General features: G+C 39.7%; 1 protein-coding gene and 1 long non-coding RNA gene across 3 annotated transcripts; one reads left to right on the forward strand and one right to left on the reverse strand.

Annotated features, from left to right (window-relative positions):
• The first annotated feature begins 4,497 nt into the window (after window positions 1–4,497).
• nr6a1a (nuclear receptor subfamily 6, group A, member 1a) lies at window positions 4,498–114,854 on the forward strand. 2 transcript variants are annotated; one of them, XM_041999860.1, is made up of 11 exons: window positions 4,498–4,733; window positions 32,262–32,306; window positions 67,143–67,166; window positions 103,399–103,629; window positions 104,713–104,768; window positions 105,639–105,799; window positions 106,429–106,659; window positions 109,442–109,696; window positions 111,103–111,224; window positions 111,313–111,465; window positions 113,373–114,854. In XM_041999860.1, exons 1-11 carry the CDS (start codon window positions 4,667–4,669, stop codon window positions 113,501–113,503), a joined length of 1,476 nt encoding a protein of 491 aa, XP_041855794.1. In that variant the 5' UTR covers window positions 4,498–4,666; the 3' UTR covers window positions 113,504–114,854. The 2 variants fall into 2 exon arrangements, with proteins under 2 accessions (XP_041855794.1, XP_041855796.1); XM_041999862.1 differs by lacking the exons at window positions 4,498–4,733; window positions 32,262–32,306; window positions 67,143–67,166 and adding an exon at window positions 89,254–89,398.
• LOC121649208 lies at window positions 40,870–51,432 on the reverse strand. The gene is made up of 3 exons (XR_006012081.1): window positions 50,961–51,432; window positions 42,103–42,149; window positions 40,870–41,077 (listed from the first exon to the last, which is right to left on the reverse strand). It is a non-coding gene; the product is annotated as an uncharacterized LOC121649208 (long non-coding RNA).
• Window positions 114,855–144,179: the final 29,325 nt, after the last annotated feature.

Below are 144,179 nucleotides of genomic sequence, written 5' to 3' on the forward strand. Positions count from 1 at the left end.
ATTTTTTTTCTGTACAGTTCAGTTCTTTTGTCTTGCACAGTTCTGGGTGTGTGTGTGTGTGTGTGTGTGTGTGTGTGTGTGTGTGTGTGTGTGTGTGAGAGTGTGTGTGTGTGTGTGTGTGTGTGTGTGTGTGTGTGTGTGTGTGTGAAAGAGAGAGTGATTTTTGTGTATTTCAGTCCTGGGTGTTGAGGAGCCTGATGGCTTGAGGGAAGAAACTGTTACACAGTCTGGTTGTGAGAGCCTGAATGCTCCGGTACCCCTTTCCAGATGGTAGGAGGTTGAAGATTGTATGTGAGGGGTCATCCACAATGCTGTTAGCTTTGCGGATGCAGCGTGCAGTGAAAATGTCCGAAATAGAGGGGAGAGAGACTCCGATGATCACTTCAGCTGTCTTCACTATCCGTTGAAGGGACTTGCGATCTGAGATGGTGCAATTCCCAAACTAGGCAGTGATGCTCAGGATGCTCTCGATGGTCCCTCTGTAGAACACAGTCAGGATGGGGGAAGGGAGATGAGCTTTCCTCAGCCCTCTCAGGAAGTAGAGGTGCTGCTGGGCTTTCTTGCTGATGGAGCTGGTGTTGACCAGGTGAGGTTCCCTACCAGATGGACACCAAGGAATTTGGTGCTCTTGACGATCTCCACAGAAGATCCGTCAATGAACAGCAGGGAATGGTCGCTCAGTGCTCTCCCAAAGTCAACAACCATCTCTTAAGTCTTGTCGACGTTCAGAGACAGGTTGTTGGCTCTACACCAGGCTGTCAGCTGCTGAACCTCCTCTCTGTAAGCTGACTCGTCGTTCTTGCTGATGAGACCCACCACGGTCGTGTCATCAACAAACTTAATGATGTAGTTGGAGCTGTGCATTGCTGCACAGTCGTGAGTCAGCAAAGTGAACAGCAGTGCACACAGCCCTGAAGAGCTCCAGTGTTCAGTGTGGTGGTGCTGGAGATGCTGTTCCTGATTTGGACTGACTGGGGTCTCCCAGTCAGAAAATCCAGAATCCAGTTGCAGAGAGAGGTGTTCAGACCGGGCAGGCTTAGCTTCTCAATCAACTGCTGAGGAATGATTGTGTTGAATGCTGAACTGAAGTCTGTGAACAGCAATCGTACATGTCCTTACAGTCCACATGTGTGAAGGCCAGATGGAGGGTTGTGGTGATGGTATCATCTGTAGAGTGGTTAGGATGATACACAAATTGCAAGGGGTCCAGTGAGGATGGTAAGTGCGATTTGATGTGCCTCATGACAAGCCTCTCGAAGCATTTCATCACGATTGGTGTGAATGCGACGGGACGGTAGTCATTGAGGCAGGAAACCATAGACTTCTTAGGCACAGGGACTATAGTTGTTGTCTTGAGGCACGTCGGGATGATGGAGCTGCTCAGCGAGATGTTAAAGATGTCAGTGAAGACATCTGCTAGCTGCTCTGCACACTCCCTGAGCACTCTGCCAGGAATGTTGTCTGGATCAGCAGACTTACGTGGGTTGACTCTACGTAGAGTTCTCTTTGTTGTGGTGTGCTGTGGTGAAACAGAGTACGGTCAGCTTTTAACCTGTTTCAGAACCGGTTTAGAGCGTCTGACAAGTGGTCTGTATGCTGGAATCAGCATCACAGAGATGTGGTCTGAGTAGCCGAGGCGGGGGCGGGGCTCCGCACGATATGCGCCGGGAATGTTTGTGTAAACAAGATCCAGCATGTTCGCTCCTCTTGTAGCAAAGTCCACATGCTGATGGAATTTAGGGAGCACTGTTTTGAGATTTGCATGATTGAAATCTCCGGTGATGATAAACAGTCCGTCAGGGTGAGCCTTCTGCAGCTCGCTAATAGCTCTGTAGAGCTCACACAGAGCCTCTTTCGCATTAGCGCTGGGTGGAATGTACACTCCGATAATAAAAGCCACGGTGAATTCCCTGGGTAAATAAAAAGGTCTGCACCTAACAGTCACGAACTCCACTACTGATGAGCATAAGTTAGACACAAGCACAGAGTCCTTACACCATTCCATGTTAATGTAAACACACACGCGCACAGAGCTGCATTCCTGTCAGCACGAAACAAGGTTATCCCAGCTAGCTGAATGGCAGAATCCGGAACTCTGTCGTTGAGCCATGTCTCGGTAAAAACAAAGACACAGCAGTCTCTGTACTCACGCCGTGTAGTTCGCTGGAGTCGGATGTAGTCCAATTTATTGTCCAGTAAACAGATGTTGGACAAAAGGATGGAGGGTAGTGACGGCCGGTTAGGGTTTGTTTTTAGCCTGGCACGAACACCCACCTGTTTCCCGGGCTTCTGCTTCCTAGAGCACCGCTTGCAATGTCCTCTATTCTGGCCACTGGCATCAGGTGATGCCGAGGACTGAAGGCCTGGTCTTCGCAGCAAGCCGAAGTCACGGAGTTTACTGAGTACATCACCATGCAGGTTAGTAACTGCATGATTCCTTAGCTGCAGTATTGTCTGGCGGTCGTATACACAAACACCACTGTCTTCGGTGTCCATGGCATTTGTAGTTTGGGCTAAAACAAAAATATAGCACCATATAGCACCATTTTTGGTTCCAGAGAGGCCGCTGCGTGTTACTGCGCCTCTATCTATCTAGTTCGCCATATGTGTACAGATACATCTGAGATTGTTAGCAGTTTATTTACTGTTAAATAATTTTTCTTTATAGTTCCTGGGTGTTCCAGGTGGGTCGGCGGTGCTGCAGCAGTGATTAGAGAGGGGGAGGTTAGAGACTCCATACAGCACTGCTGTGTCCTCAGAGGAAGTCCTGCAGGTGCAGATGGACACGAACAGCGCTATTAACAGTGTGGCCAAGAAGAATAAATTAAAAAAAGGAAATCCACCTCTTGTGTGTTTCACAAGCATTGCATCACTTCTAGACGCTCCAGTCTGTCCCACTCTGCTGGATCTCAGAATAAATGACCAAAGCTTACTTTTCGCATTTTCTTTTACTGACTGGTAAATGTTGGCAGCAGACTCTCCACCTCATCATTTCCTTGATTTTATTCTGTGCTGTTGGTATCGCAGTTTTCCGTTTTCCCAAATTTTGTGCGTATGCCATGGTCAGAGTTTGCGTGGAGGTAGGAACATTCTCGTGCCAAGTTTGGTTTTTATAAATCTCAAAAGTTGACTAAATTTGGCATACACCGTTTTTTTGTACCTACGCCAGCTTTATGCACGAGGCCCCAGAACCCAATGATTTCCAGATTTTGTATGGAAGTGCAACTTGCAGACCAGTAGGAGAGATGAAGCAGCTGTTTATCTCTTCTGGACTAGAGCATCCTGTACAGGGGTGAGAATGAGATCCATGCAGTCCAGAAGAAGTTAGCAGACACCAGGAAGAAGCTATGCTAACATGCAGCATAGCAACATGACAGGGAGAAACTCAGCTAAAAGACTCTACCAAGCATTGACATCCAAACCATCCCTGGATTCTCCTGACTCTGACCATTGATAGAGGTGTCCATTATTAACATCGGCTGAGGGCTTCCTGAAATGGTTACCTGTGTAACACCTATTAAACACCTGGAAACTGCTCTGGTTCACTTTTTAAAACATTTACATTTTCTACTGTGTTCCAGGTGAATTTACCCTGCCACAGTAACACATGTTGATTCTGACATGTCTGTAGTAATCTCTCTCATGTCTCAGCTTTCTTTAGTGACCAAGATTATACATAGAGCCCTTGAAGATGTGAAGATTTAAACTTAATTTATTTTGGGTATAATTTCAGACAGGAGGCAGAAATCAGCCTTGCCAAGAAGAGGTTAACAGCTCCAACATCTGTTCACGTCAACAACCCTCAGACTTTTTTAAAAAGTTTGAAAATGTTCCATCTACTGACCACAGTGCCAGTTGTAGAGACTAAGATTAACCTGCTAGCTTACTGACGACAGTCCTCAGTGGTTCAGAGCAGTATGTAAGACTTCATATCCCACAATGCCCTCAGAGGGAACACCCTATCATGTATGGCGAACCCCGCTGTGTTCACAGACAGATGTCTATGGTTGTGTTGGTTGTGCTGCCTTTAGGTCAGGTAGAATTGACCGTACTTCATAATTTAGGTTAGCTTAGAGCTGAAGAGTTATACATAAAACAATCGGCTCAAACGTGTTTGACATAATTTTTAACTGGACCCAAGTTTTTACTGCTTAGTATTAGACATGTGAATATGTTAAACGAAGCGACTCTATGCTCATCACTAAAAACAAAAACACTAATTTGTCTCCGCTTTTTGGACTTGATAATTTATATTTTAGTTACTAATATTTAATTAATAATAAACTATGGATACACATTCTTATTTGTTGCATTTGTGATACTTCATCTCCTCCAAATTGCACACGGTCAATGTTTCTAAACTTCTACGAGAGTCCTTCTGAACGGAGAACGCTTAAGTCCTCTTCCATCTCAGACCTCGAACGCACCATCCCGGAGGGGGGTGTGGATCCAGTTATTCCCCGCTGACTGAAAGCAGTTTGTTGAGGCATGGGACGGCGGTCCGAGCATTGACACAGCCAAGTCGAGGACAGGGACTGAAGCACCCGCAGCCTTAGTCAATCCAGTCCAGCAACAGCATCACTGTCACCGCACCACTGCAGCGCGCGGACTTCTCCGCGGCGGTAAGGCGACGTTGGGCTGACTCGGGTTCAGCCCATGCTGGAGGATGGAGATAGAGAAAAGGACGAATGGGTTCAACTACCCAGAGAGAAACAACGCCAAGCCAGTAAACGGTAAGGAAGCGCGACCCCGCTGGGCGAATTTTCCATGTCCACACACACGAACGCATGTCCGGGTTGTCACGGTTTCGCTGTCTCGTGCATGCAGCAGTGCATGGCCGCGTTATTTTTAATGACCCCCTCATCAACACCTTTGCATGCACGATCCTGTTTAAAGTGTTGAGAGAAATTAACTTTAAGATAAAAACAAACAACTCAAAACACAAAATAGGACTTCTGATGTTATTTTAATGAGTTTATTCTCAGGTTTGTAGACGTATCAGGAAAAGGAGTAAAATCCATGCAGTTGAGTGAAAAGAGCTCGTGGCCTGTATTTAGTGTGTTTGGTTTGTTTCCCAGGTGGAAATGACTGAAATGCGTTTTTTTTTTTTTTTTAATCCCTGCGTGTTTGTTTGCTTCTTGAGTTGTGCGTGTGTGTGAATGCTGGAGCTGGGCTTGCTGGGAACAGAGGTCGGAATGTTTTTATTTGGAGGTGGTCGGTCAGGCTCGGGGAGGTCGTAAAAGGTGAACTTTTGAACTTGGAGAACGCCCCGAAGCCATGATCTGTTCAGTCGCCAAAACCCGGTGTTGCATGTGCTGCACAGGAGGGAAAATATGTATAAAGGAGAAACAAGTCTTCATACAGCAGGATGGTGTCATCAGCTGATTGGATTTGACGTGTTTCTGCAGCAGGTCCTGCATCTCTTCACGTGTCCTGGCAGGTTGAGGAGTCATTCACTCTGCCTGAACGATTTATTATTCCTTCATCATGATACTGACCCGTTCCAGCCCCAAACTGAGCCCCATATACCCCACATAGGCGCCAGTCGCGTATGCCCCCACCCCCTCCCTACATGCTCAAGACAGAAGATTGATCGTCATTTCCAATTTTAAAATTCCTTTAATTCCTCAACACATCCGTCCTGATTCAAGGTCTGATTTTCACAATGTTTTTTTGTTAACAAGACAATAAAGGAAACTTAAAATTGTCAAGCTTGTTTAAATATGTCAAATAAATTTATTTTAAAGTTTTTCTTATATAATATACAACTTTCTTTACTTCTTCATTTCCTGAATTTCTTAATATTCATTTAGTAAAATTGCAGTTGGGAGTGACTTTTTAAACACAGTAACATTAATTTACTTAATCATTTCAATCAAAAAGAAATAAAGGAAAGATATCAAAGAGAGAATTATTTCTGAGAATTTTCCTACCGTTTTATACACACTTTTTAATGAGTGATATAAATATATACATTTAAATATGAGATGCCACCTTTGAAGACAGATGTTCCAGATGTTGAAGTCCAGCTGGGTGACCAATTGAATGGTGATGTGTGGACTGTTGAAGCCTTATCACTAGCTCCCATTGTTCCACAGAAACAAAGCCGCTGCCGGCTCCTTCCAGCTCCTGCTCCGTGCAGCTTCTCCACGTAACCACATTTAAAGATCTGACTCAATTTCCATTGATCTCTGAGTTGGGCTTTCCCCCTCTCCCACTATCTGCTCAGTGAAGTGTGCTTGTTTTAATGTAATTGAACTGAATGGAAGAAGAAAAGACTAGAAAGAAAGGAGGAAGTCAGGTTGGGTGGAGGGGTGAGGTATTTGTGTTGACCCATCCACCCAACCTGGGTTTTTTTTTTTCCTTTTTTTAGGCTGGCACAAGTAGCCAGCTAAGCTGAAAGAAGGTGCTTTGTCAGCCTCTGCTCTGGCTCCAATGGTGACGGTTGTGGTGATTGTGGGGTCTGTCTTCTCCCTGGGGACAGGGTGAGGACTACTGGCAGTGAGTGGGGTAGGGACAGGATGCAACCCCCCCCCCACACACACACACACACACACTTTCCCCTTGGTCCTGCTGTGATGCTTGAATGAAAAGCCACAAAGAGTACAGTAAGAGGAGGAGTCACTGATGGTGGTGGGTGGAGGGTGATGGAGGGGACATACAGGGAGATGTGATCAATCATGTGGTGTTTTCTTCTTCTCCTCTCAGGAGATCAGCCTCAAAAGCAGTGATGAGAGCTGCAGCTTCGTGCATCAAGTCGGTCTGATGAGAACAAAAAATTCTCTATTTTTTTATTTATTTATATAAAAAGTGCAAAACAGTCAAAGTTAAGTTTTTAACCACCAAACTTTTAAACCAAACTTGATATTTCCCCCCAACAATTATCATATAATGAGTTCTTTTAGCCACTTATTTTTCTGAGGGATTAATGGGCTGATGATCATTTGGCTTTTTGATTCTGAAGAAAAAAGCTGAAAATCTTCAACCTGTAAAACAAACATGGACTCGCAAATGAGAAGCTAGAACATTTCAAGCTCTAAACAAATTCCTAAAAAGAAAAATCACTAAATGATGTCATTTTTGTACACAGAAACTTCAGTTAGACTCCTCCATTTATTTCTCCCATCGTCATCAGTCAGTTTATGTCCACGAGTGAAGAAAATATTATTCTATTATAACACACATATATATATATATATATATATATATATATATATATATATATATATATATATATATATATATATAATTCTAAATTCTTTTTTAGAAGGAAAAAAAAAACCTTTAATGGTCGTATAAAAATGCCAGGGTAGCTTTTACTGAATACAATTATTCCTGGGATTAAAAGGAAAATTACATTTTCTAAAAGCTCATTTTAGTTTGCAGGTATTCATGGGTTTAAGTTCAGTTTAAAGGCGTTTTGATTGCACTTTTTTGCTATTTGTTACTGCCTTGTTCTACTTTTTAATGCTCTCTTTGCACCACCTGCAGTGCTTTTAATGTTTTATGTAACACACTTTGAGTTGTTTGTACATGAAAGGTGCTATACAGATAAAATTGCCTTGAGCGTTTACACACAGTAAGAAATGTGTTTGGATTATTTCTTGCATCTTATACTGTTAAAAAGTCTGTTTATTTCCCTTTTAAATGGAGCCACATTAGTAAGGAAAAGGAATTTGTGGGATGAGCAGCAGAGTTGTGTAAGTGGGTTGCACCCATGAAAAATCTGACAAACCTTCTCTGTTAAAGCCAAACAGCTGATTCTGCTATTGACTCTTGTTTGGTGTCGTTTTTTGGATTGGATGTTTGAAGTCAGAAGAAACAAGACATATTGGTGATTTAACAGTTTTTGCATTTAGAAACCAGGGGCCTCAGTATCATGTGGAAAATTCATACACAGCCACGTCAGCCTGGTACCTTCTACTCATGCTGATTACCATCTTGGTTACATACTACTGTGGGATTCTTCAACCGGTGTTTGTTGCAAGTCAGCGAATGTGCTTGTGTTGGTCCACTGGCACCAACCACAGCCCTAGCTGATCCTACAAGTGTTTAGTGGTGGTGAGGTCAGGACTGCAGGCAGTCTACTACATCGTCTCTGTTCTCAAATCCTGTAGATAGTCTGATAAAGCCACTCTGCGGGGCAAGAGTTGTCATCTTGATGGATGGAGTTTGGTTCCGCACTGTGGAGATAATGGGATTACCACTGGTTGCAGAATCTCATCTTCTTGTTTTTCAGCGCAGCAATCATCTCCACGTCTTCTTCAGACTTTGACCTGGACTCATCACTGAACACAACGTTCCTCCACAAGTCCAGCTTCCAGAGCATATGCTGCCAACAGCGGTGTAAGTCAGCAGCAGAATCAGCTGTTCAGCATTGGCAGAAAAGATTTGACAAGTTTTTCACATACTCAGCTCTGCTGTTCACCCCACAAATGCCTCTCCCGTGCAAATGTGGCTCCCTTTAAAAGGGAAATAAAGAAAGATTAGTTGTAAATTTCCTTACCTTGTGTGTTAAGTGTATATACTTTAATTAATTTGTGGTTAACTAATTATCCAGGCTGATGTAGTGATAAACAACCATGAATGATCACATTCACACTCAATATAGAATATTTACCAGTTGACATTAGCTACTGTGTGATTGAGTCTAAACATTTAACTCAAATGAATAAAATCTCTACATTAAAAAAAATCAATGTAAAGATAATAAAAACAAAATATATGTATGTACGTACGACCAACCGACCTGACCCCCTTTGGCCTTTTTTTTTTAAATCTTATTTGTGTTAATGTCGTTGTTTCTTTGTGTACTGTACAGGATTTTTTCCTGAGAACTTTGTTTTTCTTCAGGGAATAAAACATTTGTTTATTTATTTAAAAGAAACCGTTTTAATCAACATGAAGAAAAATATAATTGCAGTTTTCTGATCATTTCTTACCTCGTTTTGTGTAATGTTTCTTTAGATAAAACATATTTGGGTCTGGGATTGTTGGTCTTCCACTATATAAATAACCAGACTCTTGCTCTATTTTCACTGTTTTATTTTTTTCTTCGTGTATTAACTGATTAATTAGTAAAACTAGAAAATCATCATGCATCTGACTTAAGTTTCATTAATCCCTTGAAGACAGATGTAGTGTCACAAAGTGTGTTTTTATTTTTCATGAATCTCTGCTGGGATTTTTGTTTTGTGTTGCTGTGAAGGACCTGTGGGGGAGGAGGTGGATGAGTGCTATGGGAACAGTGACCAGGGTCAGTGGGATGTTGCTCTTGAAGCATTAATGGCCCTGCTCTCCGCTGACCTCAGTGTAACCTGGGAAAGTATTTACAGCCTCCACTTGATCCATGAGCTACGGGCCTTGGATCAGCACTGGGGCTGCACTCTCTCAGAGGTTTGTGTCAGCTCAGTCCCGGCACAGACGGGACCTCAAACAGCTGCTAATGAGCAGCAGAGGCAAGAAGATGAGGGAGGAAATGGTGTGCTGCTAAGAAGCATATCTTGTGGGGGGTGTATTACAGCAAGTGTATGAGGAGGAGGGGGCGTGGGATGACATGGTATAGCGATGCTGGATCATTGGGCTGCGCTTTTGTCAGGCTTCTGTGATATTCATCACGTAGCCTAGCCAGAGGCCATAAATGTCTTCAGTTTGAGTTTGAATTTGGGTGGAGGATGAGTTTACAGGCAGCTGTAAAACACTGAACTTGGTATGTAGAGTAGGGATGGTCTTCCTGTGAAGCTGCAGGTCTGCAGGATGCAGTTGTTGAAAGGTTATAAAAGAGCAGCTGAGGAGTTCAGATATTTCCATGTAAGAGGAGAGAAGTAGGGTTCTTTTCGCAGTCACAGCAGCTAGGTGTGGCTCAGATGTTCGACTTGGCGAGGAGATGGACTTGTATATGCATGAAGAGGTTGTTGCTCACTCAGATGGCTAGAGACTTCCGTCCGTTGCTACCCGTGGAGGCTGGGTCAGATGAAGCTGAGCAACAAGTCATTTCACAGTCAACAGGAAGAGAACTGCGAGCATTGACTCTTTTCAGAGGAAATGATTAAACACTCACTGTTTTCATTACCTCAACACAACACAAAATTTGGTTCATGTTTCATCTTGTGAACGAATGAACGTGTTCAGTCCTGGTATGCCTTTTTTATTTTTTTATTTTTCTAACAATCAGACCAATAATCAGAGAATCTTTGAAACAAACACGTGTAGTTGAGGTTGATGCTTTTCTCACTTCTCTTACAAAAGAACCATTAAATTATTTAAATCAAATTTTATTTCTAAAGCACTTTCCGTGCGCAAGTGCTTTATATGATAAAATGCACTCAAAAACAATGCAAATACAAAATAATATAAAACTGCAGTTAAAAATCCACTCCTACTCTTTCTCCTACTCAAGCACACACACACTCATACCCAAAGCACCCCCACCCAATCTCTTAACATAATGAGAATATAATCTGGCTTGACACTACTGTGAGAAACTGTTTGGAGCCATTATGACCACAGAGGCTGCCACCACAGTCACCAACCCGCCCTCATGGCTGACATTTGTCTGCTCAGTGTTTACATGTTACAAGAAGATGTAAATATCATAAAACCAACCGATGTGATGAATGAAGATAAACGAACAAAAATGCCAAAGAAAAAAAAGACTGTTTAAACGTGATTTGATTTGATAAGAAGAAAGTTTTTCTTCTTATTAGTTAAGTAAAAGTGTTTGTGTAGCAGTGATTTAAGCCGTACAAGACAGGGTCACCCTAAGTAAACAATTATCTATGAGGAAAATATATGTTTGCTTTCACAAACTAAGCCTTTTTTTGTTGCACCAGATTACCACTTTAATTGCAATATTCAGTTCATTCTCTCCTAAAATCTTCAAAAAACAAGCAAACAAACAAAACAAAACAAAACAACAACAACAACAAAAAAACAAAAACAAACAGAAAAGCGAAAAGCCTAATTTACATGTGCCACCTTTTCCCCAGTCTGTGCCTCTGACTGGCCCCCTCGTCACAAGTTTCTAGACCCACCCCTGTGTTGGATAAACAGTAAAAAACGCTGTAAGAGTCGCAGCCTTCCTGAATGCGGGTGGATGCTTGGCTGAAACTGCTGATGGCTTGATCCAAAGTGGTTCAAAATGGGCCTGCAAAATATGTTATCACAACATTAATATGCACCAAGATCACTAAACAATTTTAATATGGCAGACATTTTGACTTGATAGCAATGAAGCACAGGTGTTTTAATGAGGGTTGCATTTCTCTTACAGGAGGATAAACTGGTGAAGTGTAGTTAGCATTAGTGAATGAAGTGCAGACTAAATGTATGTATGGAAGCACGTATGCCTGTTGTAAACGTCGTGAAATGTCACCGCCCACACACATGTCCATTACATTTGCTTGGTTCTTTCACTCGAGGGCAGTGCAGCGTTTAGAGTTTACTTCTGAGTTCAGACATCAGTTTCAGACTAGAGTAAACAGGGTGATGATGAAGAGGATCATGATGATGTTCATTCTGCGAAAGAGACATAAAAAGACATAAAGACAGTGGGGGTCCGTGCAGCCATTAAATAGAGTGTGTTTGCTTCTTCTTTGGCCCTGTAGCTGGTCACACACCAGCTACACTGCACAACGTTGCCCCTACAGTTTGAGGTGGTATGGCTCAGTTTTCTCCATTTAAGTACTCAACTGCAAGCTCTCTGAGAATGGACTGAAAAATGCTGGTAAAGGAGGCTGACACAAAAACCCATCTCAACCTCCACAATGTTGGAATAACTGACCTTAAAAAAACGGTATATAGCAAATATATGTAATAGATTTGTTTTGTAGTTCTGAGAGGGACAACACAGTCCAGTGTTACTTTTACTGCACCAACAGCACAAATACAAAGCCACTGTATTAAAAATGTTGAGGAAAACAAGCAAAATAAGTTGGATCAGAAGTTTGCATCCGCACGTGTAGGTGGGCACATTTTCTTGGCCTAGGAGAGACTTGCTTCTACATCAGGTAAGCTTTAAAAAATACACCCGGTTTAAACCAGTAGGTGGTGTTTTGTTTCATTAATGGCTTTCATAGCAATACAAAAATATAAAATGTTGTTTACACCGCAAACACTTAAGGTTGCCTACCTCTAAGTATTGGCTTATATACAGTACATGTTTACCTTCATACATGCTTTCCTAATATTCTGCAGCCTGAGTTCATAATGAGTCACTTCGATAAATGTCAGTTAGTTACAACCAAATATTAGAAACAACATGATTGTTTCATTAAACTGATTAAATAAAAGTGGTTAAAGAAAATAAAAATCATTTTTGTGTCAAACCCATCCCCTGCCTTCATAAGACAACGACATTTTTACAGAATTATGGGGTAAATTTAATTCTAATCAAAGAATAAAACGAAGTCAAAACAATCTTTCTTATTCGAGAAGCTTGAGTCGGGAAATGTTTTATTCCCCAAACCCACAATGTTTAATTGAAAAATAGTTTAAATTTAAAATTTTTTGTTTGAATGTGTGGATGTATAATTAGATAAACTGATTTCATGACCAAAACAGCCAAATTTAGTGAGTTACTGATAAAATTACTCTCCTGTATTAAGTCAGTGAATCCTGGTGAAATCTGCTGGCCTCTGTTTTTGTCGGCTGAGTGTTGGGATGCTCCTCGTGCAGCTGATGTGACGTGTTTCTGCTGTTTGTAAGATGATTATCATCAGATGGCTGCTGTGGACCTGAGTTTGCTCAGCGCTGTATGCTCGCTGGCTCTGTGAGGCAGTAAAACTCTGACCCCTGGAATGATGAAAGGGAACTTGTTCCTTTGAGCGTGTCAAGTGGCATTGATATAGTCCCCCACCCCTCTGACCACAGCATGACCCTCAGCCTGGCCACACGTCAGGAGTAGCACAGTTAAAGAGTGTATGCAGCACACACTCACGACTGCACAATGAAAAAGCCACGATTGTTTGATGTCATACAACCTTCAGGGGGGATCACTTAGCTTAATATACACAATGCTTCATGTTTTTAAAGGAAAAAATGCTGGATAGAGGAAAACTTGCATATTCTCTTTTTGCTTTGCTGTCTGGGTTCAGTCTCTGTTGGCTGAGTTTCTAAGCTAAACATTCTAATCAAATACTTAAAACTTATTGAATAAGATAGGAAATAATGACTAAGCTACTTATGGAGAAAGTTTATCTGTTAGGAATAAACTTCTGAAGCAAAAATACTCAGTCTCCCAATTAGGAGTGTGCAATATCATATCGTTTGCAATATTAGAATAGAATAGAATAGAATAGAATAGAATTTTTGACACTGGTAGAAAATGAAATACCCCGATCACATGATCCTAATTTCAGTCCTATGATGTGATTTAACACAGCACAGTGTTGCACTGTGGAACTGAGGTGAACAAGGAAACGTGGCAGAGCAAAGCAGAGTGCGGCTGTACAATGTCCAGAATGTTGATTTCTGCTTTAAACGAAAAGAACAAAAAACTAAAAGTGATTCACATTAGGAAGGTGTATTAATATATCGCTTAAATATTAAAGACATTCTCAGATCACTATTTGTTGATATAACACAGAGTGCATTTACTTGACAATCAGAATCTTCATCTGGGAGTAATCAGATTACTGTAATAATCTGATGAGTAATGCATTTCAGAAATACCACAACAATACAGTGTTTCCCCAGATTTAGAGCCAGAAATGCTGTGATGAGGACAAAAAAAACAAAAAACTTTTTAAATGTCCTGATGAAACCGTTTCATTCAGTGGAGTCGCTCTAAATATTCCAGATGACAATAAAACCCACAAAGAATACTGGATCAATTTAAAGCCATAATACGACTCAGAAATTCCTAGAATGATGTAGATTCAGTTTGTCCAGCTGTGCGCGTTGCCGTGACGACTGTAACATCAGCGTAACACCACAGCAGAAGGAATGTCCTGTCCTGTCCGTCCATCCTTCCTGTTTGTACGCCGGACAAACTTCAGGCTGTGACTTCTTGTTTGGCCAAAGACATCAATATCGTCTACGATATCGTTATTGAGATATTTTAGAAACATATTGTGAGATCATTTTTGAGCGATATCACCCACCCCTACTACTGCTCAGTGTTGGCATCATGTTGTTACATATCCATTTAGTCTCCCGTGTTCATTCGCTGTGGGAAGCACATTCACAATGTTTTCAGTAGTAAATCGTTCTGTCATGACTTTGGTCTGCAGAACAACTCTGTATTAGTACATAACAGTGACTCTGTGGTAAACTTTGCCCAGGAATTAGTGGTGACAGACGACTTTTATTCAGCTCATTTACGGTATCATCATACAGTTTTTTCAGTCTGGTGCTGATTGTTGTTCTTGATTCGACTGTAAATTTAAGCTGAACAAATTCTTTAAAATTAAAAACCTCTAACACAACACAGTTAAACAATATTGCTTGCACATGGACATGAGGCTGTCCTGGAAAAGATCCATAGAAAATAAATTTTAATTGTGGTTGACAAAACTATTAATATGAGGGGCTGCCATGTATTAAAACAAACAAACAAAACAGAATAAAAAAAAAAAGAATAAACCATCAGAATCAAATTAGTAATTGGGCTGAGTTTGCTTTCTCAGGTCTTTAGATATAAAAAAAATAGAGAAAAAACAACAACAAAAAAAAAAATGGATGATATGAAGTGAGGTCTGTGAACTTGAACGGCTCTGGGAGGCCAGCACATCGGGGCCGTGCGCTTGGCCAGCCAGGGGCAGCGTAAGATGGAGTAGACGATGTGCCGTGTTGCACGAAGAGGTCAAGGGTCAGGTGTTGAGGTCATAAGATGATTGCCAAGCTGCCTGTGAAGCCAGCTTTTGAGTTCCATCACAATCTGTCACATCTAATATCCGGCACGGTGTGCTGAGAGCGGCAAGTCAGAATAGATCTGAAGTTAGACTGCTATTCACAGCCCAGACTGTCTGCTGAGCTGCACAGAAATGGCCCTGAATTGACTGACCTTTGGACCACGCATAGCTATAGTAAAAAAAAATTAAAAACACACTTTTAATTTGATACCTTTGGTAGATGAAGAGGAGTCTATCTGCTTATATTGGCTTATTGTGAAGACGAATCAGCCATGTGAACATTTTCATAAGGCCAAATTAATCAAATGAAGTTTAGTGGATTACGCCTTAATCACGTCATCCAGAAATGTGTTAATTGGAATTATACATCCTGCTGGGGTTTTTGTGGCATCTTGGTTTCCACAGTTGTCAGGTCCACTTATAACAACCGACTTTAGGCTTCTTTTTTAAGAACCCAGTTGCTTGGTTTGGGCTTGTTTTCATAGATCAGGTTGCTTGTTTCTGTCATAAGATCTGGCAACACCGGCTCCAGCAGCCGGTGAGAGTCTTTGCAGAGCAGGACGGCTGCAATTAAGAGAGACTCAGTTTTGGGCAGAGGGAGAGACCCAAGCAATTCTGTGTTTTTACAGATTTTAATGCAGTAAATGCCTCAGATGGATGGTGAGGGGGTAGATGTAACATGGGTGTGACTCATTCATCGGACTGTACTCTGTAACATGAAAATGAATGAACTGTCCTATGAGTATCTGATCTGAATAGTCACTCAATTCAAATTATAGTTTTATAGTTATGTAATTTCTGGCCAAAATATTGAAGGTGAACTTCCCGTTTCCTCATGATTTATCCTGATATCGCTGTTCTGTCTTTAGAAGTTGAGCTGTTATCAGGCGGCAAGTGAGGTTTCCCTGTGATGGAGCCTCCTGCAGCTCCTCTGCAGTCCTGTAACATCCGCCGCTCCCTTTAATTTATCCTGAATTAAGCTCAGTTTGAACAGTGGAACCAGCAACCTGGAGGCATGATCTGAAAATTAAGCTATGGAGACTAACTTAACTTTTTTTTCCACCTTTGTAAAAATTAATTAAATGCAACCCTAATTCGAAAAAAAGTTCTTACACTGTAAAATTTCAATTTAATTAAATTACATTTAATTTAATTCAATTCAATTCAATTCAGTTCAATTCAAACCCTTTATTGCCCCCAGTGGGAAAATAGGTTTTGCAGCCAGTGCACAGAGGACAGACATCACACCAATGGCATATGTCAAAAAAAGAGTTTCACACAATCCAAGCAATAAATAAGCTTAAAATAGGTTAAATAAGAACCACTAAAAACAAATAAAAAGAACAACTCTGTCACCGTAATGGCCATTACCGTTTAGTAGGTGAACAGCAGTAGGGACAAACGACAGAGTCTTTTTGTCCTCCTTACGGGGCCCTGAAGCGACGACCCGAAGGCAACAAAACAAACTCTTTCTGGAGAGGTGGTCCAGGCGATTTATTATATAGAATGAGCTTTCCTTAGAACATTTTTGTAAAAGATGACCAAAAGGCCCTTTTTGCTAGCAACTTTCACTAAACTGCCCAAGCGATTTTTGATCCTGTCAATAAAAACAGATGATTTGCAGTTCTCATAGAATGATAATTCTGTTCCCAGTAGAGCATAAACAACATATCAAACTGGGCCATTTTACCATTTATAGGACGATTTGAGCTTATTTTGTATTTGGTGGGAGGAACATCTGTAAGCACATCTCTGTTGGAACAGGGAAAGCAACTGGCACAAATCAAAAAGCTGGAGGGTCATTTGACAACTAATTAGGTTAAGTAGTTCAGGTCGGTAACATGGCTGGGTATAAAAGGAGCATTTCAGAGAGGCAGAGTCTCGCATGAAGAGGTGGACAGAGATTCATCAATCTGAGGTAAACCATGTCTAAGACATTGTGTAGCAACTTCAGAAGAAATAACTTCCCTTAATGTAATAATTGTGAAGACTTTGCAGATCCCACCATCTACAGTGTATAATATCAAATGTATCAGAGAATAGGGAAGGAGTCTCTGTGGGCATGGGACAAGGCAAAATGTCTAAACTGAATGCTGGTGATCTTAAGGCCTTTAGGCAGCACTACATTAAACCAGACATGATTTCTATTGGAAATCACTGCATGGACTCAGGAACACTTCAAGAATTCACTGTCTGTGACCACAGAGCTTTAATCTGCATTTGTGGATTTTCAAGTGAACTTTCATGTGAAAAAGAAGCCATATGTGAAAACGATCAGAAACACTGATGTCTTCTCTGGACCAAAGCTAATTTAAAATGGTTTGAGGCAAAGTGGAAATCCGTTCTGACGTCAGGATCAAAATGTGAAGTTCTTTCTGGAAACCATGGATGCTTTTTGCAGACAGTTTGAAGAGATAAGAAGAGAGGATGCTACATGATGGTAAACATTCTCAAATGCTCGTCCAGCCGTTTTTTATTCGCCAATTAGTTTTCCAGCCATCGAGGTTGTTTAAAGTAGCAATGCATTATTTATTAAGAACTGCTTAGCTTTTTTGCTTCAAGGATTGTATTTGCTTCGGGAAACTATCAAACATAAAATTAGTTAAACTCTTTCACCCAAAGTTGTACAGATGTAACCCAACGCTGACGTGCATGTCCTCCCCATTAAAGAAGCACTGACCTCTGATAAGGGTGATTCAGCAAAAGCAGCACCCCATCACAGCCAGGTGGTCACATAACAGAGGCAGCATCTCCCCTCCATATTTGGTTATAACCCCATCTGCTCCTTGAAGACTGTCCGAGGCCAACTGAAACTCCTTACTGTCATGCATGGGTGTCTCTGTTGGAGGGGGCGGGGGTCGCATGGTGCCCACGGGGTAAAGACACTGTCTCTGCTCTGACCTCTCAGCAAGAGCAGGATTCATTATGTCCTGCTGCTGCAGAGAGAAAACAAAGATCTATCTGTAGCCGCTGCTTCCTCTCATCCATCTTATAGTTGGAAGGGGTGATTGATTGATGAAGCAGAGCTGACGTCACAAAACCCTGAATTGCATTGTTCAAGTGTAATTTACCACCTTTGTTGTCTGCACTACGTCACAGTCACTGGATACAGGTAATGGCCATCCGGGGGTCTTTTGGTATCCCTGTCCTGATAAACAAATTTAGTTCTCATCTATTTTATACTTCATTAATTTAAACCTTGAGCTCATGTTGGATCATTTCTGTTTTAAATGCTGATTGACATGACAAGTGAGTAAAGCCACCAAGTCATCTGTGATGGCTCAAACAAGCATCTTTTTGTTAAATATTGCAGACTAGGCATTCCCTTAATTGAGCAGTTTTTGTTGGAAATGTGAAGCCATTGCACAGCAAATGTTTAAATTGGCTTAAACAGGTGTTATGGTGTCACACTTTTTAGCCTTTTTAAAGTTGATTTCAAAATGATTATCTTGCACATCAAAGTTGGCATAGTTTAAAGTAAAAATGCTCATTTCTAGTCATTTATCAAGATGCAGCCAAGTCACAGTGGGCCAGATAATATCCTAACAGGCTCATTTGGGGGAGAAGACTCGCAGTATCAAAGAACCCCCACCACCACCACCACCCCCACCACCACTGTTCATCCTAAGACCTCACAGAAGTCAGTTCTCATTGAGGGTCATATTAATCAGGTCAGGGCTCAAATTACACCGGGGCTTTTGGAGGAGCCTAATTTTTGGCCGGACACCGTGACGTCTCAAGTCGCGTGCATGCGCTTATGTTTGTAGACGAAGCGTGGTCAAAAATGTGGTTACTACCAAAAAAACCCTCTGTTAGTACTATATGCAGCTTATTTAATCAGAAAAAAGGACAACGTTCTTTTAACAACCACAAAAAGAAGCATATCAAGTGTTTGTTGTTTGGACGCTCACAGCACAGCAAACGAACAACGCTTCTGTCCACGGCACTGAAGGAAGCAGAACGGATCACCTGCGTCGTTTAGAAGATTTAATTAATCAAATTAATTAAATGAATAAATACACAGCGCTGACAAATTAATGCTGTTCTTTTCAAGAAACATCAGAAACCTAATGAAAAGTTTTATTGTAACCTGAAATTGAACGGTTTTTAGGGGTCCCGTTAAAGTATCAGCTGAACGTTTTTAGGGGAGCTCCTCTGCCTTTCAGGGGAGCTGAGCTCCCCTTGGCTCCCCCGTAATCCAAACATAAGGACATAGGAAAAATTAGAAAAAAATGTTTGGGAAGACTGACTGACCACTGTCCTCACAGCTAGTCCTCGTGCAGACATGGATTTCTTTAGAAAACAATTGAATGCCTGTCAGCTAGCAGCACCAGCAACTAGGTGACAGGCGAGGTATACCCTGGACAGGTTACCAGTCCAGTTACATAAAAACATGGTATGTAAACACCCTGGATTTTAGCCAAAGGCTAGTTTCCATCCTAAAAAGACAGGTTGGATGTTGTCTTTCATTCCTGAAAACACTTTTTTTTTCTTGGCATGCTGTATTTTTAATTTCAAGCCAAACTCCCAAGACCAGAAAAGGATAAGTAGTGGCTGATCAGGTAAACCTTCTAATGGCAGCACAGCTCCATTTGTTACGTCAGTGTGACCAAATGATGGATGCAATGGATGTCGTATTGTTTTACATCAGTTTGAATATTACGAACATCAGCAAAGTATAGATGCCTGACATTAGTGGGTTTAGTTGAAAGTATGGAATTGGCTGAAGTTCACCCATTTTGAGTTTTTGTTTTTGTGGTGTTTAGAAATTCTTGAGCACTGGGTCGACTGGGAGTATTTGACAAAATGAAGTTGGCTTGAGATTATTCATTTTGGGTATATTACACATTTGATGGACAAAAATATAATTTAAGTTGTAGCTAACCCTTTTTTTTTTATGCCATTGTGCTTTTATTTTCTGTCTCCTTGGAAGTTGACATCACCTTTAATGACTGACCCAAAAAATAATGGACAGAAAATTATATTTTGTTTAATCTAAAGATTTTATTATACGCACACACACACACACACATATATATATTTATATATATATATATATGTATATATATATATATATATATATATATATATATATATATATATATATACAGTACATTACTGTGTGCTAAAGGTTTCCACAGATTGTATCCAACAGGGTTTTTTACAGTATAGGTCTCAGAAACTCTGTGTATCAGATATGATACATAAGACGTTAAAGGGCCAAAATAAGAAAGTCATTGATGTAATTTATCTCCATTTGAAACCTAATGTGCAGAAATGGTTTTTAAAGGATGAAGTCTTCAAATGTCTCCTTTCAGTCAGTCAGTCTGTAGCAGGTCAGAGCTGCCAGATACATTTGCTGATACAGTATTGAACAGCTCGGTGCTAAACACAGTTTTGAGCACGCAGGGCCAATACACAAGCAGGGAGACAGCCAGGACAAGAGATGGTATGTTATTTTGATGGGGAGCTGATTGTACTGGAGGTTGCAGAGGTTTTAAAGGTGAAAGGTTAAAGATGCAGCCTTTCTTTGTCAACACACAATGGGCCACAACAGTGTAGGCTGTGGCTGTATTGGCTGCTGCTCTAAGTCTTCCCAGCCTCAGGCTATAATGGTCAATAAGCTGTCATGAGGATTAGTGACAGAGACCACACACTCGAGAGCTCCATTCTTCTCCACTACTGATCCATTATCAGTGGAGACTGAAGCCTTGCAGTATGGACTGAAACAAAGTTTAACCCTGATCTCAGAAATGTCACAATTAAGAGAGCACCATAAGGAAAATTAGAAAAAAATGTTTGGGAGGACTGACTCCTCACAGCTCGTCCTCGTGCAGACATTGGATTTGTTTAGAAAACTAATCATTAATCATTAAACGTGTTTTTTTCAGCTTTCTGACAGTTAACATTTCCAATAACTTCAGTAACTGGAGATTTCACAAGCACACATGTCCATCCCTGCACTATTTGCTTATTTTAATATGTCATCATCAAGAATGGGAGTGTGCGTTAGGAAGTCAAAACTACAGCCGTTAACTGGAACCAGCCAGTGTGATGTCCAACGTTTGACCTAAATGTCTCCAAAAGCTCTCATATGTTCAGTCCTGCTGGTTTTGACAAACAACTGAACATTTAGCCAACTTTACAGATAGTTTCTTCCATCCACATTTTTACCTTGAAGATCACCGCTGTGCTTCTGGGTCTTAATGCCTTGGTCAGCATTTAACCCAGTTTTTGTAGTTTCAACAATCTCTGTTGTTTTGTTTGCTTAATGCTGACCAATAATCCTACCCTTCTGAAGCGGAGTGACATCTTATCTTTTCTTCGACCGCAAGATGCGCCTTCCCACGTTGTTGAAGCATTGAAAAGCATCAGATAGAGTTGAAACTTTACTTTTCCAGCTGAAGGTGCTTCGCTTAATTAAATCAACATTCATTTTCTTGTTTCTTCTTTTGGCTGGACAGAATATTTTGTGCTTTTTGTGCTGCCATGAAGACAAAACCTGTAAATAAATCTTCATCTGTATGTTAAAGACAAAGACAGAGGTCTACTTGGACATTTGAACATTTCAGTGCACCATTTCTTTACCATTTCTTATTGTATCCCACAGACAAATCCTGGGGACACAAAACTTTCTGCAAGGTTAGATACAATAAAGGACGGGGAAATTTATTTCTTAGTAAAGCTGCATCATGTGCTGAAAACTGCAGTTATTCAGATACAAAACAGAGGTTTGCTCACTAAATTAGAGCATTGACAAGCTCACTCACCCAGTAAATTGTGATGAAATAAATAAGAGGAGAACATCCATTTCATGGTTGCTTTTAAAGAAAAATCTCAAACTTATGAATTGAGTTTAAGCTGGGGGGGGGGGGGGGGGTGCTCAGACAGTTGTTGCGTGTGTTACTTATCAATATATGTGCATGTCTTTTCAGGGGGAGGATGAGCGAGGCACGTGTGTTGGTGTATACTCCAGGGAGAACATATGCTGATGTTGACTGTGGGGCTGGCTAGAGGCGGGGGGGGGGGGGGGCAGCTGGCGTGTGTCGGGTCAGGGGTCTGCAGCTGTTGATAGCAGGGAGGTATAGTGACACAGATTGGGAGAGTGTGTTGGGGTGGGGTGGGATCGAAAGCAGCAGCAACCCACGCTCTGCTCCAGCCTGGACATGAGTGATGGAGCTCGACGGGCGGCGTGTAAGTGAGAAGCGGTCACTTGGTGGCTGCACAGATGGCCTGGCTGCTGATGGAGGCGAGATGGGGAAAAAAGTGGGTATAAAATAATGCTCTGACTCAGAGAGGGTAACCAATATGATACAGACAGATTGTTCTGAGGTTATGGAAGTCAGATGATACACCCGTGCTTCTTTTTTTTTTCATGTGTGCCATTTAAAATGGGAAAAAGAAAATATATTGTCTGCTGTGAGAATGGCTGCTCACACTTCCTGTTCTCAAATTTATTTCATTGCACTTGTTGCAATGACAAAGTTCTATTGTTCTGAAGAAAGTTCTATTATTCTGAATAAAGTTCTATTATTCTGGATCTAAACTGATAGTATTGTAAAAACTAGGGCCCGGCTGATTTGAATTTTTTGAGGCTGATACCGATTCCGATATTTGGCAGAAAAAAAAACCTGATTACAGATTAATCGACCTGTTTAAAAAAAAAAAAAAAATAGATATAACGAATAAATTAACCTAATTTTTGGTTCATTAATGCTTACACCGAAAAAAATACGAGTAAGAGGCAGAATATTTTACTGTTTCACAATATTTTGTCCTTATATGTTTAACTTTACAACAGAAGAATTTCCAAAAACATGCAACAAACATTAAATAACTGGGAAATTATATAACCTTAAAAAAGTCAATCTATAAATTAATTGTATGAATGAATGATGAATTAAATATATCTTGTACTTCTTGCTGATGCAAATTAGAAGTAGTTTAAAGAACATGTAGAAAAATATATAAGGTGTATGCCTTATTTAACCAACATGAGTGAAGTTAACTAAACATTATTTATGCAGCCTTCTGATGCCCTTTAATGTTAAATGACATTTTCCTAACTCTGATATTTTCTTTGTCATGAGATATATCATGGCATATATCATATATGAACCAAAATAAAAACCAGATATGCTTTTCTCAAATGTCAAAAATATGTCATCTTTGATAGAGTTGTATTTTATATATAATGGTCACAAATGGTCTGGCACTAATTATAACACATTGTGAGTTGCTGTTGCAGCCTGTGTCACGTTAGTATTTAATGACTAAATAAAACTAAGGCTGTAATATTAAGTTTTCGGTGCTGCAGTGAATAAGCCTCCTCAGTTCTGCATTCACATCTCTCCTCCTAAAATACGCCTCAACCTGCAGCTGACGGAGTGATGAACGCTCGTTCTGTACTCTGATATTTTGTACACATTTGTTATTTGTGCAGTTACTGGCTATTTAGCTAATGCTATGATAGGTTGGGATAACAGCGATGCTATTGCTAACATAGATGGGTGTTATCTACGCTTTTTAGTAATAACTTAACCACACAATATGTGTGAACTAGGGCTGGACAATAATTCAGTATCAATATATCACAATTTACTTTTATTCAATAACGGTGATTTGAGTTATGAGTTTCCGATATTTCGATATACATACAGTATATGATTACAGCGTTTCACTGATTGGTGTTCAAGCCGGTCATTGATTCAAGCCGAACAGAAAGAGCCGCAACACACTGGCTACATAAGTGATGACGTACACCACAGACCAAGCCCGGCAGCAGTGGGGACAGGTCCAAGATGGCGCTGTGAACGGTCACGTTTCTGAGAGCAGCTTTCAAATTGAACTTTAATATTCGCAGCCAGCTTATGAACGCCTTTAAATATACTCTTCCAAGCGTGGTAACACCTTCTCCCAGTTTAAACCAACTCAAAGAATCCTTCTTAAAGGAATATGTCGAGCTTAAGCTCAAAAAGGAAAATCGCTGGGAAGTCAGATAAAACGAGAGTCAATGCTAGCAACGTTAATGCCCTCATTGACAATTGCCACGACTACACTGCTAACATGGAGACACCAAGACTTTCTGTGATGGACGAAGAAGATTTCCCCTCCCTGCCCGCTACCCCAGAGAAACCCCCTTCTAAGAAAGGTAAAAATGAGGCAGCTAGCACAGACGTTGCTACGTTGTCGAAGCTTATCAGTAGCCAGTCAGATGAGCTAAAGTCCCTGATTCAAGATAACACGACGCAGATCGCATCTCTAGAAGGACATGTGGAAACTCTCTGCAACCAAATGAGTGAGGTGAAGGGGAAAGTCTCTCAGCTCGAACTCACTCTGGATGCGGAGAAGAAACACATAAGTGTGTTGGAGTCCAAGTTACTGATATGGAAAGATGGAACCTGAAGCTACACGGCATACCAAAGCGCATAGAAGAGAAGGATATACGTAAGGAAGTGATTTGAATCTGCCAAACTCTGTTACCTTCGGATAGAAGAAAACTCCCAGATCTTGTTGATACTGTGCTTCGTGTTGGAGTGAAAAGACCCAATGGTACCAGAAGCATCATAATACAATTTTCCTCCCGCGTGTGCAGAGCAGCAGTTTGGGCCGCAGCTAAAAACTCTTTCCAACGGCATCTGTTTTACAGAGGATCTCTGCAAAGCTGACAGAGAAACCAGAGTGAAGCTTTGGCCTCTGGTGGCTGAGGCCCGAAAAGCTGGTAAAGCAGCTTATTTTGTGGGTGGTCGTGCCTTTATTGAAAAAAAGGAAATTCCTCTTCCAGACTGAGGTGAAATATATTATTTGCTTCTCACTATTATGTCCACTGTTATAGGAAATTAATATACAATTTGTTAAAAGTTAACTTACTTTAATATAAGCCACCTGCGAACTTTGGCTTTTCATTTCTATGCTGCTCTCACATCACTGTGCAGTTCTTATAGTCAAAACTGTTTAGGTGGCTCAGTCTATTTTTCTTTATTATTATGTCTTTGTTATCTCGCTCAACGGCAGGGGTTTAAGAGATCATTTAGAATGTAAGGCTTTATTTTTATTCACCAAGCAATGCAAAACTGACTTCTGTTTTGTTCAGGAAACTCACACTATTCCCAATGATGTTCATTTTTGGGGGTCTCAGTGGGGAAGTGAGGGGTATTTTTCACATGCTTCACAACGTTCAGCTGGGGTTTGCACTTTCAAAAACACCTTTTCAGGTACTGTACTTCATACAGAATGCGACAGGAACGGTCTCTATATTTTTAAAGTTTTGGATATTCATAATATCAATTTGATAATTGTTAACCTTTATGGCTACAACACGATACATGACAACAGTTTACTAAATGAGGTAGAAAACAGAATTCTCTATTGGCTACCTAAATTGCCTCATGCTTATTTGGTTATCGGAGGTGATTTTAACATTACTCTAGACAACGCAATAACGATGCAAACTAATGCCAATGCACAATTAAAATTATTAATGCAAAAATTTGACCTAATTGATATCTGGAGAGAAAAGTACCTTCTTTAAAAAGCTTCACTTGGAGCAACAAAGCAAAGTCTAGACAATCTAGAATTGATTTTTGGCTAATATCAAACAATTAAAAAAATGAATCAAATGCTGAAATCATTCCCACACCCCTAACGGACCACAAAGCAATTAAATTGAATATCGCTTTAATACCATCCTCTAGCTGTTTGCATACTTCGTACTGGAAACTTAATAGCTTTGTTTTACGTCATCATATTGTCAGACTCAAAACCATAGAATTACTACACATTTTTTGGAACGGGGCTAAAGCTGAGGAAGATTACGGCAGAAAATGGGAACTTCTTAAATTTGAAATAAGTAAATTTCTAAGGAAATACTGCAGCAATCTAGCTAAACAAAATCGATCAGCGGAAGAAAATACGGTTGCCAGGATATCTGCTCTGTCCTCCATTCCTCCTAACGCACTGACACCAAGAGGGAAGGATGAGCTACTTGAGCTCCAGACCAAGTTAGACAAACTCTATCAATTAAAAGCTAAAGGGGCTTATATCAGATCCAGAAGGCAATGGCTAGAGGAAGGTGAGCAAAATTCTGCATACTTCTTCAGGTTAGAAAAATCTCAATCTAAGAATAACACAATTCACCAACTCCAAACAGATAATGGTGTGAGTAGCGATGCAGCCTGTATAGCTAACTTTTGCTCTAACTTTTATAATAAAACTCCATAGTTTTAAATACTGTGAGAATACAGCTGCTGCCTTTTAGACTCTATAAAAGATATTAAGCAAATTGGCCCTGAAGACCAAGAATTCTGTGATCGCCCAATCTCTAAAAAAATGTTCTAGATTCAATTGAAGGCTTAAAAAATAACAAATCACCAGAAACAGATGGTCTGCTATCAGATTTCTACAAAACATTCTCCAAAGACTTAGCTCCCTTCCTACTGGCGGTCTATAATGAAAGTATTGTCCAAGGCATCCTCCCACCCTGTCGCTTTATCTAATTTCCACAAACAAGCCTTTTTGGCCTGGTCTCTTATTTTCAAGAATAACTTTTCTCCAAATAGATACTTTATCTGGAACAACAAAAATATCTGCTACAAAAACAAAATCTTTATTTTTTGACAACTGGTTTAGGAATAATATTGTGTTGGTAAGTCAACTCTTTAATTCAAAAGGCAACCTCTTCAGCTACCAACAATTTCTTCGCCATTTTGAGATTCCTATAAGCCCAAAACAATACGCTGTTGTATTTGACGCTATCCCAGCAGCTGTGAGGATGTTGTACAGGGGTCCAATTTCTTCACTTTCTGACTCTCTGTTACCTTCTCTTGGTCCACTTGACACCTCTGTTGGCAGGTTATGTTTTCAATCTGGCTCTTCTAAAAATAATAAACCTATTAGTTGTTTATTCCAAGCTGACTCTGTATCTGTCCCACATGTGATCTCAGCTTGGTCTAGTATGGTTACTGGAGTATGCTGGAACAAAACATGGACTCTCCCCAATAAATACCTACTTGTTAATAAGGTAAAAGATGTTTCTTTTAAAATCATCCATCGCTGTTACCCAGTGAAATCATTTCTGATTAGGTATAAGAAAGACATTGATATTGCCTGTTCCTTTTGCAATGCTCATCCAGAAACAGTCTCTCACTATTTCTGGGCCTGCGGACACACCAGTCACCTGTGGCGAGGTATCTGCCGTTTTATTTTACACAATGTTTACGATAATTTTAAACTTCTTTTCAAAGATGTCTTATTTGGATTCACAAATGTTGAAAAAGAATTGGATGATTATTTCTTTCTATGTAACCTTATATTGTTGTTGGCCAAATTTATATTCACAAATGTAAAGTTACTAAGACAAAACCCTCTTGTGTTTGTTTTCTAAAAGAAGTGGAGCTATATATCCGCACCCTGACCTCCTCCGACAATAGAAAAGCCCTGAAAACAGTATCCCTATGTTCAAAATTCAATGTATTTTTATAAGTTGTACTTGCTTGTCATTGTCTATTACTTTTCATGTAAAACCCCTGGCTTTTTATTTTTTATTTTTTTGTTGTTGTTCTTTGTTCTTTTTGTTTATTTTTTTCAATCTGTATGTTCTAAGATTTCAATAAAACCCGGCAGCAGTTGGTTGTGCTAAGCGCGAGGTAGAAGGCTAGGCTAAGCTAGGCTAAGCTACGCTCTGACGCTGCTAGTTTTAGCTACAAAACGAGTGCTCATGTCCGTAATGCAAACGTGACTGAACAAGCTTCTACAAGCCAGCAGCAGCTTTGTACAAAAGCACTAAAAGCTGCTGTTGGCTGATCCCGCGCTGGCTTACTGTCAGATATTAATGTTTATTAATAAAGAGTGTGGACAAAAATCTTTAAAAAGTTAAAGTGTTATCATGTTCCAGACTAATTAAATTTATAATTAAAGTATCATTTTAAATTAAAATGTAACAAAAAAATAACACTACATAAAATTAAACTAAAAAAATCAAAGAAAAGAATTCAGTTTTATTTTATTATGTTTAGCTGATCAGGCAACAGTGCATGTTAAGCATTTTCCCTCATAGAATATGGTGAGTTGTTGCTCACTCTTTTTTTTCTCTTTTATTTATTGTAGCAATTCTAAGTTCTTTTATTTTTAAGCCTAGTTGAAGCACTGTTGTTAAAATCTTTAAGAATAACATAATAAGCCTATGTTGTAGTTTAAAGTTAAAGATATTAATATTGAGAAAGGTAAAAGTTTTTTTTGACCTTTCATGGTCACTTCAAATTTCTTTGTTTGCCGGCTAATTTAGCCTTGGTAAATACAAATAAAAGGTGAACATTAATTAATTGTACAGTTTTTATTTCTAAAAAGTTTTTTCTGGAGGAGTTTCATAGACCTGCGAAATAATTTTTAGTTTTACATCTGTTGCGGGCATTTTTGGCAGTTTTTCTGAGGCTTTTATATTATTTATATCGATATCAGAATTATATTGTATCGACCGAAATTAAGAAATCTATTGTGATAAAAGTTTTGGCCATATCGTCCAGCCCCAGTGTGAAATGCTGACATTAGCCAGTTCTTGACGCGCTATTACGGCAACAAGTCAGTGTTGCAATGCTCTTAACATTTTATATGCACATCCTATTCCAGTGCTTCACACTTCAAAATAAGAGCTCCGCTTACAGCAGTTAGCCAAAACATTTCAACAGGGAGCACCTTAAGCTAATTTAGCACAATTTTAGCAATGCAGCGTAAATAAAAAGCTGACCGACACAACAAAGCATGCGTCACTCGTCATTACACACGACAAACAGAGTTAAACTGAAACTGGAGACATGCTGAGTCATTAATTTACAACATTTTTTTAAACTTACCTGTCCGCAAGCTCCACTCGGCCCATTGCTTTAATGTAACCTGGCTAGCTACTAGCTACTAGCTACCCGTGTTTAAAAGACTGGGGGATGACTGTGGGATTGATTGGAGTCAGAGCTCCATCTAGTGGACAAACGCTGCAAGGACCTCATTCTGCACGACTGACACTTTACAGCATTTACTGTTTTATGAGAAAGTAAAACTAAATTGGCGTATAATCGGCAACACAACGGCCGATATTGACCATTTTGAAAAGGGCTAATATCGGCCAATTTAATTGGCCTGCCGATTAATCGGTCGGGCCCTAGTAAAAACTGTGTCACCTAAAATGCTGCTCCCATAAAGAGCTGTAGGACAGCGTTATCGCCTTTCCTTTGGTAATGTGATACAGTTGATTCTTTGCTAAAGGAGATAAAAGAAATGTTGAATCGCCAACCAAGGCTGACATCAGTAACTTTCATTCAGTTTATATAAGAACAAAAACCTGTGCATGTTTTTTTTTTTTTTTTTTTTTGGCCTTTCTTCTCAGTGTGTTGTAGGCTATTGACGTGATGTACTTGATGCAAGCATTGTTGGCAAAGAGGAGACGTACAGTAGAAGGACGCATGAAGTGATGCAATCATGTGGTTCTGTTGCAGCTTCTTGGCAAGTAGCTAAACAAACGGAACCGATTTAGAACTGGTGCTAGCACCAGACTTGGACCAGCACTGATACTGACTGGGTTAAAAAAGGAGGTGTGTGGCCAGGGGACATTGGAGTGGGTGCTAACTAGGGATGCACAATATATCGGCATTAATATCGGTATCGGGCGATGTTAGTAATTTTTTAACATATCGGTATCGGCCCGATAAGCAAAACTGGGCCGATATTAACAGCAGATATTTATTTTCGTATAATTGCTGATTGTGTACGTGTGTCGGAAGGTTTGGCCATGCAGCCATGTTTGGACATGTGACAGCGATGCAGCACTACATTGTGGGATGTAACTGAAGCAAAAAGCAGTTTCAGCTGTGTGGTAAGTTTTCACGGTTTAAAAAGAAGGTACTTGAAAAGCAGTATGCAATATCTGCAAAGTCGAAGTAATGCGAGGAGGATGCCGTGTCAACTCATTCAGCACCACAAATTTGATTTGTCATCCGAAAAACTGCAATCCAGAACTTCACAAACAATGGCGGGAAGCTAACACCCCTAATGTTTGCCTTATTTTCACTTTGTACAGAATTTGATAATCTTAAATCTTTTAAAACAAAATATATATATCGACATCGGTAAATATCGGTTATCGTCCATAACAACAATATTAATATCGGATATCGGTATCGGCCAAAATTTTCATATCGTTGCATCTCTAGTGCTAACCCACAGTGGGTGGTTGTCTGGTGTCGAGTTGGCTTCTGCTTAGGTGGTGGGTGGTTTATAAACTTTGTGGGGCCCTTCATTCAACTCTCTCTTAGGTGGCTGATGCCTGGTGGGGCCACTGGGCTGTTGTCCCAGGGTTCCATGGCCATGTGGGCTCTGGCTGGTGCCTTCCTCTACTGGGTGAGCACGTGGTAGTCCCTGCTGGTGGGGGTCCATGCTTCATAGTGACTGCTGGTCCTTGCTTGACCTGGTCATTCAGGGACCTCTTTTAGTTGGCCCCAACTGTCCTTCTAGACAGACCTCATTCTGGTTCTGGCACTGGCTCCTTTCTGGAGTTCCTGTTTTAATAGGCAACAAGAAAAGACTGATAAATGTTCAGAAAAGCAAGATTCACCCAGTACATTTAATACATTTATCAAATCTTGTGTTCATTCCTCATCAGCCTCAACCCGTCCATAACAAAAACTGGACAGATAATGTTTTTAGCACACTGAAGCTAGCTTTACTAAATATCAGATCTTTGGCTGGAAAGACACTTTAATAAATGATTTTTATCACAAAGCACAAACTTAATTTCTTGTTTTAAACAGAAACCTGGTTAGACAGAGAAAATGATTTGGTTGTTCTTATAGAAGCGACCCCTCCAAACGTCAGCTTTGTGAGTGAAGCTAGATCACATAATAAAGGTGGAGGAGTGGCTGTTTTGTTTAATGACTCCCTCCAATACAAGCAGATATCTTACAAAAACTTTGCCTCATTTAAATGTGGCACTCCAGATTAATTTGTGTGTTGTTCCTTGATATATTCAGGCCACCTAAATACTTTACAACCTTTTTCGATGACTTTGCTGAACTGCTGTTAAGAATCTGTGTTGACTTGGACTGTGTAGTTATTGTTGGTGATTTCAACATTCATGCTGATGACCCAGAGGACAGAGACCAAAGAATTGTGTTGTGTTCTTGACAACTTTGGCTAACTCAGCATGTTAAAGAAAAAAACGTGCAGCAGAGGACCCTGTCTGAATCTAGTCATCTGGCCTTCAGTTGATGAGCTTGTGGAATATTTTAATGGTAAAATTACAAGCATTATTGATCCCACCAAAGTGAAAGTCAATGTATAAAGTCAAAGGTGTTTGCTCCCACCAAGGTGAAAGTGATCGCTGCCAAAAAGAGAGCTCCTTGGAAAAATGCCATGCTGGTAAAAGCTGAAAAACGAAAATGTCGAGAAGCTTTGCCAAGGGGAGCTTTATGGGTATAAGGCTCCTCTTGATAATCTTTTTTTTTTAATATATTTATTGTTTTATCTTATTTATTTAGATTTATGGAATTTATGTAATCTTGCTGGGCCTGACTGGAGGGGACGGATAAAAAAGAAGAGAAGTAAAAAGGAAAGTAGAAAGATGGAAGAGGAGACAAAGATACAGTAAATAGAAGCAACGACCCTTCAATCCCACCTAACACCAGACAACCAGCTGCTACACCTGTACAGCAACACAACAGAGAATTTCCTACAGCCTTTGCAAGTAAATTTAGCTGCCAATCATCAGAAAAAGAAAAAAAAACCAAAACAGCAACAGTAAGCTGTATCACGACAACAACCAAAGTATCCATGACACACACACACACACACTAATTTACTAATGGACAGGGCTATGCAGTTTCTGGTTTAATTGTCAACAGCTAGAGTTATGCTTTCATATACTTGTTGTTTGTCTTTCCAAGTGTCTTCCTATAGGTGCTCCTGATGATTCTGTGCTTTGTTTTCTTATCTTAGGATGTTTTTCATGAAGTTTTTCTACAGTTGTTATAGCAAGTTGTCCAGTTTTGCTGTTTTGGTTTTGATTTTATAGATCAGAATCAGACATACTTTATTAATTCGGTGTTGTTGCTGTTGTTTTCTATCATTTGTATCTTTTACTCCTTTTCTCTTCTGTTTGCTCTCCCCCGTTTGTTGTTCTCCCTGTCAGGTCCAGCATTATGCTTAAGTATCAAAGGAAGCCTTGTTTTTACAAAACTTAATTTCTTATAACTCCCCTAATCCAAAGGAAATTTGTTTGGCACCATATGGCAGTCAGACCAGTAGACAATCTCTTATCCAATTTCACTCGGTGAAGAACTTTTCTGAGCAGAATAACCTGATAAATTATACCTTGACTATGGATGTGTACTTCAAATCTTAACCTGTATCTTTGTAATGTCTTACCAGGTTTGTTCAGTGACCCTCCGCTGGATCCTGAACACGACAGCATGGGTGAGTTCAAACTTTTACTTACCTCCACACCTGAACTTTAATAGTTTCTTCTTCATTTGCAGATGTTTTACTTTATACTTTATTTAGATAATTGATTTAGATGTCATGTAGCACTGACAGCTTTTTCCTACATTACATGTGAAAATGCCACAGATTAGCACTAATAAAGACATTTATTAGTCTACTGATCAGACCAAAATTAGTTCTAGTTTTAGTACCTGCATTGGTCAAAAGCCTTCAGACAAATAGCTCCATCCTGTGGCAAGGAGTTGTAAAATGTATAAATAGTCTATAGTTTCCACTCTGATCCACAAGAGGGGGTTATAACCTTAACAATACCTGCAGCCTTTCCTTTGCAGGGCAACATTTGAGTCTTAGTAACAGATAATTTCAGTGTGAACAAAAATCAATTTGTGAAAAATGTAAAGTACCAAAACAGCTACAGGATGTGCCTGGATTCAGAAAGTTTGTCTCAGTTTGCAGTGTCGGCTGAATCATTACAGACTGTGTGTTGCAAATAACAGGCTGTCATTTTTTGCCCTCAATAAAAATGTGTGGTGTAAAAATGTCAGAAATGTGTGACTCTTTGCTCTGGAATAAATTCAGAGCTGAGTGGGGGCGGAGTAGTCCAATGTTAAGGTCCAGGTTCAGGCGAAGTTCACTTGAGACTCTCTGGCTGCAATTGCAGCACCAGGTGGCAGCATGGAGGAGGTCAGAGGTCGGACACAGTTCAGAAACTGCTGACCTCGCCGTGACTCAGGGCTGACCTGATTGTGTGCAGCTCTTCTTCGACATAGGCTTTCTCATCATCCCTCTATAAACCCGTGAGAGCAGAAAGGAAGAGGAAGAGAAGGGGGTTGTGTCGCTAGGCAGTGGAAGGAAGCTGGAAAGGAACTATTAAAACTGCACACACACTGAATGAGCGGCATTGTTTGCTTGCTGCAGGAGGACGCATGGATTTATGAGCCAGAGCCTGATTAGGTTGTAAACTTGACGAGGTAGGCTTGCTGCTGAGGCCGCTCTCCTCTTCTCTGTTGGCCCTTTTCTGCTCCCAGAATGCCTCAGTGCGTGCACTGGGCAAGGGTGATGCTGAGGTCACGGGGGGGCTGAAGCAAGGCTCCTCAGGCTTGTAAATGCTCTGACAGGGGTGGGAATTCAGAGGCCCCCATTCAGTGACCAAATAACCCAGGTCAAGGGCCAAATAGCTGAGTTGGCAACAGCTGTTAGCAACAGTAGCTCTGTAGATGTAGAAGTCATGTCAGCTTGCATATCTCAAATAAGAAAGTTTTGTCTCTCAGACACCACGTCCACCTACCCTTCATCTCAATCTTTCTCCCTGAACTTGCACCACAGTCATCATGGAGCTTCAGATGGTTCCTGATTCGTGGTTCATCATATATATATATGTTTATGTATATATATATATGTATATAAATGTGTATATATGTATATGTGTATATATATATATATGTATATGTGTGTATATATATATATATATGTATATGTGTGTGTATATATGGTTCATTAACGCTTACACCACCATTTAAAACAAAGAATTTCCAAAAACATGCAACAAAGCATTAAATAACTGGAAAATTAAAATATATAACTTTAAAAAAAGTCAATCTATGAATGAATTGTATAAATTAATGATAAATTAATTAAATATATCTTGTTTTGCACATAGACGGGTGTTATGACTGGTAGTTTTTTAGGAATAACTTAACCACACGATATGTGAACTGCCGACATCAGCTGGATCTTTATTGCATGCTACTGATGTGCTACTATGGCCACAAGTCAACGTTTAAACATTTTACATGCACATCCTGTTCCCGTGCTTCACACTTCAAAATAAGTTCTGCTTACAGCAGTTAGCCCAAACATTATAACAGGGAGCACCTTAAGCTAATTTAGCACAACTTTAGCAATGCAGCGTAAATAAAAAGCTGACCGACACAACGAAGCACGCGTCAATCGTCATTACACATGACAAACAGAGTTAAACTGATACTGGAGACATGCTGAGTCATTAATTGTACAACATTATTATAAACTTACCTTTCGGCAAGCTCCACTCGGCCCATTGCTTTAATGTAACCTGGCTAGCTACTAGTGTTGTGAATAAAATAAAAAGGAAAATTTTAAAAACCTACTCTATAAGGAGCCAGAATCGAGCATTGCACATTAATTAACACAAGGGTAGAAATACTCTGTATTCCACTACATGCTCATTTTATATCATTAACTCTTTGTCCTCGTTCTAACAAACAGCTACATCAACAACTATCGTGGCGCTATTGTGTCCACTAGTGTGTGAATCATGTGTGACATATATTTCAGCATTTCCTGTAGTCAGCAAAGATCACTCTGCAGCTGACTTTTGGCCTGACGAAGACAAAGTGATTGATTGCTTAGTACATCCTGAGATGAAACTTTCAAGTATGTAATATGAAATTGTTTTCTGAGAGTCTTTTTTACATTCCCAAATTAAAAAACGTTGGGACACCGTGTAAAATATAAATCTAAACAGAATACAATGATTTACAAATCTCTCAAATCTGTCTTTTATCTCCGAAAAAACATAAACAACTCATCAGATGTTTAAACAGAAAATTTTACTATTTCATGAAAAATATTACTTCATTGTGAATTTGATGGCAACAACACATGTGAACGGTCTGGACTGCAGGCAGGCCAGTTCAGCAGCCGGACTCTTCTCCTGTGAAGCCATGCTGCTGTGATGGATGCAGGATGTGGTTCAGCATCGTCTTGCTGAAATCTGCAAGGCCTTCCCTGAAAGAGACGTTGTCTGGATGGGAGCAGATGTTGCTCTAAAACCTCCATGTACTTTTCAGCATTGATGGAGCTTCACAGATGTGGAAGCTGCCCTGTGGATACAACTGCATACCATCAGAGATGCAGGCTTTTCACCTGTCCACTGATTACAAGCAGGATTCTCATTCTCTTTATTCTGCAGATGTCCATGGTTTCCAGAAAGAATTTTACCCTTTGATCCATCTGACCACAGAAGAGTTTTCCACTTTGCTTCAGACCATTTAAAATAAAAGGGAAGACTGCAATTTTTGTGGATCATGTTCACATATGGCTTCTTCTTCTTCTTCTGCATAATAGAGCTTTAACCTACATTTGTGGATTTCTGGGAGAACTGTTTTCACATACATTAATTTCTAGAAGTCTAAATGCCTCTATAATGAACAACTATAGACCTGTCTCTAACCGCTCTTTTATATCCAAGATTATTAAGAAAGTTGTATTTCACCAGCTTAATGACTTTTTAAATGAAAGTGGAAATCTTGATAAATTTCTGCCCGGCATACGACCTCATCACAGCACTGAAACAGCTCTGGTCAAAGTGTTAAATGAAATTAGGTTGAATATTGATTCTGGTCAAGTATCAGTCCTGGTTCTGTTGGATCTCAGTGCTGCGTTTGATACTGTAGATCACAGAATCCTGTTGCACAGGCTGGAAAACTGGGGTGGACTTTCTGGAGCGGTCCTTAACTGGTTCAGGTCCTATTTAAAAGGCCATAGGTATTTTGTTACGATCAGCAGCTATGAATCTGAGCGAGTGGCCATGACTTGTGGAGTTCCCCAGGGGTCAGTCCTTGGACCTCTTCTGTTCAACTTGTATATGCTCCCTTGGGGTCAAATATTACAGAACTATAGCATTAGTTATCAAAGTTATGCAGATGATACACAACTTTATGTGTCTCTGTCACCAGATGACTGCAGCCCAATTGACTTATTTTGTCAGTGTCTGGAGCAAATAAACACCTGGTTGAAGGAGAATTTTCTACAATTAAATGAAAACAAAACTGGGATTATTCTGTTTGGTAGCAAAGAGAAGAGGGTCAGCATTGGCAAACACCTGGAGACTCAGGCTCTTAAAATCACTGACCAAGTTCGTAACCTTGGAGTGTTGATAGACTCAGACCTGACTTTCAGCAGCCACATCAAAGCTGTCACTAAGAAGCTTTTTACCAGCTCAGAAACATCAACAGAATTACAAGTTTAGTCTCCCAGAAAGACCAAGAGAAACTCATCCATGCATTCATCTCCAGTAGGCTGGACTACTGTAATGGTCTTTTAACAGGACTTCCTAAAAAGAGCATTAAACATCTGCAGTTTTTAAATCTTTACACTGGCTTCCAGTTAGTCACAGAATAGATTTTAAAACCCTTCTGATTGTTTACAAATCCCAGAATGGTTTAGGCCCAGAATACATCTGTGATATGTTCAGAGAATATAAACCTAGCAGAGCTCTTAGATCCAAAGACTCTGGTCAACTAGTCCAGACCAGAATCCAGACTAAACATGGAGAAGCAGCATTTAGCTGTTATGCTGCAAACAAGTGGAACAAACTGCCAGTGGAGATTAAACTTTCACCAAATGTAGACATTTTTAAATCCAGGTTAAAAACATTTCTTTTCTCATGCGCCTATGCATGAAATCTGCACGTTAACTTTTTAAGTCATCTTGCATTTAATCATTTTAATGTAATTTATGATGTTTTGTGATTTTTATTTGTTGCTGTCTTATACTGCTTTTTAATTCTTTCTTTTCACACAACCTGTAATACTTTCATTGTTTTATGCAAATAATTTTCTTGTACATGAAATGTGCTATACAAATAAACTTGCCTTGCCTTCCTAAGCCCATGCAGTGATTTCCAGTAGAAAATCTGTCTGGTTTTAATGCAGACTGCTTGAGGACCCTGATATCACCAGCATCCTGTTGTGACCGTCAGCCTTGTCCCATACATACAGAGATTCTTCCTGATTCTATAAATCTTTTGAAGATATCATACACTGTAGATGATGGAATCTTCAAAGTCAATTTTGCATTGAGAAACATTTTTCTGAAATTATTCCACAATTTTTAGACAGATTAATAAACCTCTATCCGTCTTTACATGTGAGAGACTCTGCCTCTCTGAAATGCGCCTAATTTTTTCAGTTTGTTAGTTTGTTAGTGTTTGTTTTTTTCTGAATATAATTAGATTTACCAATCAGTGAGTTTTGAGTTAAAACTGATCATTATTTTTTCCATTTTACACAACGTCCCAACTTTTTTAGAATTAGAGTTGAATAAATTTTCTTTCCATATTCAATACAATAATAAATGTGGACAATGCATCAAAGGGGCTTTAATGTATTAAGGACGTTTTCTTATAAGTCATGTTTCAAAGGATTGTTTGCTTGACCATGTATTGGTTTACTTTAAACCCACCTTATAGGTTCAGTGGTCCTGCACCACTGCGCCACTCATACCACAGGGGGGCAGTAGATCCATGCTAAACCTCTCCTGTGGTGTTTACTCCCACATGCCACCTGGACTCAATGAACTCAACACCCATATGGAACTACTTGGCTTGATCCCAGCACATGCTTTTCCTTTGTCCTCACATAACTGGGCGAAGTTCATATGGCTGTGTCCAAAAGTCATTCAAGATCACCGGGTTTTCATTTTCCTACGTGCTGCGCAGCAGGCCAGTCAAACACATGACACTGCTTCAGATCTCCCCTCTTTGTTCCTTTGTGCCCCTTGTTTTTACCCTCTTTTAAAGTGGATTTCACTGTTAGTCTTAGGCCAGTATTTTACTGAAGTGAGTATTTAGATAAATGGATGAATGATAAAAATGAAAGAGCACTTGTAGCCATTTTCTTGCCCTTCATTTCTTCATGTTTTCTCCCCTGGGTGCCCCAGACTTTTGCCGTCTGAACATGAGTGCTGCAGTGTGTTTTGGGAGCTGCTACTGCACCGACCTCTGTGCTTTCTTATCATTTTAGCTTTAATAATTCATGATTAGCCTAGATTTGATTCACCGTCCCTTTTTCTTTCGCTTGACGCAACTTGCGTTGACGTTAAACTCGGGGTCAGCCTGCGGAGTGTTTCCAGGTCGGGGAGAAGTGGGTCACACTGTTCCCAGTGTCAGTGCCTATAACTTCACAGTGTGTGATGACAAAGCCCAACTCCACAGGGATAAACACACGAACTTTGTGTGGCCCTAATACAGTATATGCTGTAAAACGGCGTCCCTTCGCTGCATGCAGGTCTTTGGAGATATGCAGCATTGTTCAAAGCTCACTGACATTTAATTTACTTATTTGTAGATTAATCCCTCATTTGAAGCCACTAATGGATCAGAGTTTCCTCTGATTTAAAATTGCTGAAAAGTTGCTTAGCTTTTTCTAAAATGCTTAGACGTTACAAAGTGGTTTTCAAGTAAAGTAATTTATTAAAAAAAAAAAAAAAAGTTCTTTAATGTATGCCTTCAAATTAAGTCTAAAAATGCCTTTAGTTCTTTTATACAAACATACAGAACAAAAAGGAAATATTTTTGTAAAAATTTACTTATATGATTATATATAATTATATTATACTTATATATATTATAATAAAACAAAAATTGACTTGGCTGATTTTTATTGTCCCCTCCGACATGTTTAAACAATAAATATATTTTTAAATAAAAATGAAAAACAACGCATTGTGGATCTGCTCAGGCTGCAACTCTCCCATGTGTTTGAAATTTCCCAGCATGTTAACATAACCTTACAGGCCAATTACAGCCAGATTATTTCCATATGTCCATATCTCCTCCAATTACATACTGAAAAGGGGTAGTAAGGCCGAGTCCAATGGTTGGTACAAATTGTTTTGTTTAGTAAAAACCATACACATTTAAGAGAGCTGATTCGAGGCAGATTTAAATATGTCACTGGTTTCAGTAGATTTAACTGACTGTGCTTAATTACAGAAATCTTGCGTTCAGCTCTCGCAGCAGGCCGCCTGCATGTCTTTAAAAATAATCCTTGACAGGGATGTACTGAGAATTCCTGGAGTATCACGGAGAGGTGGGAATTGTAGGTCAGAGGGATATCAGGATAGAGAAGGAGCAGCGGCTTCACGGAACTTATCCGACAGGATTTTCAAGCTCGTTTCACACGTTTGTTGAAATGGATGAGTAAGCGGGAGAGCAGGAGGAAAGAGGGCTGCAGCTCGGGATGGAAAATCGGGAAGAAGTTGAGGAATTTAACATCTGGGTCGCAGTGGGAAGCCTGCTTTGGGCAACCCGTTGGGTCCTTTACCTGCTCCGCCTTTTGAATACGCTGAATGTGGTAAAAAGGAGGATAATGGGCAACCATGGAAGAAGCTCAGCCCCGAGTAAACAGTGTTGAGATCATCGCAATGCAGATGCTTGATGCACACTAATGAACACCCGTCATGCTCTGTGTCATGAATAAAAAAAAAATGTTAGTTTTACTGATTTTGACTGAGTCATTTCAATTCAGTATGTTAAAATACCCCAAACCCTGAATCCGTTGAAAAATGTTCATTAAAATCCTAAGAAATGATTCTCACATTTACTCTGATCTTGCGTCATTGAAGAAAATATAAACCCAAGATAATTAATCAACATTAATACAAATGTTAGACGTGGGAGTTTATGGCTGATTATTAATGCAGATGTTAGTTTAAACAGATGTCAGCAGGTGAAAAGCACTTTCCACAAAAGGTGGATGTCCAAAATATATCTAAAAAAAATGCAGCAATGGTGACCTCTGTTACCCTGTTGACACCTTAAAATGTGTTTGGAGGACAAATGGGAAAAAATGATCCCTTGATTGTTTGGCACCCCCTAATGCCAATTATAATACATATTTTAAGAGTTTTTGAAATGAATGGAAAAAGTTTTTTTTACCTAACTTTTTTTTTTTGCACACCTAAAATGTAGAAATTTCTGAAAATTAACTGATGAAATACAGAAACAAAACAGTGTACTAATAGTTTCATATTGGCTGAAGTTATGTCAGAAGTTTGAGAGTCTTTTTTGTTTTTGTTTTGTTTTTATTAGTCTGTGCAGGTTAGGGAGGATGTCGGTGGAAGATGTGAACAGACTAGTTTCATACAGAAGAATTTTATGGGCGGACTTCAGTCCACAAACCCTTCATTACAGAGACTGATGCACATCAGGTGAAAATGGTAAACACTCTGAAGAGATTAGGGATCCTGTTGAGTTTGCATGAAGTTTAAATCTGCAGGAAGAGACTGGTACAGACAGAAATGCCTGATCTGAGTCCACATGGTCACTTGAGAGGAGTCAATGAAACATTTATTTGAACACATCCTAACGGGAGTAAGATCAAAATTTTGCTAACTTGGCCTGCTTCTTTCATTGGAGTTTGGCCTTTTACTGTTTTAGGTTGAAAATATACCCTCAGTACTCGGACTGTCAGCTACAACCGGCACAATGAAATGCCAAAGCAACACCACAGCCACCACCCTGATGAAGGGACACTGCTCCTTGTCTTGAAGGTGGACTAAATTCACATGCAAACCAGATTATCCATGACATTATTCTAAATATTAGTAATGAAAAGTGTGTACATGAATAGATTTAAAACAGTGTTTCTGCTGATCAGATAGTTTTGTTAGAGCTCCTGTATTCTGAGCTGCATGCTGAGTGTTAAAGAATAGATCAGCTATTTAGAGACGATAAAAGACCACAAAGAAAAAAGATGCTGTGATGTGATAATGTGCTCCACAAAAAGCTTCCAGCTTTGTTTATTCAAATGTACAAAATGCTGTATTTTCTTCTGCGCCGTCTGGTTTGTGCAGTTCATATTTTGTTTTTTAAAAATTCTCCTTCTACTGTTAACACATTGGAGGTAAAAAGACCAATTCATCAGCGGCGTCCTTGTTACCCAGAATAATCCACCTCACTGAGCAGTTTCTTCTCTCTGCTGAGGGAATAGTCCCAAACAAAGACAGTTTTATTGCTTATCAGTGCCTCAAGTCCTGGGAAGATGTTCAATTATCCAACGTTTTCAGTAGTTTAAACACTAAAATAATGTTTCAGTCACTTCTACACAGTTACTTAAACCTTTTTTTTCCACGTTAGCATTAGCATGCAGCATCCACAGGGGTGTTTGAACCGCAGTCTGCATTCATTGATCAGTGAGTTATTCTCGTGTAAACCCACCGACAGCAATGAATGTTTATTGCAGCCTTAAGGGTGAACATCTGCGTCACAGCCGACCTGGTGTCGGACGAAATGCGTCCTGCAGATTCTGACGGGCACAGTTTAGATCTGGAGTCCGTACGCTGCCTGCTGGATGGCTTCCGGAGCAGCGCGTGTCCTGTGGTGTCTCTCAGGGTACAGTCAACGGTCGATGGTTTTGGTCAGGGCACAAACTCACCGACAGCGTTGAATGTTCCCCGTGGGCACTGAAATCTTTTTGTTTGACTGTAGTGAAAATGAACAAATGCAACATTTGGCAAAAAATGAAACTGCAAACTTAATTTCGATTAATATTGAAGCTTCTGTTTGAGGCCTGTAGTCTGACACCAGTGGAAAATCAGAGAAATTCTCTCCTGTTCCCTAGTTAAACCACATGTATTACAGATGTCTGCAGTTTCAATCAAAATACATATTGTGATGTCTGCAAGCCGCTGTGATGTCAGACCTGCCAGCGTTTCCACCTCAGCTGTCAACAGATGGTTACAACAGTGGAACAAAACAAAAGGACTGGATATATGCATGCTTTGAGTCTTGCATTTCTGTGTCTGTGTGAGTGTGTGTGTGCTTGTTTCTGTTGGCTTATGTGGAACACTTTTATGCCAGGACGTGTTACCACCCTTGTTGCTCTAGCAGCTCGAATGACGTTGATAAGAAGCCAGCAGAAGAGTGCAAGCAGAGGTGATGGTGCAAAGATTTTGACCAGCCCTGCAGACATGGTGAACGCCGTCATTGCTGCATCATTCTCACCTCCTGCAAAAGCACTCGGAACACTTGGGCCGACGAGCACCTCCAGCCTGCAGCGAGAGAGACAACAAAAAGGCACGGCATGAACAGAGGGAAGACGGTGACAGTCAGGCTTATGGAAGCAGGCGAATTGGTGCAAGTGTGATCAGAGAATGCTGCCGTGCCCCACAGCTTAAACAAGTGCACTGCAGCGTTGAGCTAGTTAGAGATTACTGTTCCCTTTACCCTGCGCTGAACCTCAGCTACTGCTTTGGGAGTGCGCCTTCCTGTGTTCGCCTCTTTGAGGTTGGAAAAATCATGCAGTCATGTTTTATTAATGCTCTCCCTGTCTCTCTGTCTGTCTCTCCTTTCTGTCTCTGTTCTCCATGCTTCCCTCAGTACTGAAAAAGATTTGGAACGCTGCGTTTTGTTTGCTCGGCATCCTTGTTTTCACATTGAGGTTCAGGCATTTTCTGCCGGCTGAGGTTTTAATTTTCGAAGGCACTGATACCGGTCTGGAAGGAGGTGAAAGCGTGATGCAGCTCACTGTGGAGAGATTTGTTGCACTTCTGCAGGATTTGTGTTCTGTTGGATCAATCAGATGGAGAATGAGAGAATAGGAAGTGCAGATTTTGTTGTGTGCTTTTTGTACAGCACAGGGCTTTCAGAAAGGAGCTGCACTGTCCTGCTCGCTGCATAATGAATGATCACTTTAAGAAGAGGGAAGCACAATTCACTCTCTACCAGTTTGACACAGTTCACTGACCATGGAGAAAACATCATTATTACGACAGCATAGTATGAAAACATTCCTCAGTTTGCTGCGTTCCATGAATTATTTTCAGAGTTTCTGCCATGTGGGTGCAGCTATACAAAATTTTCACAATGAATTCGGCTGGAGAATTATTGTAACTTTGAATTATATTATTAAAAATAGTGTTTACAGAGGATCTACAATAAATAATTATTGGAAGATATTCTCATATTCTTCTGATCTCAGATACTTTTTATTTACTGTTTTATTAATAAATTCTCTCACGTTTTCCAGATTTCCTTCTGCGTTCTTTTGCACTGACAAGGTGGGAAGTAATGTTTTTTTAGTCTCATTGGCTTGGGCTTCAGTGGCTTCCCTCCCTGGCACTTGTACCATTTGGCTGTTTGCCCGAGACACACAGAGGCATTTTTCATTCTCAAATATCTCTCTCCTCCTTTCTGTTTTTTTTTTTTTTTACCTCCCTCCATTTTGAATGAACTTCCGTTTCCTCTGCTCTCATGAGAAGTTATGGGAAATATACGTTGACTGGCTCCACACACACTGACTCATTCATCTGTTCGAGGCGTGGCCATACTTCCACGCTGAGAATCTTGATAATACCACCGCTGGCGTGGTCCCCAGAAACTTTGCATAACTGACAAACTTGCAAAAGTGTAACATGTAAAAATAGCTGGGTGAGCATGAGAGCCTGACGGGACACGAGTGAACAGTACAACATTGTGACTGAACCAGTGTGAACCCTGCGTCGTCAGCACATTCCAGGGGTTGGACAATGAGAAGCACACTGTGTACTCTCTGTGTCGTGCTGCATATCTGGCTGGTCTACAGCCAGGAGTCAGTGCTGCCTGAAACAAGGCCAGTGCAGCACAGATGCACAGAAGTCTGCAAAATGAGCTCAGATTTGTTTAAAGGAACAAATGTCAGTTGTGTTGGATCACATGGGTTAGACACAATGTTCATTCTTCAAGTTCAAGGTTTGGAATAAAAAAACAAAGTGATCAGTGAAACTATTCAATTGTAGGATTAAACTTTTTAAGGCCTGCTGTGCAGGACTAAAATACGAGGACATGGTCCTTGCGGGAATCTATTCTCAGACTAGAACCCAAATGGACAGAGGTTATTCAAGAGGAACTCAGCGCTGTACATCCTGTTCCCTCTGGTTATGTTTGAGGTCAGCCAGATGGAATAGGTTAAGCTTGAGGTAAAATTTGACAAAGTTAAGAGTTAAAAAATACTCTGGATAAGAAGGCGAATGTATTCATCCACCAAAAACCACCCAAAAATCCCCACACCCCTACAATCCAGCAGACCCTTGCAGCATGAAAACATCCACTGTTTTTCATTGAGGGCCACTCCGCTTTGACAGGTCAGTTTCACTTTCCGTTCCTCACCACGAGACGAGGTGTGAAAAGGAAATCCGAGGTATCGCTTCCTGCTGCTGGACCCCCAAAACTTGCCTGATACCTGTTCATTTCCTCTGACAATACAAATATGTGCTTAAACGTGTCCACAGTTAACCTGACACTCTCAGCATAGCTCAGATGCCTGTTCAAAAATACTCAGGCTGGGCGGCCGCCAGCATATGCTTTCACACACTCTCCCATCCCATCATGCCTCCTGACAATTATTATTATACAATCTCCTGGCGCAGTCAGACATCTCCTAATGGAAGTGCATGAAGAGATTAGATCGCTAAAATCACTCGTGCTGTGAGTGATCCTCTTCGTGAGCAAACTCAATCAGATTCAACAAATAGGCCTTAATTGCCATGTCAGTCGCAAAATAGGCTTTAAGTCACATTGGACATTTTAATATCCACTTGAATTAAGAAGTTTATAATGAGATTTAGCGGTGCAGTGGGGTCACTTAGCATCATATTTAGCTGTCACACTGCTGCGGCTGTTGGGAAATAGTCTTTTATATAACAGTGTGGGTATAAATTGTGCACATTAGTAAATATGTTGGGGTTAGTTAAGCACTGGAGGCCAAAACTCTCTGTATTTGCCACACACGGTGCATACAGGATGATGTAATTGGTTTCATGAGTGATTAAGAAATGACCAAAAATGCAATAACTGATTTAACTCTAGAGCCTGTTTAAATACTTAAAAAGTCAATCGGGCTAAACCTGCAGTGTTCATAGTGGCCCTGCTCCAGCGCAGGGACTCCTTCAGGCTGGATGCCAAGCTTTTCCAGAAACACCCTGCCTCCACGTGCCATGCATCATCCTGCCAAAACTTTCATTTCATTTGCAACCTTAACTGTGGCCAGCTCCGTTCTCGGCACCACAGCCTGGCTGTACGGTGATGTTTCACTCGTTCCCAGGCTGAGTGACGTGCACGGCTACTTCTGGTTTTGGCTCTTTTTTTCTCTTTGCTGCGCACCTGAAGTTGATGGCCTTGATCACATCAGTTTGACTCTGGTTGACTTATCCACTCCTGCAGAGCTGCACTGTATGTCACACCCTTCACTTCTCCAAGTGTCTGTTGGCTCATTTCACTCATTTCAGATGGTAAAGCTGATGAATATGTATCCCAGGCTTTTTTTCCCAGCCATTTTGAGGATTCCTAACAAAGGAGGATGAGAAAGCCCTTTGTGGTTGTCTTCTGGATTTAACCGTGACGCTTCTCTGGTGCCTGCTGCCACTTTTTATCTTAAGCAGACTTTATCCCCAGGTCAGACTCGGCCACTTTTGAGCACCGCCATTGTCAAGGCTCACACCCATGATCTGCCCTCAAACTAGCATATTTTGTTGGGAACTTGGTCTCTGCGGCTGTTAATTAACTAAAGTGATGCAGAAACATTATGCGAACAAATGCATCTTTGAGGACACCCAAACAAAAGGCCATAAAAATATAATCCATGTTTTTAATCTGTCCAGTCGATGCATTGCTGGATAAACGTTCCCGTCATGTATTTGCCGTTCAGACCTGCTGTACCCCTGACTGCGGCAGAGATCAGGGAGCCAGGCTGTTGCCAGCATCGCCCTCCGTTTCCACTGCTCCCACCCTGTCCGAGGAGGGAGGCTCATTCCAAGAGATTTAGAAACGGCGCAGAGCAGGAGTGAAAATCGCATGCAGCGATTCTGATTTTGTATTTCCATTATCAGTGGGGGCCAGCAGAGTGAGCCAGCATGGGAATGACCTGGATATCGATCGAGCTTTATTCTGCGCACAGATGCTGCCTGTGCCACCTTACACAGACAGACATAGCTGATCCACATCAGGAGCATAATCGCGGGGAAGTCCACCATAGAGCTGATTTGGTTAGAATAAAAAGTGCTGGTTAGTGGCTGTTTGAAGCTGAAACCAGTCCTCAAAAGAAATACTGATGCAACCGTCAATGCACTAAAAATTTGAACCTTACCACTTGTTTTCTGTTTTTCCAGCCTCGTATACCAAACCGTGTTTCTCTGAATGGCCAGTTCCGTCATTGTTAGCGACCTTTATCCCCTCACTCCATACTGTCTGCTGCACCATTTTTTTCCTATTAAGCCTCATAATCAAGTTCTTCTTTGCGTGACAAACATTACAATGCATTGTCCCCTGTCCCAGGAGGAGGGGTAGGGGGTGGGGTGGCATGTTGCTGCATCGCACCAGCATTAAGGACACGATGTCCTTAATGCGTTGTACGATGCTTTGTGCACCGTTGACCTGATCAGTGGCGCCTAAGCCCAAGTTAAGCTCATCTTTTTGTCCTACTGTATTGATGAAAGGCGGGCAACTGTTCGGTGCTGTGGATAAAACGCAGGAAGTCCCGCATGTGGGATATTTTTAGAGTTGCTTAAATGCCCGATTCTCTACGGTAGGTTGAGTACTGCAGCAGAAGTCATGGATGTTTTTCGAGTCAAACATTGCGGCAGTTTGAATTGGCTCTGCGAAGAAGTTTGATGAGCAGAGTTGTTGTGGCCAGTGCTTAACAGAGATGCTCAGAAACTTAACCCTCCTCCCTGGCACCCATCACCATCACCTCCCTCTCCAGCAGAGGAAAATCTCTGCTGAATTCGTGTCTCCTTTCAGATTTCTAAGAGGCGTTAAACCTTTCTGGATTAAAGAAGGTAATCTGACAGGCAGAAGATTGTATTAGCTGGAGTGTTGGCAGAGCTTTTAATTTCTCCTCTCTTTTCATTTCCCCCTCTTAGCCTGCCTCTCCTGCTGACCTGCTAGATGGTATTATTATGTTTTTCTTTTGAATTACAGCAAAAACATCCACATCTTCGCTGCAATTCAGTCCCCCCTCTTCCTCTTGCATGCTCTCTCTTCCACTCTTCTTCATCCGCTCCCTCTCTCCTTCCTACCTAGCAGTGACAGCATACTTGTGTGAACCCATGATTTATCATTTGCTAATCCGTGCTGATTATGGAGCTTTCCACAAGGCTCTTATCTGTTGCTGAGCCCGCTTTTCACTCCATAGCTGCCAATTATCTTTCAGGCAGCCTGCAAACAGACCTGTCTCAGTCAGCCAGCTGCAGATCCGCCACCAAGACCTCTTACTCTCTAGATACAGGGGTACACACACACACACAGGCACAGGCACGCCATCGACAGGCCGAGTGCACATATTTCTGGTCTGAGTGCTTCCTGAAGTGTCAGATTGAAATCAAACTTTGACTTGCATTGACTTCACCTGCAGAGTGTGAAGATGTGAGGAGGGTTGTTGAGAAGAGGAGCGGCAGTGACTTATTCATAAGATAAACAACAAACTGATGTCAAAACCTTGTTCATTTTGACTAGCTTTGAGCTTTTAATCATCCAACTTGACATTTTGAAGCTCATTTATTAGTGGATTGGCATCAAGGTCAACATCTTGCTAGCGTGCCAAGTCTACCACCCACACAGGCTGGAGGAGCAGGGCTGCAGTGCCTCGCTGTGACTCATCAACACTTCCCGTGGCCAAGCAACGGGGCTGCCAGGGTTGGTGCACAACAGCATGAGGTTACGGGCAGCGAGGCCTCACCCGCGGGGAGGGTACACGCTCAGCTGATGTGGCGTCCAATTGTCAGTGTAATGGGAAGTGACGTGCACATCAGAGCAATGTGGGTCAGAACGCCAGACGACCAGCCCGCGGCCTGTATCTGCTCCGCCTGTCTAATCTGCTGCAGCCTGACCAGACGAGGCTCTCTAATCGACCCTGATATTCACTGAACACACATTTTCATCTCCCCTCACGCTCTGGAACGCACACGCAGAAATAAGAAATATCTATGTATGACCTTTCAGGAGATTCAAATGGAGTGGGAGTGGCAGAAAGAAGGCTGTGAAGTAGTCGAACCCTGTAAGGCCCCTGTAGCAAACATATCCAGATTTTACACTTTTGTTTATCTCATCTGATGTAACAACCACTATATATATGATATTCTTCGCGCCTTCATTAGCTGTGAAATATTTATGTGCAAGCAGCTAAATATAAGTGGCAGAGATCTGCGCTCCCTGCGATGCGGACTAGCTGTGATTTTTCTGCGGGTGAAATTGGGTCAGATGGACACAGAGCTTAATAAGATTCTCATGACATGTTTGGGGGGCTGGCGACTGAGGGGAGGAAGAGGATGGGAAGGGAAAGGATGGGGAGGGGGTGAATGTTGGAGGGGAATGCGTGAACTTTTCTAAGTGTTTGCTTAGCACATGTGTACAGACTAAACAGCGTTGTGGAAGCCAGAGGGAAGTGACACATGAGGGTCTTGAAATGTTTTTGACATTTTCTGCTCAAACACTGGTTTTTTTTTTTGGTTTTTTTTAACGGCGGGGGGGTAGCGGCCCCAGAGGAGTTCAGCCTGTGCGAATCTGCCTCTGCCTCATCAAAGGCAGTAATTTCCTGTTCATTTTAGGCCCCCATCCCCCATCTCTGAGCTCTTGTCTGCTAATCCCAGCCCTCCAAACGAACCCCCCCCCTCCACCCACCCAACTCGCTCCGCACAAACACACCCTCCAACCCCCATCCGGGGCCCCCCTGCTGGTGTCCTGCCCGCCTGTGCTTATGCTTGGTACACTCCAGGGCTGGGGACTGGGAGGCTGTACGCTTTGTGTCAGCAGGCTCACGGCTGAGCACTAACAAATCCTCATTGTCCCGCGCGGGAGCGCTGACCGAGGAGGAGGAGGGGGCATCACTGTCTGGTTTCTATTCAAATCCAGGTATCCACACAGGCCCTGTGAGGGAGCGAGGGGTGCAGCTGAGGTTACGCAGTCCCAAGCCTAGGACCAAAGTCCATCCAGACCTCCGCTCAGGGGCCAGGCGGGTGTTGAGGTGCCGGGGTCACAGAAGCTGCTTACACAACCGCTGCCTTCTCTGAACTCACCAGCTGATCAACAAGTGACACTAGATTTCAAAAATCCACTTCCAAAAGGCTTTGTTGCCGTTTTGGGGACAGAAAAAAATCCCAAGTTCATCTCCACAAAGTCCAAACATTATCAACTACTGTAAAATATATATATTTTTTACTTTCTTTTAAATGATCACAGTCTCACTGAGAACATCAAGCTTTATTCCTCGTTTTTCTCACACGGAGACAAAACACTGCTGTATTATCAGGCTGTCGAGCGTAGTTTAGCAACCTGCATTTCTCTGAAAGGCTGAGTTGATTGGACTTATGGAGAGGATGACTTCAGCTGCCAGCTTTAACCGGTAGTGAGGGCTGATATGTGTATCTGAGTAACAAGACTCTACACGTACAGGCATTTAGGAATGACTCGTACTGCGTTTAAGCCCGAAAGCCTCAGATATGCAGCACACGTTTTTTTTCTTCTTAAAAAGAGCTTGAGGCTTTTGTTTTTTATCTGAAAGCAATAACACTTGTTTTTTTTTTTACTTAATATAGCAGCTGTTTGCAGCTTTTGATTCCCTCATCAGCTCTCAGATATCAATCCAAATTTATTAATGCGTTAAGCCAACAATTTTTTTTTTGTTTTTGCCCTGTGAAACGGCAGCAGCCGTGCTGTACATCTGTGATCCGGGGAGATGTTTTTGTCAGTTGTTGCTACTCCCTCATGCACACAGCTTTTTGCAGTGGATTAAGAGCTTTGGACAAAAGCGGACTGGGAAGAAAAAAAAGAAAAAAGATATAGGGACGGGCTGCATTTCCTGTCGCTAAATACATTCCAAACCCACTGACCCCCCCCAAAACAAACCAGCAGGGAAAACCAGTGAAAAGGAGAATAGAAAATAACAAGCTCTGTGAAAATAACTGTTTCTCTTATTCTTCCTCTTTTCTTACTTTCTATATTTAACCACCTCCTACGTTTACACTTCCTTCACTGCAGTTTCTTTCTGCTCTTAACCAAACGTTTAAAAAGCCTCTGGACAAAAACGAAGTACACAAATCAGATGTAAAATATATTAATGTATATATTTTAAATTGTTTTCATCTCATTCAACCGATGTCTCAACTGCCTGTTTTTCTTTTGACCTGCAAAGCATGCTGGGGGTTCCCAAAGTGAGAGACGCTAGGTGAGCACATTGAGAGGCAGTCATGAAGTGAAGCATAGTGACCCCTTAAAAACTCCAGTCTAAAGGCTGGTGTCCCCCCTCCCGTCCCCACTTCTCCCCTGGTGAAGCGGGGCAGCAGCTGGCTGACCTGTCCCTCCGCTGCAGCCTCTAATGGCTGACCTGCCCTGTCTGGTCGGCCCTGCTCGCTTTTGTCTACTGTCTGGCTCAGTTCCTCCCAAGTCAAACATCGCTACTGGCTACCGCAGTCCGCATTCCCACAGAGCAAGCTTCAGAAAGAAAAAAAAAGATTACACAAACAGACACGCAATCACACGCTTTTTCACACTTGGCACACTTTGTCCGGCACGCTGTCTCTTTCTGTCTTGCACGTACATCCCTTTCGTTTTCTACTCTAGTTTCACAAACTCTCTCTCTCTCTCTCTCTCACACACACACACACACACACACAGACACAAACACACATCAGGACCTATTTAGGAATTCCTTCTGCAGGTGAAATGACATCATTTTATGAATTAACATTTGCCTAAAACAGAAAGCATGATTTTTAATTCTGCTAAATTCTGAATTATTTATAAATGGTCCACGCTGCAGTATGAAAAATAAAAATAAGTGTCAAAGTAGTGAAGCTTCACAAGGAAAGAGGTTGAGCAGATCAGATACTCACCTAAAACGTAGCCAAAAGTTGAGCAGCAGGAAACTGTGGTGACCGGATGGCAGAAAACACGAGAGCGAAAAGCTTCCATATTCAGGCAGAGACCTCATGTAGACGAGCAAAAAAGTTGCTGCTGAAATGGGTTGAACGGGTTCCTCTCTCTCTCTCTCTCTCTCTCTCTCTCTCTCTGTTTCTCTCTCTCCCCCCCAGACGTGCACACATACTTGTGGATACACACTCTAAACACACAGCCTTTCAGTCTGATCTCCATGCCTCCTGTGGGACGTCAGCCAGCAGTTTTCAAATACAAGTGCCTGACAAATCTCTTTCTCTCTCTCTCTCACCCTCCCGTGCTCTTGTTCCTTCTGTGTGTCTACATAAATAAACAAGCACACGCATTCGCACATGCACTCATTCATTTCCCAGCACCCCCCAAACGCACACACACACACACACACACACACACACAGACACACACACCCAAGAGCCTGGCTACAGCACAAGTTATTAAACTGCTCCACATTTTCTTGCATGCACTATATATGAGGCAGTTGATGGACAGTAGCACATAGAGTCATGTGTGGAGAGAGGGTTGCTGTGATTGGCTGAAGGCCTGGGAGCCGGTGGAGGGAGGGGAGTGGCGGATGCTGTGATTGGCCAGAGCTCAGACCATTGAAAGCTTCTTTATTGAATGGCTGCTGCTCTGGGTGGAGTTTGAGTGACACTGCTGGGAAAAAAGAAATGACCCAACATCCTGAGAGTTTTGTGTCTTTATTGGAGTGTTAACTGCTGAGGTTGGAGCGTTTGAAGGTGGCTGTATGAGTCACAGCCAAGAAGCTGAATTCACATCACGTCAACATGATTACTCTCTGAGAAACGCAGTTACTGATCATTGCAGATTGTTTGACATATAAGTCAGGCGTCAAACAACAAGTCCACACTTATAAATACATTTTCCTTCCAGTTTTAAATCCTCTTAAGTCATCTTTTTAAAATGATTTGATTTTCAAACTGTTTTCATGAAGTTTTAGATTAGTCAGAAATATATCTAACAAATTGTTAGAGGTGAAAACGCTCAATAATGCCCCCAAAGCCAACTACAGCTTACTGAGGTAAACGAATGATCTGGCTTGTATCGCCCATCCAAAATGGTCACATCCCATCACGGAGTGTGACACAGCAGCGCTCGCACAGAAAGATATTTCAAGCACAAGATATGAAAAGCTGGAAAATAATTGGAAAGGAGGTCACAGGGCTTGATATTAATGAGCTCCAATAATCTGATATGTCTCTTGTAAACAGGCAGATTACTGAACAGCCGTGCTTGAGTGGAAAGAGGTGTGTGTGGTTCGGTTGTTTATATCCAGTAATACAGATCCTGTTAGGCAGCAAATACATGAGGTATTTCAGCTGGAAATTTGATTTAGTTTTTTTTTTTTTTCATCCTAAATCTTTTTTTAGGGCCATTAAAAAATCTGGTTAACCTTCCCAAGATTTTTTTTCCCAGTTTTAAGTCTGCCTGCCTTTTTTTTTTCCTTCTTTTCTTAAATGTAAAAGTACGTGTAGAACTCAACCTTTTTAATCCCGATTGAACATTCAGGCATTTTTTAGGACAGCTTCAGTTGTCAGATTATGAGGCTAAAATTATGTAAAATTAATGTATCACCAGAAACAAAAACAGAATTTATTACTAACAGAACTTAGTAGAAATAACACACAGATCAACAGTGACCAAGCCTTTTCCTCATCTGCATCATTCTCTCAAGTCATGGCTTTCAGGAAAAATAAATTGGCATTGAAATAAACACACAATAGAAACTATTTATATATTCACACTTTTCCCTCCAGATGCTTTTTGTTATTAAGTTATTCATGCTGCTATTTACTTACCATCCAAACAAAACCAACTCCAACTCAGCTGGTTTTTGCATCAAAAACATCTTCTTGGCTTTATTCCAGCCGTGGAGGAGCATTATTTTTATTCTCTTTAGACACACACAGAACTTTCTGCTCACTGGATGATCTTTGGCTGCTCCTGGTTGGACATTACTTTCAATTTAAGCTCTCTGATTGGTCATAAGATTGACCGGTGGCTTCATCATAATTTCCAGGTCACAATAGAGGTCTCTTCACAACCAGGTAGTGATAGTGATCTTTTGTTATTATGAAAATGTGATAAATAAGGGTGTTATCATGGATCTCTATTGTAGTTTTACCATATAGAGTTTCTGAATAAACACTACATTTAATGGTTCAATTGTAAACCTCCTAGACAGGATATAAATGCCTGGAAAATGTCTGTAGATCACCGAATAGGTAAGCTATTGATCACTATTTACCTCACAGAGTTACACACCACTGTTTCGTAGAATTGTTGGCAGTATAAACGATAGCTTTTTTCTGCAAGTTCAAACAAAAAAGTAAGAACAAAATGGTTATTTGCATTTGTTTTTTGTTTTCCTTTTGACAATAATAATAAAAATAATTTTTTTAAAAAATGGTTCAAAATAATATTTAATAATATGGTAACAATAGTTATGATGGGATACACTGTGGGAAACAAGTGTTAGAGGTGGCTTACTTCCAAAAAAAAACCTCCCAATAATAGTCATTAGTCACTAAAATAATTGCTCTACTAAATATTAGAGCGGGAAGTTGAATGGTTAAATGTAGTACATATGGAGAACTTTTCTCACTGTTAAAAACATCAACAAAACAGATAAATTGATTGACAATGAATACCAGGGTTTATAGATCGGATATGGATGTTAAATTTAACCAACCCGAGCCTGTTTTCATGCTTATATCCTGATTAACTTGCACCATGTGGAAAAAAGAAGTGGCGAGTGTTCAGCTGTAAAAGTGACTGCAAGGAAAAGAGCTGTAAATTTATTACTTTTAAAGTTGTAGGACAAAAAAGATCTCCTTTAAGTATTTTTTCCATTGTTGCTTGAATTCAATTTTTTTTGTCTGAGAACAACGACATCATGTGTCCAAAATATAGTTAGCTTCATAGCATAATTGCCTAAGTCATGTTTCAAGGTTTTATAAGCAAAGATGCACAGTCGGCAACATTGGGAAAGTACAGTTAGACAGACATCACAATTTAGCCAAATCATAAGTTAGGCAATCATGCTATGACGCTAACGATATGTGGTTTCACATGTTTTGAGGCATTATAGCTAAATTTCCACGAACAAAAACTGAGTTTCTACCACCTGTCTGCACCACGTGGAGGAGCAGATTATTATCCAGGTAAAACTTTTTTTATGGGAAATGTCAAACTGTCAGAACACAGCTTGCATTGTTTTTTGCAGAGCCAAGATATTAAACCCATATCCATAAGGAATAATATCGTACATGCTTTTCTGCTGCGGCTAAACTGAAGTACAAAGGTTATCACCATTTCTAGTACCCGTCTTTAATTTGAATTTCTACATCTAAATAAGCTTTTCTATGTATGTTCTGTTATGTTTTCTGTGTTATGTATAGGCTTGTTATGATGTTTTTGTTCTCACTTTGTGAACAGCATGATTCATCTCAGTGCTGACACGGCACAGCACAAGTCCTGATCAATAAATATCTGCTGCTCTCTCACTTGGATTGTGGCGTTCCCATGTAGAAGTGTCCTCACAAGTCTAATAAGACAAACCTATGGGTATGTGTGTTTCTCTTCTCCCTGAGTGATGACGGCGTAGTGAGGCCTGGAGCACGGCCAAGTGCTTTCATTCACACCTGATTAGATCACTCTGACCTGGATAACACGCAACGCTCTGCTCGGCAACACGCTGCCGCACAAATCCTTTGTTTGGCTTTAACGAAATCCCGCTGCTGCTCCGCTTGCCTTCCAGTCGTCCTCAGATGATTTTAAAGTGGAAGTCCTGTAGCATGTTGACCGTTGATCTACCTGTCTTCCCTACGCCCAACCCCCAAACACACACACACACACACAAAATAAACAAATAAACAAATAAAATACAAAGAACTCGTTTCTTGTTTACAAACCTGCCTTGTGCAAACTCAACACACTCAGATTGTGCTGTCTGCCAAGTCATGATCACAAAATAAGCAGAAGCTAAACTTAAAAGGTGTACATATATATATATATATATATATACCTTTTTACAATCCTGTAATAACTCGAATTCAGCATTCAGGGAAGAGTTAAAGGTGGATGTCTACATTAGTCACAGAACGATTTTTGGACTATTTGGTTTTATCTTTGTCATTGGACGTTCGACACAACCAGGAAAAAAAACAAAACAAAACAAAAAACCTGCATTTAAAGAAATTTTGTTAAATAAGATGAAGTTTAATGAACAATGAAAGTTACCAGAAAAATTTAACTTTCGATAAACGTTAATCCACAACTTCTACAATAAAAGAAATGATGGCATGTCCATGAATCTGGAAAAAAAAAAAAACTTTTTTACTCCACATTTGTTTCCAAAGCCAAAAAGGAAACAGAGGTACAATTGTTCTTCATGCTGAGTTGACTGTTCATGTAATATTAGGTTATGGTTAGGCTTAGACCGTCACGCTGACATGAGGCTGAACACTGACTAACTGCTAACTGCTCGTAGCACTACATCAGGCCTCTTCCACCCCGGCCCTCAAGGGGCCCCGACATGCATTGGATGCAACAAGCTGGATCCATTTTTATTTAAATCAGGTTCGTCAATTCAGCAAATCATCTAAAACTTGCAGGAAACTGGTCCTTGAGGACTAAAACTGAAGAGCCTTGATATAATGTAGATGGATGCACTGTTAGCCCCAAATCCATCCAGCAGCAGCATTTTTAAAGCCGGAATCAACTAATCAGTAAAATTAAGCAAACACAGACATTTCTCCTTCGAAATAAAACAGAAGGTTAATAATTTGCAGTCCAGGTGGAAAACATGAAGGTGGGGTAAGATTGATTTAAGCAGAGCTTCTTGATGTCCTGGTGCTCTTGATTTTTGGTAAGGAGCACCTGTGCTGCTAGTGGAAAATGATTGTCTGGAACCCTCCTAGAGGTGTAACAGTACATCAGTACATCTGTAAAATGATCAGTGTTTCAATCATATCAATCCAAATGGAAAATAACAAACATAGATTGAGTAATCATTTTGTACGTTTCAATTATGAAACATTTGGATTGTTTTCATTTGCTTTATTCTAACAAAACATACTAACTTTGTTTTTATAACTAATTTGTGACGAACTTTGGTTTCAGATTCTAAATATGAGGTTTATATCCTGCTTTAAAGTCCGCAAACAGATTTATTCTTTCAGTTTTCTTCTACATGAATTTAAAGCTCAACATGTGGTTGAGTCTGTTTTTGTGGGAAAAACATTGTTTTTCATTGAAATGTCTGAATGAGCTCAGGAAGAAATTTAGACTCTGACATTTTAGCTGTTTTTAGTGATTTGATATGAAAGGAAGTGATTGAGTTAAATCTGCTTGATATTGTCACATATCGATCACTTGATCCTGAATCCAGTCAAATCTTATTGGAATTGTCACAGAATTAGTGACATCAGTAAACACTAAATTTATATATTATTGTGATCAAACCTTGTGGTAAGCCCTTTCCTAAGTCCGCAGTCAGTATAAAACTAACAATTCCATGCTGTCACAAAATCATGATTGAATTGTTTATTTAGAATTGTTTATTTAGAGGATTTGTCACGGTTGAGACCATTTTAAGCCATTTTCAGAAAACGTGTCCACACAGCTTTGGTGAGAAACTTTTCGTGGTAGACATGCATCACAAGAGATTTTCTGCTGGATATTATGCGGCATCCAAGAATGAAATAAATAAATTGGGTGACGAGCTGCATTGGTCTAGAGCACACTTTAAAAAGTGCATGTGGAAAGCACTGTTTAGAGCAGGGCTACTCAATTCGGTCCTACGAGGGCCGCAATCCAGCAGGTTTTCCATGTATCCCTGCACCAACACACCTGAGTCAAATTAATGAGTCATTGTGTAGAACCTGATTGGCTGTTAGAGCCACCTAATTTGACTCAGGTGTGTTGGTGCAGGGATACATGGAAAACCTGCTGGATTGCTGCCCTCGTAGGACCGAATTGAGTAGCCCTGGTTTAGAGTATGTTGAGTGATAGGTGATAGTACTGGGTATTATAAGAATCAGCTTTATCTGCCAAGTATGAACACATACAAGGTTTTATTTGCTGGCAGAGGCGTCGCTTTAGTAGAAAGTAGTAAGATATTGTAAGTAAAATAGTAAATAAAGGAATAAAATAAAACAGCCTCTTATACAGTGTTGTCTACTTTATACAGAGAGATTTACAAATAATTACAAATCTAAATTCAAATATACACTATATACAAGGACTGAGAGAAGAATTACTGAAGTAGAATGGCCAACTACATTGGCTATGTGAGACAAAAACATAAAACAAAAATAAAAACACGACTTTCAGTATGAACTGTCATACATTAGTGGTGGGTGGATCGATCCAAATATACACAATATCAGTACCAACATTGGTATCGATATTGATCGTGATAACTTCCATTCGTAAGGCTTGATAACTGGCAGAATTTTCATAAATAAGGAGGATAAAGTGTGTTTAGGTGGATTTGGTTTACAGCTGTGACAATGATATGAGTAATAACTTTGTTGTTTATGCATTAAAGTGTTAAAACTTAAAGCATTAATTCCACAGATTAATCTCTTAGCATTAACGGGTTCATTTTGACAGCCCTGTAAAAAAGTATCAGTATCGAAGATAGTAGCCATTTATTTACTTGGTATGGGATTAATACTAAATCTTGCTGTATCGCCCACCCCCAGTTCACATCTGTGTGAAAGCAATCCTCGATGACTGATTCACAATATCAATGACCAAGTGAAGCAACATACAGGAGTAACAATCAAGTCTGTACATACATTCGCATATCATCTCACCCTCCAACTTTTCCAACATTTTTGCTGGAGTGCTGGGTGGAAAATCTGCATATCAAATGCCTCATCACTGCCGTTCACGTGCTACACCTCCCAAAAATTCTCTACAAACTTCAGGACAGCTGTAGAATTGGAAACGAGTTTTATATGACTGCCAACATTTGAACTGGTTTAGCTAAAATGGCTAAACTAGATGTGACAGTTCAGCAAACAATGCAGGTAAATTTAAGTTGGACAGATTTTGATGCATGATGTTGATCATGAACATTATTTTGCTAGAGATGACAAATATCTTTGTTTTTCTTTGGCTTTCACTTCAAGGCTAAAACCTTGTGGAGTCTTCTAGGTGCACTGTTCCTTTAATAAACAAGTGTTAAAGTTCAGGTAGAGAGTTAACTTAATTTCACAGTGAGGTTTATTTATTTCCCTGTATGACCATGGTTCAAATTACATCTCTTCCTTCACATCCAGTGCTACCTTGTCACATTAGCATGTTGTGCTGTATCAAACACAGCATCTTGCTAAGAGATCAGCAAATTATCCTGGCGGGCTTGTCTCTAAAACACCTCTTTGTTGTGCTAATCTGCTCCCTGAGATAGCATCTCCATCCATAACCTTCTCCATGTGTAAAGATAACCTGGAGGGGGTGGAGCAGCATATGTAGGACACTGGGAGTTGGGCGGCGGGGGTCAGAGGGGGCTGATGTTGCAGTTTGTCCTGCAGCTGTGCCTACGATGACAAGCCTATCCTCGACCTGCCCTTTGTTAGACTAAACACAGCTCATAGCTTCACCTGCAGGCCTTCTTGCTTCCTTCTGGTTGCGATCCCCCTTGTTTCTTGACTTTTGCCAGGATGCTTTGGAATCTCAGCTGTCATCGTGCGTTGCTAATGCTAGCTCCCTGTTGCAGTGCCGTTGGTAAACTGGCTGCTTGCCGATGTGCACTGGCCTGACTGAAAGCCCTGAGCAAGGTTTTTGTGCCCACAGCAGTTCTGAGGGAGTCATGCTTGATCTTTCTGGGCCACATTGAAACTAGGTCACTGTGCTGTGCTGTCAGTTGTGTGTTTCTCTTGCTGTATATGTGTGTGTGTGTAGAATAAAACTGTAAAATGGGGCTTTTACATAAGGATGGGATGGGTTCCACAGATATGCAGCATTGCTGTTGCAAAGATTCTCTCAAACTGCAGCACGACCCCCCCACCACCACCACCACCACCACACACACACACACCCACCCCAAAACACACACACACACCCCACCCCCTCACACACTTCCTTGCGATGTCACACTGGGAGAAACCGAGATCGAAAGAAACTGAGGAAAGGGAGAGATGAAATTCTCATCCTTGGTTCAGATCCCTAAGAACGCTTGGGAAGGCAGGATCTTATTATCACAGCAAATTTGCAATGTGCAGAGTGGAAGAGATTAGATGCGTCTTGCCTTTGAAGTGTATTTTCCAACCATTGTGTGATGGCAAATTCCATCAAGTGTTGGAAGGAGCTATGATAAGAGGCACGGGTTATGAATGCAGCGGCATTAAAAGCCGTCATTCTTGCAGTAAGATGAAACACTCCCAAACTCTTGCTAAATGAAAAAATATTTTCTCTCATTTCAGCACTGTCATTCACAACTGTGTTGTGGAAAAGCCACAGATACTAAAATAACAAGGTGCATTGGATGGCATGGATAGATGTCAAAATATCTGGCCTATGGATTAAACCTTACATGGAGTATTGGCTTATGAATTATAGACTGCGCTTTATTTAGAACATTTTATTCCATTATTTCATTTATTCAATTCTAGCTTTTGAAGTCTGTTTGCTTGTATTATTTGTCAGCTATCGAAATGACTCGAAACATGATTAGAATCACTTACCTGAAAGTGTGGGCCTCCACTGAAATTAAGCCCGTTTTTAAAGACATGACTTGAATATAAGTTTTCCACATTCCCGGAGGTGGTGCAGGACTTTGATCAGGCTGCCTCAGTGCATCCTTCTCAGCTCTTTGACCTTCACTTTGAGCACTGGGGCTTCTGAGGGGTTGGGTGTCAAGATGGGGCCAGCGGGGGTAACGTGAGGGTGAGTAGCAACGTCACCAAAGTGACCCCTCTACCCCCCTCCCCAGCCCTTTTAGATGTTAAGCTTGAGTTTGAAAGGACATCCCAGGGGACATCTGAGGAGTGACACCCCCGGCCTGGTCCTCGGATAGTGTTGCAGCTTCAGACCAAACACAAACAGAGCAGAGCTGCTGGAGATGTCTCAGCACGCTGCTTCTACAGTTGTTCTATTTAGTCTTCCTGCTTTACTTCTTCTTGTCAGAGAATATTACGCTTTAGGTTTGCAAAGCTCAGTAAATCATTTATCTGGTAACTGTCCAGATTTCCATTTTTTTCCCAATTTTCATTTTCTCTTTGGTGCTGATAGTTGGTGAACTGCTCCAGCTGTGTTGAGCAGCTAGTGACTCTAGCTGTTGCTCATCGGTTTTCTGTGCATGTTTTAGCATATTCACCGGTCTGTCACGACATTCACATGTGCTTAAGAATTGCTGGTCCTATCTTCCTGTCCTGCCATGCCCGAGTGAGATGGAGGACAAGATAAGACAGCATTATGTTTCTCTTTCTTTTTTTCACTGGAGCTGTGCTGAACAGTTGTGGACACTGATGTGTGTAAAAAAACTAAGTTTGCGTATGTGCACCTGTTTCTGTGCTGATTCATACACACATTGTAACAAAGAAAACAGAGATAACTGTAAGAATATTTTTTTAAGTACACTTCAGAGTTGGTGATATTAGTCAGTAGGGCCCGACCGCTATGGATTTTTTAAGGCCGATACCGATTCCGATATTTGGCAGAAAAAATTTCCGATTACCGATTAATCAGTTGATTTAAATAAAAAAAAAAAAAGAAAAAATTAACATAATTTTTGGTTCATTGACGCTTACACCACCATTTAAAACAAAGAATTTCCAAAAACATGCAACAAAGCATTAAATAACTGGAAAATAAAAATATATAACCTTAAAAAAAGTCAATCTATGAATGAATTGTATAAATTAATGATAAATTAATTAAATATATCTTGTTTTGCACATAGACGGGTGTTATGACTGGTAGTTTTTTAGGAATAACTTAACCACACGATATGTGAACTGCCGACATCAGCTGGTTCTTTATTGCATGCTACTGATGTGCTACTATGGCCACAAGTCAACGTTTAAACATTTTACATGCACATCCTGTTCCTGTGCTTCACACTTCAAAATAAGTTCTGCTTACAGCAGTTAGCCCAAACATTATAACAGGGAGCGCCTTAAGCTAATTTAGCACAACTTTAGCAATGCAGCGTAAATAAAAAGCTGACCGACACAACGAAGCACGCGTCAATCGTCATTACACACGACAAACAGAGTTAAACTGATACTGGAGACATGCTGAGTCATTAATTGTACAACATTATTATAAACTTACCTTTCGGCAAGCTCCACTCGGCCCATTGCTTTAATGTAACCTGGCTAGCTACTAGCTAACCCTGTTGACAAGTGGGGGGATGACTGTGGGATTGAGTGGAGTCGGAGCTCTATCTAGTGGACAAACGCCGCAAGGTCATCAATCTGCAGATTCCGACACTTAACAGCATTTACTGTTTTATAAGAAAGTAAGAATAAACCGGCGTATAATCGACAAAACAACAGCCGACATTGGCCGATTAATCGGTCGGGCCCTATTAGTTAGTTAATACCGCTTGTCAGCTAAATAGGTTGTTGCTAAGAAAGGCTGTAAAACATTACACTGACAGGTTTACCAACCAGGCAAAGTAGCAGGAGCCTGCATACAGACAAAAACCGAGTGTCCCATTTAGTGAGTTTTGTAGTTTCACATGTGCAGCTTATCTTGCAATCTGAAAAACATTATTGGCCAGACTTCAGTCCTCAGTTTGACAATAACATTTTTTTGATTATTCGATATTTAAAGCCTAGCATGTTGTGAATAAAATAAAAAGGAAAATTTTAAAAACCTACTTTATAAGGAGCCAGAATCGAGCATTGCACATTAATTAACACAAGGGTAGAAATACTCTGTATTCCACCACATGCTCATTTTATATCATTAGCTGTTTGTCCTCATTCTAACAAACAGCTACATCAACAACTATCGTGGCGCTATTGTGTCCACTAGTGTGTGAATCATGTGTGACATATATTTCAGCATTTCCTGTAGTCAGCAAAGATCACTCTGCAGCTGACTTTTGGCCTGACGAAGACAAAGTGATTGATTGCTTAGTACATCCTGAGATGAAACTTTCAAGTATGTAATATGAAATTGTTTTTTGAGAGTCTTTTTTACATTCCCAAATTAAAAAAACGTTGGGACACCGTGTAAAATATAAATCTAAACAGAATACAATGATATTCAAATCTCTCAAATCTGTCTTTTATCTCCGAAAAAACATAAACAACTCATCAGATGTTTAAACAGAAAATTTTACTATTTCATGAAAAATATTACTTCATTGTGAATTTGATGGCAACAACACATGTGAACTGTCTGGACTGCAGGCAGGCCAGTTCAGCAGCCGGACTCTTCTCCTGTGAAGCCATGCTGCTGTGATGGATGCAGGATGTGGTTCAACCTCGTCTTGCTGAAATCTGCAAGGCCTTCCCTGAAAGAGACGTTGTCTGGATGGAGCAGATGTTGCTCTAAAACCTCCATGTACTTTTCAGCATTGAGGGAGCTTCACAGATGTGGGAGCTTCCCACACCATAGGCACTAATTCAACCCCATCCCATCAGAGATTTCACCTGTCCACTGATAACAAGCTGGATGCTCCCTCTCCTCTTTAGCCTGCAGGACACGCCCTCCATGCTTTCCAGATAGTATTTCTCATTTTGATCCCTCTGACCATAGAACAGTTTTCCACCTCAGACTACTTTAAATAATCTCTGGTCCAGAGAAGCAGCTGTTTCTGGAGCCTGTTCACAAGTGGCTTCTTTGCATGATAGTTCTAACCTGCATTTGGGAATTCTGTCTAAACGCCTCTATAATGAACAATTATAGACCTGCCTACAACAGCTAATGGAGGTCAAAATAAATAAAAGTACAATCACTAATAATTAAATAACTGCACTAATCAATTGTAAAGAGCTGATTTGTGTTTATTTTGAATATCTACCAACCAAGCCAGTGGAGCTGTTGTAGTTTTGGTTTTTTCCTCTCCATTTCAGCTCCTTTATTACATATTTTACTTTGGATTTTAAATTCATGATTGAACTGACTGAACCACTTCAAAGAGGTTTTGTTCTTATTTATTGTTACATTTGTCCAAGGTAGTCAAGCTATTGTTCTTTTGTTGTTTTTTTCAGTTTCATTACTTTATTATTTTACACTGAGTGTTATACTCCTACTTGCACTGACTGAACCAGAATTGCTTTTGTTATATTTTTACATGTTTGACCAAGCTTGTGAAGCTTACTTCAGATTGTTAAAGTTTATTCAAGATTGCTGTACTGGTTGAATAAGTAATTTAGTACATTTATGTCTGTTTTTAAAAATTAGTCAGTCTGATGTTGCCTTTCACTAAAGACTTTTCCACACAATGATATGTAATTTGTTAGGGAATTTAGCGCAGATTTTCTGTGTCATATCGGAATCGGCCGATACTATATCTCAGATATCGATATCGAAAGTGACAAAGTAGATCAGTATCGGAAGTGAAAATACTGCATCGGTGCATCTCTAGTTTCAGCACCTGGTATGTTGTTTGTTCGATTGTGATTAAAATAAAGATTTATGAGATTTGTCATTGTATTTAATTTCATTTTAGTTTCCATTTTTACACAATTTTTTTTGTGTGTGTGTAATTGGAGTTCTATGTGGATTAAAAAAAGCTTCTCACACCCACTAACATTAGGATCTAGAGTATAATGTGGTAGTATGTAATCAGCATTTAGTCCCACAGTCCTTTGACCCAAGTTTTAATCGGTTTGGCTCTCGGCATTAACGGGAACACAACACTCAGGTTTACGTGCTAATTTTCAGAAAGGCTGCTGCTGTCAGGGCAACAAAAATTGACCCAACTCTAATTTTCTTTACAGAAACACACATGTGCTAACTTTCTTGTCTTACATGGAGGAAAATGCATTAAAAAATGCATGCAGTTGATCGATTTCTCCACACAGCTGGAATCTTGTTTTTTAAAAGTGGTAAGAGTTGTGACTATCAGAAACAAAGCCATTGTAAAACCATCCCTTCACATTGTCATGGTGACACAATGGTCCTCTGGGAAGTAGAGTTATGTCAGACTGGTAAGCCTTAGCCGTCTGAGTGCTAATAATAAGCCTACTACTACATGCAATGGGAAAAACTTGAAGTGGTTTGTTTTAGTGTTTAAATTTATTACTTTTGATGTAAAATCAGCATAAATGGCCACATAAACTCGAACCACATATTCTGACAAATGGCAGCCCTTTAATATGAAGTTCTACATGACATTCAGTTGTTTATTTCACGGTAAACGTTACTTGCAGAGTAATTGGATTGGAGAAAGACACTGCTTATTGTCCTGACTTTTGTGGCACGAGCCGAAGCCGCAGACAAGAATTGGATTCCCTCCACGTGCTGCTGGTGAAATATTGAGTTGGCTTTTGGGGAAGCCTTCCCACAGAGCCTGGCTGAGGTATTTTTAGACTAAAGGGAGGTCGGAGAAAGAACACTTATGATCACTCACAATTCTCCTTTTCCCATTTCTCCTCATCTGTCTCCGGATTGTGTTGTGCAATTCCTCTTAGGATTACTGTAAGTTGATCTGGAAGGATAAATGTAAGAATTATGCTTAGTGTTTCATCAGTCGTGTGGTGTAAATACAGTGCCTGCATCATTAAAGACTTGATGAGCTGTTTTATATATGGAGACTTAATGTCTCTGTGCTGACAGCTAAGTGATTCCTCCCAGGTGTTTCATCTCTGTTTCCATACGTGTGCATATGGAAGAATCAGGCAGTCCTTCTGTTTTCTTGTTCAAGTGGAACTATTGCAGCTCTGAACGCATATTGGCAAGTTCCCCCATGCTTAGAATAATTCATTTGATGCTTTGATAAGCGATAATGGACCCAGTAAGGTATAATTCATATGCCCCAGTTTCTTTTGAGACTGTGGCTTCCACAAAGTGTCCCACCACCTCCCTGTGTACCCCACCTCTTTTAAGACTCTTTCGTCTGGCTGAAAAGGGCCCATTTATTATTTAAATCCCTCCATAATTCATCCATTCCTCACCGATACACCCTCCGTTTCTCATTCCTCAGCTAGTGCAAATTAGCATGAGCTCTGTATCTGTGCATTTGTGGAAAACAGAAGAGAGAATGGGAGCGAGCAGAAAGAGATAACAGCAGCCCTTTCTGACAGCGAAGGCTTGCTGCTTCTTACTCCTGTCCGTCCTCTGATGTGATTCTCTGTGACATATTGAGTCTAATTTGTAGCCTAAAGAACCAAACAGCTGTGGCCTATTTTGTTTAGCTGTTGTTCGAGTGATGTCACCATTTCTGCCTTGTAAGACTGCTTGCTCTCGGCACTCAGTGTGAGGATGTCAGGAGAATTTAACTAAGCTGCTGATGAGGAGGGCAGGGGTTGTGTACCCTTTGGATTAATCTGATAAGTCAACCGAGGCGGTTTGTAAGACATCTATTAACCACTGTTAAATATTCAAACAGTCCCTGCTGCTATATTTGACATGACTTCTCTTTTTTCTTTTTTTTTTTTATAAATAGTGGTTTAACAGTCATGGTGTGATGATGTTGAGGGGGTGGGAATGGAGCTGCATTGCCGTGACAGTAGAATTACTATTCAGCTTGTTGGTTAGCCAGAAATAATACATGTTTTCTCACACCAAAGGTGGCAATTTTCTTTTCTTTTCTTTTCTTTTCTTTTCTTTTCTTTTCTTTTCTTTTCTTTTCTTTTTGCCAGGCAAACTGGATCATTAAATGGAAAATGAGAGGTTTTGATTTTTAAAAACGTACATTCAGAGCAATCAACACTGAGGCTGCAACTAATGACGATTCTGATAGTCGATTAGTCATCGACTATTAAAACGACTAGTCGACTAATATCATGTATCTCATGATTATTAAATGGTTTTTATTTCACTTTCAGCTTTGAAATCTTGCATGAGGTTGTTATGTAAGTCCGACGGCCTCCTCTTGACATGTTCGGGCATTGCAGGCGTGCTTCCGCGGTACATTAACGTCCGCTTTACAAATCCCACATGCATTTAATTTATTTTATAAGTTTAACGTGAAGTTATCCCAGACTTTTAGTTTAACAGGAAGTGAAACTTTAAAGGTTAATACAGAACGTGACAGTTTATTTTTATCATTTAAATATCTCACCTAGCTCGGGGGAAAAAAAAGTGGATATTTAAGTTGGTTTTATTTTACTTAAATATGAATGGAAGTAATTGTGTTTACCCTTTAATGGTCTCACTGTTTTTTTCCCTGTACAATAATAATAAGAATAATGATTTTTTAAAACAAATGGTTGAGATAACAGTAAAAAAAATACATTAACAATAACTAAATAGTCAAAGCCAGAAACCATAATGGAATTACAAACACTAACTTTGGTATTACACAATAAGTTGCTGAAATTCTCAGCAGGTTTATTTCCACACATCTTTAATAAAATTCATTATAGAGATTAAATTTGCTTTACCAGCATGAAGAGTTGGAAGTTAGAGGGTTGAAGCAGCATGTGATATCTGTCCCTGGATCCTGAGTTTTTTATTCTGCAGAATTTGTGACATCAGAGAATAATATGATCAAAACTGTGATTTACACACCTATCACATATGAAGTCTTACAGTTGTGTGTTTTTTTTTTTTTTTTTTTTTGCTACACTGGAAAACCATAGTAATAGATAAGCTGGTAACTGCAGTTATTTTTCCGGTCAAATGATGCCTGCTGTGCTCGTTAATCTCAGATTCCCTCTTTTGTTTCCAGGTAAAACAATCAGATATAAAATGCTCTTTGCAGAGCTGCTTAGTGAACTGTGACACATCGTGGAAGCACGTACAGTAACAGCAATACGCGTGTACAAGTGTGACCCTGGACTGGGTTCAGTTTGCATACCTGCTCCTTTCTTCAGTGCAGGCCTCGGCCTGTCGGGCAGAATGTCCCGACTGAGCTCCCAGACATAACATTACTGATGAATAAGCCTCCAGTCAGTCTGTTGAAATATCCCAGACATTCCATCTCTATCGGTCACTGTATTGATATGAGTTTTCTGTTTATTTTACAGATGCAATCAATGAAAGTAATCTCGGTAAGTGGAAGACTTTGATGATCACAACTAAACGGTCAGTGGTGTGAAATATTTAAATGCTGTATGTCACTGATGCTGCTGCTGCATGTAGATGCTGAGTCAGAGCTTAATACACAGGTTAAACACACACAATCCTACAGCTACTTTAAATAAGGTGTGTAAAAATGTCATCTTCCTAGTGAAATTTAGCAGTAAGCGCTCCTTCTCCTTTAGCGTTGTTGGTATTTGTGACACATTGTGACTGCAGATACGCCCACCTGCTCTGCTTGTTGTCGGCAGCCTCATTTTCTGGCATCTTGCACATTTTCAGAGTTCTGCTATCTAAATTCTTAACTTGGATCTGATGCCTCAACAATTTTATTTAGTGTTATTAAAAAGCATCAGTTTTCTGTGGCCTCTACATGTCTGTTACATGCAGTGATTGAAAACAGCTGCTCAGATGACTCAAATTATTTAAAGTGAAAACTTTTGAATAAAGGAGACAAAGGAATACTATAAATTTACAAAAATATAGGAATAGAATTATATCTCATGCAGATGTACCTCTTCCTCTTCAAAGTTATTACCACGAAGGACGTCCAGATCAGGATTGTTTGCCTCTGATGCTGATTTAGCATCAACGTCTAAGTATTTTTCTACAGCACAGTAAGAACGTCAGTCTTCTGAGATTGGATCAAGGCTTCTATAATTATCAGTATTTAACCTGACCTGGCTTTAACTAAGCCAGTCATATCTTTTTTTTTACAAAGGTAGTCTGGTTATTACTAAAACATATATATGCACATTGAATTATGTTAAAATAAAAAAGTAACCTTGACTGTGTGAGTATAGTTTCTGAAAACATGATTTTGAATCATTTATGGTCACATCTTTTCTAAAGAACCACAGAAAACTAAATCAATACACTGGATGTATAAAGAAGAATGCTCAAATTGGGTGAAGCACCTAAAAAAAATCATGTACATCAGTAAACATCATAAGCTGCCTCTACTTTCTGTCATTTAATGTGTTTTCCGACAGCATCCAGTAGAGGCTCAGATCCTTATTCCTGCACATGAGATGCTAACATTTATCAGAGCAGAGCAATGTGGTAGGTACATCATGTCAGAACTGAATCTGGTGATTTTCCCGGCTTTTCCGGCTCACAATCCAAAATCCAGACAGGTAGGTATGTGCCTGTACTGATTTTAATGTATGATTAACACTGAAGATACAGGCTATGTGCTGCAGCGTGGAGGCTCGTCACATTCTCCCCCTGCAGGGTGGAATGTTCTGGACAAACCTGCCTCAGTGCTGTCTGCTAATAATTCCCACTGTTGCTTTAATCTGCTTGAAGTGTGAGATGAGGAGGTTTTACTGTGATGTGGGATTTCACACACTGTCAAGCATGTGGTGAAAATATGCTTATGCTCATATACATTATGACATTCAGAGGTTTGGGTACAGTATATATTATGGATGCTCTGAATTGCCTGGATATAAGTAAAAGTTCCATCATAATTCTCATAAGTGGCTTTTCTTATGATTTTCCCTCTAATACTATATAAAAGGATCGAAAGTTTTATTTCCAAATTAAAATGCTGGGATTTCCAAAACCAATTCCAGAAAAGTTACAGTGCATTGTAAAATATAAGCCACATGCAATTTATTGTGAATGTCATCAACCCATATTTTATTCTCAGCAAAACTTAAACAGCATATCAGATGTTGAAACTGAGACATTTTATCATTTCATGGAAATGTTAGCTCGTTTGGCAGCAACACATCTGTAAAAAGTTAACAGGGTGATGTTTACCACTGTGTAGCATCCCCTTTTGGCTGTGTCCCATGCACACAGAGATTTCTCCTGATTCTCTGAATCTTTTGATGTGATGGTGGGATCCTCAACGTGTTTGTAATTTTACTTTGATGATCAATTTTCTTCAATTGTTCCAGAATTTTTAGAAACAATTTTTCTCAAACTGGTAAACTTCTGTCCTCATCCTTCCACCTGAGAGGCCTCTGTCAGATGCTCCTTATATCCCAAAGTCATGTCTCTGACCTGCTGCCAATTAACCTAATTAATGTAAGATCCTCCTCCAGTTTATTTGAACTTATTTTCACTAGTTTTCCAGCCTTTTGTGGCTTCTGTTCCAATTTTTAGAGATGCGTTTCTGCCATCAAATTCAAAATTAGTTAAGATTTTTTAATGAAATGATAAAATGTCTGTTTGAAAAGCTTTTATGTTGTTTATGGTCTTTTGTGAATTTAAAAAACGCTTGATGAGATTTGTAAATCTTTACAATTTGTTTTTATTTACATTTTAAACATCCCAATTTAGTTGAAATTGGGGTTGCAGCATAAATGTGCATCAAATTTAAAAAAATGCCTCTCATCACCAACCTGTAGTGAACTTGTGGTGGTAATTACATGCAGGAAGTGGAATATCCATGTCTGCAAATTCACAGGCTGTTGGCATTTCCTGTTTCTAAACAACCATATTATATAAAGTGTGGCTGTTCTGCAGATGAGGGGGAGAAGGCTCTTCACATCTTGGCATATGCAGAAAATGTCTGTTTCCCCACGAAGGAGATCATTTCAGGACTTCTCTGTGCATGTAGGAAGGGTTTTTTTCCAGGAAAGTGGAGCCAACAGTAGGAAGATGTCCAGTCATAGTCCAGGAGTTAACATCAATAAGTAGCGTGCAGCTATGACAAGGAAAAAAAAAAAAAAAGAGAAGATTTCAGGTTCTTAAATTTGACAATTCAAACTCTGGTTATACAGAGGAAGCACAAATGATTTCTTATTTATTTATTTTTAGAATTATATACAGGCAAGAAGCAGCTTCTTTTATTTAAAACTAACATCTGCAAGAAGTTTTATGTAAAACACTTTCTAATCTAAAATATAAATCACTTTATAAAATAACCGCTTGACAACTATTGTTGCTAATTTGTGACAAATTTGTTTTCTTATGAATACTATGCATTTATTTCTTTTTATATTTTGTTTATCATGAATTTATTTGATATTAAGATTTTATTTCTTTTAATTCCAGTCTTTTTCTTTTCCTTTTTTCTTTATTTTTACTGTTTTTTTTTTTATGTAGAATTGTAAAGACATTTAGGCATTAAGGGCTTAAAACCTATGAACCAGTCACATTTGATGCTGTTATTAGGACCAACTGTGGAAGATGAAGAGCCCACAGCTCATTGTCAAAGCTCAGAGGTTTTGGGTTTTTTTGCATTGAGATGTTTTACGTCTACATCATTGATGAACAGATGTAGTCGTAAATCCGCTGACAGAGTCAGATGTAAGCAGGGGTGGTTCAGATAAGTACTTTAAAGCTCTATTATGTTGTATTTAGAGTTGATTGACTGAATCTCTCTCTCTCTCTCTCTCTCTCTCTCTCTCTCTCTCTCTCTCTATATATATATATATATATATATATGTATATATGTATATATATATATATATATATATATATATATATATATATATGTATATATGTATATATATATATATATATATATATATATATATATATATATATATATATATACATATATATATTTAATAACCTGATGTCCTCGAATTGGGGACCATTGAGAGCAGATGGTACCAAACTGTGCCAAAATGGCCTTTTTGGAGACTCACCTGCTGACCCGTCTGACTTTTTCCGTTTGTGCTCTCTGCCCTCTTCATTTATTCCTCACCTGTAGCACATACACTGAGATTCACACATCTTAACAAATGTCACAAGTATTCGAACAGACCTTGTGGTTACAGAGATATACTTGTTTTATTTTGGGTATAACATTTTTAAGTAATGTCACAAAATAGACACGGCTCAGTAATGTTACATCTTTGATTTATTTCTTTATATTTTCAATTGAGTTTGTGTTGCATCTGGTGTCACCCCAACCATCACTGAATCAGAATGGAAATTCAAACAGTTTGTGTTTTTCTTCTTTAGTCTTTCACAGTGTACGTCAGTTCATAGCTCCATGTTGATGGACTTCAGCGTTTCAGTTGGTTGCAGTCTGCAGTCTCACCAGTAGATGTCACCAAAGTCCCACACAAGGTTTCTTTATGTCTTACCTGATCTAAGGGTTCGAAAGGTGATGGGGATGGTGGATGTAAGACAACTGGCAGGTCTCATTCATGATGGACTGAATGTCAAAATGTGTCCTGTTTGGGATTTAATATTTAGGCTTTCACATAACATGACCACAAAATAACAGGTTAGGTTAAAAAAATGTCAAAAAGGTTTTATATTGTTGATAAAAAAAAATTGTTCTGATACTATTTACATTTATAATTTATCGTTGGAGACAAATTATTGCAACTAGAAGCCAGAAAATAAAGTTATGGGTTGTAAATACTCATAACAGATTTATCTGAGCATATTCTGTATCAGATAAACTTATATTGCTCTTTGCCACATGAAATATCATCTAGCATTTCCAGTAGAAGTTATCTCATCGGTGTGTAGACCTGCAGCAGCTGAGCCAGTCTCCTGCATCTTTGTCTCCACACTAAATCCAATGCAACTAGCCTCTCTTAGTGCCCCTGCCTCCCTGATTAAAGGTCTCCTTAGACTGTAATGACAGAATTGTGCTTTTGTCAGTTCCTGCTGCCCAGAGTGGGCTAATAGTCACGTTAGCCCACACAGCATGTCATTAGCTCTCCACCCGTAGCCCATTGAGGGGCAAGTCTGTCATTTTGAGGCTAAATCACAGGGCAGGAAGGCCAGAGATCAGTCACGCTGGTGCTCTGAAACTCCAGAGTTTCCGCCCACTCTTCTTCGCCGCACTTAATATGCACCGACTTACACATACTGTGTTAACACGAAGGAATTAACTGCGACATGGACTAGAGGAGGCGAATGGAAGTCAAAAAGACTCTCTTTGATGGGCTGCTGATACCGAGATCATTCCATCAAAATTGTAATTTGAAACACACTGCTCATTTCTGACTGTGATTGGATGATTCATGGTTATCACTCAGATGATTAGCAGGCTTGCGTAGCATCCATCACAGCTCAGGCTAATCTGCTTTGATTATTAGCCTCTAAGCCTTCCTTCCATGCTGGGCTTGTCGAGTACGAAGCGATGAGAAATTACACCCCTCTCATATTGGAATTAATCTATCTGTTCTTACTTGTCAAACTGATAATTGTATCGTCCACGTTCAGATCACCCCTACAAAAGTATGTTTGCAGTTTCACTCCCGCAACATGCAAACATTTCTTCACACTTAAGTGTGACGTTGTAGTGTAGAAATCGGTTATTACACTCAGATGAAATACACAGATAATGAATGTGAACGTGGTGACAACCTTAAAGCAGCTGCGCTATATTAGTTTCAGGTGTGATGTTTTCCGTCCTCAGGGATGCTGGCCATGCCTGCCTCTCGCTGACTTCTCAGCATCTGTATATCTGCACACCGTTGAACCTGAAATACAGCTCATTGCGATTTCATTCCATATGTTCATCTTGAAAAAAGCAATTCCTTCAAAGAAAGTGATATCTTTCAGAATAGAAAGCTTTAACTACCAGACAGGCTTTGACATAACAATCAGCAGCTTGTACGAAGCATCTGTTACATGTGTGCATGCCATATCGGTGTCATTTCACCCCGTTTCTCCACACAATAAAAACGTCTGCACATTTTACAGCTTATTGGTCACAGTGGGCTTTTAATACCAACCACAACTTGCCCTGCAGCAGAGGCTTCATGGAAAATAAGCTGAGCGTGATATATTTAACAAATTTTCAAGCCTGCGGCTCTGTAAGTAGATAAAAAGAGGATCCGTTTTTGATCAACGTGAGCCAGCTCTTAGCAAAGCTGTGGGTCGATCCTCGAGTCAGGGGGACGCGCTGATAATTAGTAGTGAGTGTGACCGTGTTATACAGTGCATGTACATCTTTACTTGGCGTCGTGACCTTCTCGACTGAGGTTTGTATCTTCCTAACTTTGCCCTTTATTGGGGTATGTTGTGTAAGTGAAGGGGCACGACATGAATAACATTGGTATTTGCGCAATAGCCTGTGCTGAGTGGAGAGCTAACTGGAGCAGGAGAATGGCGCTGTTCGGCGAGGTTCACGGCTGTTATTCCTACAGGCCATGAGCGTGAAAGGAGCTAATACCATCTGACAGTTCTGGAGCAAGAAGAGGAGGGCTGGACAGAAAAGGAGGAGAGAGAGATGGGGTGGGGGGTGTTAAGAGATAGAGTGGGATGGAGATGGGATGGGGGTGTTGGATGAGAGAAATAGTGGATGAGCTAGATATGGACAAAGCGGGGATGAGGCTTGTGGGAGGGGAAGGGCGAAAGAGCTGATACTGTAGAGACCTCTATTGTTACCCGCCATAGAATATGGCCTCTGAGAGTCACGGCTTTTTATCAAAGTCCAAATATTCCAGCATCGTTGTGAAATACAGGTATCAAGTCTGGCTCTCAAGGCTGGAGCTTTTAACCTCCCGAAGATTTGAGCGAAGTGCAGCACATCCCGTTCCTTTGTGCTTTCACACAGTGCGACAAACGGCTGCCATTTTGAAAATCTGCCTTGGAGACAATTCCAGAAAAGCTCTCATTGCATTGCACAAATTCCAACGTCTGTCCAAGATTTAAGGATCGCAGGCACCTGCAGGTCACGTTGCCCGAAGAACCGTTTTGTCTCCCAGAATCCTACAGTGAGTTGTGGTTCCTAAACCGTTAAGACAAAAGATTTGAAGAGGAGGGGTTGCACAGAGGAGATAGACAACAGACAGATCGAAGAGGGAGTGGGAAGTGAGGCGAGATCCTACTGTAATTTAACAGGCTGCAATCCCATTTGGGCTTCAGCATCACTTCTTTTGAGGGAGGCACAGCAGACACCCTGCTGCCAGCCCAACCTGTCATTAGCAACATGGCAGAAAGACACGTATCTTTTGGCCTTGTTGTCTCTTCCCCTCTTAAAATGTGCTTATTAGAAGATACATGTCCAGTTTTCTTATTTATCATAAATAGCTGTAGCTATTAATTGATCATTCAAAATTTAAAAGTGGAGAAACCCTCGAGAGGTCAGTGGTAAAAAAAAAAAAAAAAAAGAAGCCATTCAGCTGCTGTTTTGGGGTGGGTTCTGTACTCTGAACTACTTCTAAAACCTGCTTGTAGTGGTTTGTGTTTGGGCTTGCCTGCATTTTTTGATCTATGTGAGAAGTTTCATACAGCTATTTGGGCACTTGTGCAAACCATCTAACTCATACTCACCACAGTGGCTCATGGACGTCATTTTCTGTCTCCAAAATGGATGCAAAACTACTTTAAAACCCACTTTTCAGAGCTTCATATCCCAATCTTTAGTTTTATCCACAGCGGTCAGCCACCGCTGGAAGGGAAAACACTTATATTAACAGCAACCAAACAACATCAAAGGTGGGGTGGGGTTGGCAGCAGATAAGACGATTAGGATGCACAGCGCCCCTCAACACCCTCCATCATTAAAGCTGCTGGCCCACATCTATAGATGAAAACTGCTGCTGTGCTGCCTCACAGGTCACACACTGATCCTCTTTGATCAGCCTGTTGGTATTTGTGAGTGAACAAGTCAGCTCATGCTGCTAACTTATGTGGCTCTTTGTCCTCTGGAGCACTCACAGTGGTGCTTTGTTTATGTGATACTGCCCTCTGGTGGTGAATTGTGGTGCTGCTGCATCCCAGAAACCCAACCATTTCTCATGATGTTACAGAGCATTAAGAAAATATTTATTTACATGTTTTAATAAAAGTAACTGCAATTCCTAATTTTTCCACGAGGTCAAATTTTTTATGTTTAGGTAAAAAACATTAACAAGGCATGACGTTAACTTGAGATATATAAATATAGAGACCGAGAGAGAATATCTTTTTAAATAGATCTGACTTCAGCTTGTACTATGACGTAGGTCAGTTCCGCTGGTCAGGATTACTACACAGATGTGAAAGTGTTTGTATATAAGTACATAGTCTACATAACCTCTTGATCTTGAAGAGTTACTCTATACATAATGTGAAAAACTGTATTTTTCAGTTTAAGATACCTGTGATTAAATGTTTTGTAGATCCACTGTAATTTGTAATCTCTTATATTTTTATGTGTAAATGATGAACTGAGACTAAATATTGTTGAAACTGCATTTGTTTTTCTCAACAAATTTCAAGTTTAAGTTTCAAGAAAAATTTCTGGCTGGCTAGAGATAAAATTGAGTTGTATGTGGCCCCTGAACTAAAATTAGTTTAAATCAGCTTTTATTGTGAACGAATATAATATAATATAATATAATATAAAGAAATATGATGTAATATATAAAGTTATATAATACAATATTATATAAATAATTATATCTTTATTTCAAACAAGTAGTTAAAGCAGTGAATCTGATTATAATCTTTGCCTATTTACACTTTTTCATATATCAGTATTGATACATCTCTCTGCATTTTTGCTAATACAGTTAGACATAATAGAGAAATATGATGTCACACAAAAGTATGACATAGTCTAATATAATGAATTTACATGAATGTATTCAGACCTTTCATTCTGGACTTGATTTTAACTCGAGATCCTGAGCACTTTAGCAAAACGTTTTGCTATAAACTGCTATATTTTCACGTATCCCCTTTAGTCCTGTTTCCACCTTTTGGTCCGACTTGGGACAGGATGATTTGGTACAGTTTGGTCCAGTAAACTCAGGCCTCTGTTGTGAGCCAGCCGTGCCGTGAGAAGTGAAAACTTTCGTCTTGTTGGGGCGTCACTTTGTTCTCGCAGCCCTGGTTTCGGAGTTTTGGAGCAGCTTGTTCTCGGCACATCAGTTGAGCAGAACTTTGTTCTTGTGGGGCTTCAAGAAGTATTGTGTGATTGATTGGACATTCGAGGTGGGCGTAGTTAATGCAGAAAGTATTAACATCAGTTGTTCATTGTGCAGACTGCAGAAACACAGACCATCCCTCTGCAATAATTCCCGCCCTGTCGCGGACGAAGCTTCTCATGAGAGTATGAACTGATCCGACCTTGTTCTTGCAGCCTCAAGAACAAAGTTCTCGCTTCTCATGGAGAATGTAAGAAGCTTTACCCAGTAGGCGGGGTATAAGTTGGATAGAGATAGATGCATCAGATATAAAATATTCTGTCATCAAAGCACTGCGTTGAATTATAACGAACAAAAGACGAGAACGTGGACATGCAGAAGTTTGTGTTCTTCCTTCTTGGTTTGTAGGTTTTAAACAACTAAAAAATCCACATTATATTTAAACATGGCATTGTTCGCATTGTGTTTTTTATTGCTGGGTCACGGAGGAAGTGGTAACTCTTTCGACCAATCAACAGACTGCAGTGTTTCAATCTCCTCCCTTTTGGGTTCGGATCGTTAAGACTGGGATCCCAACAAAATAATCCCATAAAAGGTGGGATGGCTCAGATCAAATATTCTGGGACCCTTCCCAGTTTTTGCCTGTGGAAATGCAAAAAATGCATACTGATTCATACTGAACCGCATCCAGTGGTGGAAACGGAATTTTAGATCCCTTTTACAAATGCTGCCACTACCATGTTTGCCTGTTGTTGGGCCGTACTTTCCCCCACACACAGTTCATTCATTGTTTCGCCACTTGCACACTGTTGCATGTGTTGCTTTTGTTATGCACACTGCCTCATTACTTGTCCGTCTGCATTGTTTTCCTGTCTCCACAATAGAATTCTGTTGACCTATAGCTAGTTGGATGTCTGATTGGTGGTGCCTTCAAATGATGGCTTTAAATGCTGCAGAAATTTTTGTATCCTTGCTTATGGGCCTAAAAGCTTCTTTGACCTAATGGTTGGGTTTTTGATGCACGCAATCAGCTTTGAGACCTTCTATGGATGGACTTGTGTGGAAAAAAAAGCAGCACAAGTATGATTAATCCAGGGGGAAGACTGAGAGAACTGTGAGGAAAATGTGGAAAACTTTGTCAGCAACATAGTGAATAGAGTGAAATGCTTGACACCTCATGATTGAGAAAAAAAAATTAAAACAAAGAAATCCCTCCTCCTCCCAGTTTCATCATAAAGGTTTAGTTTCACCTTTGACCTCTGATGCTGACCCTCCCCACTGTTTTCACTGCCTCAGATTCAGTCTCAGGTTTAGTCAATTCTCAGATAGGACTGTTTGCTAAAGAGTGTTTTTCTGGAAACTTTCAGAATATGAAAGAAAAGTTTTACCAGCTAATGTTTTGTGTAAAAATCCTCATGTTTAATGAACAGTTCTGATCTATGATTTAAAGTTAGCTTTATTTATCAGTCATTTGGAAGAAAAAACTCCTGACTCCTGACCTCCCGACAGTGCAAACAGCACATCCAGCTCCAGATAAACTAACATCATGGAAGAATGTGCCGTTAAATGGGACTTCTATTCTCTCTTTCATCACCGTCTTTGCTGATGTCTTGTCATGTCCGATGCATTTTACATCTATGACCCAGTTTGTCAACACTGCTGACGCACAAACGCATGCAAGCTAAACAAGAACTCGTAGCCAGAAAGCAAAGAAAACACACTCCTGCTTGTGTCCCTCGTGTTTATCTTCTTTATAAGTATTTTCTTATAACAACTGCTTAGTTTGACAAAATGATGGAAAACCTTGTAAAACCAAAATCCACCCATTCTGAGTTGTTACAGAATCTCAGACAAACCAGTGCCACCGAATACATGACCTCCGCTTGGCAGAGGTAATAACCATCTTATTACTTAATATTGAGATCGTCCTCATTGATTACAGTAGCTGCTTCAGCACAAAATTACGACAGTTGCTCGTGGTATTATAATCCTCCCCCTGTGCAGAATGTGACCCGTCTGACATGATCGCAAGGGAGATGGACCATGACCAGAGATGCTTGATCTGTAGGAGCCAGTCAAGAAATATTCCTTCCTTCTACAACCTTCTGTGCAGAACTGTTAGTGGATCAAAGAACTTCCACAATAATGCCACCCAAACCATTGCATATCTGCTTCACAGTTAGATCAGATGGTCAGGTTTAAAGGTTTCTGTGAAAAACATGTTTAAAAATCTTTTTGCACCTTTTTAAGCACTTAATGATAGTGTGTAAGAATTATTTACATCCACTGGTAAAGATGGCCTTTTAGAGGGGGGGCAGGGAAAATAAATTAGATATATTTCTAAGATCTTTATTTTATGTAATATTGAACCGATTATTACAACTAAAGTGATCATCTAATGTAAAAAAAAATAAAATAAAATAAAAAAAAAAACCAAGTAAGGATTGGCTTGATCTTTCTGTTGGTACAATACAGTAAAAATGGGCAGATTTCAGGCATATGAATCTCAGACATTTTCACTGCAGGCTGCATCCACAAAGCTAACAGCTAGGGCTGGGCGATTAATTGATAAAATCGATAAATCGAATTTTGCATTTCTGGAGATTTATTTTTATGAAAATCGGGATTTTTTTCCATAGTTGGTTAGCAGCAGACTTCGCCCTCCCTCCACACCAGAACGATGTTTGTCTGACAGATTTTCAGTGAAGTGGCCCTTCACTCTCACCTGGGATTTAGCTGTGCATAAAACTCCAATAAGAAATGCTGCTCCCTATGAGATGCAGAAGTCAACTTTAGCCTGCAAACCCTAGTTAAGAGACAACCTTCGTCAGGGGAATTATTTCTGCAGTGGATCCTGTACGATAAGGATTCAGATGGAAAGAGATCACGGATGCATTGTGTCGCATATTTCTGTGTAAGATATGAAGTCGTTTATATGGTGGAAAAGCTATGACATTATATGCTTTATTTTTGCTGGCTTTCATCTATATAAACAAATAAATGTTTTTAATAAGTTAACGATGTTTTGTAAAAGAAAAAAAAATCGATTAAAATCAGAAATCGGATTTGGTTATAAAAAATCGGAGATTTTCAGCATTGTGGATGACCCCACACACCCCTCACATACACTCTTCAACCTCCTACCATCTAGAAAGAGGGACCGGAGCATTCGGACACACACACACACACACAGAGAGAGAGACATAGCTTACATTGTTTATTATTTATTGCATTACCTTAGCCCTGTTAGTAATTCATTATTCTGCTATGTTTATATCTATGTCCAAGCCGATATTCTATTTGCGCTACCTAAACTGATGCTACTCTGTACATCATTTCATTTAATTTTAATTTTAATTTTATTTAAATTTTTCATACTCCATATAATCTATTTTTTTTTTTTTCGGTGCTAAGTGTCTCATTCTTGTGTTGTCTTTTCTTTTAGTACTGTTATTACACTGTACTGTCTATAACAGTCTTGCACTGTTTGCAGATAGATGCAGTCTTTGCACTTTATGGGACTAGGACAAAAACTGGTCCTAACTCTGTGTTGTTTTGTTTTTTACGAGCTTTTGTTTTGATCCTTGTTGTATGTTTCTGTAGCACCTGGTCCTGGAAAAACGTTGTTCCGTTTCACTATGTACTGTCAGCTATATGTGGTTGAAATGACAACAGAGTTTCTTGAACTCTTGAACTTGAACCCTTGAATAGTCGGGAATGGTGATTAATCATGATTAATTCATTTGTAAGTGATTAGGGATGGATGAATGGATGGATGGCATTTGAGATGGTTGCTATCTCCAGTTTGACCACTAGAGGTCAGTAATTGTTAATCACAGTTTATTTAAATGTTAAAGTGTTACTTGACTTTTATGAGACAGAGCCTTTTAGTTGCCTGTGAAACTGGAGCAAAGGGGAAGTTTCCTCTTTTTGACATCCAAATAACTGAATGACTTAATTTTAATCTAATAGTATTGAGTCATTTTTTCTTGTCAGAGAGAGGCAATTCAGAATGGCTTGTAAGAGGGGCTGTTTTCATAGTCATCAACGCAGTGATGGTGACCAGGTCACCACGGTTTTATATGCCCTTTGGAAATTCAAGAGGAGAACTGCTGCATTGATCTGCAGCTCATCAGGCCTCTAAAAAGCAAATGCATCTGCGGAATGTAGCTTGGATCATTGTAAACTTAACAGCGTGACCTGGGCACGCAGAGGTCAGCTCCCGTACACCCGCAAACACCTAAAACAAACGGCCAGCAGCCTCTGCGGTGACCCATCACAGAGAGTCCTGCGGGCAGAGCTTCATGTGGAAAAGCTGCATATTTACTGGAACCTGTGATCAGCTGAGGACATGTTTATTCCTAACAGACAGTAACACTGATAGTATGCACACAAAAATGCTGTAAATCCACTGGTTTCAAAACTTTTTAGCCTCTGACCTCCTAAAGAAAATCTATTTTTGTTTTTGCCTCTGTAATCTCAATGTTGCGGAATAGTTCAGATAAAAGATGCTGCAAAGAGATGTTTTTTCTTCTTATTTAGCTGTTTCAGAAAGAAAAGGAAAGACCAACAAGAAAATAAATATATTTGTCCAACAAAGTCATTTATTTTATCTTTAAATCATGTTTTGACCCTTTAGATTAATCTGTGGACCAGTGCTGATAACAACCACGTTAGTCAATCAATTGATTGAAAGATGGCTTCTATGTCTGTTTTGGTAATTGAATAATCGTTTAAGGTCTGTGTGAGTTTGAGATACCAGGACGTCCGAGGTGCAGCTGATCAAATGCAGAGGTTGTGCTTTTTTATATAGACTCCCCAGCGGGAATTTAATGAAAACCATTGGAAAATGTGTCTTAGTTTAACAATTTACATGGCTGAAAAATTAAAAGACTTTGTTTCACATGATGTTTCTCCATTTGGTGTCATTGTGGTGAGGAAAAGTGCTGCTTGGAGCAGCTTTCACACATAAAATGCAACCTGAAATCTAAGATCCTAACTGTGTGGCTGTGCCACGTCCAGAGCAGTTGAATGGGACTTAGTCCAGCAGGTACTACATGAAAAAAAGTCTGAATTAGATTGTTTAGTAAGAAACTTCACATAGAAGTCCCAGCAAGCTGAGTCATGCTTTCTTCTGCTCGCCTGTGTAGTTTTCTACTTGTCGATGTGGACATAGATACACCATGTGTGGACAACAGGAAAACAGTCACTGTCAGCTTTGAATGAATGAAATGAATTAAATCTACTTGGGAAATTGTTTATTATTTCTTTATACTTTTATATCATTATTATTTTTATATATTATATCTACATGTATTATTTGAATTTATAATGTTATAATAAATCTTGCCTAATAAGTCCACTGTTGTGTATATTGTTTGTGTATATTGTGCTGCCTCCTTTGTGCTCTGCACCAGCACCACTCAGGATTATTTCCAGGACAATGCACCACACAGACTCTCTGCTGTTACGTGCATGTCCAGTTTTTTCGGAACTCTTCCAGTGATCGGAGATCTGGTGACTGGATGCTTGCATGTTATCCCATTACTTTCATATTTACCATTCGGTGACCTGATTTCAGTGACCTCTTGTTCTTTATGGATGTGTTCACTGTCATCAGGAGAAAAATCTTTCACCAGCAGGATAAAGAGGTTGACACTCTAAAATGTGGCATTGATTTTCAGTGACCCTGTCTCCTTAAGACACAAGTGGATCCAAACTGTGCCAGCAACGTGGCTCCATATTGTAACTGCGCCATCAGAACTACATAAATTAAAAATAAGTCAAAATGGCCTTATTTATTTAGTGATTCGTTATTGACGGCAGCTTTTGCTCTTAAGTCTTGAAGGTAGAGTTGCTGGGCCTCAGTGAGCATAAACGGCTCATTTCAGACTGAAGAAAGCTCAGAGCTCCATCAGAAAATGATGAAGACAGTTTTGGTGGGACATGACGCTGCAGCTTGCTTTGGGAGTGTGCTTATGTATATTTGAAGGACGAAAAGAAAAAAAAACATGTGGACTGTTCCTGTTTTTCTTGAAGGTCTTTGTCTGAAGAAAAGAGGTTTGTGACAGTGCTGTGGGGGTGGGGAGGTCAAACAAAAGAAATACCATTTGTTACTCAAATGTTCAGGGAAATGCAGAAAACAAGTCACAAAACAGCTTATTTAAGCTGACTTCAAGTTGAATACGCAAAGTTTGCAACATTGCCTTTTCTTCACTAGAGCTTTGAAGCATGTGTGTGAAAGCAGGAAAATCCAGAAAAGAAGGATAAACGTAATGTCAGGAAAATGGCTGCATGCTTAACTCCACGTCAGGGACAGATATCAAGTCAGGTTTCACCTCGTTTTATTAGCGGTCTGTAATTCACTGGAAATCACTAGAAACTTTAATTTCACTGATTACTGACCAAAAGGAAAAGCTGCAAAACCCACCACTGCTGCGTATGCTATCTTCATGCTGTTGGACCTGTATCAGTAGATCTACGGCAGTCAGGTCGTCTTTGCAAATTGTTACAGGTGGTGACACTTTCAGTCGCTGTCAGGTGGATGGAAACCAGCGCATGTCTGAGAAAAAGTAGTCTTTAGTACAGGGGTAGCCAACGTTGGTCCTCGAGGGCACCAATCCGGCAGGTTTTCCAGATTTCCGTGCCCCAGCACACCTGACTTAAACTAACGAGTCATTGTGGAGATCCTTATAGGCTGTTGGATCTATTTAATTTGAGTCAGGTGTGCTGGAGCAGGGAAATCTGAAAAACCTGCCGGATTGGTGCCCTCGAGGACCAACGTTGGCTACCCCTGCTTTAGTACATAGGGGCCGTCCCCACGATGCCGGATTGCAGCAAAACCACAAAAGTATTTTAGCAAACCACCCTTTCATCCCCACGAAGCCAGGGATTAGCCTCCATGAAACCGACCACGTCTGAAGCCAGGTACCAAAGTGGATCGGTTTGAGTCCTCTACCGTCTGCGGTACTGTGTGTACAGCAAAGCCGCTCAACTCGAGAACATGACGTCAATGTGATGGACGCGCACCAATTCCCAATCCACCCTTCCTCGAGTTTTTATGCTTTATAGTCAAGCATTTTTTTAAGAAGCTCAACTTCTTCATTAGTCTGAAGAAATGTTTCTCTTTTGCCTCGCAGTGAATCCTCACCTTTCTTTTCCTTTATCTGCTTCCAATGTGAACTTTCTGCAACACGCAGTGAGCCTTTATCTGCACATGTGTTGTTTTGTTCTAGCTTTGGAGTGTTACTCTTTAGTGCATACACAGCTTTGTAGTATGTACTACAGCGGTGTCGTGGGGATGTTGAAGCCTTTCTCCTAGTTTTTGCCACCGTTTTCACACCATTTTCAAACCTGAACCAGCTTCAGTGCCATATGGACATAGCCTTAGACTAGGACAGAGAAGCAGAGGGTTATCAGACAAGATCTTCTCATCATATTAATTCTTAAGGCTCAATCTCATTTGAGAATTGTTGGAGGGCCTTCCAGTTCTTGCTTTTTCATTTCCTGCTAGTGGTATTTGATAGATAGATATAGATAGATGTAAACACCTAATACTGAAGGAAAATGACCATTCCAAATAACTTCAATAAAGGCGATTAGACGTGTTTTCCATGTAAACCTCAATTCGGAATGACTATTGCCATGAAAAATGCAAAGGACAAAACTTTAAGTCTGAATTATTGAATTCCGAATAATTAATTCTGAATAAAAAAACATCATGTAACGGTGGCCACTGTCTTTGAAAAAAAAGAACAACAAAACTGAGGGCGCAGCCAACTCAAGGTACAGAATAAATACAGCATAAAAAAGCAAAATACATTGTAAGTAAGTGATAAAAACATCTATTTAAAACAAAAGTTAAAAACCTGGGAACAGGTCCTAGGACCTATTGCACAAGACAGTGGTGGAACGATCTTTATTTGAGTTCAGAGCCATGATTGCTTTTAGGTTAAAGCTATTTTCTAACCGGTTTGTTCAGGTTTTCATGACTATATTTCCTGCCTGATGGCAGCAGGTGGAAGAAGCAGTGACCAGGGTGTGATGGGTCCTGTGTGATGTTTGTAGGCTTGTTGTGACAGTTGGAGGTGTAGATCTATTCCAGGGTGAGGAGAGGGAAGCCAATGATTTTTGTTTTTTAGCAGACCTGATGAGGACCAGCTATGGAGCACTATTATGCACCTCCTTTTCTGAGGCTGTGCAGTACCCATACCACACACACAGGCTGAAGGTGAACATGCTTTAAGTGGAGCTGTGATAGAAAGCTAGCAGGAGTTTTCAGGGGAGATGGTTTTTGCTGAGGTTTCTCAAGAAATACAGCATCTGCTCTGCCGTCCTCTAAAGCTGCCTGGTGTTGGTGCTCCAGGTCCAGTTATCCTCCAACTCAGCTCCCAGAAATCTGAACCTTGAGACCCTCTCCATGCAGGTCCCCTGACCACAACAGGCTGAATTTGTTTTATTTTTCCTAAAGTCAGTAACCAATTTTGTTTTGTTTTTTGTGTGTGTGTGTGTGTGTGTGTGTGTGTGTGTGTGTGTGTGTGTGTGTGTGTGTGTGTGTGTGTGTGTGTGTGTGTGTTAAGGAGAAGGTTATTGACTCTGCACCACTCTGACAATCGCTCCATCTCCTCCCTGTACACCAGCTTATGATCCTGACTGGAGGTGTCTCTGAACACTGCGGTGTCATCAGCAAACTTGATTATCCTGTTGCTGGGGTGGGTTGGGACACAGTCGTATGTGTAGAGGTAAGGCTGGGCGATATGGTCTAAAACTGATATCCCGATTATTTTTTGGCTTTATCCCGATACACGATATACATCCCGATGTTTTAAAATCTCCTCTAAAACACTGTAAATGTTGAATTTAAGATTATTAGGCATAAAAAGACACCAGTAGGATTTAATTTTTTCTCTCTCACACACCAGCAGAGAGAGAGCGCACGTTAGAAATAGTGTCATCAACCACTTATAAAACAGACAAAAATATCTGCTTTAAGATCAGCTCATATTTAATAATAAGAGCTGCTGGAGGAGTTTCCTACTCCAGTGTATTAAGAACTTAATGTCCATCTGGAAACACGAACACCTCGACAATCAGTCTCCTCGTCATTGTCGTCATTTCAGAGGTGAATTACTGCTTAAAAGAGACGTCTCGCATTTAGCTTCCATCTTTTAATGCTAGTAAACTAGCTAGATAGCTACCTGCATACTCTCATGTCTCCATGCTTCGTCCCTTCTGAAACAACACACGTGTGCAGCAGAATTTTCTAGATGGCGGGGGAGTGAGCTGTCTGTCTGCTGTGAATGAGAAGCTAAACTACAAAAAAAAAAAAAACATGCAGACGCTTTAAACTCTGCCGTGTCAGTTTGTACTCGATGTTCGCGATACATACGATGGCAGCAAAAATAAAGCATATAATGTCGTAACTTTTCCACCATATAAACGACTTCATTTCTTACATAGAAATATGCGACACAATGCATCCGTGATCTCTTTCCATCTGGATCTTTATCGTACAGGATCCACTGCAGAAATAATTCCCCAGGCGTGAGTGAAGGGTCACTTCACTGAAAATCTGCCAGACAAACACCGTTCTGGTGTGGAGGGAGGGCGAAGTCTGCTGCCAACTAACTATGGAAAAAAATCCAGTTTCATTAAAATAAATCTCCAGAAATGCAAAACTCGATTTATTGATTTTATCGATTAATACTAGACATTCAGATGAAAGTAGCCTGTACCTGTAGTTGTTGTCTGTTTTTTTTTTTTTTTTTAGATTAAAAGCTTTATGGAGCTCTGACATAACAATTTGATTAGTTTCTTTGTTTCCTTTTATTTCGTACATTGTCACCAGGATTGCAAATAGCAAGCAATCACAATTCCCAAGTGTTTAATTAGTAACTGTAGTAATTAAATATCAATGTTTTTTTCAAGAATCTTTTAATGGATGTCATTAGACATTAAAACTATTAAAAGATTGAGGGGGAGAGCAGGTTATTTGTAGAGCACGTTTCATGTCATGCTATGTTTCCAGTGCTTTAAGGTGTTAAAAAAATTAAATAGAAGAATTAAATTAAAAAGATTAAAATAAATTAAATAAGGAACAGAAAAAACTAAGATAGAGAGAAACAGACAACAGGATACATGCAGTGAGATACATAATACAAAGAGACGTCGACTGGAAGTACATCATTGTCACTGTCATCATCATCATGCAAGCTGTCGTTATTTTTACAGAAGAACTGGTGTTGTTGCACAACTGTAACTGGTAAATTAATTTGCCAGCAGGTGTGGAAACCATTGACCCCTCCATGCTCAGGCTGAGTGTCAGGTAACACCTCACTCCAAATGACAGCAAATAACCAACATAACCTCGGCCCAGCTGTGGCTGCACCTGACTTCAAGGTTAAAAAGAGCATAGCTGATTATGTCATTCATCTTTGTAGCATGGATGAAAAGCTGCAAAGGTCAGGGGTGGTATAAGGCAAGCCCATCAATTCCGCCTCCCACATACAGCTCAAGTTTGAAATTTGTTTCAACAAGCAGGATATTGTGTCAACACAATTTATGTCTGACTGGAATGGAGGAAACAAAAAGTTTAGAGAAATATGAGCTGCTGCATCTTAAAAAGCCAGATAATTGTCTTTTTTTCAAGTTTCTCTCTGCAAATAAGCTTTGAAAACATCTGTTAACCAGGAATTTAATTTAAAATAAATAGGAATTAAAATTTTATGTCAGAAATCTGCATGTATAAAGTGTGTTCTTTATACTTTCCCAGTGTTTGACTCAGTGAGAAGTAAAAAATGTGATGTGAGAATCTGCATGGAAAGACATCCATTTACAACACCTTGGCCAGGTCCTCCCTATAAGCCTCGCCACTGACATAGTGACATATGGTGGCAGACTCTTATGGTATTAGTGTAAAGTGGAAGACCACCAGCAGGTTAGACATGTCCTCATATTTCTACCTGCTCACTAGTCTGCCTGGCCTGACAGCTCCACCTGATCGCTGTAAATCCTCTTTGAGCCCAGTCGACATCTCAGTTTTCTCCTGGCCTGTGTGCATTCACACGAGGCATCTCTCTGTTGTGTTTGAATGTGAAAAGCTTCTTATATGTGACTTAGTGTGGCCAGGGTCATTAGCATTCACATGGGGGGTGGGGACCCTGGGGGAGTGTGGGTGAGCACTGCTGGGTGGTGGCTGCTGTGAGAGTGAGCGAGTGTTGTTAAGTAGGGTGGAGCTGTGAAGAGGGATGGTCGGGTGACTGGGACAGGGTTGTCTACTACAGTCTAAGGTTGGGATCAGGTAGAGAGGAGCTTGCTGGGGGTGGAAGGAGTTGGGTCGGGCTGTAAAGTTTAAGGTGTGGCTCCATGGTGAAACACTGGATGTGTCTCATTGTTATCCCTTAGTCAGACCACTGGAGGGGATGAAGGAAGAGAACTTGCAGGATGGTAAGATATCTGCAGCTCTGATTAGATTTAAGACTAACAGTAGCAGAGTTTGGCTAAACCATATTTCAAAGTCATTCAAATCAGAAATGTTTCCATATTGTTGTGCTTGGAAGGAATGGGTTATTTTACTACATTTTTCTAGACAATATCAAAGTAATTTAACTCTTTTTGTTGCATTGTTCAGGGAAATATTCAAAGCCACACAAGAACATGTTTCTTTTTCTTTACATTGAAAATCTTAGCTTTACTTAATCATCTATGTTAGGGGGAACTGGGTCAAAATAAGAAGATTTAAGATCATAGCTGGCCACAAATATCTTGTTGTATCAGTGACTGTAACTAGATGAGATGAATTTAAGCTTGACATATGCTTCAGTCTGGAAGCGAAGCAGAACCTAAAAACACCCTCACAAACACAAAAGTATTGCCTGAAACAAGGTTTTCTGCAGTCATCCATACTTTAAAGTAGTTTATACCTTATGCAGAAAAGCTAATTAGCTTTTTGTAAAACAAAACCAAAAGCAGACTGTGGTTGGAGCTGTTCCAGATTTTGAGCACTGCCCCCTTGTGGCAATGGCAAACTAACACAGTAAGTCACAATTTTGCGGAAGTTAATCAAAAGTGCCGTGTAGAGAGAAGTTCACCCCTAATGAGAGAAATTATTCTACTTGAGCTACTTAAATGTTTAAATTGGAGCCTATAGATATTTTTTTTTTAAATAGTTGCTTTTACTGAAATTATTGAACATGCAACCCCCAGCCAGGTGAATAAAGAGGACTGATAAAACCATAATATGAACATTTGAAAACTGCTTTTTGAACAAGCTACATGCAACTACTAATGCATGTGAAATTTCGTCTCAGTTTATTTAATTATTACACATAGGTCAGTGTACCGTATTTCCATGACACGCCAAGCGGCTCAGTTTCTGTTAATGCGCTCTGCGTTGCTGCAAACTGCTGTTACTTTGTCAGCTAGCAGCACGTGAGGCTAAGTGGAGAGTTTATCATGACTAAGGCCGTAGCAAAGGTAAATATTCAATGCAAAAGTGTCGATCGAGCCTTGGATCATTAGGCCACAGAAATAGTTAATTTATTTTCTGACTCTGCTAAATGATTGATAATCACCAGTCTTGCAACATGAGCAAGCCGAATCTCTGTGTTTCGGTTGCATCAGTTACATTCCAGTCAGTGCATTAAATCTATAAAACGGTCAGCAGAGTACACACACATTCTGGATTAAAAGTATTAAATATGTTCTCTGATGGACTGATGACATGAGAGGGATATGTTGTGGTTATAGTTTCACTTTCAGCTTTGTATTTAATTTATTTAATTCAGTTTGAGAAAAGCAGTAGGAAGAGAAAACTGATCCTCAGGATTTTCCACTTTGGTTTACTGGCACCATTTACCTTCCTGGCCTCATTAACTAACTAACTATGAAACTTTAGTTTTAACCTGCTTTGCCTGTTCAACTAAGTGCTTCCATTAGTTAATGTCTGTGTGTTTTGTCAGCTTGAACCTGTGTTTGTGCTGGTGCGTGCACTTTGGTCCTCCTCCGGAGTGCTAGAGGCATGGTTTAAGGGGAGGCTAATTTGGGTGAGGGGGGTATAGGGAAGAGAAGGGGGGCTGGGGGGTATTGTTGAACGCCAGAGAAAATAGGACTATCAGTTCCACTCAGATAACCCTATCTGTCATTGGACCTCAAGCCAAGTGGTGACCTCAGGGGTTTGAACTCTATTGGTCACATGACCAGGCAGTAAAGTGACCAGTGGTGTAGCTGGGCTCTTACTGTGGCCAGAGAGGGGCAGGCTGTCAAGGAAAGAGGCTGCTGGGAGAGAGAGCAGAGAGAAAGGGCAGAGACAGATAAAAAAAAAAGTCATGAGGAGACCAGGCCTGGTCTTCTTTAGCTGAGTCCATGCTTGAATGGGGTCCAGGCAAACTGGGAGAAGCATGAAATGGATACATGGGAAGGTAAGGTGAAAGGGCTTTCTTTTAATTGCTGAATCACCATAGCTGACTGAATGAGAATTTGTATGTGTGTGTGTGTGTGTGTGTGTGTGTGTGTGTGTGTGTGTAGAGAGAGAGACAGAGAGATTGTGTTTAAACTGCTCTCTAGTAAATTATTCCATTTTTTATTTTATTTTTTCAATTGAAGTGGTTCATCTCCATCTGTCCTTTTGATCTGAGCTGGACTGAAACGCTGCTCATCCCTCCAACCAGCTGTAGTAAAGCCAGTCTTATTTCTCCTCTTAAGATATTTGAGAAAATCTTACGTTGCCTTGAAATAATTAATGAATAAGATAAAAAAGGCACCAAAGAAATCCACGGCGATGCAGATATTTGTATGGTTTTAGTGTCTTTTAGATTTCTGCTTTCAGCTGATTGAAGATCTTCATGCTGTGAACAGTTAATGGTTTTCAGACCGAGATAATGAGCAAAAAGAAATTCCAGCTCCTTACAGTGATCTGTGCCTTCAAGTACATTGTTTTTGTTTGTGTTGTGATATATATTAGCTCTGCTGTGAACCTCCCCTCCACCTCCTCCTTATGAATTGATCTTTGGTGTGTGGATGCAGGTTTGTCCACAGTCAGCAGTCTGCAAAACTGAAAGCATTTTCAGATATTGTTAATTTTTTTTCTTCCTTTTTCATGCTGTGGTTGCAAACAAAGAGCTCATTTTCACATGTGGGTGATTGTTCCTTGCGCTCTGTTTACGATGTTCTTTTGTTACTTCATTTGGCCTTTTACACAAATGACCTCAAGTGTTGGAATAAAAATAAAATAGGAGGAGATTAACCTTCTTTTTGGTAGTTTTCGTGTTACTGTCCCACCTACTAGACCACCAAAACGCCCCTCCCTCCTTCCCCTCTTTCCCTGTATAGCAGGAATTTGGAATGCGACCCCTTCCTCACTCTTTAAGATTTACCCCACATGGCTCAGCAAAGTGAACCACCATGGCCTCATTGTTAACGTTTATCCCCTTTATCACATTTTTCTACAGTTGTCCTACCTAACTTGCTAAAAACAAAGGCAATCTGGTGTGTAAAGCCTCTGAATGAGTGTGGTTTCTGATATTTTCTCGTGAAGGAGTGACATGTTGAAGAAGCATGTTACTGTATTCATCCCCTCCCCCCCTTTATGTTAATCCCTCAGCCAGCAGCCTTGTTTGTTTGTGCTCCAACAGAAGGAGGGTTAGCTTCATTCTGTTACTGCTGCACCAAAAATGGTTTGGCATGTTTGAACGTGTGTGTAAAGCCGAAATTGAGCATAAGAAAGAGAAAAAAGAATGAGAGGTTTATGTGGATGTAGATTGAGGGGACAGATCAATCTATGAAGATCAATAGTGGGGGGAGGTCAGGGACTTGTGTGACTCTGTAATGCTTGCCTAAAAATAGCCAGTGACGGAGACATTGCTCATTCCTGCAACACATGCAGCTTTTCTCCTGATTTCACTGACACATATCCATCCCAGCGGCTCCGGCCATGTCAAACCAAACCATCAGGTCCTGCATGCTGCAGATCTTTGTCTTTCAAGGGTGTGTTATTTCAACTGCACCCTTCCCCCCAGCACAAACATGCTCACACACAGTCACAGGATGGAAACTAACTGATGCATCTTGGCAGTTTTTGTCCTTACTCAATATCTGGGTCACAGAAGATCAGCTGATGCAAAACTAAACCTCCATATTTAATAGTCAGGAGTTATGATTGTTGCAGTTATTCTCTTTATTCTATTTTATTGTTTTGCACTTACTGGAGGACTTCGTAATCTTGTTGCACTTGTTGCAATGACAAATAAAGTTCTATTCTAGTCTGTCTTTTGATCATTCATGTTACATATCAGTAGTTTACCTTCCTGGCTTTGCTGTCTATGGGAAGCCCCCACCACATCCCCCCTTCATACATGGACTCAACATCCATTAACAGCATTTTTATGAGCCATTATATTGCAAAACATGGGCTGTAAACCTCCAGGCATGGTACATATCTGCAAATGATGTGGGTCACTCCAGTTTAGGACAAAGAAGGCCTCTCCCAAAAAATGCCACAAAACCATTACAGATATATTAATATATTTATCTCACTCAATGGATTCATAATCAAAAATACCAAATATAAAATTTTTTCATATCATATGTTTTCCGTTTGTTAAACGGTTCATATTAGTTTAACCGTTTTTTATTGTAACCTCCGTGTAAGCACATGATGCAATTATTTTTATGAAAAAATACAAAGTCGTTTTCCGTATAATAGATTTTCTATCCATCTTAACTACTGAAAATGAATGAAAACATATTTTGTGCTTTAAAAAAATCTGTATCACCCTAATATGTATTACATGGTAAATAACTAATTTTATATTAAACTTTTTCCTAAAAACAGTGATGTCATGTGATCAAATTGGCATTTAAAGGGTTGAAATGATTACATTACTTATTTCGTATTTTTGATAAGGACTGACATTTATTAAAGGGGGGGGTGAAAAACAGGTCTAATGTTTTTATAGCAGTTTTTGGGAGAGTAAGTTTTTGTCTGGTGGTCATCCTTTCCTGTTGATTTTTAAGAAAAATGTTAATTGAAATTCCAAATTTCTACAGGAGAAACACGTTATAAAAAAAAATCAACCAATATGGAAACACAACAAAAATGGTGGCCAATAAATTGAGAGAAAGATTACCTGAAAAAAAACAGAAAGGGAAGGTAAATAAGTCCCTAATGACCTACAAGAGCTAAGCAGAGGCTTCTCAGCAAAGAAATTAAACAGACAACAGGAACGAAGCTAAAACCGTGATCCTTCACATCCCTCATGTCAGCATGCAGCTGGACTTAGCTGTAGTCATCTTGTTAAACTAAATTTACCCTTACCTATGTTCTAAATAAATGATCATTTTCAGAGGGTGATGATTGAATTTTCTGTCACTGTTTAACTAAATGTATTTAAATGTTAAACTAACAGATGTAATTGAACCAATTTGAACAATTTAATGCTTATTTCACACAGATTGCAGCATTAGAAGCCGTTTTTGTTTCAACAAAACATAAAAAGTCTGAAGATTGCCTTAAGAAACATGCAGGCAGCTTGATAAGTGATGCTTTTACCTTTTAATGTGTCTGAAGCACATTCCTGGCCACATTCATGAACTTTCTCTTTCAGCTTTCCCGTATGTATAGAATTTTTTTGGAGTCCACTGATTAACAAATCATTTCAGTGATCTATTCAGACGCAAACCAAGCTGAGAGTATTAGCCAGACTCCTACATGAAGGCCCTTTCCCGTGTTATTTAACAATGCAGCAGCACACGTTGCTTTGGATTAGCATAACACTAATATGAGGCCGGTCTTTGCTGAGCTGTTATTCAATGTTAATGATTTAGCCTTTAAGCCATGTGTATATTATCAAGACAGCAAAGTCAACGGGTCGCCATTGTCTCGTGGATGAGCTCGACCTGCAACTGCATGCACGTAACTTTGAAGATTAGCATCACAGTGTGGGCTGCCAGGAATGCTGGATCCCAATCCCACAGGGTCTTCACATGCCTTCAGCCTCTGTGAATGTGTTTATGTATGTTCATGTTTATACCAGTAAACTGGTCTTGGGTGGGGTTTGTGTGTAGGTTGGGGGTTATGTTCTCCTCCTTAACCCCACCATAAAAGAGAATTGCATTTAAGAAAAGAAGGGGAGATATTGGGAGGGCTAAAAGGGGAAAGTGAGAGGCTGAGAATGGAGGGAGGATGGGTGCCGACAGCGGAAAAGTACAGCAGATTCTTCCAACCCCCGCTCCCTGTCTCAGCTGGGCATGATTGTGATGGAAAGCCCAAGACAAAACCTGAAGAGAAAACCTCATCAGTGGCAGGCCTCGCTCTGTCAGCTACTCTAAAGGCTGCTTTACACTACACATCAGCCTTTGTGTGCAGAGGGTGTGGACAATGGGAGGATTTGACCACGATACATCTCCATTCTCAGCATTAGTTACCTTAACCTTTCGGAGAGAGTTAGGAGAAAAATAATAATAATAATAAATAAATAAATAAAAACGTGAACACGTTCCTGTTAGAAAGTATGAAAAAAATCATTCTGTTAGCATAAAAAATGCAACCATATTCTTTAAAATGAAATTCTAGTTATGCATTGCATGTGATGCAGGGAAGATTTGCAAGGACACGCTGGGATCAGAGGCTAAACGGGAGCGCTGTTCCCAGGAATTTAAATGCTTGACTTCCATCTCCTGGTTTGCGTTAAAGTCGGGAATGAAACTCAGGCTGACCCCTGGGAAACAATGCAGGCTTTAATGAGCCTGGGGAGGTGGTGGTGGGGGGGGTTACTTTTGTGTGTGTGTTGTAGGGTGACCCACACTATCGGGGTTTCCTCCACCCAGACTATGGGAAGGGAAAGAGAGGGTGGAGTTCAAGATGAAGCAGTGTCTTTATGACTGTTTATCATCACCTCGAGGGAATTTGTCATCGCGTCTCCTTCATAACCTTGTGATAGATTTCACAGCCTCAATTATTCTGAAAGAGTAACACCACACCAAAATCTTATGGAAAATACTTCCACATCCTTCAATCTGGTCTCAATCTGTGACATTTACATAAGCGTAAATTCAAATTATGTAAGATAATTTCAGTGTTTAGATATTAAGCACATTAGAGGCTTATGTCACCAGAATAATTATTTCATGAAGTCAGTAGTTTGTGGCAGACATATCCTTAAATGATAATAAAAAGTAGTGTATTGATGACTTTACAGTGCTCCTGTAGTGCTCCTGAAACATGTATCCAGGTTTCCATTTTCACTTTTGATGCTCACTAGGAAAAAATGTGAAACAATTGGTACAAATTAAAAAAAAAAAAAAAAAACTAATTTAGGTAGGCGTTTGCCAATTTTGAAGACTTGATCCACGTAAGAGGGAACGGAAACAACCTTATGAACGGTGTCTGACCCAGAAGGATTTTAAATGACATAACTCTACAGCTGTTTCTGCTCGCACATGACTATCTTCTCAGATACTTTCATAAGTGACTGTAAATCCCAAATAAAAATCTCCCTCTATTTTCTTCTTGTGGCAGTCCATGGCAGTGTTTGTCAGTTTTCTTTCCTCCAGGTAAGAGCTTTAGTTTCCCGTCAGGACAACTACTTTCTATGAAGCTGCAGCCCGTAGCATCAGGCCCGATCCACTGCTGAGACACCTTCTAGTCAGGAAGAAAGGTGGTAACGGAGGCCAAACGGACCCGTCCTGGTGAATGCTCACACACATTGAGCATTATGGAACTCGCCACTCCAACCGACAGTGCAGTCGGCACTCAGCTGATTCCTTGATGCTGGTTTGATGTGTTTGAGGACACGCTGATGCAGCACCGAGCTGCCTCTGTTGGGCACCTGAGGAATCAAGAGGAACCACGGCCGGTTAAATCAAATCAAATCAAATCAAATCAAACTTTATTTGTATAGCACCTTTCATACATACAAATAGCAACTCAAGGTGCTTTACAGATAGTAAAATCCCCCAGAACCCCAACCCAATAGCAGCAACCCCCCCCCCCCCCCCCCCCTCCCCCCTTCCAAACACACACACACATCACAGAGGGTAAAAGCAAGTTAAAAGGACCAAGGAAACGCTGTCGTAAATTCTGGGGTCTAGTGGTGTGGGGAAACACTGAGATAAAACACTGTAAAACTAAATCTAAAACAATCTAAAAACCAACCTGGGTATAAAAGTAATATTGCTAAGACCCATAAAATAAGAGAACCCGTGAAATAAGAGAATCAGAATGATAAAACAAATATATAAATGATAAATAAATAGAAGCTGAATACAGCCTGTGTGTTAAGAATAAAGAAATGAATAAATACAATAGTAATAATAAAAGTAATGATTAAAATGCTAAACTAAAAAGGTGGGTCTTGAGTCTGGTTTTAAAAATATCCACACTAGGTGCTCCCCTCACGTCCTCAGGCAGGCTGTTCCACATACGAGGGCCGTAGAAATAAAAGGAGGACTCGCCGTGGGTTTTTGTTTTTACTCTGGGAACAGTTAAAAGGCCAGTACCAGAGGACCTGAGGGGTCTCGTGGGCTCATAAGATAAAAGCAAATCAGATAAATAAGGTGGGCTAAGACCATTAAGAGACTTAAAAACCAATAAAAGAATCTTAAAATCAATTCTGAAGCTGACGGGGAGCCAGTGCAGAGACTTTAAAATTGGTGTAATGTGGGCCCTCTTTCTGGTCTTTGCCAACAGACGTGCAGCTGCATTCTGTACAAGCTGCAGCTGGTTCAGGTACTTCTTCGGAAGACCAGAAAGAAGAGCATTGCAGTAATCTAATCTTGATGTGATAAAGAGGACTTTGTTTTTACACCGTTTAGATGTAGCATACCTTAAATGAAAAAATGGAACCTATATGGTCAACCTGTGCACACTGTTAACCTTGTTTATTTACTTCTGAAATATTGTTGATAATGAAGATCCAGCTTGTAAATTGTAGTTCATAAAGGGAAATGGAGCTCTGTCTGCTCCTGCCCATCTGAACGCTGCAGACTCAGAGAAGAAGAGTTTGACTATGCAGGTGTTATGTTTACATCACTGCTGATCAGAGCTGAAGCTAATTAAATCTTGGGTCTGCTGCAGAATCTCAATTCTAGCTGTAAAATTTAATCTTTGCAGACAAATGGTTGATGGTGGTCATCGTTTGGGCTTTTTATTAGATGTGAAAGGACGTTTAAATTCTCCATTCATCTTCCATCCCCATCCAAGGTATTACTGTGTCGGGGTTATTTATTTTTCCCATAACTGACTAATCTTTTCCGTAATGGATCTACCTCTGACTGTTTTCACATGCTGCAAAGCACTGGACATCTCATGTAAACTAGCTTTCATGTGCAGATCCATAGATTTCCCCTGTAAAGTCTCCACAGAGTTAAAACAACGCAGTTACAGAAACTGGAAATGGAAATGTTTCTGACTGGTTAAACTTGACAGAGCTGTCATGTGCTGCTTGCCATTACAGCAGAACAACGATCTCAACACAAAGCATTCAAATGTTGTCAAACAGCTGCTTCTGGTGTCTGAACTAGTTTGTTTCTCTCAGGTGCTTTCGTCAGGTGTTCAGTTGTTTTAACTTGAGGAAGATGTCTGGATGGCATTGTGTTTTTCTAAAGTTTTTGTGGTTTGTTTGGCATTAACCAGTGCATCCCCAGCCCCAAAGCTAGCAACCATTGAGTATCTTTGCAACCTCTTCCCTTACATACAGACACCTTTAATTATTTTTTGGATTACTTTAATGATAGAACATCAAGTCAGGCCAATAATATATTAAAATTAGAAGAAAAGAAGAAATACTTACCTCCATAAATACAAGTGTTTGTATAATTACATTTAACTGAGTACATTCAGTCAACTTGTCGTTTTCATACATGTACCAGTGTCCTTGAATGTTTCACAGACACTCCAGAGTGGTTGCATTAATGTCTGCAACATTTTCTCCAGACTTTTCCACCCAGCCCACTCGTATAATCTCATCAGCGGGTGAGACGGTGAATGAAAATGTCAGCAAATATCCAGAAGCATTTGCAGTGGCTGTGTGTGAGTACGTGTGTGTGCTGAGAGTTTCTGCTTACCTGTATGCTGCCTGAAACTCACTATCACTGCATAATTTTCAACATAATGTGTTGTAAAGAAAATGACTCCGACGCCATCATTTATACATCATGACCCCCCTTTCCTCGCATTTTAAGCCAGGAGAGAAATCTCCTATGTTGATGTGTGAAACTGGTTAATATGACGTGCCAGTCATTCCTGATGATGACTAACATCTGCACATGTGATGAAAAGCCTGCAGCAAACTGATAGTTCTGTTCCAGGTACTGTGAATGCAGCTCATTGTAATTCTTTTTTATAAAAGTCTCAAAGCAACATATTTGTATGAAGCATCTCAGCTTAATTTAAGTAAATAAACTCAATGCTTGATTAATTACAGAATTATTCAAACATCAGCTCTGTCAGCATTTAAAGAGTTTGAAATTTTTCTTTTCGAGATCATCTGTTGAGATGAAGTTTGAGTGATTTGCAAGTTATTGCATTATCTTTCTCTTACATTTCATGCACCACTTCACCCCAGTTTAAATGTGGTGAAGTGGTGGAGCATGTAGAGTCCACCTCCATATTTGCACAGCATTTGGATTTTGCAGTGCGGGAAAAAGGGCCGTTGGATGTTAGCACCGTCACCAGAGTCTGTATCTGAAACTGGAAGTGAAATCCTGGAGTAAATGCCATGAATATTTAACTATCATCTATAGGCAGCAGGAGGAGGAGTCATGGGACGCGGCATGCTGAGATCAAGTGTGTGGAGGTGTGAATCGGCTTGTTTATATGGTGGCCATGCACTTGAAAGAGAGGGTGACAGATTTAGCAAATAAGTTTGAGTGAGGCCAGCTAACGGCCATTGTGCTTTCAGCTCGAGAAGGAAGTCAGGCGTTTCACATGGGGTGGCTGGTGAGAATATATGGTTCTGTGTTCTCTGAATGAGCACATGGGCAGACAAATGGCTGGCTAAGGAGGTGAGGATGGATACTGTCTTTTATTTGATCTGCCACATGTTTAATGATGTCAGGCTTATGTCCTCAGTATACAGTAAACACATCATTTCCTTCCTTTTCCCTCTTCTTTTTATTTAATTCTTTTAAAGCTCAAAGTGCACCTCTGTGTTAGAAGTGTTAGATTTCTCCGACTTGATGCAGGTGCCACTCAGCTTTACTGTAAAGCTCATCAGCTAAAAAGCTCTTTATATTCAAACTGCAGTTGAACTGTTCCTCAACTCACATTAGAAAATTGTCTGTCATCCATTCTTGGTGTGTAAATATTGCAGACCTTTAAAATGAATGAGCCAAATATGGACAACCCTTCAGCTTATATATTTAGTTTGTAAAGCTTATTTATGTGTGGCCATAGGCATTAAATTTACTGCTGTGTGAACCACTGCTTATTCAGACATCCACTCTGCTTGATTGGGTCAACCAGTCATCCTGAATTAGGTCAAAATATTTATACTCATACTACAGATGTGAGGAGGGCAAAGTTAGCATGCTCCAAAGAGCTGCAACGGCAGCTTTTTGAGTTACACCAGGTAGAAATAAACACTGAGTTGTCAATTATTAAATCATAATATAAAATACCAGAAAACCTGAAAACTAGTTAAATTCTTCAAATAACATGAAGTATAACAGGTTTATATTTGTCTAAGAAAATGATTAACGAAACTTTGTGAAAATAATCTGCTAATACCCGCCAACATCTGGCTTTTAAGTGCCCTGTGAAAGTGTTAATTGAGTATTTAGCCTTAAACGACTGAAGTGGTCACAAGTTCTTATCTGCTACGTGACACACAGCAGTTAGCGTTATTTTTTGGTCACTTAAGCCAGGAATAAACTTTTAATCAATATTCTTTATTGAGGATCCTGAAGTTTGGACTGTTCCCAAAAAGTGAGTGTGTTCACAAACTGCAGTATATAGGTGACCTGTAGGGGGCAATGTAGGGTCATAGGGTTTGGCAGCTGTAAAAGTTTTGAAGACAAGATTGTATATCAAGTCCTCAATTACCCACTTTTTCTTTGTGATCTAAAATGCTTCTCAAAATAGCTATCAAGAGGTCTGCACAGTTTTTGGGAACTGACCTACAAAAATGAGTGGTGTCATGGTGTCCGTTGTCCATTGTGTCCATGCTCGAAGAAATATGTTAAAGACAAAGAGTGGGGACGAAATGCTAACCTCTTCTATTGACGCCATATTTACTGTTTACATCCTTCAAATCCAGCAGCATCGTACACAAGAAGTACTTGAATAATTAAGGCTCATTCATGCCCACTAGTGGGCAGTGCTTAGTTCAGAGTTCACTTCTAATGTAAAGCAGCTGTTTGCAACTGCCCTAAATGCCCAACACATTCACAACCTTTCTTCCAATGCTCCTGTCGTCTCTACAGTTGTTTTCCTTGTCTTCTTTCTATTCCCCCTTTTTCCCACCTTTCGCTGGTGGTATGTTAGCTGTACTGCTCAACACTGCCCCTGTGGTTTCCAGCGGTATTGCTCCGTTTTACTGTGTCAAGCAATCAATCTGCAAGCCCCCCGAAAATGGACAAAATATGCATGTAAACAGCGCAGGGAGATGGATGAAAGTCTTCGTCCATCTGCGTTTCTGTCTTCTGCGTCAGGCATAAATGGGCCGATGTCAGAGGAATCTCTCAATGTGAGCATATGATTAAAAAGCAAGTATCTTCCGAGCCTTTGTTAAAAGTCTTTTTTTTTAACACACATTCAAACAAATATTTAATCAGGAACATATATTTTTATATAAATCAGACTATGTTTTATATCTTTTAAAATTACGAAAGTCTTAATGAGCTCTGTGGTTTATGTCCCACTGCATGCCCCAAAAGAACTCTTTGGATGTCTTAACACCAACAACAGAGGATGTTTTTGACTGGAAGGGCTTCCTCTCACATCTACTTAACCTTCTTGCTGTGTAGAGTTAATCACTAAAATAGTTAAATTCTAATCCCAGGATGGGCTCACTGTGTGAAGCTCCATTGTCTCTGTACAGTACAGCTCCCCCTGCAGTCTTCTGCAGGCAGCAAACTTAAACCTTGCACTATTTAAATGGTAATCTGTCCCTGGGCTTTAGAAGACCTCTATTCACTATTCATTATCTGAGAGAAGCTTTATGCCATATGCAACCCCCCCCCCCCCCCCCCCCCCCCCCCCCCCAAAACCCCCACCCCCTTCCACCTTCCTCTAATTACCTTTAGTACATGAACCCTGCAGCTTGCTATGAAAACCCCGTCTCTCTGGGAGGCTTAGTTCTTAGCTCAGTCACATGCCTCTGGTGAGCTGCCCCTTTAAATCATACATACAAAAGCTTAATCTTGCTCATTTGAATATTAAAGATTGTGCTACTGTGGCCTGTTTATTGTCAAAACATTCTGCTTTCTAATCAGGGAGGGGTGACGGGGTCAGTCATTTACAGCAGTCACAGTATCAGGTATCCTGAAGCTGTGCCCCATGAGGTAAACAGCATCTGTCTGTTTTCTGGCCCTCTCTTTTAACTACACACAAACAGGTTCAACAGTCAAATTCTTTAACAAGTCTACATGCCCATTGATGGCTTGTCAAATGACAAAATATTTGAAGTCTGACAATCAATTGGGTCACACACAAGAAAAAATGCCAAAAATGTGCTGTTTTCTGCTGAAATGGGCCTTTGAGTTTAGCAACTACATTTTTTAGTTAGTTATAAATAGATAAGGTTGTTAAAGTTATAATAGTAGTAGTCTATATAATAAAACATAGCTTAAAATAATCCCATTTAGTGTAGAATCTCAATAAAATATCATATTTAATACAAAAGCAGTTTTTTCCCCCAATTACTGGCTGTCCAAACACAGAGTCCCATAGGAGGGTAAAGGTCCCAGCATCTCTGTGTGCTGCAGTTTATTGCATTACACAAGAGTCTTACATTAATCAGATGTTCAGGTTAATCCCTGAGCTCAGCAGGCAGCATTAACCTGGTGGACAACAGTCTCAGACCCATAAGGTCTCCTGCTTTTGTGCCATTTAAATAGATTCTCTGTCCATTATGTTTTTTGTATGATTGTGGCCTTCCTTTGGCAGAACACCACATGTTCTGGTCCTGCTTTCCCTTCAGTGTGTGATTAGTCATTTCGTTCTCTTCATTTTCTGTTCAAATATGAAAACATAAAAGTGCAGCTTGTCACTGAAACAGGATTTAAAACTCAGACAGCACAAAGAGATTCCACCTGAAGTAAGAAAGGAGGTAATGATACAAACCGAAAGGCATTATTGATGATTGTAACTAAAAGAGAAGTCCCTGACCACAAGTTATTTCTACAAAGTGTCCCAGGAATTATCATCAAAAACAGCAGGTTATTTCGATCTGGAGGTAAAATCCATGAGAAGCATGAGAGCCGCTGCCTGCACAGACAACACCAACTGAGACTTTTAACCCACTAAGACTGGATCTGACATGTTTGTAAATCCCTGTAAGACTGGGTGTGATGTTTGCAGGCTTATTCTTTGGAGCCTGAGGTGATGTACAAGTGCGTCATCGGTGTCGCTGCGCATGGTGGTGAAACTCTGTTCAAATCTGTAATTTGCTGAAAGTGATGAAACAAAACCCCGGAAAATGTATTTCCCATAAGGCATTTGATCAATTTTTAATTCACCCATTAATGTTTTTTGTCTTGAAGTGTAAAAACATTGCTCGCCCTCTTAAAGGAATAAATACGCCTGCATGTAGCATTATTAAAGGGATCATTTCTTTAGTTGGGGTTGTGCAAGATACCTATTCAGTGAGTGTGTATTCCGCATGACTCCACATATGAAAATTAGTTGGGAGTCCCTGCATTCATGTGAGAATGGTCTCAGCAACAAGATTAGAAAATGCTGGTTTAAAAAGTCTGTCATATGTAGATTATTTCCACTACGTTACGTCATTAAAGGACAGCTTATAAACTAATGAAACGCCAGAGTCAAGGTAGCTAACATAATAAATACCTTAAATTTTTTAAATGCAACCAATATGTGAAAAGAGCTATAGAAAACCAAGGAGGTTTGGGACAAAGTTCTAGAGAAGTTCCATTTAGGTCATAGAAGAAAAAGAACTCCACAAATCTGTTTAGGAACTTCAGCTCCATGTTTCCTTCTGTGAACACAAAATTCACTCTGCCACAGAGTTGAGCTCAGAGCGTCTCTTCCCATCAGGATGTGCCTGTTGAGGAACCTTTGCAGATTATTCTAACTGAAACAAGTGCACTATTTCTGTGTGGCAATGTCACAGTATCACTTCGTGTTGTAACAGTGAGCAGAGGTGGTCAGAGTTTTAATATATAGTGTGTGTGTGGGTACGTGTGATGAAGCTTAATGTCTTTGACAGCAAAGATTTGCGTTCAAACTTAATTCTTGTTCCTCAGAGAGTTTGATTATGTGTATTATGAGGCCTGGAGGTAGATGGGGGATTAAGAGAAGATTTTTAAAAGCTTTCTCATTTTGCTGTCCTCACAGTTATGGAGCACCGTTGTGATTAGCAAAGTAGCTTTCCAGCATTATCCATCTCTTTGATCCCCTTCCATCCCTCTGACCTGCGGTGCTTTCTCCTGCACATTCGTACATTTTTTTATTCTCTTTGACTCAAGGCCATTTTCTGTCTTTGTGCCTCACTTTGTCCTGCTCTTTCATAGTCAACAAAAATCCCACACTGGTGTCACCTTATCTGCTATTTTTAATGCACTTTGTTCAGGGCATCCTGTCCCAGACCGCTTCCTTGCTTGGAGCATACTCTTCCTACTATCCAAAGCCCCCAAATACCCCCTCTCATGTACTCCAAATTAGCACCTTTATTTATTTCTCTGTTCCGACTGATCAACTTAACTCTATCAGGAAAAAAGGTCAAAGCTAATGATTGAGAGGTTGCCTGTGCAGAACATCTGCACAAAGACAGCACTGCTGAAGATTTCAAATAATATTACACATACTTGGTGTAAGTAAGTAGGTGTATATAGTCGAATGTCTTCTTAGAATGAGCCCTCTTCATATGACACCGCTGTTGTTAAGGGGGAGAAAGGAGAGACAGTAAACAAATCAGCCATGTCGTTTCAGCTCATCAGAGCTGCTGAATAAAACATACCCAAGACATCTCCTTTCTCCACCCTACTGCCTGTTACACCTCAACTTTCACTAAGTGAGAGTCACATCTTAAGAATCCTTTCAGATTAAGTAGAGCATGGTGCTTTCTTAAGCCCCAACCACCCACATGATCTCACTTAAAAACTTGTGCCATCAGCAAGGTTCTTGCACCTACTATTTCTGTTATTTAGTCATTTATGCTTCGGATAAGTGGGTGCCAGGAATTTGTAGGTGGAAATGGTTCAAAATAATTTTCATTTTCTACTCCTTTTGTCTCCTCTGCAGATGATGCAGCTGACCAGCGTACTTGCCTTATCTGTGGAGATCGCGCCACTGGCCTGCACTATGGCATCATCTCCTGCGAGGGCTGCAAGGGCTTCTTCAAGCGCAGCATCTGCAACAAGCGCGTGTATCGCTGCAGCCGCGACAAGAACTGCGAGATGTCACGTAAACAGCGCAACCGCTGCCAGTACTGCCGCCTGCTCAAGTGTCTGCAGATGGGGATGAACCGTAAAGGTAAAGCAGGGCTTCATCACGGGGCAGAAAGGCAGAAGCTTAAATCAGGAAGTTCTGAACTTTAACATGAAGCAGGTGCAGTGTGGTAGAAGTGTCAGCTCCCCCGTCATCAGCTGCTGCTGTTTTTAACTTAAATCAGTAAGAGTGTCATTATTTACCTGATAAGTGTATGTATGTTCATTCCAAACGCCTTCAGCAAATAGACAACGCACGTCCTCACACGTCTCTTTTAGCCTCTGTTTGCACTTTAAAGACGGCTAACAGTTTCCATCACCATGAGGTCATACTGACACAAATTTCATTATCCTCATGAGTCTGGGAGGATCCACTCTGTCTGTCTACGACCGACCACGTGTGGCCCCAAATGTTTCTAACCACTTGGGCTGAGCACACAAAGTATTTATTTATGTATTTAAGCATGAAGCATACCAAAGATGAAGAGGGCAAAAGAACAAACATGGATGATGTGTCCGTGCACATCTGCAGAGGCTCATTTTGATTTGTGCTCGATGATTTAGAAATCATCTACCGAGTCTAAGCTGGCTGATGTGCGTAGACCTCCTCACCAACTCGAGCTGCTAATGAGGCTTTGCACTCCGTGGAAATAACTGTCTTTGGATGTTATTAATTTGCATAATAATCATCTAAGAAGTTAACCAGTCCACATGGAAACAGCTATTTTACAGCTTCATTTAAAAAAATCTTAGTTGCATCAGTCCTAAAGAGAAATCTCTGTACATCCCTCTGGAACGGTGGGTAAGCTTACTGGAGCATTAGTCAGGTCTTCCCTGGCAACATGCTGCCCTCTAGTGGGACAAGCTGTGAGTGACGGCCTCGTTTGGTATGATTTATTCTTAAAATACTGTTAAGGTAACCTTATCCTGATGACTGAAGGGAATTTACACTCATTATTTAACAATACATTCCCTGTGAATAGAGAAAATTGGAGGAAAAAAAAACATTTTCTAAAATAAGCAAGAAAAAATAAACTAGAGAGAGAAATCAACACGTTTCAGCCACTAGGTAGAGCTGTGATACTTTCCATGGTTTGTAACATTTATCTTCCCTATTTTTGTCATACAGCAATCAGGGAGGATGGCATGCCAGGAGGAAGGAACAAAAGCATCGGGCCTGTGCAGGTAAATCAGCTGAAATGTTGTTTTTGTGACATATTTTGACCCTCCAGCACATAGAATGCACATATCACTCTGCCCCAGATAGAGTCCCAGAGATAACTTACATAAAGTGATCAAATTAAAGAATGAGCCATTCACTGAAATAACATTGAGTTTGAGTGCTGCATTACTACATATTTGGGTGTAGGGATACTTGTGAAGCATTGAGAATAAGCCCTGACCTTGTTATATCACCAATCAAGTAGCCGCTGTTTATTCCCATTCAGCTTCAGCTTCATTATTAACGGTGACAAGAGCGCAAGTGGTCAGAAAAATGTGTGACATGAGGATAAGTACTACAGCTGCTATTCAGGAGAGAGATATGGTCAATTCTTTTCCGCCCAATTCAGCAAATCAAAACACAGAAGCATTTCTATTAAGAGGTGGCTTTTTTTCCAAAGCCCAGTGGAAGGAAGACCTCTCTCTCATTAATATGGGATGAATTGCCTGTTTCGGTTTATGTTCTGAGTTAATAGAAATGAAAGTGAATTGCCCCCAGTCACACATACAAGACACCCCATTTTCTGGGATTGTAAAGCCTTTCAGAATGGGTTTTATTTGTTTTCTGCCTGCTCTCACCTGCAAGGATTCTATTATTTTAGGCATGTGTGCCACTCAAATACTATCTTTTTCAAACACACACACACATGAACATAAACAAATGGCTCCTGTCTTTCTTTCTCTCGCTCCCTATTTAATTGTGGGATTTTGTCCTTGCTACTCAACATTTGAGTGAAAAGCGGTGTGGTGCCAGTCGATGTTAATCAACTAACCGAGGTGCACAGATTTTTGTTGTATGAGAATGTGCTGTAAAGGTGTGTGTGTGTGTTTTAGATCACAGAGGAGGAGATAGAGCGGATCATGTCAGGGCAGGAGTTCAAGGAAGATGCCCCAGAGCACACCTGGGGCAACAATGGTGACAGCGACCACAGCTCCCCCAGCAATGGGGCTTCAGAGGGCAACCAGCCGTCGCCAGCCTCCACTCTGTCATCCAAGTGAGTTCCTTTTAAAACACTCATTTGCACAGTGCCAGCACTTGCCCCATCACTGAGATAATGAGCCGGCCCTGACAGTCTTAACGCCTCGTTCCCATCTCGCCCAGACTTTAGTTAAGGTATTCAGCAGCCAGAGAATGCCTGAATGTGCAGCTCCTCAGGCTTGGTGATGATAGCTAACAAAAAGAACTCATTGCACTATCTGCTGTTCTTGCTATGGAGTCAAGCACATTGTCTATCTGTGCTCATGAAGGACAAATATTGTCTAGGAACTTGCATGACGGCATTTATTTTAGTCTCATTTTGTGTAAACATTAGGTTTATCTCAGCAGCCTCATTGCCTGATAGCTATTCAGAAAAACGGTTGTTTTATCAAACTGAATCTTTGCAGAAATGAACAGCAGTCACAGAAAGCCTGTAAGTGTAGGCTTTGGTTTGCTGGTACAATATGCACAGTTTTGGCTATGTAAGGATTTTTTTAATGGAAAAAAAAAAGAAAAGTGCTTAACCATGCTTCAGATAAAGGTTGGGAAGTGGAATGATGTTTCCATATACATATAAATATGTACATACAGAAGAAGTAACAGTGCCCCCCACCTGTATAACCTATGGTGTTTTTTTGCTTACAGTCGCTCAGTAGAAATGAATGGCTACACCGCGGCCCTCAGGGACCAGTACATCAACACATCCATGTCCACACACTACCAGCTCCTGCCCCACCTGTTCAGCTACACCACTCCGTCGAGCCTGTTAACCCCCCAGGCACGTAGCCTCTACCCACAGTCCCACCCTTTGGTGTTGCAGCTCTTGGCTGCTGAGGATCTGGCCCCCCTGACCACTCCCATGCTCATAGAAGACGGGTAAGTGGATGCGTACAGAACATACTACACTTACAGTACCAGTCAAACGTCTGAACTCATCTGAACTTTCAAAACAGATGAGTTGGTGTCCGAACTTTATTTTGTGTCACCAAGCTGAATCTGTAGAAGGTTGCTTTGAATTCAACCTGTGGGCTAACTTTTTGATGTTGTTGGTGTCTTCTTCCATGCAGCAGAAATTTAAGAAATTAGCTGAAAGTTAAGCAGCCAGCAGACTTATCTCTACAGAATGCCAGAAAGCATTCTTTATGGATAGACAAAAAGCAAGGTGGTGCATGGGAGACAACAAGGACAAATCCAAAACATTTGTTACTGGGTATCTGCAGAAAAAAATCAACAAAAACTTTTGTGTTAAATTTGATTGTTGGTTTGAACTTTTATTTAAAAGATGCACATAAAGAAAATTATTTTCAGTATCTTAACAGATCAACTTTATTCTGTTCAGAAAATATAAACCAATCTATAATTTAATGCCACCAACACACCAGTACACAAGCTGTGAGAGTCAAAGAAAAAAGTTGACTGAATATACAAGTAATAGTTCTCTGGGAGATTTTACTGGATGTTTTCCTGCTCCAACACACCTGATTTGAATGACACAGATCTCCTGAACAGCCTTTTTTAATTTCATTAAGCTCTACACAAGCCTGTCATGGACCCTTGAGGTCCAGAACTGGACATTCCTGATTTGGGGTGTCAGGACTGGGTATCAAAGAAACAATGAACAAACCTTAGACTTTTCAAGCAAAGGGGCATTGATCTGTTGTTATGCAATAATAATAATAATAATAATGTAATGCAAAATCAATTGTTAAAAGAAATTTGGCCTTTCAGGGTGGGCTATGGAAATGACTGGTTTTCTTTAGTTACCTTGTTAGTAATATGTTAATGCAATTCTTATTAATCATTTCTATTTATTAAACTGTTTGTTTAATTGGGACAGTTGAAGTTGATGAATATCATCCTAACATGCCGAAGTACAGCAAAAAGAGAAAAAAGTCTATCCATACTATCCGTAGTCCCAAGACAGGTCAGAAGATTTAATAAAAACACAAGACCATGCCCGGGTAGATCAAACAATAGATACATATAGAGTTGACTTACAAGAGAATAGCCCAAAATTTATTTTTTAACTATACAAAAGTTAAAGAATGAGCATAATCCTGATGTCCTATCAACCATTGATGGAGCTGACCTTTAAAGATGGAGCAGGTTGGAGAATGTGAAAGCCAGTCTACCTGCAGTACTAAATGGTATCACAAGGTCTGGCTACCACTGTTGGGCCGCTGTTCAAAAAATTGTTAAAAGAATGAAGGACAAGGCCATGGAGAGCCTTAAATATAAAACAAACTAATTTCAAAATTATAAAAAATCTGAAAACTAAAAATATTTTTTTCAGGACATTACAAAGATTAAATAAAAAATGGTTTCTAGAAATTTTTAGCTTTCTTAAAAAGTTTTTCTAAATTGATTAAATGACTGACCAGTGATGCAATATTTAATGTGAGTAAAGACATTTCAGCATAACTGTTGTAAGTTTTCTAAATGAAATCATTTTAGCAAATTCTTCTTTTACACGAGCTAAGATAAACTCTTCAGTCGCGCCTCTCTGAAAACATTTGAATGCGACCTGATTTCTGTTTGCTTTGTAAACATCATACACAGTTTATTTATTATTATTTTTAATAAGATACATTATTATTTCAAAAAGCCAACCCTGCACTTGATTTGTTGCAGCTGTAAGAGTTAAAGATGCTTTTGGTACATTTTCAGAATGACTAAAAGTTAATCTGCATACATTAAAACTGTCAGGTTAAACATTCATGTAAAATGTAAAAAACAGTTGTCCAAGAATAGAACCTTGAGGGACCCCTATAGAGTAATCAGTGTAAGACGAACGTTAGAGTAAGTACATACAGTGGATAAGAATAATTAAACCAAAAAAATGCTTCTTTAAAATAATCAAGAGGAGTCTATTTAGATTTACTGTATTAACTGTATTAAGTTGTTATTGGATGATTCAGACTGTAATTTAAACTTGTTAACTGTTTTGCACAGCGCATTGAGAATACTTTAGTTTGGTAAATTAGTGCTGTATAAATAAAATGGAATTAAACTAGTTCAGAAGTTCTGTAGAAATGTGGCGTCTTCGAGTCCACAGGCAGCGCTGCCACCGTCATGCCGATCATATTCTGTCAGGAAAACCTTGGAAAATCTGTTTTCTGTCACTGGAAACCTAAAACGGAGTTACACGAACACAAGCTCATCTGAGATGAACAGAAAGACAGTGGACACATTTCTGTTGTCTTAAGAGAAAAAAAACGATGTCATAGATTAAATAAACTTCTAGGCTGTTAAAAAGGTACAAGACATAATTTGTGATGTTAAGGGGTGTATCAGTACCCATGGCATGGATCATCTGTATATGTGTGGCTGTATTGGTGATGCAGAGATGTATATTTGAATTTTGGAGAGACGTATCCTATCATTCAAATAAATGCCTCTGAATCAGTGGTGAATACAATGAAATAAATTTTATTTGTACTTGTGTTTCTCAAGTAAAGAGACTGAAATGATTTATGACAATTTGCCAACTTTTCTGATAGTGGGGTTTGTAGATAAATATCAACGATCAAATGATAAGACAGACAAACTTCATCTTTACATGTTTTTTTATGAACTTATATCTCAGCAAACCACTGCAGTGATGTGATTGTTTCAGCTTTAAATCTGAAATGACTAAAGCTGCATCTGTGGATCGCAGGTACAAGGTAACCCAGGTGGAGCTGTTTGCTCTGCTGTGCCGCCTGGCAGACGAGCTGCTGTTCCGCCAGATCTCCTGGATCAAGAAGTTGCCTTTCTTCTGCGAGCTCTCCATAGAGGACTACACCTGTCTGCTCAGCTCCACCTGGCAGGAGCTCATCCTGCTCTCTTGCCTCACCATCTACAGTGCCCAGATATTCGGAGATCTGGCCGACGTCACCGCCAAGTACACACCATCTGATGACGAGCTCCAGGGGTGAGTGTGGAGTACTCGGAGTGGAAAACAAAAATTTTGGTTTGAACAATCTTTCGTTTGTTTACTTACCAAGTTAGCTGACACAAGTCAGTCCCAATACTTAGTCTCCTTATTTCATTTTAATATAAACCCAACTTTTATTACAACCGCAATTTTTAAACAGAATGCAGTGATCACGAAATTTTACACAGCCTCCCAACCTTTTTGGTTGGTGTTTTAGTTAAAGCTGCACTGACATATGTTTAACAAAGAAAGCACTGAGTAGAATGAATGCAAATGCCCACTGTGTGCTTGTTCTATAAACACTCGGTATTATCTGGTTACTGGGTCAGTTTGGTGTACAAATAACGCAACAAAACCAGGTGTTGCTGCTGACTGGGTTCTGGGTTATCTGACCAGTTTAAATGTTATGGCTGATTGGGGCATGTGTAGATATCTCACCCACACCGACTAACACTGCCTCCTACCTCTCTTTTGTAGAGGCTTTCTCACCATTAGCACACCCATGATATTAGCTGTCAGATGTAGGCTTCTGGAGCTTTGCCAGTTTAATATTTCACTTAAAGGGAAGGTAGATATCAGGAGTTTAATGTTCCACACTGAAACAACAGTCTCTCCAAAGGCAAGACGTTCCAACCTGTGAGCCCAGTATCTCTGAAAGCGTTTGATATTTTTCTCCATCACGGCAGGGACATTATTTATCTTGGCTGAATGCCCGTGAATTAGTCCGTGAACAGGAGGACTCCTCAGGACAGAGCTGTGGCTAGCACCGTCTGGCATGTGAAATACAACAGCCAGTAGAAAATATGGTGTGTGTGTGTGTGTGTGTGTCTGTGTGTGTGTGTTAGTTATTTATTTTTTTTCTTTTGGGGGGGAATTTGTTTCTGTTTAAATCAGATTTGAATCATCTGACCTCATGACACACATTCCCCTAATATACGGTGGTGCTTTGCCACTCCTCACAATTTTCCTTTAGTTTAACGTTTTAAGGAGCTTGCGTTTGATTTAAAGCTCAAGCACTAAAGTTTGTGAGAGATTAGAAGTGCGTGAGACAGGGAAGGTTTGATGAGGGAAATTAAACTTTATAAATCTTTCTAACTCCTTCAAGAAGCTGTAGGATCAGCACAATGTTTTGAAGCTCTTTAAGTATGTCTGACATCTTCCCTCCCTCATTTCTTTGCCTTGTTCATTGAAGCATGGAAGCTTCAGATAAAGGCACTGAGGGGATTTTACATTTTTCTGATGTTCTCTTCCAACCTACAGTGGATTTTAATGTGGACAGTAAAACTAATAAACTTTATCTTCTGTTTGGTTTTAAGTTATAGTTTTAAAATGGTACTAAATCCTACCTCTTTATAGTCATTTATCTCTGAAAATATTCAAAGTGTGTTTGTCTTGTCCATCAGCTTCAGTGAGGATGGGATGGAAGTGATGGAAAGGTTGATATATCTGTTTCGCAAGTTCCACCAGTTAAAGATCAGCAATGAGGAGTACGCCTGCATGAAAGCCATCAACTTCCTCAACCAGGGTAACGACACAAGCTCTGTAGTTCCTGCACCAAACTCCCGCTCACCCTTAATGTGTCTCTGATATGACATGTTACTCTCCTCCTGCAGATATTAGAGGATTGTCCAATATCTCTCAGCTTGAGCAGCTGAACAAGCGCTACTGGTACGTGTGTCAGGACTACGCTGAGTATAAATATCCTCACCAGCCCAAACGCTTCCCTGAGATCATGATGTGTCTGCCAGAGATCCGCTGCATCGCAGGTAAGGCCTTCAAGGACTTTGAATTATGCAGAAATTTAGCACCAGTTTGCCTCAAGCAGATGTGCAACTCACCTTTCCTGTAAAATTCACCTGTTCCAATCAGTTCTTTAAAAAAGCCTAGTTTTTAGTTGTTATTAATAAGTGTCTTTTAAACAATTAATAATATGAAACTGAGTTACTGATTTAATAAAATTTAATTATGCGGCACCACCGGAAGAAATGTAGGGACTAATACTAAAGATTGATATCAATATTGAGGGTCTGTATGTTTGTAAATGTCATTCTGAGACAGAAGTGATGCATGCAGAGCAGAAAAATAAGGCTGAGTCATTATTACTGACATGCTTAGTAACATGAGAAGATTCTGGGAATCTGTTAAAATCTCTGTATGCATGGGACAGTTTGGCAGACATTTTAGCAGTGATTGTGATTTTAGGACTCTACCATTTAATATAAAAAAAATTCAGCAAACCAGATGCAGATACAGGTCTGCCTGTTCTAGGATGCAAAAGGACCTGTGGTCTGAAAGTAGTCTTGAATTCTGCTTGGAAATCATGGATGCCACCTCATCTGGGCTAAAGAAGAAGGGAAGGATGCACATTAGGGTACAAATCCAAAACAGAAGACTGAGACGCTGTGACTCATATTTTAATGCAGGAAGTTAAATTTCACATTTTATTTATTTATTTTCAAAACATTATATAAATATATATTTACACGTTTCAGGCATGAAACACATTTCAACGTTTCATTCATTCGGTTCCACCTTTTCTGCAAACATTTTTTGAGGTTTGCAACAGTTTTCTTTGCTTTGTGATCCTCCAACATTCTCTACTGGAAACAGTTCATGACTAGAGGCAGGTCATTCCAGTACCCAGGCTGGTACTTGTCCTCTGCCATTCCTTCCTTATGTGGGCAGAGTGAAGTTTTTCATTCATCTCTTTTTTTTAAATATGCCTGAACTTCCCAGGGAAAGACTTAATAAAAATACACTGATGTATATTCATTCATTCATTTCCAATATCGCTTTGTCCAATTCAGGGTTGTGAGGAAGCTGGAGTCTCTCCCAGCAATTAACAGGCAAGAGGCAGGGTGCACCCTGGACAGGTCGTCAGTCCATCGCAGAGACAAACAACCTCTCACTGTTAGGGAGAATCTAGAGTGACCGATTAACATAACATGCTTGTCTTTGGACGGTGGGAGGAAGCTGGTATACCACACATACAAGGGGAGAACATGCAGACTCCATATGTTACAACCTCCCCCCAGTTGAGGCTTGAACCAGTGCTAACCACCACACCACCGTGCAGCCCACGTCTGCACCCGTGTAAAAGTCAAAGTAAATGAAGATTCGCTGTTTATTTGCTTTGAAAAACTTTCCCAAACATCTCTGATTTAAGGTCGTACATCGGTGCCCACAGCAGAGCTGAGCAATGTGGCCAGAAAACTGTCATCCATTATAATATTGATGACTGTATTCTGCCTTCTGCGAGCGAGACTCAGCAGTTAGCATCGGATTGTTTCTTTCGTATTGTCTCTGCGCTCGTCTGCTCTGTTTTGACCAAATTCCTAATAAAGCTGTTCTTAATTTTATTTCTTGAACAAGCTGAACTAAGACCCATATATGCTACATAAGAAGCAGAAATCATTGATCCCTCTAATGTTCTTGATAAAAACTGTGACTCTGAGAATCTTTGTTTGTGTGTAGATTAAAGTCCAGCCACTGCTCTGCAGATGGGAAACGGCGTTGAATCTAGACATGTTAGACACAGCACTACTTTTAATGCTAGATTCTTTTTTTAAAAACCACTATAAGCAGTCGTAGCTTACTGGCCTCAGTATGGTTAACTTGAGCATCTGCGAAGGCACGTTGAGTTAAGGTGTTGTCTGTTTGCTTTTCCTCACAGGGAAGCTGGTGAATGTCCCTCTGGAGCAGCTCCCCCTTTTGTTCAAAGCAGTCTTGCACTCCTGTAAATCCAGCCTGACCAGCTACAGGACCGGCCCGTCACCCTGCGTGACCGCCTCCTCCGGAAACTAAACACCCTCCCTGACCGCCCGAGTCTAGGGACTGGGTCCCCTCCTGTGAATGTGACAAGCAGCTAGTTTGTTTATTTCTCTCTTTTTTTTTGTAATATTTTTCTTTATAATATTTATTACACGACAGAGCTGAATGTATGCTGATTTACACTGTGCACATGCTTCTGTACAAAACAAATGCTCGTAGATGCATTGGTCTTTGGAGTTTACAAGTGTATATCCAGTTTGCTCAATGTGTCAGTGTTGCCATTGTTAGACTAGACTTTTAAAGAGTTTATTTTATTCAGACGGGGCAGCAAGACACATTTGTGATTTGTGACTACCTCAGGAAGAAGTTGTTTCTATTTTCAGGTACCTTTTCTTGCATCTAAATGAAGAGTTGCCTGGTCTAAAACCAAACCTGTGGATGCTTCAGCATCTCAATCAGAGACTGAATGTTCAGATGAGCTGCATAAATCAGAGTTTGAAAAGCAGTGTTTTGCTACACTGGAAATGCAAAATTAATGAGCAAGATTTAGCTACTTTATATGCATGGACTCTCAGATATCCTGCTTATGGGAGGCGGTCCTGTCAATTTATCATTCCATGAGTTAGGGTGACAGCTGTTGGATCTGTGGGATCTTTGGGGAAAAAAGAAAAAAAAAAAGGAGCATACGGGTATTTTTCACAATCATAGTCTAGGGATGTAAGGCTTTATTGCAGGGGAAGGGGAGGATAGCTAGGTTTGCTGTTTTTGTTTTATTATTTTTTCTTTCTTGACCAAAGTTTTATGCAATGCTTTTTTCAAACACCCACTGATGGGTAGGGAGCTGACAGCTCAACAAAAAAATAAATAAATAAAAAATATATATCTTTCTTATCAATGAAGGATGAGGATAAGAAATTAATCAATATGTATCGGAGGGGAGACCTTCTGCTGGACGGACGAGTATGTCACCAGAATTCATTCTTAATGCTGCTAAATATGCGCATATTCTTGTGCGCTCATATGCATCGAGCGGACGTGGTGCTTCTTATCAGAGGGCTCAATTATTCTGGGGCTCTGCAGGCTTCATAGTTACAGAACATGATGTATTTTAACCTGCTGTCAACACACTGGCTGTGTGGGGTTAAAGTGGCAGTCTGTGAATCTGCAGTTTATTCTTCCAAACCAAAGACTATGACATGACTCACATGGCTCAAAACAATCATTTTGATCAGTTCGCCCAGTTTCCGGAACTGGGTGGTTTGTGGTTTGTCAGCAACTTTGACTTGTTGCATTTTGTTTAGTTCAGTTAAACTTTTGCACAGACCAAAACAAAAGATCCAGAACAGAACCACAAGGACCTGAACTAGCTCTGGGCTCCAGCAGGCCAGGCAGGAGATGAGCTGAACAGGAAGTCAGACATTTCAGTCGGAAAAGAACACAGTTCAGACTTCAGATTATATTGTAACCAGAAATCAGCCCATCAGATGATTTTCTCCAAACATGGTCAGATCACACCATCCATCTTTTTCTTTTTTTTTTTTAAAGATAACACTTATATGGAGGGCAGGAAATTGGGGGGAGGGACACCAGAAGTGAGACGTCATAGATCAACTCCTGGTGGAATTGGGCGTGACAGGCGACCTGATTCAGATCTGGTCCTTGTGGTTTTGGAGGCAAAGTTTGGACAGAAGGCCAGTAAATGAAGTCTACTTTCTCATTTAGCAGAGTATCACATGAACTCAGTGTGAGCGACGGGGGCCCATGTCCTAACAAATCCAGATCGGGGACTTCCCTCTGGCTTGCATACCCTCTGTGACAGATATGCACATTGTTTTAAGAAGAATAGCCATGGGTAATGGTTTTTATTTTTGGAGTTTGCGATGATCGTTTTAGACCACTTGAGGTGTCCACACGGATCCTTTTAAGGTTTTAGCCGTTTCATGATGTACGAACAGTTAGAAATGCAGATAAAATGCAGTCCTCGCAACAACTCTCTTTTTGCACACGACAGTGAGGTTGGGGGACCTGGACCTGGACCTGGACCACGGCCCCCGCCCACCGCAGTGTGTTCCTCTCTCTCAGGTCCCTGCCGACCTGGATCTAAACAGGGTAAAGTGAGTGTTTTGTGTTGCATTCAGGGCCCATCAGTGACCATGCTGATGAGCTTGTAGTGTTAGTAGATGTAGTTTTCAGGACATTGTAGGTCCTCTTGTAGAATGTTTTTTTCTTTTCCCTTTTGCTTTGCTCAAGGTCCCCCCCCCCCCCACCAACCCTTCATTTAGGGAAAGTGGATGTAGTCTGAAGGTGAGGCATGCTGCAAGATTTCCATCTTCTGGCATTGGTGATGGATGGCGTGAGAGGCGGCGCTGGCATCTTGACAATGATCCAGCCTCTTTGTTAATGGTTTCCATCCACTTCTGTGTGGAGCTGTAACAATGCCACCATTACAATGCGTTGGTCCTCTTTCAAATACTTCAGAGCGCCTCTTTCCACCTTTTCTTTTTTTTTAATGCGTTTTCATGTACCTTTGTTGTTATTCTTAATGTTTTGGGTCTTTATTTTTATTTTTTTTTACATGGTCTTTGTCAAGGAAAGGAAAGGGATGAAGACAACTTTATCATTTTCTAAACTTTGAGAAAATTCTTAACTTTCTCTCAGACATAACTCATTCTGTTGTCCACAGTGTGTGGTATACGTACGTATCAGAAAGTATAACACAGGCAGTGTGAGCCACAGCTTATATGGACAAAATTGTCATCTCATTTAGGAGCTTTGTATGTATTCTTTACATTGTTTTACTCTGCAAATGTGTTGGAGTCAGCTTTAGATCTAAATATGTGGTAAATGCTCAACAGGCTCTGAAAGAACAGCCTCAGGAATTTGATAAATGGATATTTCACTGAATACATGTAATATTCTTTTGTTGTATTTAGCCCTGTTGATGGGTTTTTGTATTTTTTCTTGATAAATCTGCCTCCATCCCAAACAATGGAGCAAAATGGGATTTCTTTTAAGCTGCTCACATCATCAAAAAGGTTTCAAGATTCCATTTACCTCTGCTGCATTGGTCTAAAGATGCGAACAAATACCACAATGATATAACACATCCAACAAGTAAGAAACGTTATCTCAGGGATAGATCTTTTTATGCAACAAATGTCTGAACAAGGTGACGGGGTTTCTTATTTTTGTGAAGGGAAAAAGACCCTTAAATCCAAGAAACTGCCACAAGCGTCTCATTAGTAATCAGTTTCTTGTCGTATGAAGAGAAAATCACACCCTGCAGAGGTCAGAGGCTCTGACCAGGTTTTTTTTCTTTATGTAGCAGAAAATAATTTGAGCTAATCAACAGAGAATAAAAGCAGACTGTGGCCAGTTCACTGCCTGACTTCCTGTCACATTTTGATCCACACATGCTGGAGAAAGTTTTTTTTTTTAATTTTCTGTATTTGTGATTCTTGTGTGCAGACAAGGGAGATGTCATTTGTGATTTCTGTACTGAAACTACCTCTTTATTTGTTATCATGTTTCTAGTTTTTTTTCTAATTTATTGGTTTCATTGCAACAATGTTCTGTTATTGTCTCTCTACATTCACTCAGTGACCCTCAGATTTTTATCAGGCTCTGAGGCCTGTGTCTTTTTTTAAATTTTATTTTAAATGACGTTGCCTCGTATCACTCTCTACCTCGGTAACTCTTTCCTTTCAAGGATCCACTTCCTCCTGTTTTTTTTTTTACTTTTATTCTTCATTTTATGTTAAATTAGCATCATCACATATTTCTCTCCCGTTTCTTATCATGAATCCAATACCAATGATGAAAGAATGTCAATGACGGTGTGCTGATTAAGCATTCACGTGAAGCGTCCTCGCTGCAGCTAACCAGTGCTTTATTTCTCTGCGTTGACCTTATCAGAAAACGCCTTGTTGTTTTGTGAATGGCTGTTTGCTGTGTACATTGTATTCTCCACACCACGATATGCCAGCGTGTGTGTGTGTATGTGTGTTTTCTTTCTTGTTTTTTGATCCTCTTTGTATTCCTTGATTGTTGTTCATTGGGGAGAGGGTTCAAGGTAACACGAAGCGTTATCATATCTGCCTCTGTCATTGCTGCTTGTGATCGATTATCAATCGGAGAATGGAACTGTGGTCAAAATGACATCTCGTGTTTACGTGCTTTCGCTCGCTCGCGTGCGTGACCCTGGCGCTGTGGCACGAGACTGCAGACACACTGAGGCGGTGTTATCTCTGATGCAAAGCGTGACGACACCCAGCAGCTACCCTTTCAGCTACACCTGGGACTTATGTTGCTTTTTAATTCACTGTTTTGATGTTTAAGACTCACATTCGTGGTGCTTAAAAGTCCATTTGTCCTTCTTAAAAAAATCTGAAATTTAGTTGAACTGGATTTACTCAAAATCTTACATCGCATTTATTGGGTCTCTGCAATCTTAATGGCAAACTATGAAAAAATGTTTTAACCAGCAAACGTTCTGAATTTATTACCATTTTTTTAAAGGCGGACCAGCTGTGGTGTCCACTGTCAGCCCTGTTCAGGAGCACAAGATGAGGGCAGTGTGGAGAATGGAAGAGTAGAAAAATGATGACGTATCTCAGGGAAGAAATAGATTTACACACAGTCATCAAACAACTCAAATGTCTTTGGTTTTTTTACTTTTTGTTTTTGTATTTTTTTTCCTCCTTGGAAACCTCTTGTCTGCTCATGTTACTGTACTACCTGTGAAGAATGTGATCCATTACGTGTTTAAAGCATGTTTAGAATGTGTTAGGTCTTGAAACCAAATAAATGTGAATGTTATGCAAGTTCAAATTGTCCTCCACTTTCTGTCTGCCAACGAGCCTTTTTACACAGGAAGGAGATGACGGAAGATGATCTGATATGATTTGTGATAGTTGGAGAGACGAGTTGTGTGGACCTGAATTTGGACGCGTTTGTCCATGACCTCCTGCTCAACACACTCCAGTATGATGGGAAGTGATCTGTAGAAAAATCAGGTCTGCTCATGGAAGACCAGCAAAAAAAAATAGCTTTTTAGAGCTCTGGCTTTATAAAATCAAGTCTATAGATACATTATTATGATATAAAATATATAATAACATTTATTATGTTGTTTAGACTGTGATGGACTGGCAACCTGTCCATCACAGTCAACCCTGATTATTGCAAGGATAAGCTCCATAATTTTTATTATATTTATCTTGTCACTTCTTTATCAGATTTACTTGTTCAGCTGCTTATTACCACAAATATGTGATCAGCCAATCACATGGCAGCAACTCACTACATTTAGTCTTGTAGACATGGTGAAGATGATGCAAACTGAGCATCTAAATGAGGCATGTTTATTTTTATAGCAAATGTACAAGACAATATTTAAAGAGATTTACATAGAGCATTAAAACATTACAGATGGTGCAAAGAAAGTCTTAAAAAGTAGTAAAAGACAGCAACAAATAGAAAAATTCACAATAATTATATTAAAATGATTAAAAGCAAGATAAGTTAAAAGTTTCAGTGCAGATTTCATGCATAGGCGCATGACAAAAATGTTTTCAACCTGAATTAAAAAGTGTTTACTTTTGGAGAGGAAGAAAGAGGATTTAAGTTTTCACACACAACCATCTCCAGGGTTTCCAGAGAATGGTCTGAAGAACAGAAAATATTAAGCGAGCAGCAGCTGTCTGGACCAGAATGTCTGGTTGATGTCAGAGGAGAATGGGCAGACTGGTTGGAGATGATGGAAAAGGAACCGGAAGTCAAACCACTGGTTCCAACCAAGATCTGCAGAACACTCTCTGAACACACAACACGTCCTTCTTGAACATCACACAACAATTCAAAGAAAAAGTCTGGAAACTTTGCACCAATTTCAAATGTGGGAACAGAAACTTGTCTGAGTATCCAGAAAGTTAAAGCATTCATCAAGGTAATAGTCCTCCATATTTGACCCATTTTCTTCAATAATAAATGTACATATAATGAAAATAATTTACATGTAAAACTTGTGTAAATGCAGTACCTATATCAAAATGATTGTTTAAATATTAATATTTACTATATGTGCGCTGCCAGATTGTAACAGCTGAAAATGAACTGGGAGGGGGCTCTTCTGTCTGGTTAGACCCGATCAGCAGCAGATCTGATCATGTAGCACCGACCTTTCCCGTATTTCCTTCAGTTACTCATGACATTTTCCCTCAGATACAAAGTTTAAAAATCAACTTAATTCTCAGATGTATTAAAAAAACACAACCTGAGCATAAAGTAATGAAATGAATAAAACATATATGCATCTGGAAAATGTCTCTGACCTCCTCTAGGGGAGGGCGTAAAGAGTAAGCCTTGAAGCTTAACCTGCCTTAAGACTCTTATCTTGCTTTCATTGTGTGTTACTGTTATAAAAAAGTAAGTAATTTCCAGGTCTGTGATGCTGAGAAATGACAACCTCAGGGCAAGATTGTTGTAAAGCTTTCTCCAAACCCTCAGACACTGTGACCTCAGTCATCACACAACACACACTGCTGCTGCAGATAAATAAGACTTTAAAAGCAAACATTTACAGCACTATTTCCCAAATAAAGGTAGTGAACTCAGCTGAACTGCAGCAATGCCGTTATCAAGCTGTTCAGGAGCTTTTCCAGCTCTTTCTCCGTGGTGAGTTATGGATTGTACAAGCCAAACTTCCAAATGCTGGCTCACTATGGAAAATGTAGACAAAACCGGAATGCAAAAATTTCCAGTTTTCACAAGACAACATGTTATTAACAGAAAATATTTTATTCTTCACAGAAAACATATAAAATGTGAAAAGTGCAATATTTGATAATTTCTGAAAAATACTTGCTCATAATACTCCATAACTAGTAGGGATGTTACAATACAACCAGTCAAAAGTTTCCCATTAGAAACTTTTTAACTGGTTGTGAACATCGATCAGTTCAATAATAAAGTGGTGATCGGTTCAATCCAGACTGAAAATATCAACACTGATACAGTCATCATTGGTAAGTTTAGCTCAAGAAAGAACAAGTAAAATGTTTCTTTCTGCTTTATTCTAAACCAAATGTCAAAATCCATACATGTGTAACGATGAAAGATTTAGTCTGATTATTACAACCAAGTTCTCAAAATATTTGGTTTGAAACTCTGAATAAAGTTTACAATATTTCCTGCTTTAATGTCTGCAAATAGAAATTCATTCTTTTACATTTTAAATATGAAAATAAACATTTTAAAGCTCAGTATAGAGAATGTGGCACAGTCTATTTCTGTTAAAACAACAGACTGATTTTTATTTAAATGTCTGATTGAGCCCAGAAATAAAATTAGATTTGAATGCTTTTGTTATTTTATATGAAGGAAGGGAAGTGATTAAATCAGCTATGATATCATCTCAAACCAATCGCTGGCTCCTGAATTAAACTGAATAAAAATTGTGCTGTAAAAGCTCCTTATCCACCGACATACAACACTATGGTGATCAGACTTTCTAACAGTTTCTAAACACAGTTGTTTTCCAGATTACTGAACCTCTGCATATTTTCTTCTGAGGAACTCTGCCTCTCCAAGGTGCTCTTTTTATACCCAACTGTGTTACTGACCAGTAACAGTATCCCACAGCTGTTTGTCTTTAGTTTTGCTATTCCAGCATATATTGTTTAAAGATGTGTTGATTCCATCAAATTCAAGATGAACTGATATATTTCTGATGAAAATAATAAAAAAAATAAAGTCTCACTTTCTATATTTGAAGAGTTTTCTAAGTTCTGGTTAATATGATATGCAAATAATTGGATTCAGTTTTTATTTACATTTTACACAGCATGCCAACTTTTTTATATTGGGGTTGATAACTTATACCGGTTCAAACCAGGTTATTACATGATGTTAGTACAGTCAGTTCAGCTTTCAAAATCCTAGAACATCCGTCCTAATTTAAGGTGCTCTGTATGTGCATGGCATGTACTGACAATAACATCTTCTAAACCATTTTCAATTTCTTTTTTTTTTCTTGTGTGTGTTCTTTTAAAAAAACACAGTTTTTGTCTGGCAGATGGATGACCAAAGAAAACAAGACACAAACTGTAAAAATCTCTTGTACTTGTATTGAAATACACATTTCTTTAAAAAATAGAATAAGAAACCTCTAGTCATGAAAAACATTTTATATATTAAACCACAAACACCAAGGCACCCTCTGTCTCCACACACACACACACACACACACTAATGCACACAGGTTATCTTGTCAGTGACTGATGGTTGTCATCGGGGCTGCTGATTGCATCATCACTGTGCAGCAGGTCAGAGGTCCAGGAGGCATTGCTTTATCTCTTCAAGGCTGATGGAGTGGCTTTTGACAGGCTGTCCTGACCCCTTAGAGCCCGCCCCCCAATCCCGGCAAACTCTAATCAGATCACAGCCAGTCAAGGCTGCCGATCCCCCTGGGCACAACAACACTGCTGAGGGGGCTGGAGGGTGGGAGAGAGGATGGTTTTATACATGATTATATAAGAGTGCAGGACCTGAGCAACACTATCAGCTGATAAGATCTCACAGGACGTGTTATTATCAGTGAGCAGGGTGTTTATTTGCCTGATGTGTTGGTGTTTCTGGTTTCACCTTGGCACACAGCATCAGTCACTGCCCTTCACATATGCCAACTGCTGCGGTTGTGTTATCTGTACCAAAAGTCCAACATCCTCGTTCTCTATGATAAAACACATGGATGTTTTACACCAAGATAAGATTTCTGGCCTGGACCTTAAATTCACAGTCCAAACACGACTTTGATCAGAATCACAGAATTCATCAGCGATCTCTGAAGAATGATCAGCAGGCTTTATTTTCTCTTGTTTTTAAAATAAAGAAAGCCACAATTATAGTTTTATTCATCTATTTTTGTTTACAATTAATCAAAAAACTGTGAGGTTTAAAAAGGTTTAAGGTGGTAAAAAGAGGTACAAGAATTACCTTGAGTGTGATCCACACATTTGGAAGTGAGCCTTAAATTGGTGGGAGAGAGGCAAAGGAACAGGAAACTAGGCTGAAACAACAATTTTTTTTTTTTTTTGGAAGTAATTTTACCATACTTACAATACTTAAACTCTCAGCACAGATCAGAAGAAATAGATTTTTCAATTAACTTTTGTCTTCAATGAAAAATATCATAAAAATATTCCAGGAAGTCTGTGGTCATTTCATCAGGACAATGTAAGCGCTGAACAACTTTCAACAACGTGGCTTCATATAAACACACTTTTCACACTGGCCAGGCCCCTGGCCCAGCGCCAATTACTGAACCAAACTTTGAACTGGCCGGTGTATTCAGAACAAAAGAAAAAGTTAGTTTCTAAACCCGAAAACACTGTTTAAATAGAAGTAGTGCTTCTTCTTCGTGAACTTTGGCTTCAAGAGTTGGCAAAGCCTGGATTCACCTGAATGCCACACCACTGTTTTACTTAAATTTCAATAGAAAAAAAAGACAAATATGCTCAGTTTGTCAGTGTCAATGTTCACGAAAGTGATGTAGTTTAATGAAGTTTAGAAAAAAAATTATAATAATAAAAGAAAGCCAGACCAAAGCAGTCAGCTTCAGAAAGTGAAAAGGGAATTTTGCAGCAGTGAAAAAAGATTTAGACAAAAGTAGAGCTGGATGTGGTGTTAAGCCCGGATTCCACTAACTGGGACCACCAACCTTCCAACGATCCAGCCTTAAAGGGTGGAGCTTGACACAGTGCAATCCACTGATTGGTTATAAGAATGGTCACCTCATGTACAACCTGGCAATAAAAACAAAGCAGGAACAGCAACATGTTTAAAGCCACATCCCAAGAAGAAAGAAAATAATCACCATTCTCCACCTTTGTTTCTGGGTCGTGTTCTTCTTCGTTATAATTCAAAGAAGGCGTTGTGCCGCTATGACATCATGTTATTATGTAGCTGACACATCTATTGCTGTCCAGCTTGTACCCCGTCTCCTTGGTGAGGGTACAGTTCGCTGGGAATGCAACAGAGGTCTGGGTTTACCAAATCGTCCCTTTCCAGAGATGGACCTCTAGGTGGAACCAGGTCTCTAGTTGTTGGAAACACACTGCAGAAGCCACAGCTTTAAATTAAAAGGCAGATGATGGAACAAAATGGGAAACATGCACCACACACCTTAAAACTTTGTTTTTAATGAAATCTGACACTTTCCCTTTAGATTTAATACAAATATCAGTAAAGAATTGGTTTGCTTTGATCATGTGTCTGTTAAATAAAGGCCAAATGAACAAATTACACATGTTCAGTGTTATTAAATTAAATAAAGAAGGAAAAAACTGCTCCTGGCGCTAGCTTCAGCCCTTTATAGTCCAGGCTGTTTTTCACCTTTACTTTATAAAATTACACAGAATCATTACTATGAATTGGACAAAAGGATTTTGCTGAAAACTGGCTGCAAGCATGTTCAATACCATCTGACATATGGAGCTCTGTACCATAAGAGCCAAGACAAGTCATCAAAGTTGTCATATGAGCTGAGGGCACTTGTACAACTACATGATCTAATAACAAAATATATGTTTAAATTTGGGCAGCTGGAAACTGTGTTTTTGTTATTAGAGCATGCTTGGAAATTTAAACAAAGATCATTGATAAAACTTCTGTCCCAATATTTGTATTAATTTATTTTCTTTGCTCAGTGTTGATTCTGAGAACTACTGTGACAATACTTGCTTGTTATTTCAAAAGATGACCCTGAAATGTTTCACGTCACTAGTGTCTCACCAATGAAACAACTCTGACATCAAATCTGTAAACTCTCCTAAACACTAGAAGCAGTGGAGTTGTTTGGAGAATTCTTTGTCCTGTGGGATGATCTGAAATACATCATACCGACCCTTCACCTGATTTATTCTGTTTTATGTGGTCCCCTGGCTTTCGGGTGAAACTGATATATGATGAAAGACATGAAAGGCATGGCATTACTATTTTTCTGCCATGCACCCAAAGGAAAAACTTGTCTTTCTTGATATATATATATATATATATAATTTATCTCTATAAATTTACCTCTCTCTCTCTCTCTCTCTCTCTCTCTCTCTCTCTCTCTCTCTCTCTCTCTCTTTATATATATATATATATGTATATATATAATTTAAATCTAATATAAATTTACAGAAAATGTAAAAGTTAATGCTACACTTGAGCTGGGCGATAAATCCTAAAAATAAAATCTCAAATTTTTTCAAACCAAATCTAATTTCCAGTTTTAACAGATTTTTTTTTTCTTTTTCATTCTTAAAAACACTATTATTTATTTATTTATTTACTTTATTTATTTATTTATTTACTTATATGAGCAAATGACAGTAAAAAAAGTAAATAACGTCCTAACTTTTCCACAGTATAAATGCACCACAACTGCATCTGTGATCTCTTTTCATTTGGATCTTTATATGGAATCCACGGCAGAAATAATTCCCCTAAAGTAGGTCGTATTTTATCGATCACCCACCCCTATGCTACACTGATATAATGCCTTTTGACCCCCTGGCTTGTTGTCGTTTTTTGACAATCCCACTCATCACCTCATACCACAACGCCACACAATGCAAACGTGCACGACAATGACACCACATGATTTGCCGTACAATAACTACGCCTCTTTATGAAAATATGATGAGCAGATAAAGAGGGATGTTGCTGAAATCTCTACAGATTACTATGAATACTATGAATTATGGAGCATCAGCAGTTAACACAGAGAAACTCTTGTGTACAGTTACATTACCCCATCTAGTAGAAGTAAGAACTCTAAAATATTCTTATTGTTCTGACACAGTCTCTGTTAGTCTGTGTAGTCTGAAAGTTGGGCGGAAAGCTGTAGGAATAAGAAATAAGGGAATAAGGTAAATTTTATTTTCTATGCCAGAGACCTCACATTCCCCATGATGGTCAGGGGGGAAAAAGTGAGTCTTCCTCCTCCTTGCTCTCCATTTTTCTCCTGCTCCACACCTTGGACATGTTTTCTTCAACTTCTCCAGATTTAAGTCTTAGTTTGGGCATGACTTTGAGTTTGTAAAGCTCAACCAGCTCCTTCTAAATGTAAATAACTCTCCCATCTGTTTGTTGCTTTTCATAACAAATTGCTTTTCAGAAATGTACCAGCTAAAATCCCCTGAGCAGTATAAGCAATGCATCCCAACCAACATATGTTGCTTTGAAAATCAAGTTTTCAGGGAAACTGTTAAATTTCAGTAAAGTAGAAAAAAGTAAAATGAAATCTCCAGTACCACCTTTATCGACAAGCTCCCTTTGGCCTTTTATTTAATGGTTCACAGGTTTTAAAAAACAGCTTGCTGAAACATTTGACCACCCTTTAATATAAAAAAATCCTGTTTCAAATGATTTAATTAGCTTCTTTGGTGCATGCATCATCAGCTCTTTTCTTATAAAACTTTTTTTTTTAATTTGAATTATAGTAATGACCACATAACTGTGCCTCTTCAAATATATGGGGGCACATCAATGAATACTTTATTAACGGCTTTGCATTCAAGGGCCAAATCTCAGTTTTTGAAAATAGTCATCGTTCCTTTCTCACTTACTCACAATAGGTACTCCACATAACCAAATTCAATCAAATACTTCATTAAGATGTTTCAAAGTTCACCTCAAATATTCAACCCCCACCCCCACATCCATCCTTGTTAGTTTGGTTTTGGCCTACTGTATTTACGTCAGTCATGTCAAGGCCAGAACTGGCTGTGTAGCTCTGGTTAAATTCTCCCTCTTCCGCCTTCTCCTGGCTCATGTTAACAGAGTGCACACGCTCCACCACGCTCCTGAAGCGTGCCTTCACCAGGTGTGGTCCTCCTATAACCTCCCCCTCCCAGCTCTCTCTCATCTTGTTCCCCTTGACCCTGACACACTGCAACCTAGACGCTGATAGCGGGACGACAGCCCCACCATTCCTCATCCCTCACCAACTGACATACTTCCAGAGGGGGGATAACCTTGTCCCTTTGCATTTCTCCAAATCCTCTGCTGCTATTTCCTCTGTGCTCCTAAAAGAGCTTTATCCCTTTTCCTCTTTTAATGTTTCATTTTACTTAGTTTTATTGACCAGATCATGGCATAACCATGTCAGTTAATGTCCATTTTACTCACACAGCCGCCTGATACCATACAAAAGTGAAGCAGCTAAAATCGTAGGTTTATTGTTTTAATCACTGAAAGATACTGAAACTAGATATTTGCTATTGACCAAATATTTTGTAGTACAAAATGTTCAGAAACAACCTCTGGTCATGGCTGTTTGATTCTACAAACAGGATTATTCACGCAACCAGCTGATGCTCAATTAAGCTGCAAGTTTCTGGCATTAAATAGGGGGTGTAGTTACACTTTAAAGCCACATTGCATAGGTTTCTGACCTTCAATCTCTTTGCTTCTTATTCATTTTGATAACACACTTGACATACTTGAGTAGACATCATTCCTGGAGCTGTCATTTCCCTACAGCAGGGGTGTCAAACTCCAGTCCTCGAGGACCGGTATCCTGCAGGTTTTCATTGTTTCCCTGATTTAACACACCTGAATAAAATCAAATGGATCCAACAGCTTCTTGTCAACTTCTTCACAATAACCCATTAATTTCAGCCAGGTGTGTTAGATCAAGGAAACAATGAAAACCTGCAGGATACCGGCTCCGAGGACCGGAGTTTGACACCCCTGCCCTACGGGGAAACTCCATTTTCTAGCCTGGAGCATCATGTTACAGTTGTGTTTTGCTTTACGGCACTGCATCACATGCCAGCAACTAGACATCAACACACTGACCACCACATGACTGATTTCGTAAAGAAATCAGAAATCAGAAATCAGAAATCAGAAGGAGGAAATCATAACAAAAAGTGAGGACAAAGTTAAAGAAAGTGACAGAGCAGAAGGCAAGACAAGCATCAATATCTAACTGATCACAACAAATTCCTTGTAATGAAAGTTACTTGGCAATAAATCTGATTCTGATTCTGATTCTGATCTTTACTGCCTGGAGAGAGTTCAGAGAAGAGATGGAATGATGAGATGGATGCGGAATTGGCTGATATTAGGGAGCTCCACAGTGAGAAAATCCAGAGTTCAGTGATGTTGCTTCAAGTTGGCTGAGGGGTACTTTAAAAAGATATATTCTTTCCATTATCCAAACTAAACTAAGACACTAAGAAAGGATCTACAACATATGTTTGTATGGATGTGAGAACTTGGTGTAAATAGAAGTTATAAAAAAAAGATATATAACTACTACGTAGGAAAGTACTAATTAAATACAGGTATATTTTTCAAATATGGACAAAATAGGTGGACACCCTAATGAAAATGTTTTTCTTTGTACCAGCTGAAGGATTACCATGTTTCTAATGGCATATGAATAAGCATGAGACTGCCTCTATAATGAACAACTATAGACCTGTCTCCTACCTCTCTTTTATATCCAAGATTAATGAGAAAGTTGTATTTTACCAGCTTAAGGACTTTTTAAAATAAAAGTGGAAATCCTGATAAATTTCTGCCCGGCTTCTGACCTCATCACAGCCCTGAAACAGCTCTGGTTCAGCTCATTCAAAACAGGACTAAGAGATCTGAACACATCACACCAGTTTTAAAAGCTTTACACTGGCTTCCAGTCAGTCACACAATAGATTTAAAACCTTTCTGATTGTTTACAATCCCAGGACAGTTTAGGCCCAGAATACATCTGTGATATGTTCAGAGAATATAAACCCAGCAGAGCTTTTAGATCCAAAGACTCTGGTCATCAAGTCCAGACCAGAGTCCAGACTAAACATGGAGAAGCAGTTATGCTGGAAAGAAGTGGAACTTTTAATTTATCATGCTTTTATTCATTTTAATGTATTTTATGTTTTTATTGTGATTTTTGCTATTGATTGCTGCTTATACTACTTTATATTGCTTTCTTTACACCACCTGTAATGCTTTTAATGTTTTTGTAAAGCACAATGAATTAACTTGTACATGAATTGTGCTATACAAATAAACGTGCCTTGTTTTGGCAAGAAACAGCTGCAATTTGCACATCTGAATCTTTTGGAAAGCACCACAAGACATTATCTAGTTAATTGTAATCATCACGGAGTAACATGGTGATTTGAATTTAATTAACGCTTTACTTTTATAACATGACACTGCAAAACATGTAGCATACATACACAGTCAAAAGTCTGGACAAACTTTTCCACTGGATTTAATGGGAAAGTGTGTCCAAACTGTTGACTGGTATTGTAAAAATCTGCATAAACGATTCCATTACACTTGCACACTGTATATTAATGATATATACTATGAAAGGAGAAATTACAGTATTCACTGTGGAATCACTAAGCTTTGCAGAGACTCGGTGTGTCCTGCCTTAGGTTGTACTCAGTGACCTCATAATTAATCAGGGGCATCTGAACCAACACATGCCCCCGCGTGCTGAATGGAATAGACAAGGAAAGAGACTCAATTGATTTTAATTGAGTTCACATTTTGTCACTGTGTTTTGAAAGCAGATGCATTTAGAAGTGCTTTTCTCTTCTCTGCGTGGTGCTCGGTCTTCAGTCCAATGTCCATGGTTTTGTAAAAGCTTCTTTTATGACAGCTAATTACCAACCAGCCTGCTGTGGCCTTGAAAATGAATGTGACTCTGGCATAAATCTACACTTGAGCATCTGGTGTTCTGATAATAAAATTAGTCAAAAACATGCTCATAATGCAAAAAAAAAAAAAAAGTAAAACATTTTAAATATAAATAGTGATAAGACTGGAAAGCATCTGTTGAGGAGATTTAATGAAGCTAAAAAGAGCCAGCTTTGTTTCCAATTTTCACTTGTGAAATGCATGCAAAAACTTTTAAGATCTCTCTCCAAACAGTCAAAGGGGAGTGGAGGTCAAGGATTTCTTGAAGCAGGAATGGATAGTGTTCACCACGGTGTTTTTTTTAAACAGATTGTAAACACTCTTATTGAGGTGCTGAAAAATGTGCAAAGAAATGTGTGTGCGACCTCAGTGGTTCTGCTACAAAACCTTAAAAAAAAAAAAAAAAAAATCTTGCATAGTGAAGAGTAATTAAACCCGTGGGACAGCTTGACTTCGGTGATTGAATAATTTTGTTATTATAAATCATTTATTTGTTGTACATTGACGCATAAATCTCGGATTGCTTTGATCCATCAGGCCCCGCTGCTGTAAAAATGAAGACACATTAAACACTTTGCTGAGATACACTGTGTGTCTGCAACTCCTCTGATCACTTTAATTGAAAGTAGTGAAACATACCAAAATTAACAAATTGTTTAGCATTTGGAAATTAATTGATAAAGCTATAGTTTTGATAGAAATTTAAAAGCAGGACAATAAGGCAGTTAATTCCAAAACAACAAAAACTTTGTATTACAGTGTCTGATGTAACCTTTGCAAAGCCTGAACCAGACGGAATCAGTCACAGAATATGATTGCCCCCTTTTCCAACCCTTCCTCTTCTTCAGACGACCAGTTGTCAGTAATGGAAAACACAGCATCAGGTTGGGAGCCAAAGACAAGGTTAGAAAGGCTGAAAGGTTCTTAGGAATAACACATTGTAGGTTTTAGAGATTTTACAGCATTTGTTGTCAACGGTCAATTTTAAACTTGCATCAACATTGTTTAGTGCAAGTCATCGAAGCAGTGATGATTCGTCTGGGCTACCATTGGTCAGTCATCCAAGTCCTGCAATTCTCCTATTGGTTATTACTTTTTTAAAAATGTTTTTTCACAAGCTCTATTAATTCACACACTAACAAATACACAGGAAACTTTGCACAACTTTATGTCCTTATTTATATATAGTCATTTATACATGCAATGCACTTCAATTCACTGTCCGTGGCACTGACAGGACTAGAGAGACAATCAGAGTAAAAACATGGATCCTGGTTCCAGTCCAGCAGTGGAATACACCAACTATATATATATATCTATATATATATATAGATATATATATATATCTATATATATATATAAAATAATTGTCCCCTCGCCCTCCGTGGGCGGTCTCTCATCCATCCAAGCTCGGGTCCTCTACCAGAGGCCTGGAAGCTTGAGGGTTCTGCGCAGTATCTTGGCTGTTCCTAGGACTGCACTCTTCTGGACCAAGATGTCTGAGGTTTGTCCTGGGATCTGCTGTAGCCACTCTCTCAGTTTGAAGAGTGGCTACAATTTCTCAAGTTCTTCTTTCAGGCCTTGATATTTCTCCAGTTTCTCATGTTCCTTTTTCCTGATGTTGCAATCGCTTGGTATTGCGATGTCAACTGCAACGGCTTTCCTCTGCTGTTTGTCCATCACCACAATGTCCGGCTGGTTTGCCATTACCATTTTGTCGGTCTGGATCTGGAAGTCCCACAGGATCTTAGCTCGGTTATTCTCTACCACCTTCGGAGGTGTTTCCCACCTTGACCTCGGGGCTTCCAGTCTGTACTCCGCACAGATGTTCCTGTACACTATACCAGCCACTTGGTTATGACGCTCCTTGTAAGCTTTGCCTGCCAGCATCTTACACCCTGCAGTTATGTGCTGGATTGTCTCAGGGGCCTCTTTGCACAGTCTACACCTGGGGTCTTGTCTTGTATGGTATATCTGGGCCTCTATTGCTCTGGTGCTCAAGGCCTGCTCCTGTGCCATATGATCTGTTTTCCACTGCTTGAGACCTTCACCGAGCACTTCGTCCGTTGAGGCCATCTTCCTGATGTATTCAAGTTGGATGTTTCATCCCGGATAGTGGTTCTGACACTCACTAGTCCTCTGCCTCCTTCCTTGCGCTTAGTGTACAGTCTCCAGGTGCTGGATTTGGGGTGGAACCCTCCATGCATGGTCAGGAGCTTTCGTGTTTTCACATCTGTGGTCTAAATCTCTTCCTTTGGCCAGGGTATCTGATGACCGGCAGGGCATAGCTGTTAATTGCCCGGACCTTGTTCTTGCCATTGAGCTGACTCCTTAGGACTTGCCTTACTCGTTGGAGGTATTTAGCTGTGGCTGCTTTTCTTGTGGCCTGTTCGAGGTTGCCATTTGCTTGTGGGATTCTAAGGTACCTGTAGCTGTCCTCAATGTCTGCTATTCTGCCGTCTGGGAGTGAGACCCCTTCTGTATGGACTACCTTCCCTCTCTTTGTCACCATCCGCCCACACTACTCAAGTCCGAATGACATTCCGATGTCATTGCTGTAGATCCTGGTTGTGTGGATCAGTGAGTTAATGTCTCGATCGCTCTTGGCGTACAGCTTGATGTCATCCATGTAGAGGAGGTGGCTGATGGTGGACCCATTCCTGAGTCGGTATCCATAGCCAGTCTTGGTGATTATTTGGCTGAGGGGGTTCAGACCTATGCAGAACAGCACAGGGGACAGGACATCTCCTTGGTATATGCCACATTTGATGGACACTTGTGCAATTGGTTTGCAGTTGGCCTCAAGGGGGGTGTTCCACTGCTACATTGAGTTTGCAATGAAGGCTCTTAGAGTCCTGTTGATGTTGTACATCTCCAAGCATTCCATGATCCATGTATGTGGCATTGAGTCATGGGCTTTCTTGTAATCAATGCAGGCAGTGCACAGATTGGTATTCCTGGTTCTGCAGTCCAGAGCGACTGTTCTATCTACCAGCAGCTGGTGTTTTGCTCCTCTGGTATTTTTACCAATGCCCTTCTGTGCTGTGCTCATGTAATGATCCATGTGCCCACTTATCTTAGCTGCTATGATGCCTGACATGAGCTTCCATGTGGTGGGGAGACATGTTTTTGGCTGATAGTTGGATGGAACTGTTCCATCAGGGGATCCTTCTGGATCAGGATTGTCCAGCCATTCAGGGTGGGTCCCATCCTTTACCAGCTGGGTCATTTGCACTGCCAGGCGCTCATGGAGTGCAGTTAGCTTCTTCAGCCAGTGGGTGTGAATCATGTCAGGAATGTCACAACATTCAGTGTTGTGCAAGTTCATGCTTCTCATGAACTAGTTCAAAGTTAAATTTATTTTAGTTGTTTTAAGTTAGAATTCAGAATGAAAGACTGAACTTGAGAAACCTGCAAGTAACCAACTAACCTCTTGCTATGAAGAAATAACCCTGAAGGCTGCAGGCAGTGCATTTGGCAGGGGGTCGTTATTTTATTTAATTTTTTTTAATGACAAAGACTTTCGGATATCCTCTCAAACTGGGTGGATGCTTCATCTCCACATCTCTTCAGATTAGAAGTCAATGACATTCAAACTTGCTTTTTCAAAGCAGGCGGACACAACTTGTATGGAAATGTTATATGTTTACTGTTGAAATCTTCTGCAGACAGTACGTAATATACCTGTAACCATGAGCACATAATGCATATGATGCGTCCTTTCATCTCCACTTGCCGTTTCTCATGCAAATCTAGCAGGATTTACTGCACAATGCATGGTTGGTAATGTCGTGTAGCTCTGGTGAAAAATGTATGCAGTCACTGTTGAGGACCTCATAAAATCCCAAAGACGTCACTTTTAAGTTGTTTACAAATATGTTGGGTTTAGTTCAGCGAAAAATAAACATATTCACACTGGTGATATTCCCAAAAAAATGATATCATGATATCTTTCTGAAATATCTTGATAATGACATCACAAATTGTACCGATGTCTTTGCCACACAATAAACCACAGCATTGGAAATATGCTTTTTTTTTTTTTTTATCTTGTGTGCATCATGTGTGTGTGTGTGTATATATATATATATATATATATATATATATATATATATACCTTTGTACATTTACATACATATATTTTCCTTTAAATGAAGGCCTGCTGTTAGAAGATGTTGAAGTGATGTTTTTAAATATAGATATAATAACAAATGCAGGTTTATTTTCAGTTTTTAATTGCATTGAATTTCCACAACATAATGACACTAAAAGTATCAGTAATACATTATTTATTTTCCTGGTGGAAACTATGGGCTTTAATTATTTATTAATTTATTTTTTACACAATTTTTCACAAATATCTACTTTCCATAGAAGAAAGCCTGTCTATTCCCTTTTTTTTGCAAAAGTTTGACGTTTTTCTTTATTTTAAAGCATAAAAATAATGATAAAAATGTGGCTCTTAAAAAGTAACAACACATTTCCTAAAGTAAACATTTATCAAAAGTTAGCTTTGCAAGCCACAGCTTTGCTGCCACATTCTTTATAGAGAGAAGCAGCTTTTTACTGCAAAGCTTCCAAGCAACCCATACAAGTTTAGTCTTTTTCTAACTGTCCTGTTCGAAGCCTGAGAAGACTGGAAACTGCTGAAAGGTTTCCACTTATACATAATCATTCCCATCATTCCCGCCATTATGAGCCTTCTCATAATGACGGACAGCAAAAGTTGCTTCTCTTGTTTTTCACAAACTGCTCAGTTTGTGTTAAATAATGAGACAGTGAAACATGTCATGTTTAGTTATGCAAGAATTAAAAATTCTTTAACTATTTTTTCATCTGTAAAATCTTAGAACAGAAAGACAGAAAATTCTCTGCTTTGTATTAGTTGTAAATAAAAATACAGTCATCCTTTCCATCACTCCTCCACTACTAATCTATAATTAAATAGCACTAAACAGACTGCCTTACATGTGAATTCAAGCAAATCCAGTGAATACTGTGGATTGTGATGGATTATTCCAAGAGATATATTTAAGAACGAGCAAGGTTACAACTGAGTTTAACCTTAACTAACAGCATTTCTCTATTGTTAGCTGAACACAAAAGCCAACTTCTCAGCCGTTCAAAACCAGGAACCCTGTCAAGGGCAAGAAGTGGTGGTGATTTATTACATACCCCACCCTCACACACACAGTCCTACGCCCCCACCCTCTGCATCCTTTGCCGCACAGCTCGTATACGGACCTCTCTTTATGCACTGCTAAGATGATGTTTTTCAGCTGTTATTCATGTGACATTCACTGTCCTCATAATGACTTGCTCTCAGAATATTGTAGGGAAATTTCTGGGCAGATGAATTAATCATATTCAAAGTAGATAACAATCTCTACTTTAAATATGAATTTCCACTGAATTTAGCTTTTTACTCTTCTTCTCAATATCATAGGGAAAAAAACATGTAAACCATGTCATTATACTTGATTCTGTTTTTATGTGCATTTACTTCGTTTTCATGGGGTGTGTATTTAACTGATTCCTCCTCACGCAGCCATACCACATCTGTAGAAGAACACATGATGAATTTATATTTTTTTATTTCAGTTTTGGTTAGACGTTGTAAACGGAACCAACGTATTGCACAGTATAAACATCACTATTCAACAGATTTATGTTTTCAGTGAAGAGCAGCATAAAAAAAATAAACTATTAAATAAAATTTTGTAAAATAATAAAATAAAAAATAATAAAAATGGGGATAATGGGCCTCACTGCAAATGTAATATTAATTTTAATAGAGTATATTTACAGTATAATAGATTTTATATCAGGCTCTCCAAGTACCACTTTCATGACCAACATGAAAATATAGTAGAAAACGTTTACCGTCTTCCATCAAGCACCCCTCAGACAGAGGCAGGTTAGTTCAAAATGAAAATATTATTTATTGTTGAGTGGTGACAGCTTCAGGTTCATCACCAGAACTGACATTTAAAGTTTGTCGGTAGCTCCTCATCAAAGTCCTCATAACCCTGAAGAGTCGAAGACTATTTTGGTTGAATATTTTTCATTTTACCTTCAAACATCACATAAAAATGTTTACCACAACCATGTTTGGTATTCAGTATGTTTATGGTGACTTGTATACCTCCTCCTATTCTGACCAAATAATTCTTAGTTTTATTTGACCACATTATTACTTTCCAAAATGCTTCTGGCCTGTCCAGACGTGCTTTTCATGCAACTGCTTTAATGACCAACACTTAGGAAAGACTTTTTGTGCATCAGCCCATCCAAAGAGCTTTCCCTGGTACAAAGTACGATGGACTGTGGAATGATTACCAACTACACCATCAGTGGCCAGATGTTCTTGTAGTTCTCTGGAGGTGGTCTGTGGCTGGTCTGTGATCATTTTAGCCATCCTTCCCCTGCGCCTTTACTATACTTTTATTTTTTATTTATTTATTTATTGGTCTACCACATCTTTCCCTTCACGAGAACTGTTCCTGTGGCCTTCCATTTCATCACGGTTGTTGGAACTGTAGCGAGAATGTGGACCTAAAAGCAGATGACACAGGACTGAGGAAGGAATAACAGTTTTATTTAAATGATGATTTGAGTCGGCTTGGTCTTGGTCCAGGAAGTTCGCATATAATCCGGATGAGTCCGATAGCGGAGGGGAATGGTCAGGGAATGGTCTCTGACTGTGGAAGGCAAGGTTCTGGCAGTTGCCAGCGTGAACAGGCAGGTAGCCAAGAGCTGCAGAAAAAGTTGGCAAATGAAGGAAGTCCTGATCCAGACAGTAATCCAAAGGATCCTTGAGGCTACACCAAGGAGTTTAGGGAGTAGCAGAGAAAAAGGGAAGTAACTACGATGAACCACAAGAAAAACCACTGGAGAAGGCCTGATTGCCACACAAAGAGATGTAATCTGGTGAAGACAAGCTTTCCTGTAGATCCTTAAGTAGCAGGTGTGAGTAATCATTGCTCCAGACTCCGCCCTGAGTCTCCAAGGCAACCTGCTCAGCCTCACCTAGAATCTCAAGAGAAACACCAAAACACACAGCCAGAGTAAACCATCACACGTTTCTGCACTACATTTCTGAGAGTAGAGATGGGCAGTTCAAACTTTCCAGATAATTTCTTGTACTCTTCTCCTAATTCATAATAAGGAATTTTCATAGTTTTTAAGTCAGTGGAGAGATATTTTTGAGGCCCCCATGTTGCCACTCTCTAAAAAAGAACCAAGGACAAGAACAGCCAGCAATTATGTTAAACAGCTTTTTAAATGATTGGTCCCACCTGTCTTTGTAACTGAAGAGCTAATGAGTTAATCAAAGCAATTTCGTCCTGCCAATGTAAGCTATTAATCCCAACAGGTCTTAAAATGAATTAGAAGGGTGCCCAAATTTATGTACATGCCTATTGTTGTTTAAATGCACAGAAAATTTTTTTTCTGTTGGAGCAATAATATGGTTTCACTACTAAATGTTTCTGTTTCCATAGGGTATCAAATATCTTAAAAGGAATTTGCTGCTTGAAAAGCTCCGTCAGTGACAAACGGACGCAGGGATTTTCCTAAGAGCTGTCCAAACTTTCGCATGCCACTGTAAATTCAAGGGCACTCCTGAAATACTTTGGAACTCCTCCCACCAGCCAGAACATCCACAGCCTCAAATTACTTGTGTGTCAGGTGGTGGCATTGGACAGGATCAATGTGTGTATGGTGGTGGTGGGGGCTGGTGATACAGGCCAGGACCAGCCCTGGTACAGACAACATGTTATGGGCATTAAAATACAGAATACCAGTTTAAATGTTGCCTGATGATGAAAATGAGTGATTTTTAATCATTTTTGGTAGTACCACGTGACTGCTCTCAAGTTACTGGGCTGCTGCACCATGTAAGAAGCATGACATGAATTTAGCTAAAACCATGGCCACACCTAGTTCCTGCTCCCAAGTAAGAACTATTGAGTTCATCAGTTACTTGAGAAAGATGTTCTTCATGTGTGTTTAAAGTAAAGGTTAACAGAAACTTAATTTTTTAAGTCAATAAGTTATTGCTTAAATGTTATTGGTAAAGCCAACTAGTTAGACTTTACACTTCAAATTATTGTATATTTTATTTGCAAACTTTATTGTTAATTATTTATGTGGTAGATGAGTGTTCATGTTCCATTTTTCACTGGCAGAAAGAAGACCCTACTGAGCATGTGCAAAGTGTAAATATCTTCACTTTCACAGGGTATTATAAGTGCTCCCTTGTTTTAACCTACTTTCTTTCTTGCCCGTCATTTTCTTAACATGTTGCTGATGAATCTAAAAGTCACAGCAATGTAATTCTGTGTTAATTACACACATTATATACACATTATATACTATGTACTAATGTACTATATACTATGTACTAATGAAAGCTTTATAATTGACACTAATCGGATGAAAGCATTTTCACTCTTTCTGTGCTGTTTGTTTAGATGTTTTTGGGAAGATAAATCTGAATTCTCAGATTAAACTTTCGCTGTTGGTTTTAAACACAAACTGTTAATAAAAGAATATTATTTTGAATCTAAAGATGTCTTGACTTTCTTTTTTTTAATTTTCCATGGGCTCCTGCGCTTCTCTGTACTGCAGCAGAGCTGAAGAAGCCTCTGACTTAATACATTATTTAATCCCTGCTGATGCAGAGGGTATGTAGTGTTATTTATAAAGATCAACCTGCAACATGATCAGTTGGCAGCACAGTTTCTAAGTCTTTGATTCTGATGCTGCTGCTCCAACAGATGGCTGGAAAGTAGACTGAACTCCTCAATGCAGAGTTACAGCAGATAAACAACATTGTGCTGCAAACTGCAGGACCCAAGCTTCCTCACGAGGAAGAGTCCCCTCTTATAGATGCCTTAGTGCTGCACTAAGGGGAAATAGTGCTTGGTTTACTCCTGATCCTCACCATCACCACTTCTGTCTTGTTCACATTTAAGATAAGTTTGACTGTACAGAACAGTTCTTTGTACTCAGCCTGACACACCCCTCAACAACCAGAAGCAGAGAGTCATCAGTGTATTTTTTCAGATGACATGACCCAGATGACAAGTCAGAGATGTACAGTGTGAATACAAATAGAGAGATTATAGTCCCCTCTGGTGCTCCTTACGTAATTGTGGACATATCTACCTTGATTTTCTAAAGTTTCTCACCTAACAATATAGGCTGAACTGTATTTAAAGAATTAGAGAACTTGAACAACATGGTCTTCATCGTGGGCTCTCTGAAGCAGGTAAATGATTTCTACCTGCTTCAATCCCAAGCCCACTGCAATAAGCAAACTTTGATGGGCTCTGAAAGGTGTTACCAGTCAGCCAATAAAAGACTCTTTAAATATTTACAAAGTAAAATATTTAAAATACAAATGATTTGTATTTACTTTATTATTTATTATAGCATTTATTTGCTGGTTACTGATCAATTTCTAAGTTATCTCTTTTATAACTGGTTTTAGTTTTATGTGTCACTAATTCACACTTGCATCTCCCCACTATACTAGCTACCTGGAAATATGGACCCAGGAAACTCAAGTCTTTTTTGTATTATTATGTGATTTCAGGGGAAGTTTCTGGTTGTGTTTAGAGGGTATTGGAGCCACAAGAAAGTGGGCAGGCAGGTGAGTATTTGCTCTCCCTCTGAAGGAGAGGTTAAACGTTTCTACTGACTTTATTTATCATGTAGCTTAAAAAGTGTACTTGTACAGTAACTGCATTTCAATAGATGTAACTTGAGAAGTAACTACATTTACATCACATCAGTAAGTTTAATAAAAACTGAAAAATTACTTCATGTGCAGATGTATGCGTAGAATTGGGATTAATTTATTAAAATGAAATTAAAAATACTTCATTAATCCCTGAAGGGAAATTTTAAGTTTATGACTTTAGGTTGTCTGTATAGTGAATAATAATAATGATAATATTAATAATAATAATAATAATAATAATAATAATAATGATAATAATAATAATAATAATAATAATAATAATAATAATAATAATAATAATAATAATATTTACATCCCAACTATGTTTCTGGTAGTGGCTGAAATACGCCAACAGGGGGCAGAGGTCAATCAGCCAAGTTGGAGGTTTTTTTTTTTTTTTGACCTTGCAGGATGACACTAAGGAAAACCCCCTGCAAAGCCTGCTTTCTCTCAGCACTATTGTGGTCATCCTACTTAATTTCCCTTTTTTAAGTGTTTTGTTGTGGTTGTGTGTGGTCAAGGACAAACATGAAGACTGAATGTTTGGATGTGTAGTATACAAATCTCATTACCCTCCTTTTCTCAGTGTAAGATGCCTATAAGTAGAGCTTATGATGGTGTTACTTGTGGAAAACTGCCTTTACTCGAAGTTAAAAAATGTCTATTGTTTGTACTAGTTTCATATTCTATTGATGAAATGAGGTTATTTAGGGCGTTGTGCAAGTTCAGGCTTCTCATGAAATAGTTCAAAGTTCAGTTCTTACAGGTTAAAATGAATAGTTCACTTTCATAATTCACCATTTCAATGATGAACTAGACTGAACTTGAGAAGGAAAAGAAATGAAAGTGTGTTCCATCAAAATTGCTTATACTAGACTTTAAAATCCGTAAAACAAAAGAGAAAGGCATGTACAACAGATGTGTGGAAAATGGACAAAACTAACCTTTTTCAGTGTAGCAGAAGTTTACTTTTTGTTGAACAGCTATTTTAGCCTCTTCCCTAAATTTAAAGCAAAAACTAAATAAAATAAAATAAAAAAGCTGCAAAATGTAGCTCCTCTCATTCCTGCAGCTCCTCTCTGTTCACCTGCTCTTGCTGTTTTAGAGCAGGACTGCACCGGCGTTGCCATGGAGTGTTCCTGCTTTGTTACTTGGGTGTGCAGTAGTGCAGAAATGTAGGTAGAGAGTTGTATAATCTCAGTGAGTTCACGTTCAAATTCTCTATTTGCAAATACTCATTATTCAGTTCAACGGGAAAATAAACGCGTTCTTATGAACTCATTTGTGCACAACACCAGTTATTTATGTGGAATAGTGACAGCAGGGATTTACAGCACCAGCAGACCCTGTGTTACACCGAAATCTGTAACCCATTGGAATATGTGACCACAGGGGGCAACAGTGTTAGTTTATCTGCATGTACGTCCTAAAAGACAAGAAAAATCCTGAAAACACTTGTTTTTAATTCTGAGTTCATTATAATGCAGGTACAGTAAAGTTTAAATCAGAAATGGTGATCCTGGCTATGTGAGGGTCATATATTATGGTAAAAAAGTCCAGACTATAGAAGCTGTGACCTGTGTCACCACTTCTGATAGCTTTCAATAGTCAAAACCAACACCACACATATAAAGTTGTTATAGTGTACACATTACATGGTGGTAACTTTTTAATCATGTAACTCTGGAATCTGATGCCCCAAAGCAGCCACACATTTACACACTGCTGTCAGAGGGTGGAGCTTACTCACCAACATCAATAATGCGTCTGTTTTTCTGGTTAATTTATTAGGCTGAAGACTGCATTTACTGTCTGTATTTCTTTGGGTTCATTACAATAACAATTACAATAACAACAAAGTCACATTCTGATGGCTATCGTACATGGTGACCAGTGAAAGGTTTGGACACACTTTCCCATTACTTCAAAGGACTTTTGACTGGTGCTGTAACTGTAACACATTGTCAGTACACCAGTTGTTGACAATCACTGGGATTTTCTTGAGCTTGCACCATCGTGAGAGAATCCATCTTCATTGCGTCCGTGTCCTCTGCAGGTAGCTGCAGGGGGATTTACGAGTGATGTACAAAAATAATTTACTGACATGGTTTTGATTGGTTCATCTGATCAGTTAAACGCTGCATTTAATCATCTGCTTAATTATTTTCTTAAAGTGCTCAGTTTTCTTCAAATGGTTTGTACTGGGAATTTTCAAGATGGTGTGGTGGTTCATGCCTGTTGCCTTATAGTAAGAAGGTTGATCTGCTGGAGCCTTTCTGTGTGGAGTGTGTATGTCCTCCCAGTGCATGAGTGGGATCTCTCGAAGTCTCGCTTCCTCTCACAGTCTAAAAACATGCTTGGTAGGTTAATTTGTGTCTATAAATACCCCCTAGGGGCGATTGGTGATTTAGGTGTGTTTGTACACAGATACTGTCCACATCTGTCCTTGTGTGTGTGTGTGTGTGTGTGTGTGCTTATGTATGTGTTTCCTTTTACATGGTAATGACACGGCCTGTTTTACTGCATGAAATATTTGGTGGGTCTTGCTAGACCAAACATACCTCCACAGGTGGATTGCTGCATGGAAAAGTTTGGGAAGCTCTCTGAAGACTGGACAGTCTCTTATCCATCCATCCAAGCTGTGTTGACTTTTTCATTTTCTAATCATTTTCACATTAGATGAAGTCGCTGTTGCATGTGTTTACTGTTGTATTGAACATTGATGTTAGGATTTTATATCTATTTTAAACTGGCATCTAAATTATTAGCTGACAAAATGACACAGTCATGTTTAGATTAACATATTATCATAATATGAATGCAGGCGTTTTGACTGTTGTAAGAGTCATTTGATGCGAGTAGGACAGCGAAAAGACCTGCACAGGTGGCTAGGTGACTGTCGGTCTATATAGAATAATGAACTTTGGTGACTGCTAAGCTTGCATGTGTGTGCATGTATGTGCATGCATTTGTCCAATTGTGTGTATGCATATGAGTGCAGTATATAAGCTGGGGTGACCTGGGTAAGTGTGTGACTCACAGCCAGATTGTTGCCCATGTCCAGCACTACACGATTATAGTCGCCTATCAGATGCCATGATGACCAGCATCTAGAGATGGGATTTATGGCTCTTTGAAGGGAGCCAGATCTTGAGGAGCCGTTCCTTTTCGTTCTTACAATATCTTACAAAATTTCACAATGTATAAGAATGGCAAACAATCAAAATATGTACCCATATAAAATCTACTATATAAGATCAAAAAAATTACAGGAAAAATATAGATAAAAAAAAATAAACCTGAGCAGTCAGTGTGAATTCTAGTAAATGTTTTGCATAGAACAACTCTCTTCCTATAGATGCTTCACATGAATGGAGCATGTTGGACGTCAGACTATGATGTCACAAATGTGATGAAGGCAGTGTGGAAAATTTGTATATAAAAAGAATGGCTCACAAATGAACAGCTCACAGCTGTGAATTGGTTCCCATTGGTTCAAAAGAATCGATTCGTTCATGAACGTCACATCTCTACTAGCATCATCATAATCATCATCATCATGATCGTGGCATGTCTTTATTAAATTAAAGCTTTGTTTTTAAGATAAAGGCATATTTGATTTTTTTTTCAATCCATTATGGCCTGAAAACAGATAACAGGAATAAGTCCTGCAGATGAAGACAATAACTTCTTGTGCTTTTGTGAAGGATACGCAGTAGGTCTGCAGATATGAAGTAAGCAGGACCAGAATAGCCTTGTAAACATACCAGTGACAGTGAGTGTGTGGGTTTGCAGGCTACACCATCCAATTTAAACATTTAACAAGAAACAGTGTGAGAAGGGGCGAGACAAGCTGCAGTTCTGTGTTAGACCGTGTTCAATGCCTTTAAGCACTGCAATCCAAGGATTTTCCCCCCATTCTGTTTCTTCTTTTCATTTTTTTAATCAGAAGGATGAGCTGCATTTCTAGCTGAGTTACATACAGAGCCCTGAAAAGCGGAATGTCATGAATTTAGTTTTGTCTGCATTTCACTACTCACGAATATCAGAATTCCAAAATATTAGATTATTGCAGCTTGCTTCTTTGTCTTTTGTGCATTTACTGCTTATTTATTTATTATTAACCTAATATATAATGATCATTGCATTAGAAATTTACATGTATTTATCACATCAACTTTTTCATGAACGTTTTTACCAATTTACTTAATTATTTCCACAGTAAAGTGCCCATTCTGAATTTCAGCATTCATGAAATATTAATAAGATTGAATGCTTTACAAGTTGAAACCATTTTGGTGTGCTTATCTTCAAAACTGAGAAAAACTGTCACATGCCACAGAAAATAGGCAGTTTCCAGTGGAAATGTATATTCCACAGGTGGAGGTGTATTACCGTTCCAAATTTCAGCCTCCTTTGCGGTGTAGTTTTTGAGATATTGACACCTAAAAAAGGGGGAAAAATAAGGATGCAGGGAATTGTACCAAAACGTCTCAAAAAATAAAAAAAATTAAAAAACAAAAAAAGTTGAAATGATGGAATTACTTTGAAAATTATTAGTCTTGGAGCAACAATATTCTTGGCTTAAATTGTGCATGTTTACCACATAATTGGTTTGCCTGTGTAAGTCTTCAGAAATTAATGCTAATCTTTCATAAGCAGCAATATAGAAGTAACCAGTTTGACCACATTTAAGGTCAGCGGGTCAACAGCGATATAAATGATAGAGGGTTTCTAAGACACGATACGGAGTGCCGGCTTAGCAGCCTTACATTTCATCTATGCTGTCATTTTTTTCTGCTGTGATCTCAAAATGAACCAAATGCTAACCATCTATTGTCACCATGTTTATAGTCTTCTTTTCGTTTGTCTGGTCTGAGTTCTTTAATATACCCTCTAGTGGAATACTTTGGCTCCTAGTGTAGTACACTGGTAAGTATGATAACAGTTACGCTCATGATGGAACTAATTGTCAATGCAAACACAAGCTTAAAAAGAAAGTATATTCACAACCTTATATTCAAGTCTCAAAAGCTTGAAAATGTTGAAGAATGTTTCTCGGTGACTAAAGATTTAATAAAACGATAACAACTAAGTCAGCTGTACGTAGTGCTTAACGTTTTCTAAAAAAAAAGCATAATTAAAAGGTTAGTTATAGGCAAGTTTCTCACAAAGGAATCAAGAGAGATAGTTCGGAAAAAGTGTGTGTTTCCATTCTAGCATTTGAGTTACAGTAAGAACCTGCTAAAAGCTTTT

Source organism: Melanotaenia boesemani, chromosome 11 (genome assembly GCF_017639745.1).
Source record: "Melanotaenia boesemani isolate fMelBoe1 chromosome 11, fMelBoe1.pri, whole genome shotgun sequence".
NCBI lineage: Eukaryota > Metazoa > Chordata > Actinopteri > Atheriniformes > Melanotaeniidae > Melanotaenia > Melanotaenia boesemani.

What these genes read in the sequence shown, in the direction of transcription:
- nr6a1a (XM_041999860.1), top strand. Translation starts at nt 4,667, where the DNA reads ATGGAGATAGAGAAAAGGACGAATGGGTTCAACTACCCAGAGAGAAAC. An exon ending in CAACGCCAAGCCAGTAAACG is followed by an intron (nt 4,734 to 32,261) that starts GTAAGGAAGCGC and finishes ATGTCTTACCAG; the next exon opens with GTTTGTTCAGTGACCCTCCG. An exon ending in AGAGATCCGCTGCATCGCAG is followed by an intron (nt 111,466 to 113,372) that starts GTAAGGCCTTCA and finishes TTTTCCTCACAG; the next exon opens with GGAAGCTGGTGAATGTCCCT.